The 144,179-nt window shown below is 40.1% G+C and overlaps 1 protein-coding gene across 4 annotated transcripts; it reads left to right on the top strand.

Moving 5' to 3' along the window:
- The first annotated feature begins 27,697 nt into the window (after positions 1-27,697).
- EPC1 (enhancer of polycomb homolog 1) lies at positions 27,698-119,718 on the top strand. 4 transcript variants are annotated; one of them, XM_061178098.1, is made up of 15 exons: positions 27,698-27,980; positions 91,500-91,659; positions 101,621-101,766; positions 102,173-102,379; positions 102,756-102,904; positions 103,811-103,970; positions 104,978-105,151; positions 105,239-105,328; positions 105,416-105,564; positions 106,944-107,296; positions 114,933-115,051; positions 115,132-115,218; positions 116,056-116,197; positions 116,305-116,668; positions 118,340-119,718. In XM_061178098.1, exons 1-15 carry the CDS (start codon positions 27,978-27,980, stop codon positions 118,410-118,412), a joined length of 2,376 nt encoding a protein of 791 aa, XP_061034081.1. In that variant the 5' UTR covers positions 27,698-27,977; the 3' UTR covers positions 118,413-119,718. The 4 variants fall into 4 exon arrangements, with proteins under 4 accessions (XP_061034081.1, XP_061034068.1, XP_061034078.1 ...); XM_061178085.1 differs by lacking the exon at positions 27,698-27,980 and adding an exon at positions 54,038-54,454; XM_061178095.1 differs by lacking the exons at positions 27,698-27,980; positions 115,132-115,218 and adding an exon at positions 54,038-54,454.
- The last annotated feature ends 24,461 nt before the right edge of the window (positions 119,719-144,179 follow it).

The following is a 144,179-nucleotide window of genomic DNA, read 5'->3' as shown; positions in this document are numbered from 1 at the left end:
CAGTGTGCCAGTTGCTTTTGAGGAACACAAAATAGTAGCAGAGTCCTTGCACTTAATCACATATCACAACCAAAATATTTACAAGGCAGTTTATCTCAAGAGTATTAAACACAAGTACTACTAATTAATTTTCATTATAATTAACTTTAAGATATATACGTATAAACATCTATATTTAAGTTATATATACATATGTATACATTCCTACAACACAACAGAGAAATTAAAAGGGTGATTAATCCCATTATAGAGCTCTTTTAAGCACAGAGCTTGACTGTGCATTAAAATACTGCATCTATAAAGAAAGTAATTTGCAAGCATTTCAGGAATCGTTCTCTTATATAAATTATAATGCGCTTCCTTGTAAACAGATTACTACAGAGAGCAGTGCCTTTTAATCAGGGAAAGATCCCTGAGGTAGGTGAGTTTTAGATGAACTTAAAGGACGGGAAACCTATGGAATGGTAGAGAGGCACTTGGGTAAGTTATTCTGGATGAGGAAAACACCTTTTGCGGCAAGTCTAAAAGAAAACGAAAAGTGGGGCTGTGGTAGAGGGCCAGGGATGAAGGTCATTAATTTTAAAAAAGTTTTTAAAAATAAGTTAACTTTTAAAACTGGGAAACTTAGGAAAGTTTAAGAGACATAAAGTATAAGAAACATAACGTTGGTCCCACTTGGAAAATTCTCCACAGCTAGATCATCCTTCCCCCCCAAATTCAAAATGGATTAAAGACTTCAGTGTAAGACCTGAAACCACAAACTCCTAGAAGAAAACATGGGAGTAAACTTCCTGACCTGTGTTTTGGCGGTGATTTTTGGATATGACAGCAAAAGCAAAGGCAACAAAATAAAGAAGTGGGACCACAGCAAACGAAAAACCTTCTGCACAGCAAAGGAAACCATCAACAAAATGAAAAGGGAGAAAATATTTGCAAATCATATCTCTAATAAGGGGTTAATATCCAAGTATATATATAAGGAACTCATAAAACCCCATAACACACAAAAACAACAATCTGATTAAAAACTGAATAGACTTTTTTCCAACGAAGACATACAAATGGCCAACAGGTACATGAAAAAATGCTGAACATCACTAGTAATCAGGAAAACAAAAATCAAAACCATAATGAGATATGGCCTCACAGCTGTTAGAATGGCTGTCATCAAAAAGATAAGAGATACCAAGTGTCGGTGCGGGTGTGGAGAAAAAGGAAGCTTGTGCACTGTGGGTGGGAATAGAAATTGGTGCAGCCACTATGAAAAACAGCATGTAGGTTCCTGAAAAAGTTAAAAATAGAACTGCCATATGACCCAGCAATCCCACTTCTGGGTGTATGTCTAAAGGAAACAAAATCACTATCTCGAAGAGATACAAGCACCCCACGTTCACTGCAGCATAACTCACAATAGCCAAGACATGGAAACAACCTAAGTGTCCATCAACATATGAATGAATAAACAAAATGTGAGATTCTATATATGTGTGTGTGTGTGTGTGTGTGTATACATATATATATATGATATAGATTTTTTTCTCTGCCATAAAAAAAGAAGGAAATCCTGCCATTTGTGACAACATGAATGAACCTTAAGGGCATTCGGCTAAGTGAAATCAGTCAGACAGAGAAAGGCAAATACTGTACAATCTCACTGATATGTAGAATCTTAAAAAATCCAACTCGTGGAAACAAACAGATGACAGATTGGTGCTTAGAGGCATGAGGTGGGCGTGGAGGGGGTCAAAAGGTACAAAGTTCCAGTTATAAGACAAATAAGTTCTGGGGATGTGATGTACAGCATGGTGACTGTAGTTAACAATACTCTTGTATATTTGAAAGTTTCTAAGGGAATAAATCTTAAAAGATCTCATCCCGAGGGGAAAAAGTTGTGATTATGTGAGGCGGCGGATGTTAGCTGAATTTACTGTGGTAATCATTTCACAATATACAGATATTTCAAATCATCGTGTTCAAACCCTAAGGTAATACAATGATATATGTCAACTATGTCTCAATAAAACTGGGGAAGGGGCAACGTTGACCCTATTTGGGGCCTTCTCCACAGCTGGATCACCCTCCTTCTGCACACTGCACCTCCACTTCCTCATGAAGCAGAGAGAGAACAGAAATTGTTCCCACAGCTACAAAGAGTGAATAACAGTTGCTCTAGGTTGACTCCGAGAGAGTATTTTCTACTCACCACCAAGACTGCCTTGTGCCTGTTTCCCAGGGGCGGGCTCTGGAGAAGTTAGCGGCGCATCTGCATTCAGCGAAGGTCTTGGAAGAGACCCAAATCTTTACATTCGGAAGAGTTCCAGGAACTCTGGGAAGCTGAACTTTCCAAACAGGTAGAAAGAACACGGAAATCCAGGCTTGAAGTGGAGCCTGGAAAGGAATCTAGTCACTGGAGGCATGAGTGCGGAAAATGAGCGTTTTAAATTAAAATTGCTCAGGAATTCCAGAATCAATGGAGGGTCTACATAGCTAATGTTTGAAATATGCTTTTTTACAGCAATCCTTTTTGTTCATTAAACTTCTTAAAACAATTCTAAGCAAGAGTGCTGACAGAGAAGACGCTGTGGAAGAGAATGCTGGCTGATTCAGGATAATACGTATCCCCGTGTGGACACTTACCAAACAAAATGGGATATTCATAAGGAGTATATTAGTAACTAAAGGATGCTTTCTAAGGACATATTACACTTTCTGCAGTTTCACCATAATGCAGCATTGGGGGCACTTTCAACACATGGAGAAATGTAATATTAAATGATACATAGGAATTTTGGTAAGTATATCTTAGAAAATTCATTTTTAAAAGGAAGTCCAGGGCTTCCTTGGTGGCGCAGTGGTTGAGAGTCTGCCTGCCAATGCAGGGTACATGGGTTCGAGCCCTGGTCTGGGAGGATCCCGCATGCCGCGGAGCGACTGGGCCCGTGAGCCACAACTACTGAGCTTGCGCATCTGGAGCCTGTGCTCAGCAACAAGAGAGGCCGCGATAGTGAGAGGCCCGCGCACCGCGATGAAGAGTGGCCCCCACTTGCCGCAGCTGGAGAGAGCCCTCGCACAGAAGCGAGGACCCAGCACAGCCATAAATAAATAAATAAATAAACCCAAAGTTAAAAAAAAAAAAAAGGAAGTCCACCAATCTCTGGCAGTCAAGTGGTTAAGAGTCAGCACTTCCAATGCAGGGGGTGCAGGTTCAATCCCTGGTGGGGGAACTAAAATCCCACATGCCACGCAACGCGGCCAAAAAATTTTAAAAAAAAGGAAGTCCACCAAAGGAAATTCTGACATATGCTACAACATGGATGAACCTTGAGGACATTACGATAAGTGAAATACGCTGGTCACAAAAAGACTAACACTCTGTGATTTCATTTACCTAAGGTATCTAGAATAGTCAAATTTATAGAACCAGAAAGTAGAATGCAAATACTATATGATATCACTTCTATGTGTATTCTAAAAAAATAAAGATACAAATGAACTTCTTTACAAAAGAGAAATAGACCCACAGACATAGAAAACAAACTTATAGTTACCAAAGGGTAAAGGAGGGGGTACGGATAAATTAGGAGTTTGAGATTAACAGATACACACGACTATATATAAAATAGATAACCAACAAAGACCTACTGTAGAGCAAAGGGGACTATACTCAATATTTTGTAATAACCTATAAGGGAAAATAATCTGAAAAACTATATGTGTGTGTGTGTGTGTGTGTATGTGTATATATATACATATATTCAGTTATATATATGTATAACTGAAACACTGTGCTGTACACCTGAAACTAACACAGCATTGTAAATCAACTACCGTTCAGTTTATTTTAAAAAGACTCTAGTTTTGGGGGGAAAAAAAAGTGGAGTCATGGTTGCCAGGAGCTGGGGAAGAGGGATATGGGCAATTTTTATTTAATTGGTATAGAGTTTCAAAACTGCAAGATGAAAAAGTTCTGGAGATTGGTTGCACAACAATGTGAATATACTTTACAATACTGAACCCATATACTTTAAAATGTTTATGAGGGTAAATGTTATGTTATGTATATATTTCCACAATTAAAAAAAAATATTAAGTAAGGGGGGAAAAAAGGAAGTCCTGCAAGTACCCAGACTTTCTGAAAAGCAGTTGCAGAAGGACTGAATGAACTTTAAAAGCACATGAAATGCATTATTTTAAAGTATGCAGTTGGAAGAAAGAATAAATGGGCATTTGTTGGGTCCCCATACAGGTTCATCACTTCTACATATGTTGTATTAAATTCTCACAATAAACCTGAAAGTAGATATTCTAGTACTGATTTTGACATGCTAGTCCTGAAGAAACTGGGGTATAGAAAGGACAAATATGTTGCCTAAGGTCTCACAGCTGATCTGCAGCCTAGGAAAATAGTATTGCCTATTACTGGGAAAAAAAGAGGGTCATTACAACGAAAGTTTAGAGAATTAAGAGAAGAACTATTCTTCTACCTGCCCCACTCTAGCTTCACTTGTCTTTCTCATTTATGAATCCTGAGAAGAAATTTGAAAGCTAAGTTAGTCTAGCAATTATGGAGGAAATTACAGGGAAAAGCTATGAGAGTTTCTTGAGTGAATTAGCATAAACTTTTGGAGCTGGAAGTAATATCAAGGTGCCTGACAGAAAAGGGGGCCCTGAAAAAGGTCTCACGTGCCTGATCAAGTACAAAATGAGTCTCCAGGGGAAAATAAAATAAGGCTGGGAGCCGTGCGCATTTTCCACATAGGTGGGCTTCAGTTTTCTTTTTGATATAAAGTGTGTCAGTCAGAACACCAGATTAAATTGAACTTCTGCCACTTCAATACTTTTTATAAAATTTAACCAAGCAAGTTGTATTGTCAAGATCACAGCAGGAAACAGATGTCACACTCCAACTGAGCACTTGGAAGGAAGTTTAAGAAGGGGTTCTTTGTGCAGGTGAGGGCAGGGTATAAGGAAACCACAAGGGACAGTGCAGTACCCTGGGGCTAGTGACCAGGATTTAACCACCCCAAGGCCCCCGTGGACAAAGGGAGTGAGCTGTGACTGAAATGGAGACAGAGAGGGCTGCCTGCCTGAGACTATGTGCTTTGGCCACTGGAAGCAGCCAGTTTGCAGCGACCCAGCAGGGGGAACGTTCAGGAATTAAATACACCCACTCCCACTCTCTGTCAATGCTCCCCATTGGCCAAACGTGACGTTAAGCCTCTTAAAGTGCAGAGCCTGGTGGGAGAGAAGGGAGAGTGCATTTGGAGGGGCAAACAGATGGTATCCAGCATGGAGAAGACTGACTACTATTTTATAGGTCATGTGTGAAAATAAGTTTAAGGAAGAACTAACAACTGGAACAAGTCCTCTGTTTCTTTCTTTCTTTGTTTTTTTCTTTTAATAAAAATAGAAAAGATACTACTAAATTTGGGGAAATGTATTCATCAGGTTTTGCTGTGATAATGCTGCAGCACAAACAACCCCCAAGCTGCAGTGGCTTTTACAATAATGAACACTCATTTCTCACTCTCAGGTCCACAGGTCAGTTCGGGTTCAGATACACTTGGCTAAGTTATCTGGACGTGGCACCAGGCTGAAGGTTGGGATCAAGCGTGCCTCCCGTATCTTCTCATTCTGGAGCTCAGGTTAAATGTTCGATGATTACCTAGAGCGCGGCAGGTGGTAGGAGCCCAAGCGGAAAAACAGTAAGCATAACATCTCTTAACTTGTACTTAGAACTGGCGGGCTATCACTTTCGCCCTATTGAATCAACCAGTGGAAGACTTTTGACCAAGTCCAATGTCAATGGAGTGAGAAAGTCAATGGACGGAGAGTGGAGATGGGTAGAGGGAATATTTTCTGAATAATAATTAATATATTATACTTAGTAAAACTGCCTCTGAAAATACGCTTTACATGGAAGCATCCAGGCATTATGACTGCAAATAGATTTTACTCCATTAACTGTTTCTATGTATATACTTTTTTTCTTACTTAAAGTATCCTCTGGTAGTGTTTATACTTTCCCTGTCAATCACATTTGCCTTCTACATTACTAAAAGTGACTGTAAAGGTAAACACTATTAACAGAAATACCAGCCTGAAAGCACATTGTATGTCCCTTCTTGTATAGGTATAGGCCTCTGCCTAAAGCATCTAGAAAAGATGAAAGCAGTGAAAGTTCATACATCATAGCCTAGTAACTTAGTATTTCAAAGCTATCACATAGCCTTTTCTAAATCATCAGCAGAATAGATCTATTTTTAAAACATATTAATGATGATTTTGAAAGATTTTTAATGATCAATGTTTCCCTGCTGCACAACTGTAGTTACAATGTTTTTCCCCAGCTTTACTGAGATAATTGACATATAACATTGTGTAACTTTAAGGTGCACAATCTATTGAATTGATACGCTTACACACCCCACTATAATTACCACCATAGCCTCAGCTAACACCTCCATCATGTCACATAATTACCATTTCCTTTTTGTAGTGAAAACGTTTAAGATTACTCTCTTAGAAGCCTTCAAGTATATAATACAGTCTTATTAGCTATGAACACAGTACTGTGCATTAGATCCCCAGAACTTACTCACCTTTCAACTGGCACTTCGTACTCTTTGCCCAACATCTATTCATTTCCCCCATCCCCCAACCCCTGGTAACCACCATTCTACTCTTTGTTACTACAAGTTTGTTGTTGTTTTTTTTTAAGGTTACACATATAAGTGAAATCATACAGTATTTATCTTTCTCTGAGAAATATTAATTTTTTTGTCTCTATCACACAATGTTTTTTTCAGAGCATTAAGCTTTGCAGTTTTGAAAGGCAGACTAGTACAGAGGTTACAAACACAGACTCTAGACTGCCCCAACTTGAATCCCAACTAGCATCTGACTTGGACAAGTTACTCAAATGGCTTGGTTTTCTCCATCTTTAAAATGGGCATAATAAGAATCCCTAACTCATGTGGTTATTGCAAGGATTAAATAGTTAATGCATGTAAATCACTTAGGACAGTACCTAGCACTGGATAATAGTAGCTATTAATATTAGTTAACTATTTTAATTACATAAGTAATTATTTTCTCTCTCTCTCCCTCAATATTCAGTTTAAAACCCTCTTGATCAGATTGAATCTCTTGGCAAACATCCTTTTCAGCCTTAATAAGAATCACAGGGTAGGAACTTCCCTGGTGGTGCAGTGGTTAAGAATCCGCCTGCCAATGCAGGGGACACGGGTTCGATCCCTGGTCCGGGAAAATCCCACATGCCGCGGAGCAACTGAGCCCGCAAGCCACAGCTACGGAGCCCACGCACCACAACTACTGAGCCCACTACACCTAGAGCCCGTGCTTCTCAACAGGAGAAGCCACTGCAATGAGAAGCCCGCGCACCGCAACGATAGACCCAACGCAGCCAAAAAATCAATCAATAAATTTAAAAAAGAATCAGAGGGTTACTTTGCAGAAGTCTGTTGTTTTGAAACTACAGTAGTGGTTCACGTAATCAGAATCTAATCTCTGATGCCATCTTTGTAGCTTTCCGACTACAGAACACAGCCAGGTAAGTCACAGTTTCTCCAGGTAGCACAACACACTGGACAAGGTTGGCATCTGGAGCCCAACCACCAATGATGTGGGACAGACAGTGGAAGAACACACCCCTTCTCAGGTACTAGAAAATTCGGTCCACATTGAATTTACTGAACATCTGTCATAATACCGTAGCGCAGGTATTGTGCTAAGCCTAAAACCAGAGTAGGAAACAAGGCAGTCGTCGCTTTCCCAGAGCTCAAGGCAAAGACCGACATTAAGTAATCGAAGGCATGGGAAGTGCCCTAAGAGGTGCAGGGTTCCACGGGAGCTCGTGGTCACAGTCAACAGAACCCAGGTGAATTCAGCACAGGCTGTCGAGATGGGTGGTGGCCCTCAGCAATACGGAAGACAGAGCACGTATTACTCAGAAATACACCGAGGCACGCGGGGACTCTTTCTTCTGGAAGTCCTGGCAACCAGGCAGGTTCAGGGAGAGAATTTTAGGTACTGGGAAGGGTAACAGAGCCTGCAGCCTTCTGAAGGAGGTGACAAGGATATACCATATTCTAGAACTGCAAGTCGTTCAGGACGGCTGGAGCCTAGCGTGGTGAGAGTGAGGCTGAGGCAGTAAACAGGGACGAGAGCTTGCACACATTTGCACACGAGGCGGTGGACCTCTGCCTGACAACGTGCAGCCTCCTGGCGCTGGGGCACTACCCGCTGGAAGCTCATGCTTCTCTCCCCCCTTCCACCGACTCATAGCACCAAACTGAGCCCCCGCCGGTGGGGAGAGAGGAGGCTTCTTCCAGCTACCGCGTTAACCCCAGTGGTCCACAGCCACATCAGGACTTGTAACTAATACGGCCTGTATATTTGCACCTCAGGGCACAAACGAGAAATAAGCTTCCCTCTCCTCGCTCTCTCTCTTCCTCTCATTTTCTCTCTCTCCTGCTATTTTAGCTCAAAGTCCAGCAACTTCTCCTTTTTTTTAAGTAAGTAAATAGCTCAATGTTTATTTGCCTTCTCCCTCATGTGTCTAAAGGAAATGATAATATAGCCCTTCATTTTTCTCACCATGAGTGATGTTTGCTGAAAGCGGGGTACTAGTGTTAGTTGGGGGGCTGCATGGAAGGAATCTCTGCTGGGACCTCTCAGTGCAAAAGGAAGAAAGACCCCCATTCCTCCTGAAAAAGTAAAATATGCCCCTTTATCTCATCTAGGAGTTGTTTTTCTGTGACTGTGTTTCTTGGAATCCTGCCAATTTTCACTTTGTTGTCTTTTTAAGACTACAATTTTGGAACTCTATTCGTGTTCGAAACACTATTTGATTACAGTGCATAGATTACCTTTTTTGAAATAATTTCAGATTTATAGAAAATTTGACATTCTACTGTAAGGAAAAGCTTTCCTTCTCCCTACGTATTTATGTATTTACCTCTGTGTGGATATGTGGATTCCTATTTTATTTAATGTGTTGTAATCTGTTACTACCACTACTTAACTCTGATGCTTAAAATGATCCGAATTTGGCCAGTGGGGATCCCTTCAAGCTGGCTTCTGTTCTTTGACACGTGTCCATGATTCCTTGAACATTTCCTTACTTTCTTGAGTAGCAGGAGATCCACAATCATCTTGTACTTCCTCTGCTTCAACCCTGAGGCCAACCATTCCCAACAAGTCCTGGTTCCTTTTAGTGGATATTGTTATTTGGAAACCAAGATCTGGGCACTCAGAACGTTTATTTCTACTGGGCTGTCGTTTGTAAGCCTCTCAGAGACTCGAGCTAGGAAATATATGCATGTGTGCACACAGACCCACAAACACACAGACTCCACAGACAGCTATGTTTCCCTACTTCTCAGTGTATCTATTTTTTAAACTCATTAGTTTACACACCAATGCTTTCAGCTCCAATCCAGCACCTCAGGGTTCTCTTCAGCCTCTCTCCTTCCATATTTGTAAGTCTCTTCTCCAACAGGGAGACACGATGTGTATCTATTTGCTCAATGTCCCTGCGTGTAATTGATCTGTCTACCATGCCAGCTGCCTCCTCAGCCTCCAGGGGCTCCATGAGGGAGGAGAATGGGTAGAAAGAGTGACAGAATTGGAAGGAAGGAAAGAAGGAAGGAACGAATGGACGAATGAAAGAACGAATGAACAAACAAACAAAAGAAGGAGGGAAGGAAGGAAGGGAGGGAGGGAGAGAGGGAGGGAGAAAGGCACTAATTCCATCCAAAGCCTTCTCACCTAGAGATCGTTCAAAAAAAACCAAGGCTTACTCAAAGGGAAGGGTTCAATACTGTTTCCCAACGCCAAATAGGAAGAGAAATGGGAGAGTCAACTGTCTGTGCTTGCTGCAGCAACACAAAGCTCCGGTTCACTACAGCCTCAAGGAGAACCATGGAGGCTCTTCTACAGACAATGCGATTGTGGTTGAGGATGCTGTTGCCGGTGCCACCGCAGTGTCCCCTTTTGGGCTCCACAGTTACACGTCTCCTAATTCATACTCACGTGCTCGTCCGTGATCAACCACCCTGCCACCGTAGCTGTGTTAAAAGAAGCCTACACAAAATGCCAAGAACAATTCTTCCCCACTGAAGCTTTTCTAATGAAAGGTCAGGCTCTTGGGGACCAAATACAAAGACAAGAATACCTTTATAAAGGGTTATCAGGCCTTCATCCTCCCTAGGAAAGGTCTTGGTATTCTTTTTAGACATAAATAGTGATAGTTTCTGACTTTTTCAGGGTAGTGATGATGTATAACAGGCTCTGCAATTTACAAAGTTCTAAAGGTCGCATAACTGCATTTGAGGAAAGGTAGGAAATTACCTTACAGACATGTGTGGAGTATGAATATTTGATTATGCTTGGAAGACCTCAGCAGAATTCCAATATACGAATAATATTCTTTACTTCCTCTTAGACATAGAGGACTTAGCAAATCCTGATGATAACCTGGACCCTCCTTGGCTCACAGCTAATCTTTCATCTAAGCCTTCCTCAAACAATATCTTATCTAAGCCAACTTTTAGAAGTGTTTCTTTAAAGTCCAGAAGTCAAATTTCTGGGCCAAGTCTATCTAGTAAGTGATCAAAATGGTGCCCATCTGTCCACCAACAGCAGAATTGATAAATAAATTGTGATCGATTCCAGAGTGGAATATTATTCAGCAATGAATAATGCAACAACACGAATGAATCTCACAAACATAACCAAACATGAAAGTATACATTGCATGATTCGGTTTACATAAGGTTCAAACATAGACAAAACCAGTCTTTGGTGTTAGAAGTAAGGATAGTGGTTACTTGTCGAGGAGTAACTGAAAGAGGGTGTAATGAGGATTTCCAGAATTCTAATAGTATCTTATTTCTTCATCTGTGTCTTGTTCATTTTTTAAAATTTCATCAAGATATACTCTTAAATTTATATATATATATTTTAGTATGTATGTTAAATTCAGTAAAGTAAGTATGACTCAAAAGACTCCTTGAGGGAAACACTATCGATGCTTAAGGGTATCCACAAGTTTTGGGGGACAAAAGACCATTCATAGGTCACTTGCTAACATATCCAGGAAAAGTCAGAATTCTTTATGTCCCCGGCTATGGCAGTGGTCTTTTCATCTGTCCCAATGTCAGCTTACTCCAGTAAGCCTTAGCTTTATATATTTGAATCAGGTACCTCTGATACCAAGTGGGTACCATTCTGTGGCTAGAGAACTTTTGGAGGTGAGGAGCCTCCATGCTTATACCCATATTTTTGAGAAAACTGACCCAAGTCAAATTTGCTGATATGTGATTAAAAGCCTCCTCAATATCAAGACTGCTCACCCTGAGGAGGTGGTGACACCCAATGATGACAGCTGGACACCGCCAGAAGGCAGGAGAAGTCAACTGTCTTCTTTAAAATGTTGAACTTTAGATTAAATTCAATCGTACTGAGATCCTGAGCTCGTATCCCAACTTTTAGTCTTACGTAGCAGATATTTTTGAAAGCCCCCCATTCCCCAAGAGATTCTTTGCCCCTTCAAAATGATGTGAGCCTGCAAGCACACTTATAGCTATGGGACCTAAACTGGTGGGGGACATTTGGATTTCTGTCACTTTGGAGAAGGGGAAAAAGAAAAATGAGATTTCTTTCTTTATCTCGTCCTTTGCCGCAGGATGCAAAAAATGTTAATCACAGAAAAGTTTTTGAACTCTCACTTAGCTTTCTAGGAAGCAATTTAATCTTAAGGTAACATGTACTTAACTGTTCCCTAGATCCACACTTAATGGAGGTATGCGGCTGCTGATACATTCACAGCAGCACTGCTCTGTAATAAAGTGCTCAAGGTTGATGGCTTATTCTTATCATTATTATCGTCACATTTATTTACACCCAGTTTTTTTTTTTTTTTTTTCTTGGCTGGGCGGCATGCAGGATCTTAGTTCCCTGACCAGGGATCAAACCCGTGCCCCCTGCAGTGGAAGCGCGGAATCTTAACCACTGGACCGCCAGGGAAGTCCCCACACCCAGATCTTGCTCAACTGATTTAAAGAGACTTTCTAACATTTTTTCATTGCTACTATGTCATCTTTGCAGCTCTTTTTCCGTTCATAATTATTTGTAACCATGCCTTATTCTCAGCCCAATTCATAGAATTGCTATAATATCTAACTAGCAATTTTCATTTGTTCTCCATATATTTCTTCCAAAATAAATCACAAGTTGCCACTTCCATGGCAAGTTATCCAAGGTTTAACCAAGTTATATTCCTTCATTCTTGGCAGCGGAATCCTTGAATGAATATGTCTGCAACTCATTCCCAATTGCATTTTTATCAGGGCTCTCATAAAACAATCCCTATATTTGGTCAATAGATGATTTATTTGAACTTTCTTGAATAAAAAATTATATTTAGAATGGTACCATTTTCTGCGTACGTTTCCTAAGAGACTTCTTGGCCTTTCTTTGCTCATCCAGTGATCAATAATATCCACAAATGTAGCTACCACCTAAGCAACCCAGGTAGTATTTTATAAGCCTATAAAAAAAAAGGAAAGAGGGACTTCCCTGGTGGTCCAGTGGTTAGGGCTCCACACTTCCACTGCAGGGGGCACGGGTTCGATCCCTGGTGGGGGAAATAAGATCCGACATGCTGCATGACGAGGCTAGGAAAAAAAAAAAAAGTAAAGAAACCCTTCAGGATGTGTGTATATTTCCAAAATCAATAGATGAATGTGAAATGAAGCAGAATTTTGCTTAGGAATCAGGACTTGTCATTTTTCCACCAAGAACATTTATTATCCTTTTTTCTTCCACTTTTAATTTCTCCACTGCTGTGATTCCTCTCCTCATCTGAACAGCTTCTAAGCCCTTTGTTCTAAACTGATACTGTTTTTGCGTTTCTTTACTGGTCTTACTACTCAGAATCTGCAAGTAGGGGTCACCAAACTTGGTATCCTCTGGACTCAGCTCTGTGTCGGCTGGTGATCCTCCCTTGTGGTTTCAAACCTCTACTGGCCCCTTCCCTCCATAGCCTAATGCCCTACAGTCTCCGGTTACTTCTTGCAACTGGCAAAGGGAACTCTCTCTGCTTTTGCTCACAGATAATGGCCTGTGATGAAAAAGGTAAATGGTTTTGAAGCTTTTTCAAATGGGGAAAGCGATGGCACAGAACATTATAGTGCTTGCATACTGTTCAATAGTTTACGTAGTAGTTTATGTGACGGTTAGAAATAAACAACAGGCCTCCTAATTCCTAATCCCTGTGTCTGCAAAGAATTTAATAGTATTGTTTTATCGTCATTATATTTAGTTTTAAGATAATCTTCTATCATAGTAAGTGAAACTGTTCTCTCATTAATGGTGGCAACATAAAGTCTCCCTTTACAATAACATATTTAAGTAAAACTATCGTTTAAGAACATTGAAATATATTATAGTAAAGATGATATGAGGATATGGCAAAAACTGTGACAATCAAATGACTGAAGTCTGTGAAACGTCACTCTCTGGGAAACGCTATAGAGATTGGGCTGGGCTATTGAGATTCCACTGTCATTTACTCTGTTCTCCGGATGATACCTAATGGTACTTCCTGTGCCTCCTTGTGATTTAGATCTAGGTCACAATGGCAAGAGCCAATCCTACACTTTCTGTTCTGCCTTAATCCAGCCAAGGGCTGACTTCACCACCCTCGTCGCTGGCTGGCGATTAGAGAAGAAATCCTATCACAGGTTTGCAACGGCCAGGGAATACATTGACAGGGGCCGATCTGGGTGACAGACTTCAAGTCCTGTAAAGGCCAGAAAATTAACCCTAATAAAGAAACAGGCAAGTTGGCCAGGATCAGGGAGCATAGATTTACATGCCACCTCACCCTTGGAACCCCAGACTCTGAGTTTCCCTCTTTTCTGGCTCTTTCTAGAAGGTGTCCTGGGCAAGTGTACAACCGTGACAAAAAGAGCAGTGCTCTGGGAAACCCTGAAAGCCCACTAAGGATACTGTAAGTTGGGGACCATCTTTGCTGGATATTTGTGTTACTGCTGTCATAGCAAGTATTAATCTAAGTAAAAAATGATAAATAGCTTATTTAAGCGGCAGATAGTTGGAATGGTAATTTTGTTCTTGGCAAAGCCATAAGAGGAAAAGCCGTGCAGTGGAGGGGCAGGGGGAAGGGAGGGGCGCGGGGGGCGCGGAGGATGGGGAGATGGATATAAAGATCTGGCTGTAGGAGAGGAACTGCGTGTTTTCGTTTAAATTGTTAACAGTTTACAGAACCAGAAGTTAGAACAACATTTATTAACCTTGGGAACGTCTTCAAACTTTTATAAGCTTCAGTATCTTCATCTGAAAATAAAGACAGCAGTGACTGAGCGACCTCACACCAGCTAATGGGTGGATTGCATAAGATTATGCATATAAAGCACCGGGACATACTAGATGCTAAATAAATGTGACTTCCCCACGAAGCCGAAAGAGCTCAGGTCAAGATCTGAATCTTACTAGTTATGTAACCATGGGTCAGTTTATTTGTTTATGCTCAAAGTTTTCCAATATGGACATGAGGCAGATTATAAGAATTCCAAATAATAAAACAATGCATAAATTTTCAGAATCAGAGAAGATATAAATTAGAACAGAAAATCAAGACCAGGAGAGAAAATCTAACATAGCTGTTCGGACCAATAAGTACTCTACAAGTACTAATGTGGACCAACTACGAAATTAGCTCTGGGCCTCCTAGCAACCCAAAAGAAAACGGGGAAAATGTTCAGTTACAAAATATTCCTTCATTCTCCATGAGGGAAAAAAATATCAAATGCTCATGGCAAACATGTTTTTCAGGGCATATCACTTCAACTGTCCAAGCTTTAGTCTCCTCATCTTTATAACAACAACAAAAATATCATCTAGCTTCCAGGGTAGACGTTGAAGGCTAAGTAGAATAATATATTTGAAAAAGTTTTCTTATAAACGTGATGTGATTTGTAAGTGTTACTTATTATTTTATATACCTCAATTTATCTAACAGAGAAGGCTTCTCACACTGTTGGATCGTCACTTATTTCTGAGCTAAATTTTTTAAAAATTTATTTTATTGAAGTATAGTGGATATACAATGTTGTCTTAATTTCTGCGGTACAGCAAAGTGACTCAGTTATACATATATATACACTCTTTTTCATATTCTTTTCCATTACGGTTCATCACAGGATATTGACCTCAGTTCCCTGTGCTATACTGTAAGACTTTGTTGTTTATGCATTCTATATATATATATAATAGTTTGCATCTGCTAATCCCAAACTCCCAGTCCATCCCTCCTCCACCCCTCTTCCCCCTTGGCAACCACAAGTCTGTTCTCTATGTCTGTGAGTCTGTTTCTGTCTCATAGGTATGTTGATTTGTGACATAGTGTAGATTCCACATATAAGTGATATCATATGGTATTTGTCTTTCTCTTTCTGACTTACTTCACTTAGCATGCTAATAAGCTAAATTATTTTTACCATAGGAATACCTAGCAGGCCCAGGCACTATACTAATAATTTACATGCATTCAATTACTCCTCAGAATAATAGTAGGTGCTATCATTATCCCCATTCAGATGAAGAAACTGGGGCACAAAGAGGTCGAGCGTTCCCAAGGTTACTCAGAGCTGAGACTGATATCCAGAAATTTGGCCCCGAGTTCATGCCCTTTAACCATCCTGGTCCTCACATGCAACTAGATGTAAACTCCTACTTATAGAGCTTATGTGACTATAAAAAGTACCAGTCTATAAAGTGAATATACACCAAGCAATAAAACCAGAAAGTTTTAAAAGTTTAATTTAATGTGACAGATGATATTGTTTTCCTCATCACCAGTTGTAGCATGAATTTCCTCATCACCAGGTGACGACCAGGTACTATGAGATGACAATTCTCCATCACTTTTTTTTCATTCAGATCACTGTAAACCATTTATTCCTACAGCCTGTTGTGATATTATGTGGCGTTCGCTTGGCATAAATGCATCATTTGCATGTTAAATCCGCTTTGGTTCTTTCTCATTAGCTCCCTGATTAAAATAGAACTGCTCAGTGCTAACTGAATTAGAAACACAAACCCAAGACTAAACTTGCAGGGTAGCGCTTGGTTATAGGGAAATCATTTAGATCCAGAACCTGCTTATATAGATGATCCAGAACCTGCTTATATTATCTTTTAAGTTATTATTTAAATGAAAATGAAAAATTTTAAATTTTCACGGAGAGCTCACAGACACCAGAATCTCTAGTTTGAGAAATCCCACTACAGAATATTCTTTAAAAAGCAGGTAAGCAGATGACTTCTAAATAATCTGATGTTCAATCCTATCTCAGTCTGTTGCCTGACAGGAAGCCCTGGAGCATCTCCAGCTAGTAAGAGTGGAAAGTCTCCCAAGTTCCATCCATACTCCTTCAAGGTTCCAGCCCTTTCTCTCATGTACCCTCGGCTCTTTGGGGCACCTGGAGGTGGGGAATCCAGCTAGAGTGAGTCCTATTTTGATACAGACCACCAGGGAAAGAGAGGAACAGCAGGAAGAGATACGTCTACAATACATCTCTCCTGATGGTACCAGTTGCCACATGCTGGCCCAAGGGGCTCGGGGTTACCGAAGGCTCTTTGGGGTTCTTTTGGCAACAGCCAATTCCCAGCATCATAGCCGCTCAGAGGCCCAATCCTAATGGGTTGCAGCTCTCAATGAGAAATCCCACCACAGGGTATTCCTAAAAAAGCAGGTGACCTGAGGACCTCTCTGTAATTATTGCAACCCTATCCCTGTTAGTTCAGCCCCTATTCCTCAACTTCCCAGGGTGAAAGCTGGTCCAGAAGCACTGCTTCGGGATTGGCTCAAAGCAGAAAAGAATTTAGTCCTGTTTCCAACTGCATGTGTCCCTCAAATTATGGTTTGCAAACCCAGGTTTGATGTACTGGTTTCCAAACATGCACAATGGACCCAGCAAACTGGTTTGAAAATACAAACAGCTTAAGACATCTGTTAGTGGATATTACATTTTAAGACTTGTATGATGACACTGAATATATTGCAACAGTCACTACAGAGAGGCCAAGACAGAGTCCATCATGCCAGCTTCTGGCTTAAAATTACCATAAATAAAGAGCCAATAGCACAGATCTTTACTAGCAGTTCTAAGAGTGAAGTCTGGACCCTAAAATAGAATGACTCTAACTCACTCTCATGACGATCAAACCCTGATTTTGGCCTCATCAACCTTTTACACTAACTTCTAGATAAACAATCTCTTTAAAGAACCCTCAGTGAGGATCCATAGAACCCACCTGGCATTTCCTTCTGTTTGTGAAAATAGATAAGAGGTGAATGATGGGGGGTCAAAAATTAAGGATGGTGGGACTTCCCTGGTGGCACAGTGGTTAAGAATCTGCCTGCCAGTGCAGGGGACACGGGTTGGAGCCCTGGTCCGGGAAGATCCCACAGGCCGCGGAGCAACTAAGCCCGTGCGCCATAACTACTGAGCCTGTGCTCTAGAGCCTGTGAGCCATAACTACTGAGCCCACATGCCACAACTACTGAAGCCTGCGCACCTAGAGCCCGTACTCCGCAAGGAGAGAAGCCACCTCAATGAGAAGCCCGCGCACCGCAACGAAGAATAGCCCCCACTCGCCGCAAGTAGAGAAAGCACAGCAATGAAGACCCAACACAGCCAAAAATAAATAAATAAATTTATAAAAAAGATTAAGGATGGTAATATCAAATTTGTCCTATGTATGGTAAGAGCAGTCAACGGTTGACTGCCACCAGAGCTGTAGGTTTGTTTTTTTAAAGTTTACATAAAATGACCACATTTCCTGATTTACCCTGTACAATCCAGCCTGTTGCCCCAGTGCAATTATTGATGGTGCCATTTTCACTCTAGAAAATGTTCTGGGTTTTACTCTATCTGGTCACCCTATCTGGCACCATCCCATATTATTTTATGCCCCAGCTCCCTCTCCTGACACCTCTTCTCCCTCATCCCCAAGGAATCCCCTATCTTCATTTTTGCCCATTGGCTATCTTTCCCTGTTTTCCAAGTGTTTATTGCCCCACAGTTATCCCTCTCTTCAACATTCACTCCCATGTAACCCCATTCATTCAGCTCAGATGATCTTGGTAAATGATAAGGAAGCAAAAGAGCAATCTGATTATTTCTTTTAAAGTAGTTTGTACTGGGACTTCCCTGGTGGTCCAGCGGGTGAGACTCCATGCTCCCAGTGCAGCAGGCCCGGGTTCGATCCCTGGTGGGGAATCAGATCCCACATGCATGCTGCAACTAAGAGTCCGCATGCCGCAACTAAAGATCCTACATGCCGCAACTAAGACCCAGAGCAGCCAAAATAGACAAATAAATAAATAAATAAATAAATATTAAAAAGAAATAAAGTAGTTTGTACTTGTGATTTTACAAATGATTTAGAGCTATAGAAGGGACAGTTCTTGCAAAATCTCTGCCCTTTATCAAGGCAGGGTGCAACTGTGTTAATTATGTAATCATTTCTGTCTGAGTTATTTTTGTGACTGCTATTATACATACACTTGTTCAATTATATAATAGGGATCTCTGACTTGGCACCCTTTATTCTGAAAGTTTGCCAACACAAAAAGAAGTATAAGGAAAGACACTGGAAAGAGATCCAAAGAAGCAGGACTACAAGTGGTTAGTATGGTCTTCATTACACATTTCCACCTTTTCCAAATGGCTGGTAATGAGTTTATATTACTTTCACCATCTGGGAAAGAAAATAAATACAATGGAAGAGAATAATATGCAAGAAAAGAGTAAAGGTCACTTAGACTATTGCTTATTTTTATCAATAAGAAAATCTGAAAGCTAGATTTGAGATTGGATAATAGTCTGTTGAGTATAAATATATATATATATATTTTTTTGTTTATTTACTTATTTATCTCACATATGTGTCAAATAATGATTCTTTCAATGGTCAAAAGATTGAAATGAATTATCACACTAGCAATCCAGCTTTGCAAAAACTGTTTCTCTTTTACTAGTTACACTTAATTAGCAAAATCAAGGCCCCTGCTTTCCAGTGTAAGGCCCCGTAAGGTGTTAACCCAGCCAGGCAGGAATAAGCCTTGTAAAAGCACATTGTCTGTAAGAGGTTCTGCTTCTCTTCACCAGCACTCTGAGCACCAGAATTCTGATTGCAGTTGTCAGTCGAGAGTTCTTCAGTCCCCAAATCTAACTTATAACGGCGCCTATCGTGTTCTTTTAATGTTATACAATATAGACAGTAGGATCCATTAAGAATAACCGACTAAATATTAAGATACAATAAACCCCCTGTGTAGATTCTGTCATTAACATCCACCCCTACTCCCTCCACACGAAGGACTTATAAGAATTCTTAGCTAGATAGAGCTAGGGAAATAATTTACAATTTGATCCTACTAAATTCCTCTTCCTTTGTCATCCTAGGCCTGAATTATTTGCTGATGCTTTTTTTATTCCAATAATGATTCATGTTCCATGACAGTGAATGGTCTTTCTTGTATGGAAGCTGTAGTGATCTCTTACAGAAAATTCTCGTCTCTCTCTCTATGATTGTTCAGGTTCATACTTTAATCCAGAGGCTTTACCAACTGTGTTTCTATTGCTACAGCTATTCCAGTCCCTTTTGACCTCATAAATCCACGCAATGCTGAAATATTTTTAGTAAGTAAGACTCATTTTTTTGAAGTGTAGTTGATTTACAATATTATATTCGTTTCAGGTGTACAACATAGTGATTTGACATTTTTATAGATTGTACTCAATTTAAAGTTATTACAAAATAATGGCTATATTTCCCTGTGCTGTACAATATATCCTTGTTGCTTATTTATTTTATACACAGTAGTTTGTGTCTCTTAATCCCTTCCCTTGTCTTGCCCCTCCCCCCTTCCCTCTCTCCACGGTAACCACTAGTTTGTTCTCTATATCTGTGAGTACGTTTCTGTTTTGTTATATTCATTCATTAAAAAAAATTTGTTTAGATTCCACATATGAGTGATATCATACAGTATTTGTCTTACTCTGATTTATTTCACTAAGCATAATACCCTCTAGGTCCATCCACGTTGCTGCAAATGACAGAATTTCTTTTTTTTTTATGGCTGAATAATATTCCGTTGTGTGTATATCGCATCTTCTTTATCCATTCATCTATTGTTGGACACTTAGGTTGCTTCCATATGTTGGCTATTGTAAATAGTGCTGCTATGAACATTGGGGTGCATGAGTCTTTTCAAAATTGTGTTTTAATTTTCTTTGGCTATATACCCAGGAATGGAATTGCTGGATCATATGGTAGCTCCATTTTTTAATTTTTGAAAAACCTCCATACTGTTCTCCACAGTGGCTGCACTAATTTACATTCCCACCAACAGTGCACAAAGGTTCCCTTTTCTCCACACCCTGGCCAACATTTGTTATTTGTAGACTTTTTGATGGTAACCATTCTGACAGGTGTGAGGTGATATCTCACTGTGGTTTTGATTTGCATTTCTCTGATGATAAGCAATGCTGAAGTTTTAAGCAGTATGGTCTCTGTCAGTGTATGATTTTTTTTTTCATCACTACCCTGCAGTCCAGGGTGGGGTGGGGCGGTCAGGGAGGGAGTTCTAGACAGTCCAGTTTTTTAACATCAAAAAGAATAACTTTCATATTGAATACTAGATGAAAAATTCCTTTGTTGTGTTTTTACTATGATACTTCCAATACCATACTACAAAAAAACTCCAACCTGGGGTTTTGCTGTTTAACCATTTCACTGGGTCCACAATAGGTCAGTTACCACAGAGCCTAGAATTCTGATAAGCCATACAGGAATAAGAAATCTGAGTGGCCCAAGACTTAGGGTTCATAAAATGAAGATGGCTGCTGCTGATAGAGACATGCACGTTGCTCTCAAAGAAGAATATAAGAAAAAGAATATTCAGAGAGGGAGTAGTGATGGAATATGTGGCTCTAGAACACTGTGTCAGCAACGTGATTACAGGGAAACAAGTAGAAATGTAAGCTAACCATTTTTTTACATTTATTTATTTATTTATTTTGGCTGCGTTGGGGTCTTAGTTGTGGCACGTGGGATCTTCGTTGCGGCGTGTGGGATCTTTTTGTTGTGGCGCGGGGGCCACAATCACTCTAGTTGTGGCACACGGGATCCAGAGCGCGTGGGCTCTGTAGTTTGTGGCACGCAGGCTCTCTAGTTGAGGCACACGGGCTCAGCAGTTGTGGTACGTGGGCTTAGTTTCTCCACAGCATGTGGGATCTTAGTTCCCCGACCAGGGATCGAACCCGCATCCCCTGCAATGGAAGGCGGATTCCTAACCACTGGACCACCAGGGAAGTCCCAAGAGAACCATCTTTAAATGAGAGAAATGGGTAGTTGTCTTAGGCACTTGGATCAAAGAGATTATTGAATATTTTTTAAAAGAATTGTATCTGTCCAGCTCTTTTACAGGGTCTATATTCAAATTATCAGATCCCACTGAGACAGGAGGGAAGGGGGTAGGGCACAACCCTTAAAGAATGACACAGCCATTGAGAAAAACTGGATACAACAAAAAGTGGTCAGAACAAATTAGGCCCAAGATGGCGGAAGTTTCGACTTCCAGCGGACCTTAAGCCTCATTATACGCTCATTGCAACACATCAGCACCTAAATGACACACCACAGGCACCATGATGGTTCCAAGGCTGATGATAAAAGGCCAGAAAGTGGGCAGTGGCCCAATTCCTGGAAATCCCCGCCCCTTCTCCAAAATAGTTGGAATAATCCTCCCACTCCTTAGCCTATGGAATTACAAAGCCCAAAAAAACTAACCACCCCATATTTCAGGGCCGGTCTCACCTTCTGAGACAGACTGCAGTCTGTCTATGGAGCGTGTTTCTCTCTCGGTAAACCTGCTTTCACTTTGCTATGGCTCGTCCTTGAACTCTTTCCTGCAGGAAGCAAAGGGCCCTCACTCGGCGGCCCACCCCAGGGGCTCACCTGAGACCCGGGACATAATCATCCTCGCATGCCCCATTATCCTGCAAACTCTTTGCAAATGATACTAATAAATCCACTTCTTACCTATCAATCACTTTGCCTCTTGCTGAGTTCCTTCTTCGCCAAGACATAAAGGACCTGAGCTTCAGTAAGTGCTGACCCCAGGCGAGTGATTTTAATTCAAAGACGGTGGGTTCGAGTCCCAGCCCAAGGGTTCAAGTCCGAAACTGAGTTTTGGCTGGTTTCGAATCCCATCTGAGGCGTTCAGTTTCAGTTTCACCATCACTCTGTAACACATTAAAATAGCTTTCTTTAATTAAGGGATAACATACAATAAAACACATTTCAGTGCACTCATCAACGTACAGCTCAATCATTTTTACGTATATGATATACGTGTACATATATGACACATACATGGACATAGATAAATTCATATCTCATATCTATGTAATCACAACCCAGATTAAGACAGATTTCTTGCATTCCCTGAAGTCCCCTCATTCTCCTTCTCAGCCTGGTACTACAAAGCATTTAAAAAGTAGATGAATTTAGGGACTTCCCTGGTGGTCCAGTGGTTAAGACTCCACATTTCCACTGCAGGGGTCGCAGGTTCGATCCCTGGTTGGGGAACTAAGATCCCACGTGCTGCGCGGCACGGCCAAAAAATGGAAAAAAAAAAAAAAAAAGTAGATGAATTTAACAGAGAAAATACTTTGAAAATTACTCACATTAATTGTACTAGGAATTGCATTTAGCTATGAGGAAGAGACCCCACAAAGCAGTGCTTTAAACAAATTGGTGGTTTTCTTTTTTTCTCTCTCTCACGTAAAAAAAGATCCAGATGGTAGGAAGGCTGCAGGGAGCCTAGCTTCTTTCTGTTCAGCTACCCTTGGCCTTGAGCTCTCCTCCCGGTTGTCAAAATTAGAACTCCTGACTCCACCCAGGTGTGGTGACCACACTCCCAGCAGCAAGAGGGCAAAGGTGAGGAGCAAAAGGCACCTCCCGCTGAGTCAGCCCCCTTCACAGGCTTTCTCAGAAGCTCAACCAATGGACCTCTAATTAAACCTCACTGTTTAAACCTGTGTGGGAAACACAGGTCTGGGTGGCAAATCCAATACAAAATCCAATTTTATTAGGAAGAAAGAAAGGGAGGATGGATATTGGTTAGTCAGCGAGCAGTCTCGGCCACACTGATGGTCTACAAACTGCTCCCGGGAATGACCCTTCTAGAAAATGCCACTTGGCTTGCGGTGGCTGAATGCGATCTAAAGTCATCCCACAATGGGTAAAGAGATCTGAAGTAAACACTCTTAGCCTCTCTGCCAAAGACATAATATTCAAACATTTGGGAAAGAAAAGGTCTGGTGAGGTGCTGCTTTAAAATATTTTGCCAAAAAGGCATAACTTTCACTATTCCTTTTTTTTTTTAATTTATTTATTTATGGCTGTGTTGGGTCTTCGTTTCTGTGCGAGGGCTTTCTCCAGTTGCGGCAAGCGGGGGCCACTCTTCATCGCGGTGCGCGGGCCTCTCACTGTCGCGGCCTCTCTTGTTGCGGAGCACAGGCTCCAGACGCGCAGGCTCAGTAATTGTGGCTCACGGGCCCAGTTGCTTCGCGGCATGTGGGATCTTCCCAGACCAGGGCTCGAACCCGTGTCCCCTGCATTGGCAGGCAGATTCTCAACCACTGCACCACCAAGGAAGCCCCAATTCCTTTTTTTTTAAATTGAAGTATAGTTGATTTACAATGTTGTGTTAGCTCCTGCTGTACAGCAAAGTGAATCTCACTATTCTTAAGAAGGAAAATATGGGGAAAACCACAGAGGGTAAAATTTAGAGGATTTGTCCAAGACCGAACAAATAACTAAAGTAATTTGTTAGTACAGAGTACATTCATTTATTAGGGCCCACAAATGGAAATCTGACCATTTCCAAACTGTAATTTTGTTTATTTCTTTTTATTGGATATGTTTCCCTGTGTTATACAGTACGACCTTGTTGTTTTGTAACTCTGTTTATAATCATTAGGATTATGAGCTTTGATTTAAGCTAAGAATATTTTTTTAAGAAACAACTGGAATGGGATTAAAGTCCACGGTTGCACAATCCCTTATCCACGTCAAGAATTCTCCAAATCTTTGAAAACTGAAAGCTTCCTCAAAAGTTGTAGTATCTGTTTGGTGACAAAAGCTGACCTGATCTAATATAGGGCTTCTTATGGTCTGTCTTTACCTCATTTAGTGTGACTGATCACATATTTCATTACAATATATTATTGTATTTGATTATGGGGTGATTATGATAATGCATCATATTACTATTTTTTAATTATTTTAAAAATCTGAGTTCCAAAACAAATCTTGCTTCCCCACACAGTTCTGAGAGGTAGAGATCTTAAAAACTGCATTACCTAATTGGTTCACAATTTGATTTGTTTAGAGATTCCTATTACTATCAAAGCTCATTCAAGGGATTACATATCATTGATTTGACCTGCTTTTAAAGTCTAAGAACCTGCTGTTCTAAGTCTTAGAATCTGAGAAATTGAACACATTGTTTCTGCCCGTGTGTGCATAGGATTCTGTTTGCTAACAACCAGTTAGTAAATTCAAAAACAATAACTGTTTTTATTCCAACTATATGAGTTAAATTCTAGCTTTAATAATGCTTTGCCTCATTTGTTTAAAAAAAAGTGTTAATTGAGCTTCGTTCAACTGATATGAAATGTGAGGTTTTTTGAATAAAAAATACCAGAATCGACACTATTACAGAGCAGCACAAAACTGAGGCACACAGTTGCCTTAATTCTTCCTTTTGGTTTTACTAGTAATGTGTATGATCTTAGATATTTGTTTCTTGCTCATGTTTCTTTATGAACATAGTCATAATCAATGTCTGCAACAATGCAAATGAAGTGTGGATTTTTAAAAATATAATACCAAAACACTGTGATACAGCTATGTGAATTCAAAATTAGCGTGGAGTTTTTTTTGTCACTTCACCACAGCTTCCCTGGATCTTACCCACACTGAAGCCTTCAAACTCTCAAATTCCAAAATTTTACTGTCTAAATAAGATTCACTTTCTTCAATGTGGAACTCCTCTCTGTAACTTAAAAACTTCGGCAGGATGTCACTGCATTTCTGACCTCCTCCGATGTCATTTTCCCTTTCTCTCAATATGCTGCAGGGCCATTGAGCTCATTTTACTTCCTGGAATACTCCAAGCTCCACTCTGCCTCAGAGCCTTTGCACACGCTGTAACCACTTCCGGGTCTGCTATTTCTCATGCAATTTTCAAGTTTGACTCCTTCTCATCCTTCAAGTATATCATCAATGCCATGTTCTTAGAAATAACTTTCCTTACCCTCTTATCTATGTCTTTCCCTCCCTGTTATTCTGGAAGACTGCACTCTGTTTATTTCTTAGTAGCAATTATAATTTGCAATTATGTATTTGTTTACTTGCTTGTTTCTCTGTCTTCCCACGAGACTGTGAGCTTCATGAAGGAGAGGAACTTCCTGCTTGTCCATTAATGTGTATGTAGCACCAAGCATCACGCCTGGCACACCCTAAGCTCTCAAGAACTATTTGAATAAACAACATGAGAATTATTTATCCTATGTCTTTCAGTGATAATTTTTCCAAAACATCTCACTCTACATTTGACTTTTACCAAAACAAAATATGCTCAGATCACGTCTATCATGAATATTGTCTCAAAAACTCTTGAAGAAAATTCTGCCTTTGGGAAGTACATAACTTGAAATTTGTGTATTGTGGAAAATGCATAGAATATTCTAATCTACAGGTAATAAAAGTATATATGGACATGCACATCCATATACTTATATATGGATGTACATATATACTTATATTTACATGTATAACTGTATGTATATATACATATATGAATCTGTGTGCATATGTAAGAGTGGGGGAAGGGATGGGAGAGAAAAGGACAGGGCTGGGGAGGTGGATAGACAAAATAGTATATAGTGAAAATGGCCCCTAGCAATTTTTTTTGTGTTGGAAGGAAAACTGCTTAAAAATTTCTCAAGAATTATAGTCTGCTCTCTTCACTGGATGACTTCTTAAGGATGTTTTCCTGACTGTGATCACATAAATGTCGTTGAAATCAACTCTCATCAGGTAACTACTGATGAGATTACAGAATAAAATGTTCAAAAAATGTCCTGGTTTAGACAATAAATTGTATAGTTACCCTAGCTATTGCTCTCTAAGAATGTTACCTATTAAATGCCAGGCGGGAATAGGGATACCAGACCGAGCGTGTGTGTGTGTGTGTGTGTGTGTGTGTGTGTGTGTGTGTGTGTATGGGGTTGGGGGAGGGATATGTAGAATGCAGGCACTTGCCCACTCCTTTCTTCAGCCGATTTCTTTAAACCCGGTTCTACCCTTGGCTCACTAGAAATTTAGCTGGCAAAGAATTTTATACCGAATGTGTTCAATTAACACATGTATGCAGTATTTGACATATTTCCATATTTGCTGACTTTTGTGGCTTTACATTTGCAATCAATCATACTCTAGCGTTCATTTAACGTTAATCCTTTTTTAAAGTTTTCAACTTCGTTTTTATTTAAAAGCCCAGTTGCAACCACCAAATACCTGACTCAGCTCACAGCTAGACACAGAGCGTCAAATTTCCCAGCCCACTTAATTTGAAAGCCTGCCAAGATAGGTGAAAGGCCTTATAAATATGTAAAACAGGAAGTTCAAATTACAGTCAAGTAAATCTCTAGTGATTGATGTTCTTTTCAAAACAGTTTTTTAAAAGAACTAATGAAAAGCTGCACATTTCTAAGACACCCCCCCCCCAGCCCCCCAAGGCTTCACCGGAGTTCAGCCTGCACAATGTACTTTTAGTACTGTATTTATTTCGGATTTTTACCACTTCCTGGAGGCCTGGAGAAGCCACAGTGGGAGGATCCAAAAAAACTCAGTACCACAGCCATTTTGTTTGTAAGGCAGACTGGTAGAATTCTATCAGCCGGCAAAGGTTTCTGAAACAATTTTTAAGAAGGAAAAAAAAAAAAAAAAAAAGTATGCCTATTGTTTGTAATGTAGCCGCTAAAAATCATTATTTTATTTTTATTTTCTGCACAAATGGAAGTTGTGGCTAACCAATTCTTTTTTTTTTTTTTTCCCAAGGAGTTAAAGCTGCAAACGACATGAATTTTGTGCAAGGCTTCTTTAGGTACCTTCAGGACGTCCAATGGAAAAAGAAAAAAAAATGTTTTGATGGGAATCATTTTTCACTGGCCACATTGGTATCCAAATTAGACATCGATGTCGGTGAATGACCATCTGCTTAAGAAAAGCATGCTATTCCCTAAAAACCCACATGCAAGAAATAAGAGCGTTGCCGGATCGTCAAAGGGACATTTTCCTGAGCTCACGGGCGGTCGTGGGCGCTATTGTTTTGCAGTGTCACTTCGTAGCGAGCTCAGACTTTGTCATCTGGGGGGCTGTGTGTTTAAAAGCCCAGTGTAAAATGGCACTCACACTGCATTTTTTTCCGAGCTGCAGGAGGCGGGAGGAGCGGGGGACACTGGCCTCCCAGCCAATCAGAGCCCGCCTGCTTGCCATCGCAAAGTTGTTAACCCCAGAGTCTTCTAAGGCTGCCTCGGCCTCCTCTGCTTTTAATCTTCCGCGGATATTTCTCCGATTTCTCCCAAACGCCCACAGATCCTGGAGAAGCCACCGCGAGCAGCCACCGATCGGGGAAGAAAGTATGACTTTTTATTTACCCAATATTGTGAAGATGTTGGAAGATCCGTGTGCCGCCTGGAGGCCGTTGTTTCTAGGGACACAAGTGTCCAGCCTATATTGTTACAATTCTTTTTCCAGAACTGGCTTCTTCTTCGCCTCCGCTGATGGTAAGTTTGTAATTTTAAACACTTATGTCATTACATCTTTGAACGAGCCGCCAGCTAAGAAGGATTTTCATTGTGTTTCTTCTAACAAAACCAATCTTTGTATTTTTCTTTAGCTTTGATCTCTGCACATTTCCAGCTAATCTTGTCTGGCTAATTTTTACCAAAAGAAAAAAAAAAATTAGTGTTTTTTGTTTTTTTTTTTATAACCCCATGACTAAAGCTAAATATTTATGATATAAATTATACTTTAATTACTGTGAGCTAAGGGAAACTCAGCTATTTCAAGATGGACTTGTTTTGTGCCAGCAATGTTGGTAATGCCAAATATGTGCATATCCTCTTTATAAAAATGATGTATTACCTAATTTGTCCAGGACTAAATGATTAGCAGGCAAACTATGGATGTAGTTTGGTTTGAAATAGGCCTATTGTGGTTTTCTTGATGGATTACTTGGAGACAAACTACAGAAAAGCTGCCCTTGGTATAATGAAGGTGGAGATTGACATAACCGGGTTTATATTAAGTTATGGCTGTTACTAAATAGTGGATCTTTTATTTGCTGGTCAGATCTAAACTTGTGTTCCATGATAGTAATTCTCTGAGGCTCCTCATTAGATAATCTTTGCAGATCTATCTTGTTTTTTCTCCAAAAAGGTATATTTGGGAGACATTTTGTAATTTTTGGCATTTTTCTAATTTTTTTTTTTCTCTTTTTGCACACGGTGGGCGATCTTTTTTGTTTTGCATGGATCTGTGCTGGTGGCGCTGTATAGCTCTCCTCAACAATTTACGTCAGTTTCACTAAAAGAAAAAAGGAGGAAAAAAAAAAGAGGTGGGGCAAGATTTGATCTATTATCCTCTTCCTTTATTTCCTTAAAGAAAGTTCGATTTGGTCAGAGGAAATTATTCAGTTGTATTAGTTTAATGTTTTCTGTGAACTGTGAAGGGTGAGAAGAGACACGTCGTCACAGCCCGTCCGGGGAGCAGTAGGGCCGAGCATGCAGTTTGCAGTTGTGTTTTTCTGATCTGATTATCTCTAGATCAGAAAATTTTCAATAGTAAGCTGTCAGCTTACCCTCTCGTTCCTCAGTAACATTTTGCATTTTCCTTCTGTTACAATATCATCCATTGCTAATGTCGTCAATTGAACAAAACGTTTTGCGTTTTAGCTCACTGAATGTTGTAAAAGTTGAATTTCATTTTGAACCTAGGAATTTCTTAAATAACTATTCTAAGTTTCTCCTGGGAATTTTCTAGGAGTTTGACATACAAGAATGCCTACATTGTTGTTTGTTTTATTTTGAAGTGATACTTCAGTTGAATTTATGTACATCCTTGTTTTAAAAAGAGCAAATATTTTGGAATAGGATAATTTTTTTAAGAATATGGATACAACTGCTTTTAACTTTAAAAATATTGGTATTTGTATATCTAAATGCAGGGTAAATCTTTTCCATCTTTGTTCTCATTGGGAGTTATCTGATTAGAGAATATGGGATTTAGGCCCAAAGCCTCCCAAGAACAAAAATGTATATTATGATATGACATAGTTTTTACTGGTCTCTGTGAACATTTTAGTTGTTTATGAAGATAGTAAGTATGTCCTTAATTGAAAAAGAAAGTGGGAGAAATCAGTCATTGTACCTAAAAACACATTATTTTGCCAAATAAAACAAACAAAAAAACTGAAATAGTATCCTAAACCACCTTTTCATATGATTGTAGAGATGATTTCTTGAGTAAAAATTTCTGGAGTTATTATTAAGTGTTTTTATTCACTTTGAAATATGTAAATGCTCATTTCACTAATCATTAAAATTTTGAAGTAAAAGAATGTGTGAAAATGACTAGGAATAGTATTTCCGAGTTTTGTGTCCCTATAATTTATTTATCTGTGTAGGACCCTTTCCTTGAACTTCAAAAATAATTATATATTATGCCTATATTTTGTTTATACTCTGCTATAAAAATTTGAAAATGTTCACTGTAACATTTTATCTCTTCATAAAATTTAAATGCCCCCATCAAGACTGGTTTTGACATTATAGATTATTTATAGAATGAAATACTGCAGGTGTAAATATATTATCTAACCCCCTGATTGTGCTGGAGTTTAGTTCCCCGAAGTTAATCTACTGAATAAAATATACTGCTCAATATGTTTATTGCTAAAATATTCTGTTATTCAGCTGGTGACTTTTTTCATTTTAATTTGTGAAAACTAAAAATGTTTATATAATGTAGCCCCCCTTTTAAAAACAGACTGATGCTGTGAAGTCCATATGTAGCTATGCAATGTTCTTTGTTCTCCTATATCATTGACTATTACATCACTGATTATGAGTAACCATTATAGTTACATCTTCACTTTTTAAAATCACCCATAGATATTTATGATATATTAAAGATATTCTTCTATCTGTGACTCTTACATCACTAAATAAGGAGGTTTAAATCTATGAGGCAAAAACAATTCATTGTTTTATCTTATTCTCCATTTTTAAATCCACCTTGGGCTTCATTTTAGCTCTTGATTCTTTGGACGTTAATTTTTTTTTTTTTTTTTATTGACAGCATTTTGTAGGCATTTAGTTTGAGTTTGGTGAGATTATGATTAGAATGATTATAATAAACTATGTTTTATCAGAAAAAAATCTTTATTTATTAAATGTAGTGTATAGGGAACTAACTCAGTTTTTCATAGTAACAGTTGCTAGATCATGAACAATAAAGAATTATTTTTTTAACCTTGAAATGTCATTTCAGTCAACAATTACACACTTATTTTTTTTCTTGCACACCTTTTTATCAGAGATAGTAGCAAGTAGCAAAATTGACTATGTTAAAATATCGTTATCATTTTTTTCACCCTGCCCATCCCTCTCATGGAGGGGGAGGGGTCAATGAGTAGTGAAATGGCCAAAAAACAGTTTGCAGAAAGAAGAAATAAATAATGCCAAAGACACGGAAAATCTGTAAATCAAATTCCAAACAATAAACCTCAGAAATATGAACTTGAAATTATGAGCTTGGTCAATAATGGAAATAAACTGAAAATTTTATTAAGACTTCATTTAGTGAACCAACATAATTTCCTAATTTATTAATTTGTATGCATTACTATTGCTAAAGATTGGGGAAATTTTCAGGTTAGCAAACCTACTAGGAAAGATGAAATAACAAAGGGAAGAAACATTTACAGTAATATTAAGATGACATCATAAAATGCTGAAAAGATCAATATTAGCCAGAACCAATCTAATATACCTTGGAATAAATTTTTTTAAAAGAAGGAAAAATAGCTAAAAATTTTGCCTTCTGAAAACCAAGTTCAATACAGACCTGAAACTGTATATATTTCTAATTCCACCCTCTTTTTGTGCGTACTTACCTGTGCTATTTCTTGGACATATTACATGTTTTGCAAAGGAAGAGACGGGGAAAGAAAATAAGAGACCAAATGGGTGTTTGTGTTATGACATTGTTTTTTATCTTTCCCAAAAGATTCTCAAATGGAGACTCTAAAGGGAAAGTAAAGCAAAGATAATGATTTCTTGAAGAAAAAGATGAAAGGAGTATCCTTTATACTTGATTTATTCAACATTTTTTTCTTTTGGGGGGTTTGTTTGTTCTAGTTTTTCCTCCTCTTATGTGCTATGATGCTAAAAGGCTGAGATACAATATTAAGACAAAGAGGCAAGGATCCCTGCTCTCAGGGAGTTTACAGTCCAATGTGATTCAACATTTTAAAGATACTTAAATCTAAGGTCTTGGATGTGGGAGGTTCCCATCTGAGAATAAAGGCAAAATAAGATTTCTGGGGTAAAAACTTTAAAAAAAATTTTTTAATCTATTTATATAGGATTTAACAAGTGTCCTTCTGTCCTTCTACTGAAGGACCATTATTTGGGACACAGTGAGGGGAAGATAGCCCTCAGATTTCAGATATAGCCCAAACAGATGCTATATAAATAGCTGGTTAGCTAATGCAAATTCCTATTGCAAAGTGAGAAATAAAATATTAACTTATTCGCTTGAGAAGAAAGGAGACGGGGATCACTCTGGTCATAGGAATTTTGGATGTGTCCTTGTGAGGTCCATTTAATGAAAACTTTTTTTTTAACGTGGTGAAGCCTCATTTTGTACATTTTGCTCCCCTTGTCATGAAATAAATGTCAATGTCAATAAAAATTGTGAGATGAAGCAGGGAAATACAATTATAGTGTTGAAGGATTACATCAGAATTAAGATATTTATTTTTACTTTGATACCTTCTGAAAATTTTAATGATATTTATGTAACAGAAATTTTTATAATAACCATTTGTATTTTAATTTATGAAGGTAATATAATTAGACATTTAGCTAACAGGTAATTAGTTAAGTACATCAGATATGGAGCAGGAAAGTAAGACTGCTGTTATATACAGATGAATTGGAAGGGAAGGAACTCTTCATTAAATCTCTACGTGTCGTTTACGATCACCTCCAGAATAAAGTCACCAAATTATTTTGTCATACAGCCAATTAAGATACTAAATGTATTATATCATATAGTTTGCTTTTGTACTAACATAGGATCCTACTGATAATGGTGTGAAAAAATGAGATTTATTATTTTAACTAAATTAATAATCAGGAGGCAAGCCAGTTCTAGGTTTGGTTCAATAGCTCAACAATGTTATCAAGTTCCTTGGTAGGTTCCATTCTTTTATATTGCCGTAATGTCAGCAGTGTCTTTCCTCATAGTCACAAGATGGCTGCTGCAGCTCCAAGCATCATATCCTGATATTACAATTTCCAGAGGGAGGAGAGTTTCTCTTATGTATCTTTTTAGAAGGGAAGAAATTCTTTCCCAGAGGCCCACAGCACACTGCTTCTTACAGTTCTTTGGCCAGTTTTGTAGGAAATGCTCATACCTAAACCCTTTCACTGACCGGGAGATTGAAGTTACCTTAATCGGTTTAGCTAGGGAGGAGCTTTTGGAAAGGTGAACACCTGCTGAGTAGCCAGTGCTCAATGTGGCTAGCTCCCATTTGCTTCGTATAAACTTTAGTGGCTCTGTAAAAACATTCTTCAACGATAAAACATGAATATCTGTTTTCATAGAGACCAGACTGCTCATGGATGCAGCTAATTTAGAAAAAATAAACATTTAATTAGAGCTTACTATGTCCCAGCCTCTAGGTTAAATGCTACCTTTATTAAATATCTCCTTAAATCCTCACACAAACTTTGGGGATAGGATAATTATTATACCCATTTTACAAATGAGGAAACTGAGGCTTAGAGAGGTTTGGCCCAGGTTACACAGTAAATGAAAAAGCTGGAGTTTGAACCTGGAAAGTCTGAAATCAGAGCCTGTATAACGACCTATTCTTCTATACTGTCACACTGGATATTTGTGAATTTATGTTCTGTAAATTGGCATATTTTAAATGCACTGTACGATACCCCTGTTTAAATGAATCCTCTAGTGACTAATTTTATAAATCTAGTGATCTTTTAAGATGAGTAGTGCTTACCTAATTTATCAGTTGTACATATCTGAATTTTTGTATGTTGAATCTGCTGCAGGCACGTGTACTGCATCTCATCTCTTCAGGAACATCTCATGAAATTCTTTTAGAAGTTGCATTTCTATAGGGAAAAAAAGATCAGAGAGTAGAGAGTCAGTGAGGCTTTGTTGAAGTGGGTAAATTCATGATTCATAACACTAGGTCGAAAGAGAATACTGGCTCCTATTTCACAACTTACAAGGTCAATTTTATGTACAAAATGTTTCCATCTTTTCCATCTTTGGGATGTATGGAAGTTTTCCCCTCTGGGATATTTTTGGGGGATTCAGTGTACTCTGGATCAGTGGATCTCCAACTTGAGTGTGCACCAGAATCACCTAAAACCCAGGTGTCTGGGCCCACACCTGGGGTTCCGGGATCAGTGGGTGTGGGGTGGGGCCTGAGAGGTTGCCAGCCCCCACATGCTGCGATGCTCTCAGCCCAGGGACCAGCCTTTGAGACATTGCTCTAGAGGCTCAGATGGTACCTGCCAAGGTAAATATGCTGGCTTGAAATATGCCAAACTGTAAAGGATGTCATTTCATAAGTGGCGAATATATGAATAAATACATATGCAGGATTGAATAGGTGGTCAGGATAGCCTGCTTGAGAGCTGAGCGATGACTTGAAGGAGGATTCCTCTTATGCCTCAGCATGAACAACACATTTGAGACTTATTTTTCCAGCAATTCGTAAATGTGTGTATTTCTAAGTTAAAAAAAAAGTAATCCATAATTTACCAATTATTTTTAAAAGCAAGTAAAAATAGAACTTAGTTGTACTCGGTAGCAAGTTACATCTGAAAAGGACTTGTGTATCTGTGGCATTTTGATGGTTTTTCTCAAGATTTTATCCCACCAGCCACTAAAGCCCCACTTTCATTAAAAGGACACAAGTTTCGATGAGACTGAGAAAGAGAGGCCGTCATGCCAATGACCTATATTTAGCTCTGAAACTCAGGCCGCTGCCCCAATGCACTGGAAACCCTCCATTCTCCCAAGACAGAGGTCACAACCTCCAGCTGAAAAACACTCTCACGTGCCAAGGAGCCAAGAGGGCCTTTCCAAGAGTTTAATTGCTTCACTGCTTTGAGACTTAAGAAACAAGTTAGGGACTTCCCTGGTGGCGTAGTGGTTAAGAATCCGCCTGCTAATGCAGGGGACACGGGTTCGATCCCTGGTCCGGGAAGATCCCACATGCCGCGGAGCAACTAAGCCCGTGCGCCACAACTACTGAGCCTGCGCTCTAGAGCCCATGAGCCACAACTACCGAGCCCGCGTGCTCTAACTACTGAAGCCCACACGCCTAGAACCCGTGCTCCGCAAGGAGAGAAGCCACCGCAATGAGAAGCCTGCGCACCGCAACGCAGCCAAAAATAATAAATAAATAAATTTATTTAAAAAAAAGAAATAATTTAGTTCTGAAGGCTTTTGCTCATTTTTCATTAAAGTATAAAGTCCAAGAAACAAACCTCCCACATAAATGAGTAAAAAACAGTCAGCCAATTCAATGTCCTTAACATTTCCAGAAGCCTGTATAAGCGTTGAGTTATCCTTGTATCCACTGGAGGCCTTGTCAAGAAGCTGGGATGAAGTACCCTGAAGAGGCAGGTTTGTACTGGTTTTGTCCAGTATCAAAAAGCGTCACTTAGCACCTATGTAATGACAGACACACATCATTTAAAATGGCCAGAACTGCCAGAACTGTGCTGTCCAGAACAGTGGTCACTAGCCACATGTGGCTATGTGAATTTAAATTTGAAGTAATTAAAATTAAACATTCAGTAGCTACACCTGGCTGGTGGTTATTGGACAACAGATTTATGGAATGTTTCTGTCTTAGTCGTTCAAGTTGCCGTGACAGAATATCATAAACTGGGTGGCTTATAAACAACCGAAATTTATTTCTCACAGTTCTGGAAGCTAGGACGTCCAAGACCAAGGTGCCAGCAGATTCTGTGTCTGGTGAGGGTCCACTTCCTGGTTCATAGATGTGTCCTCACACGGCAGAAGGGGAGAAGGAGCTCTCTGGGGTCTCTTTTACAAGGGCACCAATCCTATTCATGAAGGCTCCACCCTGATGACCTAATCACCTCCCAAAGGCCCCACCTCCAAATGCCATCACATCGGGGGCTAGGATTTCAATATATGAATTGGAGGAGGGGGGGAGGACAAAAACATTCAGTCTGCAGCAATGTCCATAGCTGTGGAAAGTTCTCTTGGAACTTCAGACCACGGTAGGCTCACACTGTAGACCAGTGGTTCTCAACTCTGTCTGCACTTAGAATCAACCAGAAACTTAAAAATAAAATGCCTGCACCCCATCCTCAGAGGTTCTAGCTGATCTGGGTGGAATCTGGGCATAAGTATTTTCCAAAAGCTGTCCACGTGATTCTATCAATAGTACGTAGCCGGGGTTGAGAATTGCTGAGTGACACTATGGAAGAGAGCCACTAAACCAAAAATTGGGGTGGTCAGTAGATAGTGTTGCTACTTCTTCTCATCTCAATCTTTCAAAAGCTACAATCCATCTTCTAGGAAGTGAGGAGGGTTCAAACTGAAAATAACTGGACAGTCCAACCAGTTCTGTCAACATATGCTGATTGCCTAATGAACAACTTTAGTTGGAAGAAAAATGGATCAACTGCCACTCTTCAGTTACAAGTTACTTGATGCCCTCAAGAGTGAGTCTTGTATATTGAAAGACTATAGATAGTCTTGTATATTGAAGGACTTTTGGTCTCACTTATACAAACACCTCCCAACTTTTTATATACATTTATACATTTACTACATCTGATTGCCTACTTTGGTACTTTAGCAGACATTTTTAAGAAGTTAAGAAAGCCTTACCTATCTCATAAATTGAACTTCTAAATATGGTGATTCTTAAGTTCTCTTTAATGTTTATACTTCATATAACTTAGTAGGAGTTCTACTTAAATGTGTAATAAGCTAACCTCTTACTCCACTAGGTCAAATGTTCTGAAACAGAACAATTACATAGACTAAAAAACATTTCTGTACTTATTCTAAATCTTTCTGAAGTTAAAAGATTCTTACCTACTAAGAGTTATCCTACCAAACAATTTGTGGTGTTGCCTTCTCAAGTTTATTTTTTGTCTGCCTTCTCAGCTAATTGAAGTTTATTGATGAGCAGAGATTTTGATTAGAACACAATTAGATCCTTGTCTGAGACACTGATGTGACACAATGAGCCTTATTTATGTTCACTGTATCAAAGAAAAACACAAAACAAAAACTATTCTCAAAGCCTACTTCCCTGAGATATTGAGTCATATCTTTACCTTTTTTTCAAGTCAGGTCAGAATCGTTGGTCCCCGTACAAGTGGCTACATCAACTGACAAATATTTGGATTTCGTATTTCTTAATCTTTTAGAATATATAACTGTCCCTTAGAGACCTTTGAACTTGGCAGGCGTCTACATTCTTTTTTTTTTTTTTTTTTTTTTAGTTCTCTTAATTTTATTTTGTGTAGATACAAATAAACATGTTTCAGATTTAAGGATTTCAGTTTCCCCCACCACATAAGAACACTCCCCATGGGGACAATCTTGTTTTACTTCCCATCTGCCAAAAATGGCATTTGATAATAGATGTAGCTCGGTAGAAAAGGCAGGTGTTACTTATAAGTAACTATTCAATTACAATTATGAGAAAACTTAAGAGCTGGCTACTTATACCCATTCCTGTGAAAAATAACAATCATCACAATAATAGAAATAATAGCTACCATTTATTGAGCTTTACTGTGTTTCAGGCACTGTGCTAAGGGCTTAAAGTGAATTATGCCATGTAACCCTCAAAGCCCTGTAAATACTACCGTGCCCCCAATTTCCAGAGAAGAAAATGGAGGCTTAGAGAAGTACTGTCTCAAGAGCCACAGAATTAGGGAACAGGGGAGCCAAGATTGCAATGCAGGCAGCCTGCCTTGGAACCCCTGCTCTTAACCACTGCTACAAGCTACAAGCACTCAAAGAACTCAGAAGTCCCTCCCGTTCCAGGTTATCTTCATAAAGTAGTATTAAAATGTGGAAGATGTAAATGAAAAAGAAAAAGGCCAAAAAAACCTCCGGTTATCCTATTATGGGGGGAAAACACCAAAACCCAAAAAACCCTATACTATTTGATGTTGCTTTTCTTAATCAAGAAAACAAAATGCCATAGCATACAGCTCAGAGCAAGTCATATAATAAAAATACCAAGAAACAAAATAAATAAAAATGTACATATTGCATCATTAGGCTCGCTTTAGTCTAAACAAATATAGAATATTCCAGTCAAGAAATCAATAATTCTTGCAGGCTCCTACATTCTTTCACATTCTGTCTTGTAGGACAATCAACTCTTGCAGATATTAACAGATTTAACTGACACTGAATCTCTCTCATGGCTTTGGTCTGACTATGTGGTCACAATTTCCAAGGCGATTCTATTGACAAGGTTTTTTTTTAACTTCCAGATAGCTGAATGGAAGTCTCTCCACACACATTTCTGTTGAAGACATTATGAGAACACTTTAAATACACAGCTTTCACCAATCTGAGTTCCTCGGTCTGCCCTTTACAACGTGTATAACCTGTGGCCAGTTACCTAACTGTCCAGAACCCCAGTTTTCTCTTCTATGAATCAAAGTGATATTACTTACTCACTTGCCTGCTGTGAGATTACAGTGGGGTTCATGCATCTGAAGCACCTAGAATAGTGCCTGACATGACATAAGCACTCAGTATGCGCTTTAAGTTCATTTTTTCAGTCACTCCTGATTTTAGGGATCAAAATCAGCCTTACTTGGTGTGATGGGAATTAAAAAGATCACTCCATTCAGTGTAAGGTTGTTGCAGTATTAGAGAGGCTCCCTTTGTCCTCCCCCAGGTCCTCTACAAAGGGTCAGGGAGTCAGCTAGCCTCTCCAAGAATTAAGGTTCCTTGGCTAACTGCTCTTCACTCATTAAATAAATCCTTACTGAGCTTCTACTACATTAAAACAACAACTATATTGTGCAGAGCCTTAAAGGATTAAAGGGAGAACAGAAGAGAAAGATTTGGGAATTGGGGTAAACTTTGTGGAACAGGTACTTTTGACCAGAACCTTGGAAGGTGGATAGGCTTTCAACATGTAAAAATTGAGAGAAGACATTCGGGTAAAGAAGGCAGTGTGAGCGTAGGCAAGGAGAGAAAACACTATGGCACTTGGGAATACCAGCTAGAAGTCCAGTGTGGGTAGACAGTAAGCTGTAATGCTTGGGGGCTAGAGACTGGGGGGAGATAGACCCATGATGGTAGCTGGCAAACAGCACAGGGAGGACTTGGAATCCCAAGCTTGGGAACCTGGATGTCAGTCATTGCCCATCAAACATCAGTTCAAGTGCTTGTAACTGGCCAGAAAATGGTGATGGGATAAATAGGGAGGAGCTACTTCTTTGTTACATAAACCTGTTTACCCATTAGGCTGGTAGAGGAAAACTCCAGTGGTCTGGATCTCCGGCCAGATAAGTTTTGATGGGAAGAGTAAAGAGAAGTAAAATAGGTTGAAAGTTCGGGACAATTTTCAGTTAAGTGTGGACACTGGGCAGCAGGGGGCAGCATGAGGGCACTGAAGAATTGAAAGAATGCATAAGGGATTTATTTGCTTTTGTTTACTATTTCTTGACAATTATGAGTTTGTATCTATAAGGCTACTTGTATTGATAATACCTTAGTATTCTTTTTTTCCCAAATGAATAGAAATGTAAAGAGAAAAGAAGAAAAATAACAGGCTGGCTAATGGCAGAATGACATTGCTCTTCATTTGAGACCATAAAAATAGACAGTTGTCTATGTATTATTTCCTTTCAAATGTATGGGAACTTAAATTTCGTATAAAATTTAAAAGTATACATTTCAATTGGAAACACTCTTTAAGATTTTGCATTTTTTTGGAAGCACACTTGTTCAGCCACACTATGTTAAAGGAACTAGTGAAACAGTGGGGGAAATCTTGAAAATAAAATTTGAGTTAAACAATGAATAGAAACTTTAAATACACATTCTATTTGACATACCAAATATATGGAATTTCAAATTTTGGTTTTTTATGATTATGAACTTTTATTTTAAAACTGTTTATTCTTTAGATCTAAAATTCAAGATTAGCTACACTAAATTTCATAAGATTTTTCTGGCGTAATTCACCTCTTACTAAACTTTTTAAAAGTTTGGATGGTTAGTGATGTTAAGAGTGGAAAATTGGAAATTTCCAGGTAGTTTCTTTTTAGCTCTGGAACTTACCGTTGCAAATGCTACATGACACCCAACAGAGAAACTCTCTCTCTCTCTCAGGTGTGTGAGGAAGGTGGTATCACACTGCTTCACACACTTAGGGAGGAACTTTCTTCTCTCTGTTCCTTTGTGATTCTCTCATTGTCCATCATAGATGTTTAGGGGGTCGTGATCCCTGTGTGGGTTCCTCATGTACTACTCTTTGCCCCCTCGTTTCACCTTTGCTGTAGGTGCTTCTTTCCATGTACTGCCATAACACCATTATCACTTTAATAGATACATAAATTACTTACTTTTTTTTATTGAAGTATAGTTGCTTTACAAGGTTGTGTTAATTTCTGCTGTACAGCAGTGATTCAGATAGATAGATATATATAAATTCTTTTTAAAATACTCTTTCCATTATGGTTTATCATAGGATATTGGGTATAGTTCTCTGTGCTATACAGTATGTGTTGTTGTTCATCCATTCTGTATATAATAACTTACATCTGCTCACCCCAACCTCCCACTCCATCCCTCTCCCGACCCCCTCTCCTTTGGCAATCACAAGTCCGTTCTCTATGTCTGTGAGTCTCTTTCTGTTTCAAAGATAGGTTCATTTGTGTCATATTTCAGATTCCACATATAAGTGATATCATATGGTATTTGTCTTCTCTTTCTGATTTACTTCACTTAGTATGATAATCTCTAGTTGCATCCATGTTGCTGCAAATGGCATTATTTTGTTCTTTTTTATGGCTGAGTAGTATTCCATTGTATATATGTACCACATCTTCTTTATCCATTCATCTGTCCATGGACATCTAGGTTGTTTCCATGTCTTGGCTATTGTAAATAGTGCTGCTATGAACATAGGGGTGTATGTATCTTTTTGAATTAGAGTTTTGTCTGGATATATGCCCAGGAGTGGGATTGCTGGGTCATATGGTAGTTCTATTTTTAGTTTTTTAAGGAACCTCCATACTGTTCTCCATAGTGGCTGTATCAATTTACATTCCCACCAACAGCATAAGAGGGTTCCCTTTTCTCCACACCCTCTCCAGCATTTGTTATTTGTAGAGTTTTTAATGATGAATAGTCACATAAATTGATGGCTGACTATTCCAAGATGGTTGAATATTGATTTCCAACTTCATTATGGAAAATCTGAAATGATGAATAAACTTTCTGTTTAAGATAGTTAACCTGAAAATTAGTTCTTAAATATCATGAAAAGAGATGAAAATAAACCACTTTGTGAAGTAAATTTATGAAACATTTCCAGTATACCTTATTATAATCATTTGTAAATCTGAAAGTATAAAGATATAAAATTATTTTAAATGTTCCTTTCAAACCAGGGTATTCCAGAATATGCACACAGGACATACCCTGTTTGTTTTTACACAAATTAAGTTCATTAAGGACAATACCATCTTTTTCTTTGTATCTCCTATGGTTCATAATACAATGCTTGCACAGAGATGGAGCCCCATAAATGAAACAATGTTAGGAAAACTTATTAAAGTATATAAAATGTAACCTAGTGTTTTGATGTAAGATTTAAACCTACTCTTCATACCTTCATCATACTTTTCAAATTGTTATTGGTTAAATTGTTACTATTATTGTTGTTATTGTTGCTGTTTGGTATTTTTTTCTCAGTGCTTGGACAATAATATTGTGTTAATTACTTTCTTAATTTATTACATAGAAATTCCCTGCACTTTTCCAGTGATAATATCAGACTAACTGCAGATGTTTTATTACCAGACTTAATTATTTTGACCATTTCTGCTTCAGCTTTTGTTTTGAAGTTTGTATCTTTCTTTCCATATTAATTCTGAATCTTTTCCAGTTTTAATGATATATTTGTAAGTTACATGGATTTTTCAGATCACATTTGACCACACTTATGGCAAGACTGCTTCTACTAAGCATCCTTTAAGAACTTTTTGTTTAATCATCAAGTGTTACTAATTATCAACTAACACAGTATAACATCTTGACTCACTCATTGAAATTACTCTCCCTAAGGCATATCTTCTAGGACTTCATTTGCTCTCATACTCTTCATAAGGGCCTTCTATACTATGTAAACATATAGTCAGGAAATGCTGAAGGCATAGTTTCCATGGAAATCACATATCTCAAATTTAATTTTCTTTTCTTAGCTTTTTACATTTAGAAAATTTCATGTATCCCCATTTTTTTTCGACCAACTACGGCAATGGGGAGATAATCATAAAATTTGAGAGTTGGAAGCATAAGCCTTAGGCCTTTTTTTCAAAGTCGAAGATACTGAGGTCCAGGGAAATTAAGATCAAGATCACACAGCTAGTTGGTGGCAAAGCCAGGATTGGAGCCTACATCTTTTAAAGTAAAATGCTAACAAATAAATATTTAATACAGATGAGATAGCCTAGTGTGAATTATTTTTTAATTCATTGATGACTCAATTATAAAAATGTAACATGGCTTAAAAAGCTCTTTGCTTTTAAAAACTAGTCTTAAAAACTCACATAATGGAGGCAATATTATTATAAAATTAGACTATTTCCTGTATACTTAAAATTGTTTTGTTTTTTATTCCCATGGGGAATTAAGAAAGACCATTATATAGAATATTGTTAAAAATTAATGCTGAAGAATCATTGTTTTTCAAGGAGAGCATGAAAGTTTAGTTATTCAAAAAAAGCACAGGTTATGGAACAACCCAAGAAAATAAAGGCAAAGAGAATTGTTAAGATGGAAGGAGGATAACAGATGCTGGAGAAACACGCAATAGTGTCCCCTACAAGCCTGATGTGAAAAAGTGTGTATGTGTGTGCATGCATGCGCCCACGGGCACTGGTATTTTTGTGAAGGGAATGAGAAAGGATGGGGTTTGGAAAATTATTCAAGACGGAACACTTTTTTATTTAGATAGCATTTCTTTTTTTTAAGGTTTGGGTTTTGAATGTTTTTGTTCAAGAGAAAGGAGGACTAAACAGCTAGTGTAAACCCAGTGTAGCGTTTATGTTAAGATGAAGGTAATTAGGACCTGGGTCACCCTACCTGAGCAACCAGTTTTCCACCCTCCACTGGAAACTATTTCTTAGTCTGTAAGAAAAATACTCAGGTTTTTTGGTGAAATAATATCTAACACTTATTGAAATCTTACTATCATGACAGGAACTGAAGCCATCTTGTAAGATTTTGTAAGGATTAAATGAGATCATGCAAGTAAAGCACACAGGCCAAAGTAAGAACTCAGTAAATTTGTTTATGTGGCTTATTTATCTATTCCAAACAATACTTGGAAGTATGCATTATCTCAGTGTAGTGTGGAAGTTAAGAATTTTATCCAGGTTCACAGAGCTAGGAAAGAGCAGAGTTGAGATTCAAACCCAAATCGTGTCTGACTCTGGAGCCAGCACTTTTAACCACTATATTACACTCTTTTAACAATTGTTCTTAAATCTCCTCCATATCATCATCTGCCAGAAACCTTGAATGCTGCTTTAAAGGTAAATTAGTGAACAAAGTCAAGAAAACATTTTTATTTTCTGTTCTAAATGGGGGTTTAGATAAGGAAAAATTTGAGAAAACTATAAAAATTTATAACCATAAAAAATATAATACAGGTACATTTTTTATCTCAAAATAATTCAAACTTATCATAGATTTCCTAAATTTTTATCTTGTGCTAGACACTCTCTCTAGAATAACAAAAAATATGGCAAGATAAATTAAAAGTGGTGAAAGAAAGACTATTGAAAAATAAATAAAGTGGGTGAATTTTGGTGCTGTCTTGAAGATTTCCAATTTAAGAAAATGTCTAAAGGGCCCTAGACTAGCAATAAAATCTTCTGTGATCAACTGCACGATTTGAACAGCTGATAGATGTTCTGTTTCAATGTGTTATTTGGGGGCAAATATACCTATGCCCTTCCTAACCAACTATGGTGAAATTGAAATTAAATAACATATTCTTCCTTATATTTATATGGCACTTTGCAATTGTCAAAGATTTTTCACAATACTCTTTTTTTTTTAACATCTTTATTGGAATATAATTGCTTTACAATGTTGTGTTAGTTTCTGCTGTATAACGAAGTGAATCAGCTATATGTATACATATATCCCCATATCCCCTCCCTCTTGCGTCTCCCTCCCACCCTCCCTATCCCACCCCTCTAGGTGGTCACAAAGCACCGAGCTGATCTCCCTGTGCTATGCGGCTGATTCCCACTAGCTATCGGTTTTACATTTGGTAGTGTATATGTGTCCATGCCACTCTCTCACTTCATCCCAGCTTACCCTTCCCCCTCCCTGTGTCCTCAAGTCCATTCTCTAGTAGGTCTGTGTCTTTATTCCTGTCCTGCCCCTAGGTTCTTCATGACCACTTTTTTTTTTTTTTAGATTCCATATATATGTGTTAGCATACGGTATTTGTTTTTCTCTTTCTGACTTACTTCACTCTGTATGACAGACTCTAGGTCCATCCACCTCACTACAAATAACTCAATTTCGTTTCTTTTTATGGCTGAGTAGTATTCCATTGTATATATGTGCCACATCTTTATCCATTCATCTGTCGATGGACACTTAGGTTGCTTCCATGTCCTGGCTATTGTAAATAGAGCTGCAATGAACACACAATACTATCTTATTTGTTCTTCATAATGGTCTGAGAGGGAGAAGAGAAAGTATTCTCTTAGATAAAGCATACGAGAAGCTCAAGGCCCAGTAATGAAATCATTTCTATAGGCTCGTGCTGCTGGTAAATGGTAGGCCTTAGATGAGCATCTGCATCTTCCAACATGGAAGCCAGTGTTCCTTCCGGTATGTAATGCTGTGTCTCACTACACTATGTTGCTACTTTGAATGCAAAATGTTACACAGCATTGGACTCTTTTTTCACATAGCACTCACCCTGAGAGAAACCGTAACAACCTGTGCAGAGAGGCCCTGACCCCCTGGGGAGGTGGCTTGACCAGATTTGGAGATTAAGCAGTCACTGGGCAAGCGGCCGGTGAATCAGTTGGCAATGGGGGGAGGGGGTACAGCAGCGGTCCTTGTAGATTTCAACATAGGAAACAAAACTCCGAAATGGAAACAAAACAAAAAGATGAGTGTAAGAGTTTACATAGATTAGTTTATATATGTATGGGTGTCTGGTTTCATTTGAGGATTTCTTAGTTTTGTTTCCTTAGCTAAGAGTTTTGAAGCCTCTACAATGAGTGTTATGTTTTAGACTGTATGTACAAAAGTAAAGCTCAGAAAAGTAGAATGACCTATTCAAAGGAATAGATTTAAAAATATCCTTAAAAAAATAGCTCATGTGGGTTGATCCTGACTTTTGTGTCAGGTCCCTGCTAAACTCTTTGCATTAATGATTTCATTGAATCAATGTAACAACATAGGTGATAGATTGTATCATGATTCCTATCTTATGGATGGAGAAACTGCAGCTCCAAGAGCATAAGTAAGAGTAAAAAAAAATAAAATAAAATAAAAAAACTCTCTGAATCAAAGTTCAACATGCCCTTTTTAGTGGAGACACTTTTGGAAAGAAATGTAGCTAAACATTTTAGTTAATTTAGTATTAAACACCAAATATATTGCCAAAGTATAACAACCTGCTCAATTCTAGTGCCTGTCTTATTTGCACTGTTTTTACCAGGATAAAAATCTTAAGAAGTGTGAATAAAGATACATTTTTACATTTATAAGAACTTTATGTTTTTTCAAAGTTCACATGTGAGACTTCTTAAGTAATTAGATAACTTGATCAGATAAAGCTTCTATTTCCTTGAATTGCCTAGGTTAGAATTTCCCAAGGTGTGCTTTTATGAAACTAAAGGTAATAATTGATAGTACACGCATGGTAAGGGGTTGCAAGGTGAGATAACTTTGGAAAATACTGTTCTAAGTAAATAAATTTCTGCAGGACTTCTTTGAGCCTATACATTGTGAGCCTATGTGTATTTTAAAGAGAAAGATATAATAGGCAGTATTTCCCTGACTTATTGGTTTTATATGTAACTCTTTATGGAACTCTCATCTCAGAACATAACTTCTGGGATTAGTGTTTTATGAAACATACTTCTGAAAAACGCTAACATTTGGGAAGAATATTTAATGAGGTGGGACTCTCTCAAATTATACTGAGAAGTGAGGACCACAAAATAATATACAGTATTATTCCAATGTTATAAAATAAGAAAGTGAAAAACAAAAACAAAGCCAGAAAGACTAGAAGGAATAAAAACATCAAAAAGTTAACTGGCTTATGAATAAATCCATTAACACCAAAATATATATCCAGATATATGTGTTACCACAGTGTCCTTGTGTTGCTTGTAGCTAATGAGCCTAGTGTTTGGGAAACCTAATTCAGAAGAAATTTTAAGATCTGGGTGTGGCGTATGCTCTTGTCAGTAACTCACTTAAACAAGTCAGGTTGGTCGTTTGTTTACTATTTCTGCAGTTTTAAAGATGGAAGATGTGGTTCACTTCCTCCTGTCACCAGGATTTTGTGAGGACTCGAGAAATAACACAATATATTCTCTTCTAACGTGTAATGTTGTGGGGCGGTGCTGATGACGTGTCCCTGGCTGTGTCCTGAGGCTAAGCTGATTTCTTTGCCTTCAAGGTGCTCTCGCTCCTGTGAGCGAGTACCTAGAAAAGTCTCATAAGAAGGCACTTCGTTACTTGACCTCGCTTGACTAGCCTGGGAAATGATTGATTAACACGTTTCGGGCACCGCTCAGCCCGTGACTCCTTCAGCTCGTGCCTCAACTCACCAGAGTGAGTTTTCCGCCCACGTTGTCCTGTGGCAGTCGGGATTGCTGCGTCTCCAGGGGCCTCCTCATTGATCACCTCCTTGAATAGTCATCTGGCTTCTCCCAGCCTCCTCTGTTCTTCTCCCGGCCCTTCCGCCTCTGCTGTCTTCTAGATGTTGGTGTTCCCCGCGGTTCCATCCCCAGCCCCTTCTCCTCATTCCATGAATCATTCTTCACACCCATAACCACACGCCTCAGGTTTGAGACCATTCACTTGCCCTTCGCATCTCTGGAAGAGAGGAGGAACCGGACCCAGAGTGCTTATCTCAGCAATGGCACAACTGTTACTCAAAGTATCACAAAGAAGAATACATGTAGTGAAAGTAAAACTTTTCTTTCGTTAATATTACGTTTCAGATGAATATAGAAGTAATTTCCTTCCTTGGGTCATAGGAGCAAAGGCAGTTCACACAGTCTCCCTCTTGAATGCCTTCTTCCCTGTCAAGGTTTCTTTGTTCACCACCCACTGGTAACTTTGACGTCAACCTTTCAACATAAATTTCTACTTCATTTAACAGCTTTTTTTCTTGTTCCTCTGAGTTTCATCCCTTCACCCCTCATGTACCATTTATGCCATACTGATCTGTGTAACACTGAAGTAGTATGTTTCATATGCTCAAGATCGTAGGGCACCTAAAGGTTCCTACATTTCCCTCTCTCCTCCCTCTCGTTTCTGTCCTTCTGCCCCTTACCACATTGGACCCACACGTAGGCTACAGACAGTGTCTGTCAGTAAGTGCCAGTCACTGGATTAAATAAGGCAACAGTAATTTAAGGGGCTTCCCTGGCAGCGCAGTGGTTAAGAATCCGCCTGCTAATGCAGGGGACGCGGGTTCGAGCCCTGGTCCGGGAGGATCCCACATGCCACGGAGCCACCAAGCCCGTGCACCACAACTACTGAGCCTGCGCTCTAGAGCCCCCGAGCCACAACTACTGAGCCCATGAGCCACAACTACTGAAGCCCGTGCACCTAGAGCCGGTGCTCAGTGATGGGAAGCCACCGCAATGAGAAGCCCGCGCACCGCAACAAAGAGTAGCCCCTGCTCGCCGCAACTAGAGAAAGCCTGCGTGCAGCAACAAAGACCCAATGCAGCCAAAAATAAATAAATAAATAAATAAATTTATTAAAAAAACAGTAATTTAACATAATCCAGTTTAGATAAATACTACCAAATACATATTTTTAATATACGTGGTTTACTTTTTTTCAATTTTTCTTATTTTCTAAGATGTACTTTTATTCTTCTGGAAAATTAATTGTTGGAATATATGACATTCCTCTCAAGTACTAAATTGTTACTGTTCAAGTTCCAAATGATTTCCTATTTATGAGTCCCACCACTTCCCGAACTGCATCTAGTCGTGTCCTCATTAAAATGCTGCCACAGAGGTCTCATCAGCTGCCCACCAGGACGGTGAGGAAAAGATCGGATGATTTAGGGGACCTGGGAATTACGAAAGGCCAGGCCTAAAAATGGTCAGACTTAACCGATCACCACCTGCCCCCCACCCCGAGCAGGATGGTGGTCTAAATTTTGGCAAAATCCTTGCTGTGCTAGGAGTAGGTTTTCTATAAATTTAGGATTTTACATTACACGATAAGATGTATCATATTTCATTATCTTTTCTTTTTTTCTTCTAACCCCAATACTGCTGGAACCATTCTGTGGATTTTTTAAAAGTCTAACTCATTCTCAGACAGACCTGCTGTTTGGTTTCAGTCATGTATATTGGAGACACAGTTAAATTGAAATAATTTTGAGTCTGTCCTGCTGTAGTTTGCTAGGATTAATAATTTGCCTTTTATTCTTTTTTTTAAAAATTTATTTATTTTATTTATTTATGTTTGGCTGTGCTGGGTCTTCGTTGCTGCACATGGGTTTTCTCTAGTTGCTGCGAGCGGGGGCTACTCTTAGTTGCGGTGCGTGGGAGCACGGGCTTTAGGTGCGTGGGCTTCAGTAGTTGTGGCACGTGGGCTCAGTAGTTGTGGCTCGCGGGCTCTAGAGCGCAGGCTCAGTAGTTGTGGTGCACGGGCTTAGTTGCTCCGCGGCATGTGGGATCTTCCTGGACCAGGGCTCGAACCCGTGTCCCCTGCATTGGCAGGCGGATTCTTAACCACTGCGCCACCAGGGAAGCCCTCGCCTTTTATTCTTTTAAGGTAGAGGCAGACTGTTTCTGGATATATTCTGAACTTTTTTATTTTATACAAAACATAGTTCTTAAATATTATGTACAGAATCCAATGCATAAATCAACTCTGTAGAGAAATCAGCAGTTCAGATATTGCTTCTGTGACACCCTATTAAATATGCTGCAACGCAGTTGCAACATGTACTTTCTAACATACAACACATCCTAAAGGGCTTCCAGTTTTTATTTTCCTAAATGTTATTTTGGAAGAATTACTTGATGCCATTTCTTTATAGCTTATTATGAAAATAAAAAGAAAGTGAAGGCAAATGATGACTGCAGGTGAAGATGTATTTAGTACTTTTGCACAATGCTCTCAACTAGAGCACTGTATCAGTTTTTTTTAATGTTGAGATCATTGTGCATCACACGTCTTAAAGAGATTAACTGCACATTTCCCAGGTAAATACAAACGCAGTATCTTACTTTATTCTTAGCTCTGTGAGGCTACAGGGATCATGTCTTTTTATTATTGTTCTTCTGCACAAACGGCTTTGCCTAGCTGTCTGTAAACATCCAGGAAATATTTGTTGAATGCTTGAAAGAGGGAAGAATCTGGACTCCTGCTACCCAAACTGGTATCAGGATTTATTATTATTATTATTTTTAATCTTTTGTCCCATCAATGAGAGTTTATCTTCTTTGGAATTCTTCTCTGAGAATTTAACCTCAGAGGAAGTCGGTCCTAAAGTTAATCCATTTACATGATTCTTTGCTGTCAGCAAAGAAACATGCCCGCATCTCTCCCACCTTCAAAAACAACGAAACCGGTGGCCGGATATGTCCCCCTTTCTTTCTCTCTGCCTCCTGCCCTGATTGCCAAGCCTCTCTCTCGGCTCTCCCAGTTCACTCCTCACTTCACTTTATCATCTGGTTTCTGGGGCTCCACTCTGGAGTCAGACCCCAGGGATTCTGGTCTCAGCGTTGCCTCTCACCAGCTTTGAGAGGCAGGACTTGCAACCTCTCTTAACAGGATGCACCTCATAGATACTGAAAATTAAGTGAGATGATGCGTTTAAAATGTACTTCTGCGCTGCCTGGCACATAATAAAAGTTCGATAAGTGGTAGTTATCGTTCTTACTGATTGAACACTATAATAGGAGTTCAGAGATGAGAAAGATTGACGAAGGCTTAAAAATTATTTTGAATTCACCTAACTACTTACTCATTCTTCAGATTAGGAAATTAGAACCCAGAGAAGAGACGCCGTCAAAATTTCATGAAGGAAGATCACTGAGTTGCATTTTGAAGGATAACAACAGTAGCTTAACATCTATTGAATGTTTACTGTGGACCGGAGACCGTATAAATGCTTGACATGGATTGTTTCATTTGATCTTCAAAACATTCCTGTGAAGTAGCATTTCAGTAGCTAAAGTAGATGGTCTGAAGCTGGACAGGGAGAATAGAGAGAAAGGAATAAAGAAAAAACCTGGAGACAGGAAAGACTTGGCCGATTTCTAAAGCTGGTGATGAGATGTAAAATCCAGAGCGAAGAGGTTTTTTGTCTTAAGCAATAAGGAGAAATGATGTTGGAGAGAGTGAGGCAAAATTATGAGGCCTCGACAACCATGCCAAAAAAAAAAAAAAAGAAATTGGCTCTATCTAATGAGCAAGATGAATCAGTGACTTGGGGAAGGGAGGATACAGATGGAAGTGGGGCTTCAGGCTCACTGATTTGGGGGCCTGCACTGCACTGTGAATGCCTGAAGGGCAGTCTGTTCTGTATCTTCATATCCCCAGGGACCCACTGCCTATACAAGCCACCGTTGGTTCCCAGCAGCCACCGTTAGGAGAGCGTTAGCCCCGTTGCCTATAAAGTAGGAGTTTCATCGAGGCTTATTGAAGGAAGGAGCGAAATCAAGGAGACTTGGACTTGGAGGTTGTTTCTAGGTGGGACGTGATGAAAGCTGAGGTGATGGTGAAGACAGTGGGAAAGGAAATAAGGAGGCAAATCCTAGAAACAATTTCAAAGAGCATCTAATGGGACTTGGGCACATACTGGGCATAAACTAATACCTAGAGCTGTATTTCAGGTTTATCATATATAGCAAAGTGCAGCGTCAGAGCTCTAGCATTTGACATATTCTCGTTGTTTAAGCAGACGTTTTGTATGTGAAAACAATCACAATGAATCACGTTTCAAGGTGATGATCTTATGAGCGATTATTATTACCGTTAAAACGCATGTCTTTCCTTTCTACTCCTTCTCCCTCCACCCAAGTTCTTGCCAGTTTTATCTTATACCTGTGTTGTTATCATCTCCTACTGAACCCTGGCCAAGTCAACCTTCTCATCTCCACACACACCTGGCAGTTGCCTCCGCCCCGCTTTCTGTCCATAGAGTTGCCCTCTCCCACGAAGACCTTTTCTTCTACCATTTCACTCCCGTTACCAGTTGGAATATTAGTCATCCTTCAGAACCACATCACACGCTATCTTCCCCATAATGTCTGATCAACCCACCTTGGAACTGACTGCCTTCTTTCTGAACTCCCAGAGCACTGCATGCCACCATCCTGCCTGGTCCTGGTCATTTTGTTAACGGGGTGACCCCTTAGCAGGATCTTATTTGTATCCCCCGCCATGATGGTACTGTGTGTTGCCTACTTATTCACTAAAGATTTGTGGCGTGAATCAAAACTATTTTAAATACTGCAAGTTCCTTCCCAACCAAAAGCTTCCCTTTGGGGAAAGGCTAGTATATACAGCTTTACATTAGTATGTATCTTTTGCAACATTGCGAATTTCATCTCACTCTTGTTGGGGGTACTTAGAAAAAAAGGGAAGTTTGAGTTGGGAATAGAAAAAGTGAAAGACAGTGCAGGATTAGCCATTTTTGCAAGGGACCTTTTGGTTGGATAAAGGATGCTGAGGAAAATTAAACCGGAGCCTTTATTGCTGCACTCCTGCCCCATAGGAGGGAGGGAAGTGAACTGAATGTAACAGGCTTGGGACTCCAGCCTGTGGGTCTTTGGGAACCAAGTAAGACCTGCAAGTCAGAAATCCAGGGCATTGAGCTGGATGGGTACCGGTGGCAGAAAGAAAATGTCTCTCGGCAGGCAGATCACCTGCAAAAGGCAAGCTTAATTGGTAAGCATGTCTCTGAACCTGCCATGGAGGGTGAGTCTAGAATTTCTAGAGAACAAGGAACTTAGTTGTATAGTGCCCATTATTACTAGTGTAGGATACGGAGAATGTTATCAATAGGCTGTTATTTTAATGAAGGTATTATATATATATATATATATATATATATATATATAATATTCACTTTCTTGGTGGTTCACTCATGACTTAAGACTCTATTTTAGTTCTTAGGTTCCTCAATCAACCAAATTCTACTACTAGGATTTTCAGAAATCTAATATAGCAGGCTGGTGAGGACTACTGTACTAATATCCAGCCAGTATTTTCAGAACTGTTCAACCTGGCTAATTAAGTGTCATGGTCCGCAGTGCGGTGAGGATCCCAGAATGTGACACACCCTCGCAGGGCTCTGGGTCTTCCCACGTGCTGCTCCCCTGGCCCAAGATACCTTTCTTCTCTTCGTTTTTGCAACCTTGACCCATACTTACCCTACACAGTTTTTACCCCGATATCATCTCCTCCAAAAAGCCTTTCCTGAATGCTTTCATTAGAGCCACTCACTCCCCACGGATTGGGTGCCACTCCTGCCTGTTTCCAAATAGCCTGAGCTCTCGCCCTCACACTTACCCCAGGTGTGGCAGGTGCCATCCACCGGTCCTGCTCCCACCGTGTAATCTCCTCCGGGAGTCCTGTGGGTGCTGAGTAATTAGCAGCATACTTAGAGGGCCGTGAAGTCTCAAAAAATGTTTGCTCATTGAATGAATAAATGCATCGTCTTAGAATAGGACATGTAAATGAATGTCCATCTGCCGCATGGGAGGTGAGCTGTCAGTATTAGAGTTTGAGGATAATTTTGGCGACCTGCAATCCGTTTTCTCCCCACCCCAGAGGGTGGTAGCGAAGCCAGCCTGAAACATAGCACTTTGCTTCTGTGCCTTAAGCCAATAACAGTTCCCATCCAATCCAGTATTTAAGAGTAGTGATTATTTTTACTAGGTATCCCCCGGGGAGGAAAGTGGAGATACAGGACATTTTTGTGTCTCGGCAAATATTTGAAAATTTGCTGTCAAACCTATTAAACCCACCGCAACAGTCTTTCGGATTTTTAAAATATTCTATTGCAAAGAGCTCTCTGGATACTCATTTTCGTGTATAATATAAGCCACATGGTAGCCATCACATCCATCTAAATCTCTTCTAACAATACATCTTTTCCTTTTTTTTTTTTTAAGTTTTCTTTTTTTGGTTTGACAGGAGCACTATAGGTCTTCATATAATTCAATTGTATAAAGTTTTTCAGAGGACAAATGATAAGTGTCAACCCACGGCTATGCTGAAGCAGCCTTTTCTTCCAGTGTAGAAAAATCATCTGGCTCTCAAATTGTGAACAGTGTCTTGCTTTAAAAAAATTTTTCCCTGAAGGTTACGGTGTCCAATAATTATTCCCTTTGCTTCGATGACAGTAAAAGAGTGCGGGTCGATAAAATGCAGGATGAAAAAAAAAAAAAACCCACCAAAACCCTACTTTGGAGCAACGTAGGACGCCTCCTGTTTACACGGAGCGCAATGATGGGAACTGACCCAGGATCCACGCGGAGCCCATCAAATACAATCCAGAGTTTCGTTAGACGTAAAGATAATGGCTGGTAAAAAGTTCCCGCAAAGTAGCATCCTGCCCCTAATGCCGTCTGCATTTTCGTTATAAGACCTGAAGCGCCGCGACGGCCCGGGCTGGAGGCGCCCGCTCTCCCTCTCCCGGGCCGGGCCGCCGGCGGTGACAGGTGCCCGGGCCGCCGCGCCGAAAGCCGGCGCGCGAGGGGCGGTCGCTTCCCTGCACCCTCGCCTGTCAGCCAACGGCGCCGGGCGGGAGCGAGCGCGGGCGGCGGGCAGCGGGCGCGCGGGGCGGGGAGGGCGGCCGTGGCCCCCGGCGTCCGAGCGCCCCGCGCGTCCCGGCCCGGCCCGGCCTGTCGGTGGCCGCGGGGGCGGGGGCCGGGCGGCCCGGCGCGGGGAGCGGGGCCGGGCGCCGGGGGTTGGCGGGACGCGCGCTCCGTGCCGGCGCCCGGCCTCGAGCCCGCGCCCCCCCGCCCGCGTGCCCGCGCCGCTGCGCGATGCAGTGTGGGGAATGGCTGGGGTTGGCTGAAGAGCGCACAGTGGAGTTTTAATGTCCGCCATGTTGGCCATGGCGTATTGAGGAGAGCGAGCGAGAGAGGAGCGGAGCGGCTCGGCCTCCCACCTCCCGGCGGCTCTGAGTGCCCGGACGGCGGGCTCCGCGCTCCGCCCCTCCAGTCCCCGGCAGCGGCGGGCGAGTGGGGACCGAACCCCCGGTTCTCCATGATCCCGCTGGCCGGGGCCGTTTCCCCAGAGCGGAGAGGTATCTGCTGCGCCTGAGATGAGTAAACTGTCGTTTCGGGCGCGGGCGCTAGACGCCTCGAAGCCGCTGCCGGTGTTCCGCTGTGAGGATCTGCCCGACCTGCACGAATACGCCTCGATAAACCGGGCCGTGCCGCAGATGCCCACCGGAATGGAGAAGGAAGAGGAGTCGGTACGTGTTAACTCCCCTGCCCGACCCGCCGCCGGGCCCCGCTCCCTCCGCTGCCTGCGGCGGCGGCGGCGGAGCGCAGACCCACACACAAAATGGCCGCCATCTTCTCTCCGCCGCCGACTCCCGTCGCCGGCGGGGCCTTTACCCTGCCGCCCCCGGCCTCTCCCCCCGGGCGCCGCGGCCCGGCGGGGCCTCCTCTCGGGCCACCCGCCGACCCCGGCCCCTCGGACCCGGGCCCCGCGGAGTTCGGGCGCCCGCAAGGCACAAAGGGGTCACGTGACGAGGCTGCCGGCAGCCATTTTGTGGTCGGAGCGCTTGGGCTGGGCCTTGTGCATCCGGAGAGGGAGCGGGCGGGCGAGGGGTGCGGCGGCCGGGCCGCGGAGGCCCCGCCTGCAGGCCTCTCCGCGGGCCGCTGGGTGGCGCTCTGGGGCCGGCTCGGCCTTCGCGCGCCGCCGGCGCCGGCAGCGCAGGTTCCGGGCGCTTGGGGGCCGTGCTCTCCCGGCGGCCGGGGAGGCTGGCGGGGCCGGCGGGAGCCCTGCCGCGGAAGGTCGCGGCCCCCGAGCCGCCCGGAGCCGACTTAGGTGCTGCGTCCTCTGTGTGGGACTTGTGCCTCCATCCCTTCCCAGTCCTACCTGGTCGGACGACTCTTCCTTCTCCTGACTTTTCCTTTGATCCTTGAGAATATGTTGCAGGTTTTTGGGGGGGGGGGTTACTACGTGGCTCTTCTGGAGCCTGTAACGTTATTAGTTGCTTCCCTAATAAAACCTGAGTCCGCCCGATGGCTGGGTTTCTCGAGCTAGGGGAGAAAGGACTCCATGTAAGCAGGTGTTAACAGATCTACCTGTTGGAAGAGGGCTTTCTTACCCGCCAGCGAACTCAGGTTAAGTGAACCCCTTCCTAGAAATCTTAACCTGGAGGTGTTTCGATTGGGGGGGTTTCGGCATGTAAGTGTCGACGGCTCCCGGACGCCGTACCGCAGCTGCGTCTCTCCCCGGTCGTGGAAGTTGGGCTCAGACCCACGGATAATAGGCTCTTCCCCTCGTTCCCCCAGGTCCTTGGCAGGGTCGCTTGATGGCTTCTCACCCTAAGGAATTGCATACCTTGGTTTTCAGGTACAGCCACTTAAACAGGGGGCAGTGTGTTGACAGTTCCAGGAAGTCGAGGAGTCGCTGGATTGGTGCTACAGTTTTGTGGCGGAAAATCGTTCTGTCATACCTGTGTTTGGTGCTGTAAGAATTTTTTAAATGCAGAAAAACTGCTCTGTACTGTCGATTTCGAAAAATAAAGCTGTTTAAACTCTTTGGGTTGTTTGACCTTTCAAAGTCAAATAGTGGTGCCCGTCGCATGTTCCTCCCGAGAGTAGTGTCTTAGCGTGTGCAGTAGTTGAGATTGTCCAGCGCGGTCCCGACCTTTAGCACGTTGCCTGTGAGACACCGCCTCTCAACTTGTTTTACTTGTATCAGCGGCAGAGTAGAATGGTGCCGCTTGTTTATTTTTAAATAAGTGATTTGTTTTTAAAAATTAAAGTACTTGTGACTGCAGAATCTCGTCTTTTGGTTTTATTTTTGTTTCCAAGTTTTCCAGATAATACTTTCAAGTTGGGGTGTCGACGTTAACACTGCCCTGGAAATTAATTGGCAGTTCCTGTTTTGCAGCCAGGGAAGGGGAGAGCTTTGATAAGAACGGATACCACTGCAGCACACTTGAGAAATTCAGTGAACACTTGTTCCTGGGAACACTTTGGACTGTCCCAAGGGCCCCAACCTGAAATCAGAGCTGAACTCAACTGAAGTATCAAGGTTTATGAAGTTTTTACGGATCATTTCTGTTCACTGAAATGATTTTGACGTTTTGTAGTTCATTGTTTTCTAACATGCGGAGTCCCTATTTTTGAGGGATTTTTTTTTTCCCCCTTCAGACTACCTTTTCCCATCGTCCGTGTAGAATTTGTTTCACTTCACATCCAACCAAAACTATGACCAGTGAAACATAGACTTCAGGAATAGACACTGAACTGAACAGAAGAATGTAAACAGTCCCAGGCGAACAGCTGCTCTCCAGTCCTGCGGGGCGCGTGCTGGGGGGGGGGGGAGGGGAGGCGCTGTAGATCACAGGATTGAAAGTAGCGTGTTAGCCCTGAAATGTATACCAAGCACCAGCAAAGGTAATTGAATTCCGGGTTGTAGCCTGAGAAGAACAGACTTTTTGATAATTTGCTCAAGAATGATGTGCTGCTTATGAAGACGAACTTACGCCTCCGATCGGCACGCCAGGGTCAGGAGCGATCTAGAACCTGAATTGAGTGTCTGGTTTAGAAAACGTGTAATCCTATGTTGATCATGAAAGATAGGGCATAATTAGATGAGGACAGTATTGCATATATGTCACCTCATTAGGAAGGCATTTTATGATCAGATATATCTGGAAAATTGTCATGTGAACTGTACCTGCTAACTGTTACCATATTTTGTTTCTGTGGTAAATGTGGCAGAAATGCTAGGTCTAAACACAGGGAAAATAACACTTATTAAAGTATTCCCACTTAACTAATTTTAATATAAGCTGAACGCACCGCCTTAATTAGGCATGCCTCTTAATTTTAAGAAACAACTTTAAGTAGAAGTCCCCTCCTCCCCTCCAAACATGAATTTTACTCAACTTTAGAACTTAGTTGTTAGTCCTTTTGTGATGAGGATTGAGAAATAACTCCATATTGTAATAAACTGAAGGACTTGACTGAGACATAGATGTTAGAGATTCAGTGTCTCAATGGGTATAATGTGATACATTGTAACTTGCTACATCAAAAAGTAACAGTTGATAAAGGCTTTGATTTAATGAATAACAAGTAATTTTCAGATCATGGGAAATCAATAGACTGTCAGCTCTAAATATGAAATAAATAAGTACCTTAATTTAAACACATGGGAGGGGGCAGAGGTTGCACCATTATAATTTTTTAACATTTTAATTTTAAGATTATAATCTTAACTTTAAGGTTAGAAATGTTGAAATACTACTTAGTGCCATGGCTTCACCTTTCAATGAAAGGGTAGTTTTTCCAAGATATCAGTACAATCGAATGTTTTCATTACAGTTGGAGCTTTACATTTTCCTTTATGGATACTTCTCACTTTAGGAAAGACATTCTGAAAAAGTTGGTTTTAAAATGATACCCAACAAAGTGAAGCTGCTTGGTTCCTCTAGTAGTTGAACTTTTTTCATTGGGATGCCAGAGTGTGTGACTCCATTTACTGTAAGGGGTGGAGGCTTAACCTCGCTTCTCCAGCCAACGGGGAGGATGAGAAGGACATGTGACAGTAATTAAAACATCAGTGATGATACCGCCTTGTTACTGCCCTACGCAGCCACCTTTGGGACTGTTGGGTGTCGGGCCCAGCCATCGCAGTCCAACACCTGGTTTTAATAGGGTTGTCATCAGACGTATAGTCTCATACCCCTGTCTTTCCTCTCTTCAAACTGTATCCTTCATTAGTGGCCAGTATACAACGTTATGAAAACCAAGTTTATAAAGTAGACAGGTAGGTGTTTTTTGTTTTTAATTAGGGGTTAAAGTGGAAATACGTACATATCTCTGTTAAGAGGAAAAGTAGTTAAGCACTACTCTTTCAAAATGATAAAAATCTAGTTTGTTTTATAAAAACAAGCTTAAATCACTTTAAGTGATAAGTTTAAAAGTTCGAGTTCTCATTTTTCTGAAAGAAACTAAGAATCCTTTTTTCCTTTAAAATTTTGTAAACCAAGATTTCTTAGTCCTTAATCTAGATTCCTCCATTCTGTCCACTGCATTGGAAGTGAAAAGAAATATGTGAAGTCGCAACTGTACTAGAAACAAAGCTTAATTTTTACAGCTAGTTTGAATTAGAAAGGAATTGAGGATATTTGGGGTTTTCCATTAAGTAGCAAATAATTAGTTAAAGTCAAAGATAATTGAGAAGCAATAATAAAGTCTAGTTCCAACTTTCTATCCTGCCCAAGATATTTTTGAGTGTATCAGCTGGGTTCTGAGGGTTATGCAGAAATGATGCCAGAAGTAGTGAATTCCCATGATACGCATATACAGTTTTGTGACAGTATATTTTTCTGGGGAGAAAGTTCGTATTTGTCATCAGTTTCTCAAGGTATTGATAAAGGCAGAAAGCCCAAGGTTAAGATTTGCCGTTCTAGAAATTTCAACAGTCATTTTGGTTTCATCAGTATGGAAGTTATTACATAGACTTAATCAGAGAAGAAAAATTGAAAAATTTATTGGCAACTCGGGAAGACTGAGCACTCTTACCTACAAAAGGAGCCTCTTGAAAACTGTAGGGCCTGGTGCCTGAAGTGTTAATATTAGCTCTTGTTTCGGTGTGCTGTTTGATATTGAAGATTTTGGATTAGTACCATTTGTACTTAGACTTCATTTTCTTATAAAACAATAATGAAAACTAATGGGCTTACGTGTCGAATGGTGTTTTGTGGGTGCTTGTGATCTGTAATGGAATTTGTGCAGAACTACCCTTTCTTTCTGTTAATCAACAGGACTTAATTAAAAGTGCCATCTAAATACAGGAGAGCTTAAATCTTGTAAATAAAGAGTAATAACCTGTGCTTACAGGTTCATGAATTTGTGGCTAGGATTAAATATTAAACTAGCTATTCCTAATAGTATCTAAGACTAGGTTTTAGTTTAGTCTATATATTGTGTTCTACTATATCGTGGTCTGTAGTAGTAGTAGTGGGAGAGAAACAGATGGAAGATGTATGTGTATCTACATACGTACATAATGGCAAGAGATGAAGGTGTGGATTCTGACTGTGGGATTCCATTTTTCTGAAAAGTTAAGGGTACTTGTTATCAGCGATTGGTTAAAACGTAATTTTAAAGTAGAGGGTAGCATTTTATATAATGGAATGATGGTATGGTTTGTGATTCTATTTCTTAGGAGAAGACAACCCACAAGGAAGTGAGAATTTTATATTGTAATTTGGGAATAAAATGACTTCTGAGTCTCCAAGTGCAAAAGCAGTATGAAAGTGTGAAATACATAGGCAGAACTAGATAGTGTCTTTTACTTTTAAAGTAAGCTTTTGAACCCTTGAAGTGTGACTTATGTTAATACGTTACAATAACTCCTCTGTAAGAATAAATCAATTTACAGGGAAATCACCAGGAAGAGAAGTGATTCAGATGTTTTAAACAACTTGCTAGAACTACTTTTCAGTGAATTACTTGAAGCTAACTGTTGACTTCTGCCCATTATCTTGGTCAAATTTACTGAAGCCTCTGATAATAGTTAATGATTTTGAGCAATTTCGGTATTTTAAGGAGAGTGGATACTTAACTTTGCACCTTTAAATATATGAATTGAATTTCATCCACCAGCCCCACTGTAGGTGGATGAAAACCAAAAACAAACGTGCTGTTAATAAATCTACTGCGACCCATGATCTGAGTTGTCTCTTTGATGAGTAGGGATATAATCAGTTCTTTAAAAGATACAGCCCTTCTTCGATTATTTGTTGTCATGGAGGTTATCCTTAAGAAGTTGGTTCAGCTTCAGATACGCATGGTGACAGTTCGCTGAGTTTTGCAACACCTTATTAAAGCAAATCATTTTGGTTGAATTTCCTTCAGTATGGCAAGTGCTGGCTGAAGAAGTACGACGCAGCCTTAGGGTAAATCCAGGGGCAAAGGTAAACTGAGGTTTGAAATATCCTGTGGGTGATTTACTAGAGGTTCAAATCTTCTTTATATATTGAGATGAATTATTTTGATTATCTTAGAATCGCAAGTACCAGTTGTATATCCTCTGAGAGGAATGTACTTCGGCATTTGTGGCATTTGACAAGTCATTTAAGCTTACTGGATGAACTTTAGTTTCTTCATGTGCCAACGCTCTCCTGACCTACCTTATGTGGGAGGTGTAGCTCTGGGGAGTGAGTCAGACGGTATCCGTGAAAATGCTGTACACATGCATTTCATTATTACCAAATACTAAGTGAATGTTCACGATGGCCTTGCTTTTTGTTGCTGTTCAAAACTACTTACATTTGTACAATCCCTTGTATTTAGGATTGTCTGGTATAAATGTGTTGGATGTGTTGTCTATCCTCAGAGAATCATATGATGTAGTTGTGAAAAGTTGTGTCTTTAAATTTAGGTAATTATTAATTGGGAAAAGCATCAAGCTGGGAGTTACTAGACCTAAGACCTCATCCAGCTTCTGACTGTGTGTGCACACGCGTGCTTGTGTGCTCTCACACACCCGGGTTTTCTTAACTGCAAGATGAATTAGGGCCGTGATAGTTTCCTGTAGTAATGAGCATATTATGTTACCAATGCATTTAGGTCTGTTAACTTACGTATTTTATGTGTTTATAGAATAATCATTAAATCTTTAATTAGTTGATGGCTTCATTTGCACTCTACATAGCCACAGTTTACACAGAAGTAAAGGTAACCTGGGTGCATGGATAATTGGTTCCAGTTTAGTCTAGAAGGCTTGTGTTTTAAAGCACTTGAAGAATATAAGTCGGTTGCAGTAGTCACAGAATGCTTTTATTGTTATGAGAGTTTGAAATTAGAATCAGAATACTGTATTGATGGTTGCAAATTTGTGCTTTATCTATAAGATAATAAGAGTCTGAAGGGGAAACAAAATATAAATATGGCTGTTTTGAAGTCTAAAGCAAGAATTTGATCATTGTTCCAATGGCTAAGTAAAGATTTTTGAGGTATATTGTACAAAGACTAAGAAAATATAGATAAATCCAATTTCATTCACTTTTGTAGCAAATATTTATTGTGCACTTACAGTGGGCTAAGGACTCTTCTAGGCCCTGTGGATCCGACAGTCAGCAAATAGTTCCCTTTCTCATGGATCTCACATTCTAGCACCTAGGCTCTATGAGGGCAGGACTTTTTGTTTGCTTTGTTCACTGATGTTTTTACAGCGCCTGAAATAGTGCCTGGCACGTAGTAAGTGTTCAGTATTTGTTTAGTTGAATGACTGAATTCTAATGGGAGAACAGAGACAAAAAGCGAATGAATGAACGTGGCGGTGGATCGAGGCAGTATAGAATTTCAGGTGGCAGGAGGAGGACAGGGATTTCTTTGTGTAGAGGGTCAAGGAACGCTGGCCCTGAAACTTGCAGTGGGAGGAGCCAGCCCTGCGAAGGGCTGCACGGAGAACATGCCAGGCAGAGAGACTGCAGATGCAGGGAGCCCAGGCCAGGAGCCGAAGGCCAGTGTGCTAGAGGGAGGCGAAGAGGGTTGAGCAGTGCGAGGGCCCAGAGGACGCCGCCGGGGGTCCGTACCTGGTGAGGCGGTGCAGGCTGCTACACGGAGCTTGGGGTGTTTTGAGGTGAGGTGATAAGCCTTTAGGGAGGTCCAGGCAAGGCAGTGCCATGACCCGATGTATGTCTTTTCAAGGCTCTTCTCACTGCCATGTACAGAGTGAGCCGTGCGGGCGAGGGCGGCTCTGACTAGGGCGGTGGCAGGGAAGAAGAGAGGTGGGTAAGCTGGAGGTGCATTTTGAGGGCAGGACCAGCAGAACTTGGCTGACAGACTAGAGTGTACTAGATGGAGAGAAAGAATCAAGGATTAATCCCTGATCTTTACCTTGAGCCGCTGGGTGAATGGGTGATTAGGCCCCTGCTTCCTGACGTAGGGAAAATTGGAGGAGGGAGGGTATATAAAGGATGGACTTATTATTCAGTTTGAAGTGCCTCTTACTCATTTGTGTTTAGCTGGATACGCAAGAATGTAAGCATTAGAGCAGTCCGCACTAGAGGTGCACAATTCAGAAGTCATGGGCTGTACGATAAATTTGAAGGTCTTTGGGTTACAGGTGTTTTTAAAGCTGTGCATTGAGGCTCAAGAAGAGGAGGAGCTATTAGAGAATTAGGAAGAAAGTGAGGATAAAGGTGTCTCAAGAAGAAAGGACATTGGTTAAGTCCATCCACTGAGAAGATGAGTGAGGGGAAAGTGACCGTTTGATTTGATTAGATATGTGCCGTTGGCCTATTTTGATGGCATAGTGGGAAGGAAAGCTGAGTGGAATTGAAGAAATACTGAAAGATAAATAAAAGGGTCAGAGCAAGTGTAGACGACTCCTTGGAATAGTTGTGCTGGGAAGAGGCACTGGAAAAATAGCTGGGGGGGATTGGGGGCATCAACAAATCATTTCTTTTAAAAATTAGTTACAAAGTTCAGGCAGACGCAAAGAGGGAAGCAAAGCTGAGTCCTCCATTGCCCCGGCCACTACCTAGAGAGTTTCCAGGCTACAGGCACAGGTAGGGGAGGCCCCGGATAGAGCCTGCCAACCTCCTGGAGTTGAAGAGGCAGAGAATTCAGTTTGGGGAGGCTACAGTGGCTTCAGGCCTAGGTACCCGAGATGCACCGAGGTCTGCAGAGAGGTCCCCCGGAGTCTCTAGCCGAAAACTGGTCTGAGCCTGTCTGGTGGGGGAAGGGGGGGGGGAAAGCACCTGGAAAGAAGTAGGAGGGACATTTCTGGGAGCTCACACAGGGCTGGGAATATGTTATGTCCTCAGTGACCAGAGTGGAAAGACCTCCTAATGCAGAGGGCATCAGACAAGAGTTCTCAGAGGGTCATTTCCTTAGTGGTAGGGCCAAATTAGCTCTAGACTAAACTGTTCTGGACTTAACGCTAATAAAGACTAAACACTAGCCTCGAAAGGAGCCAACTAATTTCGGATAACTGTGTCCCAGAGTAAAGCCCCACAATGTTTAGAGAAATACTAAAAGATCCTACAACATAAAACTCAGTGTTTGGCATCCAATTAAAAAAAAATCACCAGGTATGCAAAGATGCTGGAAAATCTAACCAATAACTAAGGAAAAAGTTAATCAACAGAAGGAGATGTAGAAATAACCCAGGTAATAGAGTTAGTAGACAAAAATGTTAAAATGGCTATTATAAATAAATAAGTTATTAGAACTAGTGTAATCGTTGGAATGATATCATTAAAAAGGATGAAATAATCTTATTTCCTCTCCTACTCGAGTACTTTGTTCCTAAAAACTGTTTCCTATCTTTTCCTGGATTGATTTCATGGAGGGCTTGGTCACTGATGTAAGCAGAAGTACTTTTTCCTTTTTAGAAGTAAGGAAGGATATGATATGACCAGTGGTAGAGTTGACAGTGGGAGGGTGGGGTATTTATCCTATGATTCTATTGCCTCTATGCAGTATGAGGTGATGTCATCACCTCAGAGCAAGGGGGGGCCTTGAGACGAAGGTATGTGTGGGAAGCTCACCTACTAGAGAAGTGTAACAGGACTGATGGGCTAGCTGGGGGCTGAGGGTTTGTGATCATTTTAAGTGAGACCAGTCTGCTCACTTGGGCAGTTGAATGCAAGCATTCAACTTGAGTTCAAGAATAAAGTAGGTATATAATAAGGTTTTTCTAGGGTTGAGGTTTGCCCAGCAGTACAAAGGGGGGAAAGAAGGATGAGGGCATTAAAAGTATGTGTAAGGTAGATGATCATGATAGACCTGGGATCCAAACTGGTTGAGCAGGGAAAGGAAGGCCTCAGGGAGCTGGTGCGGACCGGGGAAGTGGTCGGACACACCGGGATGGCTCTGCGGGGGGAGGGGTGCCGTGCTGGAACAGGGGAGCCTGAGCCAGGAGGGTGCCAGTTAAGGAGTGAGATGCTTGAGTTTCGATTTCAGCGGTGTATCGTCCACGTAGACGTCGTTACTCGGTGATGCCGAAGGTGTGGGAATAGTTGAGAAGAAGACCGTGAGCTCTGACTGAGCAACAGAGTGGATACGGCAGCTCCGGGGAGAGGGAGTGAGCGTGTGAACATCTGAGGGGTTAGGGTTTCTGAAAGGACAGCGGGGAGGAAATGGTGTGGCCCGGCAGTGGGGGGCAAGGAGGACACTTAGCGCGTCTGTAAGTGTGTGGGACGAGGGAAGATACACAGCTTCTGCTTGGAAGGGCTCCAGGAAGTGCTGTTTCTGGAAGACCCTGCCAGGCTTAAAATAGAGCAAGGGGGTGAGGGAACGCTGAAAGAGGCTGAGACTGTGAAGAGGAGTTTACTGATACATCTTTATTCTAGAGAACAGAGTGGAAGTGTTCGGGAGGGTGGGGAAGAGCAGAAGATTGGGTCAGATTAGGGGACATTAGATCAGAATGGTAGTAAGAGCTAGAGTGATGCTGTCAAGTCGTGAACTCTGTTGGTAATGGATGTGAAGAATGATGGGATTTATCCAGCCAACCTCAGATGCACAGCTGGTTCAGAATACCTTCCTGCCGCTAGGGATGGGGTGAGAGCCCAAAGGAGGGGCGGCCCCACTAGACAGACACTGGTGGCCCTATGAACTGCGAGGCCGGTCACCCCTGCCGCTCAGGTGTGTAATAATCTGTACAGAGAAGAGCTTTTGTACAGCACACTTGTTTCAAGACCCAGGAAATGGGCCTTTACGGTTGTTACTGAGTGCCTGAGAATGCTCCCTCCTCTGCAGTGCTTCTCGACACTGCACCAGTCGCTCACCCTCAGAACATTCTGGAAAATTGGGGGGGGTGTGTTTTTGATTGTCACAGGTTTGGGGGAGGTGCTGTGGGGGCCAGGAACAATGCAAGTGCCACCACGCAGAGGACAGCCCGGCAAAACAAAAAATTGCCTGTTTGACTTTTTGACTGTCCCGCAGAACATTCCAGTTGGTGAGATTCCATTCACAGATTATCTCAGTCAAGAACCTAATTCCATTTTACTTGTAAAGTGTTTTTTGTATAGTTTTGGTATACACTAAAATTTCCAGGGCTGCAACTGTATATAAAGTAAGGGAATGTTGTACTTTATTTTGTTGAGAACTTTTGCAGTCACTGTTACCGTTTTGGAAATAGTAATAACTTTATCAACACTGTTAGTGGTATTTGAGTCAACAGTAGTACAGGCCTGCAAAAAGTCTGGTTTTTTAGCTCTCTGTAGACATGTAAGCTTCTGTAGTTACTTCGTTTTGTCTTCCTGGGTACATATCCCAATTATTTACATGTTGAAACACATAGTATTTTATTATAACTTAACTTTCCTTTAATTTCTACTTGGTTTTGCAGTTAGATCCTTGGATTGATTATATGAAAACGTGCATAAGTAGAAGAGTGGAGTAATTTGAAAAAAGGGAGCATTGGGTCTGACAGGGTTGAAAACAGCTGTTCTGCTGGGTTCAAAACACGAGCTAAGTTCTGGCTGTGCTACTTACATTTACCCCAGGTCTCTCTAAGTGTGGTATGAGAATGAAATGAGCCTGTGTAAAGTGTATAGCATGGTGCTTTACTTATAGTAAGTGCTCGGATCTTTTTTACTTATTATTTTAGTTTAATTTTTGTCCTTGAAGGATGGAAATGTGTTTTTTAGATAGGATTTTAAAATTTCAACAGATTTCCATCATAGCAAATGATTTTTGATATGGAGTGTTTTGATAGTGGGTATGGTTTTTATACGTATCTAGTTGTATTTATGACAGAATGTGAGATAATAAGCAAGGTATCAAAAAACAAGGTCTTAAGTCGTGTCAAGGAAGTCAACTCAAATGGATTATTTTCTCAACTTAAATACGTGCTTGGTTTCCCAGCCTCAAATGTATGAAATGTGTTTCGAAGAATTTGCTGGAAAAAATCGTTTTCTGTACTTTTTAACAGGTTCTGTACATTTTAGTGATTTTTGGTTCTGTTTTTAAAAAATGTTTAGACGTTTTTAATCAATTTTTTTATTGAAGTATGGTCGATTTACAATGTTAATTTCTGCTGTACAGCAAAGCGATTCAGTTATATATATGTGTGTACGTATATATATATATAAAAATATATGTGTATATATATATATATATACACACACGCACGCACACATTATTTTTTAAAATATATTCTTTCCCATTATGGTTTATCATAGGATATTGCATATAGTTCTCTGTGCTGTACAGATTTTTAGTTCTTGAGGCTGCTCTTTCACGTACATCCATGCATCTGGGTCTAAGAATTTCTGTTAAAAGATTAGGATGTACTCTAATTCTGAAAGGTTTGTAATTGCTTTTTAACTGGTCTCCCTGCTCTAGTTTTCAAATTTACACCCCCCTCAAAGTCGTCAGGATGATATTTTTAAGTGTGAGTCTGGTTGTTATTTTGCTATCTAAAATTCTTAAATTGCTCCTTTTTCTGATAGAATAAAATGCAAAAACCTTTCAGTGGGGTTCCCTGGGCCCTGCTGGATGTGACCGCTGCCTCCATCCCCAGTCTTTCCCCTTTCCCCTCCTTCAGCCCTGTATTCGTTGTTTGTTGCTGCATAACAGATTACTCCCAAACTTAGTAGCTTGAAACAACCAACACTTAACTCTCTCACACAGTTTCTGAGGGCTAGGAACCTTAGGAGCAGCTTATGTGGGTGATACTGGCCCCGGGTCTTTCACAGAGTCCCAGTAAAGCTGTTGGGACAGCAGCCCAGTAGGGCTGCAGCAGGCTTCCCCCAGAGGAATGGGTCCAAAAGAGAGAGAGAACACACAGTCTTCTGTGACCTAGTTTTGGAAGTTACACATCGTCACTTCTATCTCTTGCTGTTGGTCACACAAACCAACCCTGGTAAGTGTAGGGGGCGCCTCACAAGGCTGTGCATGCCAGGAGACAGGGATCATTGGAGGCTGGCTACCACAGTTGACCACATGCAGAATATTCTCCCTCCCTCCCAAAGCCCCCAAAAGTCTCGTCCTGTTACAGCATAAGGATCTCATCCAGATTGGTTTCACGTACAGTTGGGGCGTCTCAAATGCAGTTCATTACGTATAGCTTCTCAGGTACAAATTCCTCTCAACCTGTGAAGCTGAAGAGACATCTGCTCCCACCCTGTGCCACCACCAGTATACAGTGTTGGCTCAGGCTTGGGATAACCGCTATAAAACGTTCCTATTCAAGGGGAGTCCCTGGTCCGTAGCATTTCTGAAATCCAGTCAGGCAAATGATGGTAATTCCTTGGTTGAGTGTCCACTCCTGGGTATAATTCACGCAAGGTGTCACTTTTGCCCTTTGGGCATTTGGTTCACCCTTCCCTTTTCAGGAAGGTAGAACCTGTTTGCTACTGGGTTTTCTTAACTTGCTTCCTGCCAGCAAAGCCCTTAACTTGCTTTTAGGACTTTGAAGGCCTCTTTTCATTTTGTATTGTCTCTTGTCTCCATTAGGTCAAGCTGGTGATGTTTCTGTCTATATAATTCTTTTAAAAGCTTTGTGGGTCTTGCATGCATTGTATTGGTCTTCTATCGAATTTTATTCCATTAGCCGAAAGCCACACCCATGAACCTCTTTGAGGTAAGCCTTTTACTACCTCGAGCTCCTGCTGAGACAACGCCCTTAAGCTTCCTCACGGCCTTATTGTTTGATTGAGGGAAGCTTTGAAGCCCGTAGTTCTGTTTAGCAGGCCTTTTGTCTGACCGAGGAGTGCTCTGAGACACCATCTTGGATCTTTCTGAGGTCTTAACAGAGGATTTTCTCGTCACTCCCTCAGCGTAGTTTTTAGGCCGTGTTTTTCTGTCAGAGCCCTGGCTTTGATCTCGGGTCAGAATCCATTTCTGAATTTGAGCCCCGTCTTCAGTCTGGGGAGACGGCAAATCTCCCCAGAGAGAGTCCTGGCTCCTCTGTAACGGTTCTTCACTTCATCTTCTCATTTCCCACCACGTGTAGCAGAAGAACAAGGCAGCGCTTCCGGCGCTCAGAGGGTGGAAAACCTCCGTAGCTAAATCACCCAGTTCGTGAGGTAGATTTTCCGCTTTTCACAGAACTGACGGGGTCGGGGTCGGTAAAGTTTGCGCGCCTTCCTGACAGGGAGACCCCTTCCTCTGGCTTCCAGGGACGTTCGCCTCACCCTGTGAAACACCACAGGGCTTCATTAGCAGCTTCTTCCCTGACACTGTCCTCGGAGACCGGGGCCCCGGGCCCGACCCTCCCAGCAGTTCAGGGTTGTGTTATTCAGCGAGACTCTCCGTGCCCACATGTGTGCGCGCCGTCCGCTGCCGCGTGACTGCTTAGCCAGAGTTGAGCCGCTCGGCAGCAGACGCTGATCCCGGCTTCTGAGGGTCCGGACTCTGGGAGCGACTTCACCGGGTGGCTCTTGTCGGCAGAAGCTGTTGGCGTGGCAGCCATCGCCGGGCCTCTCTGTGACTCCCTCCCGCGTGTCCGCACAGCCTGACACCTGCCCCCCCCCGCCCCCCCACAGCAGGCCAGCCAGGAGCAGGTGTGCCGAGGCGGGTAGCAGCGCGCCCGCCCGACTCGGGAGTGCCCTGGGCGTGGCCGCCATCACCTGGGCCACAGCCCCGGGTCACACAGGCCCGCCTGGTACGGTGCGGGAGCGCCGCCCCAGGGTGTGAGGAGCGGGACGGTGCCGGGGCCGCCTGGAGGCCGGCTGCTCGGTAAGGCGGGCCCCACGCCCTCGCAGCTCCTCTCGTCCGCGCCTGCTCGCTGCACCCCCTGACCCCGCGTGCCTTTCCGGGCCCCACGTTGAGTCAGCTTTTCTGAGGCCCTTCTTGACTTACCTCCCCGAGTGACCTCGCCGGGAGCTTTAGAGAACAAATTCAGTTACATGACTGTTGCTTTCATTGCATTTGAAGCCCTCTGAAAGCAGAAACAGTGTTGTATCTCAGAAACTTAACACTGTTCTGGCACAGATGTTTCTTTAATCAGTGTTTATATAGTTCTGGAAAAATCTAGGTGTACTTTATGATTATCTGCACTCTAAAATGGTGGTCAGTTACCTGCTTTACCTGCCTTTGAGCTTTTGGAGTAGGCTAGTAAAAGGATTTAAGCTATGGCTTTGCATGTTTTTCTCTGCGATCGCGAGGGACATGAGACATTCTAATAATCCAAAATTTTAAGCCAGAGAAAATGTCTTGGCCTTTCCAGAAGTAAGTTTTGTGAAATGCTCTGCTAAAAGCACTGATTTTATGTGGTGTTGATGTATCAAACATTTGTAAACTTACACTTACAAAGTATAATGCTAAATATTATGGGGTCCACAGACATGTCTTTTCCTTTAAGGAGCTTGGAGTTCATGTGGTAAATAAACCATAATCTGAGGCAGTCGTTTTAAGTCCTTGTTGTAAAGACCAGAAATGTCTATTTTTACTTTGGGTAAATTTGTACGTTATCACTCAGAGTCTAACAAAACTGTGTAAGTCAAATTCTAACATTGAGTTCCTGAAAAGTCATCTCTTTTTTCGTCCCCCCATTTGAAGTAAATATAGGTAGAATCATGCAACAATCAAAATCAATTATTTTACCGAAAGTTTTTACATTAACATTTTTACATTAAAGTTTTTTACATTAAAAGTAAGTTTTTACATTAAAATTCTTTCTCTCTGATGTGGAAGTGGCTTGAAAACCAAAATTTTGGTTGCAGTTATGTTTTTATCACCGTCTTTGAATTTTCCTTTTCATCTATCGTAGTGGTATCTTGACACTATTTGTGAAAATTCTTTATGAACTTTTTTTGCCTTGGTGAATTTTTCCTTTGTATTGCAATTCCAATGAAATAAAAGCCATCTTTTTTTTTTTTTCTGTATACCAGGAAATATCATAGAATCAATTCCATAAAAATATGTTCCTTGATTCCTTTGTCTTGAGTTTTTCTATACACCATTTAAAAACATCTGTTGAGTTCTACTTTATGTATCGTCTGAACTTTTATGCTGTGATTTTGTGGAATATACCTCAGAAATTCTTCCTATCTTTTTGTAGTGATGAAACATTTTTGTTCTGTTTTTTTGAAGATGGACAGAAGAAAGAAATGCTTGTGATAGGATTAACTTTTTTTTCCCTCATCTTTCTATTTTTTTTATATAAATTTATTTTTATTTATTTATTTATTTTTGGCTGTGTTGGGTCTTCGTTTCTGTGCGCGGGCTTTCTCTAGTTGCGGCGAGCGGGGGCCACTCTTCATCGCGGTGCGCGGGCCTCTCACTGTCGTGGCCTCTCTTGTTGCGGAGCACAGGCTCCAGACGCGCAGGCTCAGTAGTTGTGGCTCATGGGCCTAGTTGCTCCGCGGCATGTGGGATCTTCCCAGACCAGGACTCGAACCCGTGTCCCCTGCATTGGCAGGCAGATTCTCAACCACTGCGCCACCAGGGAAGCCCCCATTGTTCTATTTTTAGGCCTGGTTTTTTTCCATGTAAAATTTCTCAGTTGAACCTTAACTCTTATTCATATCTAAAACTGTTTCTCAGGGGTGCCTTATACATTGTATCACTAGCCAGAGGCCAATTTTAAAACTATAATGTCCCTTAATTTCTGGGCCCAGCCATTTTAAGTCCTTCCTGGAATAAATCTTACGTTTGAACTTTAAAAATCTGTGATTTCTAAGATTCTGGTCTAGAAAGTTTTCACTAAGTAGCCTGCCTTACCATGTGGGAAACAATGGAATATAATATGTGTATCTTTTTAAAGTGTTTTTGGGGCCTGTTGGAGAGGTATCTTGTGATTTAAATGTGTTATGCCAGCTGTATCATGTTGGTGTCATGCTGTCTTTTCACTCAGTTTAATGTATTTGGATTTACTGTGAATCAGAGTGGAGAAATTAGAGAACTAGGATGAAAGTTCAGAGAGGCTAGCAAGAGTTTAAAATATCTTGAATAAAAATTCCAGTGTAGTGGTATTTAATTTCCTAAATAGTTTACATGTTATCATCTTCAGTGGCACTTCTCTAATTCAGGGTACTAACATCTCTTGCCTAGATTTCAGTACCTTCCTAACAGGTCTTCTCAAGAGTACAGTTGCTGCTTCCCTGATATTCTTAGCACAACCAGGGGTCCTTTGAAAACTGAAATCTCATTGTGTCACTTCCTGCCAAAGACCTGTAAAGGGTTTCCTTTGCTCTTGAAGTGGCTTATCTGTGAGGCCTTATGTAATCTGGCCCCTGCCTCCGTTTTGTTCCTCCAAAGCCTTGAGGTTCCCTCCAACAACAGGATCATTCCTCATTTATCCCATGTACTGAAACATTATTCCCCTGCGGGTTGGCTTAGTACTCTCCCAGTGATCCCTCAGATCTCCTCTCAAGGTCACTTGCTTAGATGTCTACCCATTAAGAGAGGTCGGTTACATGCTCCCATAGTATCATTCTTAGCAATTTACTTTTGTGAACTTCCGGTCCATTTATGGAGATGTTTGATTAGTCTTTACCACATGACTTGGAGCTCCCAGTACCTTTCAACATTGGAGCTTAATGCCACCATTACTTGTTGAGTGAATGACTGGATTGGCCTATTGCTAATTTATTCATATGTTTCTAGTTCAGTCTATCCCAGAGCTGTGTTTAGAGATTAGAACATAACTCCCTCTGTAATTTAGAATTCCATGAGGATAACGATGGTTCCATCAAATTCTTCTACCATGTGATTACTCTGTGATCAGACAAATCACTTAACGGTAGACCTCGTGTTTATCAGTTGTAGAAGGAACCTGAGCTAGTTGATCTGTAAGTTTGCCTCTGACTCACGTGTTCAGCGGCGTTAAGGGTTTCCCTCCATTTATCAGACAGGGTAGGCAGGGTTGTACTGTGAACACACAGCCGTGAAACCTTAGTGGCATTATAACAAAGATTGGCTTCTAACTGCACTGTCACCTGGGTTGATTTGGGGGTTCTGTTTTATGTGCCCCCATTCCAGGACCCAGCTGACAGGACAGCCTCCATTCTGAACTTTGCTGGGCACTCTACTAGAGGGAAGAGCTCTGGGAGGTCTCCTTTCTTGTATCAGTTATTCACATGCTCTGGCCAGAAGCCAGACATGAGGGTTTCATCACCTCAGCTCACAACTCGTTGGCCAGAGCAAGTTACATGGCTCCACCTAACCGTATCGTTGACCAGGAGATACAATCCTGCCATGATGACCAGATGGCAAAGAACAGAAATAGTTGGCAAACAGCAGTTAATGACAGATCAGCCCTCTGGTCAACCAAAGATTTGGATCAATGTCCTTCCCACAGACAAAGTATACTCATCTCCTCCCCCATGAACCCAGCCTGCAAGAAACCAGCTAGACAGCATCAAGCTTGGAATATTAGGATTTCCAGGTGATACACATATTTCCCTGGATCAGGTTTGGATGTGCTTCCCCTTGACCTGGAGATCTGTGAGTGAAAATATTATCTGACCCCCACCCCCCATCCAGTTTACTTTGGAAAAACAGAGGCATGATTACCACAGTGACGCTCCCCTTTGGATAATGGAAACAGCAGTTCCTGACGCATAGCAACTCCAGACTCCCACCAGGCTGGCTTTATGAGGGTCCCCTTTCCCTGGATGTGAGGAATGTTCCTACGTCGGTACCAAGTGCAGGCTCCTGGAGGGGCTCCCAGTCCACTGGTTTGTGTGGCTCTTGGCATTGATACCCAGGAGATGCTTCCTTTCTTTCCATCATCTTCTTAGCCTCATCTGAAGTAGGTATTGGGGGCCAAAGCCCTTCACCGCCTGCTCCCTTCCTGTAGAAGCTAGGAGACCTGAGGTACTTTTAAATCAATCTGGGCTCTTGAGTTTTGCTTGCTTTTTGGCAGCACGACATTGTAGGCTCGTAACGTGGTTCCATTTAGCTCAGTGTGCAAGATGGCCTGTCCTCTCAGTTCTTTACAGGTGTCTGTCTGTCTCCTAAATGCTGATCCCAGAAGCCTGTTAGCTTTTGCTGGAAGAGCTGCATCCTTAGTGTCTGTCTCTGTCTCTCTTTTTCCTCTGAGCATTTTGTTCAACTGAAAGCACTTAACTGTGTGTTCAGTTTTATCTGGGGTCTGCTCTGAGACTCTAATCCATTCATGTGTTTTAACCGTGGGTATCCCGGCCATACCTTGGTTTGAACCTTACCGTCTTTGTTAGTCAAAGGCCTTCTTCTTGGTTTGTTAATTTACGGGTTGAGTTGAGAAGCACTCTTCAAGCACTGCAAATCCTCAAATATTTGGCCTCTTCTCTTTTATTCCTGCTTACAAACTAGTCAGTTTTTAAAATTTGTTTCTTTCTTGTAATACCAAACAAAGCAACCAACACACCATTTTAATGTCCAGGTTTTTTAACGTCTTCTAGAGCTACAAGTTTATTAATTACATGATCTGCTTTCCAAGTCATGGTAACTGACTTTTACCAAATATTTTGTACTGCCTATTATGGAATGCCACCCTTTCAGCCTCTGAGAAGTTTCCTTGCTGCCTGACCCCCAAGCTAATGGCATGTATTTTAGTCTTTGTGTTATAATAGTACCCCATTTCTGGGACCAGTTTATGTCAGTCAGGATAGCCAGGTTATGATGTGTGATTACAGACAGTCTCAAAAGTTTCGTTCTTGTTTGTGTCCCATTTTCTCATGGATCAGCTGGGCAGCCAAGCTAATGCAGCAGAGGTCTCCAACGTGGGGACAGGCGGGAGGAGCGCTTTGAAAAATTCGCATCTTCCACCAGCAGTTAAATACTCTGGTCCAGGAGCAACGTAAGTCGCTTTGACTCACAACTCAATGGCCAGCATTAGTCACCTAGCCCCAGCATCTACAGGAGGCCAGAAATGATTTGGTGACCAAAACTAAAGGCTGTCTATTACACGTTCAGTGTTCATCTTTGAAGATGAAGAAAAGAGGGTATTTATTGTAAATTACATCCTATAACTCCCTGCATTGTTGGCGGTGTGCTGGCTTCTCATGTTTAGAAGACATTTGTGAAGACAGAGGTGTAACTTCAGCAGTTAATTTGCCTTTATAGGGTTTAAAACACACACACACACACAGTAAATTTGGAATTCGGCTTATTATTAATTTACTGATTCATGTATTTAGCTACAGTAAAATAATTTCTATTACTAATTTAAGTTGCTATTATAATTTGCCTGTTAACAATAATAATGACCCAGGGCTTTATGGATATAACTTCATTTAATCCTCAGTGCAGCCTGATCAGGTAGGTAGCTTTTTCTGCACTTTACTAGTAGGAAAAAAGGTTAAATTGGTTTCATTATTTATAGTACAAAGAGCTAATAAGTGGGTGCTGGGTTCTGTGCTAAGAGGTTTCCCTGCATGTCTTATCTCATTTTATCCTTATAATGGCAGTTACCTCATTTCACTAATAAGGAAATTAGAATTTAGAAATGTTAAGTCACAATTAGTAAAGGGCAGGATTGGGATTCTAATCCAGGTTTCTGACATAGAAGAATGTGTGCTCTTAAATAGTATGACTTTTTATGTTTTTTTTTTTTTTTGATAGAGTATTCTTTCCTTTTTTTTTTCTTTTTTGGGCCATGCCGTGTGGCTTGCAGGATCCCAGTTCCCTGACCAGGGACTGAACCAGGGCGCCCCCCAGCAGTGAAAGCACTGAGTCCGAACCACTGGACCGCCAGGGAATCCCGATAGCGTATTCTAATAAAGTCAGAAATTTTTCTTCTGTACTGTATGTTTTATATAAGAAAATAATTTATGGTACCAAATAACATTAAATTAATCAAAATCACTTGAAATTATGAAATATTTATTTTCGTCTATCAATGTGTTTGTTCCTTTAAATAAAGGAGTGAGTTTAAGTGAGGGAAACAAACATTATTAAACAAAAAAGTTTTGAGATTATCAGAGCCCCTTCTATTTTTTAGCCACTCCAGAAGACACAACTTCAGAAATTACACGGGAGTTTTATGGTTTTGGTAAAACCAGGGGACTTGATTTTAGTTAAGAAAAGGAGGGAAATTTTGTAAGATTATTTTTAGCTTTGGTCCTAAGTGAATAATAAGTACAATGTATGAACTATCACTTCTTCCCGTACTAACCATGTTATAGTATTTTCCACAATTACCTTAAACTTGGACAAATCTTAGCATTCCTACAAGCCCTAAAGTAGTTTTGTGTATGTTTTTTTTTAACCATTTTTTAAGTTGAAGTATAGTTAATTTACAGTGTTGTCTTAGTTTCAGGTATACAGCAAAGTGATTCCGTTTTTTATATATATATATATATATAAAATGCATATATATTCTTTTTCAGATTCATTTTTATTACAGGTTATTACAAGATACTGAATATAATTCCCTGTGCTATACAGTAGGACCCTGTTGTTTATGTATAGTAGTGTGTATATGTTAATCCCAAACTCCTAATTTATCTCTCTCCCCTCTCTGCTATCCCCTTTGGTAACCATGAGTTTGTTTTCTATGTCTGTGAGTCTATTTAAAGTTTTACATTTTTGATGGGTAAAACAGAGTATTAATAAAAGCAGTGTATCAACAGCCCAGTCTTGATTGCTACATTGACTGGTAGGAAACTACAATAGGTAAATCTGTTATTTTTGATAGAAGAACAGGGGATGGTCCGCTGTGGTCTAAATTTGTGACTTTGTTTCAGCCTTGTTAGTTCATCAGGGAGTCCTTAGCTCTGTGGGGTGGTAAATCATTCGGTATCCTCTGACTACTTTTATAGTAGATTATATAACAGTACCTAAACAAAGTACTTCTAAAGCCAAGTGAGTCCTTCATAATTTCCTTTTAACTGAAAGCTGATTCCCTTCTTTGAGGGAAACTCAGATTACTAATTATTTCTATAAAAAGAAGATTATTTTGGCTCCACATTTGGTATATGTGGTGTCGAAGATAACAGTAAGCAAAAGTGTTGGAAGTCCAGGGGAAGAAGTAACAAATTTTAATGCTTTTTCTATTGCCCATACAGCAAGATAAAACAATACTTATTAGAGAAGACTATACTTTAACCTTTACTATGAACCTCTGTATATGTGGGCGATTAAGAGTAGTTAGTTACACAGGGGAGCGTAGGTACCCGGTCTAGGCTCTCCTGTGGCTTAATCTTCCTCGGCTCCATCCTGCATATCCAGGTGCCTGGGTGGTGTCAGCAGTTAAGCTTCATGAGCTGCCATCTAGGAAAGTACTCAGAAGAGAATCCTGCAAGAGAAGCGAGGAAATCTGCCCTTGCTTCCTTAACTTACCTGGTTGTAGCTTCCCCACGATCCTTGTACCCACGATGCTGTCACTCATTTCTGCAGCTGTTTAAAGTCCTTTCTGCTTCTCTCTTAGTATTCTGAGTCCTCCCCTGAGTACCAGCCAGAGTTCAGCCATTCATGGGAAAGGCAAAAGAAGACAAGAAGGAGGAATTAAACTACAGTAGAAAGACCATGGGGTTCTAGGGTCAGACCTCAGTCCAAATCCTACTTCCAGCACTTCGGGCAAGTGACTTACCTTACTGAGCTTCACTTTCCCTGCGAAATAGGTATTATAATAATACACCTTCAGAATGAAGATTAAGCGTCTAATATAGGGTCTAACATAGTGATAAGTTTTTTTACTTAATGAGCTTCCCTCTTTTGTCATGTTCATTGTGTAAATAGTAGAGCGTGCTCTGTGTGTGCCAGCGATCCACCAGACTGCTGAATCTCAAGCATTAAACAGAGCGTAAATAACTGTATCTGCATGAAGAGTCTGCAGACTTTCTGTGGAGAGTCAGATAGTAAATATTTTAGGCTTTGCAGGCCTTGCAGTCTCTGTCACAGCTCTTCTGCTGTTATGGAGCAGAGCAGCCGCGGGCAATATGTAAATGAGCACGTGCGGCTGTGTTCTAATAAAGTATTTACAGAAACAGGTGGTGGGCCAGATTTGCCCCGCCGGCGACAGCTTGCCAAACCCTCGTCCGTATTATTGTCCCTACAAGGGAGACCTATTGCCAGAGATTTCATAGTCTTACATCTTAATACAGCCCTCCTTTTTAAAAATAAATTTAGTAAACTTACCTCACTATGAGTTGAACCAGTGGAGTCAGGAGGTTATATGTCCCCAAACGGATAAAGTCTGTTATTGTAGAAGAGAGTGTTTCCTGTACCACTGTTTAACTGCAACTTTATTTTAATATTTACCTTACTCTTTCTGTTTTTTGGAATTTTATTAATTTTTCTACAGCAGGTTCTTATTAGTTAGCTGTTTCATACACATCAGTGTATACATGTCAGTCCCAATCTCCCAGTTCATCCCACCACCACCACCCCCCCCCCCAACCTTACTTTTTAATACTGAAAATTAAAGGCTTGGTCCCACCAAACATTTATATAAATCACACTAACAGTGGTCAGTACATAATTAGGAAATGTTGACTTCTGTATTACTCATTTGGAAAAATCATGGTGCATTTTGGCAAATGCGAAACCACTGAGGGTGCTTCTGTAAAGAAACTGTTTAACGTTGTCTGTTACTGTCTATGCATTTTCCAAAATTATTTAATCACAGAACTCCTCATAGAACACCTAATTATGTCCCTAGAACTATATTCAGAAGACGATATTCTGAGGCTCTCTGGTCTCACTGACTTAGGAGATCGTGCAGTTACTTAGCAGCAATTCTGGAAGAAGAATTTACGTCTCTTGCTCTTGCGTACAGTCTACTATTTCCCCCCCCAATTTCCTTCTGCTCTTAGCGTAAAGGAAACAGCTATTACGGTTGACCCTTGAACAACATAGGTTTGAACTGTGCAGATCCACTTATACATGGATTTTTTTCTATAAAAACTACACCACTACAGGCCTTCCCTGGCGGTCCAGTTGTTAAGACTCTTGCGCTCCTATTGCAGGGGGCACGGGTTCGATCCCTGGTCAGAGAACTATGATGCCACGTGCCATGCTGAGTGGCCAAAAAAAAAAAAAAAACACTACACCACTACAGATCCGTGGTTGGTTGAAACCATGGATGCAGAACTGCAGATGCAGGGAGCCCACTGTAAAGTTATACTTAGATATTCGACTGATGGCGGGGGCAGGGTCGATGCTCCTAGCCCCCGAGTTGTTGAAGGGTTGTCAACTGTATTTGGAAATAATTTCAAACTTACAGAAAAGTTGCAAGAAAAAGAGGAGTACACCCATGTATACTGATTGTTACCATTGTGTCTCATTTGCTTTGTTTATGTTTTGCCATACACCCATTCTGTCATACACACACATGCACACGCATGTATTTTTTTTTCCAAACCATTTGAGATTAGTTGCCTATATCATGGCCCTTTACCCCTAAATATTTCAGCAAGTGTTTCATCTTTTATGATGTGGACATTTTTGAAGATTAGAGTCCCTTTGATTTTTTTTGAATAGGGTGATCCCATTTTGGGTTTGTCTCATGTTTTCTCAGTTAGATTCAGGTGTTGCATTCCCAGCTAGCACATTATATAAATGATGTTATATTCTCATGGCATCACATCTGGAGGCACATATATCTCTCTGCCCCTCATTGGTAATGTTAATTTTGATCACCCAGTCAAGGTGTGGCCCAGTGTCTCCACTGTATAGTTGCTAGTTTTCCCTTGAATTAATAAGTAATCTGTGGGGAATCTACATCCTTTTGAGAGTCGATGTAGTAAAGTTGTTAAGAGCTTATATATACTCAAGTCACAGCTGGGTTCGAATCCAGCTAACTGTATGAACATAGGCAAGTTTATTATCTGTGAAATAGGGGAGGTAGTTGCCATCTCTTTATCTATCTGTCTATCTGTTTATGAGCTTTAAACGAAACAATGAAATAAGAATGTGAAGCTCAGGCCTGGCATGTAATAAATGCTTAGCAAATGTCAGCTATTATTTTAGTTCTGGAAATACGAATTAATAGGCATAGTAATAAAGCGTAAGAAGGCTTTATAACCCAAAGCTAAAAAAGACTTCCCGAAGTCATTTCTTCCACGAAGATTAACATTTTATCCAAGATGAATGTGTTTTTAAAGTATCTTCTTACTGAGTTTGTTCTTTGTCTTGGTGTTCTTTCCTACCTGCTGTACCCTGTCCCTTCTGGTATGTGTGAGACAGGTAGTTAAGGGGTGAAACCACTATCAGGAAACATTCTTTCTGGATTCAGAGTTGTTTGGTTTCCAATTTCATAAAGATCTTAATTGAACAGACATTTTAAAAATCAGCTGTACCTGTTTTCTGTGTTACCACTGTGATAGTCTCCTGTAACTGTCGTCAAAGACTTTCTAAGAGGGGTAGACATGCTAGTAGAATTATAAAGAAATGAGAGAGGTTGAGATGGACTTAAAACACAGGGAGCAGCATCACATACAGATGTTACTAGAAAGTTCCCTATGGCTGGAGCATGAAGTTCAGGGTAGAAAGTGGTATGGTGTTGGACTGGCAGAATTAGCTAGAGCTCGGCCATCAGGGACCCCATTTTGCCAGGCCAAGATCGTAAAGGCAACAGAGAGCCAAGGATTCAGTGTGACAGTGTCGTGATCATACTTCTTCTTTTTTTTGGCCGTACCACGTGGCTTGCAGGATCTTAGTTCCCTGACCAGGGGTCAAACGCGTGCCGCCTGCAGTGGAGTCTCAGAGTCTTAACCACTGGACCGCCAGGGAGTTCCCCATACTTTTTGAGAAAGACCACTGACAGTAGCTACAGAAGGGAAGTGGAGAATAGTGTGATGCTAGAGGTGAGAAGGCTAGCTGCAGCCTGGATGTGACAGTGGGATGAGAAAGCACTGAATAATTTCTAGACATGAAGGAGGAATTTATAAGATCTGGTGCCTGATTTGGAAATGGGGACGTAGGAAGCAAAAGCGAGCTGGAAAAATCAAAGCTTCTGACTGGGTGACTGAGTGTATGATGGTGCGATTCACTGAACTTGGCAAGACACAAGGAGGAGAGTTTGGAGAGTCGGCAGACGGGGATGTTGATGTTAACACGAGATATATCAGTGGAACGTATAGTAAGAGCTCTTTCTACATGTGCCTCATGTTCAACCGAAATCTGTGCTGGAGAGTAAGATTTTGAATCGTGTCATCAGCGTGCAGATGGTAGTTAAAGCCATGGTAGTGGATGAAATTGCAAGAGTGAGTATGTACAGGGCTAAGGACTAAGCCTTGGTAGAGCATTTGTTTGGATTAGCTTATGTAAACATGTTTAGTTTTAGATAAGTTTAAATTAGATGTTCAGTTTATTCAGTGCTGTTGCTTTAGGGTCTAACCCGCCAAAATGAGAAACATCTTTATATTTTATTTGACTGCATGGATTAAAAGGTATTAAATAACGGCAGATGACTAGCTCTCCGGGGTACATTGGAGGTGCAGAAATCCTCAGCATAAAGATTATAAACAAAAACAAGAGCTTTTTGAGCTGTTTTAACTTTAATTTTTAGGGAAACATTCTGATTAGATTGTAATTTTATGAGAGTAGAAAGAAACTAATTTCAGTTCCTTCCCTTTCACATTGCCAAACATCACACTGGGCAGGCAGGCTCTTAATAAGCACAGCACTAACGGCCCACCTCGAAAGGGATATCAGGGGTACAAATAAGGGACATGAGAAGGTGAGATCAAAATTAAACTGAATTTTGCCTAGGGCTGCCTTTCCTGTGCTACTTAGCAACTTTAAGTCCTGAATATGTTATAAGGAAAGTACTAAATTGACAAATACTTCACACTGACGAGAAACAACAAGACTGGACAGTTTTACCCATACCTTAGCAAAGGTCTTCCTTTACTGTTTCATAGTCTAGAAGTAAAAGCAATTTCAGAGTACTGAGCTTTAAGTGAGAGGAGTAGAGAGTAATAGAATCTTTTACCATTTATTTCTTGTAGAAAATATAAGTATCGAACTGCTCTTTTTCTTCCCAAATAGTCTAATCTGTCTTCAACTATTTTAAGTGTTTACCCTGAGTGTTTTAAGCACAAAAGCAAAATGTATTTGTCTTTTTTTATTTTTTGCTTTTATGAAATTTAATCTTATTTTTTTTTTAAGGAAGTCCATTCCAAACCAGAACAGTTTGTGGACCTTAAATAACTGTTGTAGTCTCACTGGCACATTTATTCAACAAACATTTATTGTATGCTTGTATGTGTTAGGCACAATACTGGATCTGGGGTAAACAAAGCAAAACAAAAATTCCTATCTTCGTGCATCTTACATTCTGGGGAGAAGAGACAGTGAATAAAACAATAAGTAAATTCAGTAGTCTGTGAGGAGGGAAGTGCTCCCCAAGAAAATAAAGCAGGGTAGGGGAATAGAATAGGGTTGAGGGGGAGAGATTCCATATTTTTTGCAACATTTTACTATGAAAAATTTCAAACGTACAGTGAGGTTGCAAGCATTTTATAGTGACCACCCATGTACCCCATGGCTAGACTCCACCATTAACATTTTATTCTGCTTTGCTTTATCACACATCTGTTCGTCTCTCCATCTATCAATCCTTCTTGTTTTGATGCATTTCTAAGTAAATTACAGACATCAGTGCATGTTTCCCTAAATACTTCAGCATACATATCATTAATTAGAGTTCAGCATTTATTTACTGTTTTTTTTTCTTCTGAGGTGAAATTTACATGCAAAGAAATTCACAAATACTTGGTGTATATTAGCTGGATTTTGACAAATTCGCCTACTTGTATAACCCAACCCCCAACAAGCTATGGAACATTACCGTCATCCCAGAAAATTCTTTCATTCCCATTCCAGTCAATCCTTGCCCCCAGGCCTCAGAAGCAGCTACTGTTTTGATTTTTTCTTTTTTCTTTTTTTTTTTTTTTTTTACCATAGGTTAATGTTGCTTGTTTTGAAACGTCACATAAATGGACTCAGAGTATGGACTGTCTTGTGCAGAGCTATTTTCCCTCACCCCAGTGTTGTGGGGACTTGCCCGTGTTGTGTGTAGGTGGTTTGTTCCTCTGTGTTGCTGGGCGGTCCTCCATTGTGTCACCAAACCACAGTTTGTGCACCAGTCCCCCTGATGATGGACGTTCGGGCTGTTTCCACTTTGGGGCTATTATGAATAAAACCGTATGAACATTCTTATTCAGGTCTCTTTGTGGGCTTGCGTCCTCATTTCTCCTAGGTAAATACCTAGGAGTGGGATTGCTGGGCCCTGTGGAACGTGTATGTTTGGTTTCATGAGATCTGCCGCCCCTTTTTCTCACTAACCGTGCCTGAGAGTTGAAGTTGTTCCTCAGCCTCACCATTGTACCGTGTGGTCAGCCTTTTCAGTTGTAGCCATTCTGGGGGCTGTAGAGTGGAAGAGCTGGTAAAGAATGCTCTGTCTGCAAAGGGGACTTTTGAACAAAGACTTGAAGAAAGTGAGGAAGCAAGCCATTCTGAGTTTGACAGAGAGCAAGGAATCTAGTATGACAAGAGCAGAATGGAAGTAAGGGTTGCCTGGGCACAACAAGGAAGGGGAATTTGCAAATCCTGTTGGACCTTGTAAGCAGTTTTAAGAACTTTGGCTTTTATTCTGAGTGAGGTGGGAAATAATTGGAATGTTCTAACGGAAGAATGGCATGGTTCTGACTTGTATATTAACAGATTACTCTGATTATTGCATGAAGACAGACAGAAATGGAAGCAGGGAAACCAGTCAGAAGGCTGTCGTAATGCGCCAGGCAAGAGTTGGGTGTTTGGATGCAGAACCTGGGAGCCCTTGCTGGAGCACTGTTCCTGAGTAGGCATGGATGTCTGGTTCTTAGGAATGTCATTAGGAAGCAGCAGAGGAAGTGATGCGGCTCAGCCCTTCTGTGGTGGTAGCAGTGGGGTCTAGCCCTCCGTGCATAAGTAAGCAGGGGTTCAGTAACTTCTTAAGTGGCTTTTTACAAATTAGTCATCACTTATTTACCCATAAGAAATCTTATACAATATTGTTGCTTTCAATAACCTGTTTTTAATTCAGTAACCCAAAAGGTCTAAATGTGGTCTTAATTGTTGTTATGGCTGACCGTTAAGGCCATTATTTTCTTAAACAAATACTTAATGAATAAGTTAATATAATTTAATCTTTGTTTAGGAATTTGCCCAGTATAACCTTGAATAACTCTTTCTGGTTTGGTAATATTTATTAGAACTTACTATAGAGCAGGTAGAAATGCCTTTTTCATTTTTTTCATTCAGTTTAGACTTATCCTTATTTTTCTATAATGATACTTTGTAAAATACTGGGTACCTGCAATAAAGGAAAATATAGTTCTAGCTGCTAAGTAGATTACAAAGATAATCTTGTTTAGTCCTCGTCCTTAAAAGAATTTAGAGTCCCCCATACTACAAGAGAATACATCTTTTAAAGGAAAAGATATAAAGGTTAGTTAGACATAGCATCTAATCTTAAGGAGCTTAACATTTTGGAGATCAGTATGTAGACAAATAAATGATTACAGCACGATTTCTTAAGTAGAGAATGTAGTGCTGTAAAAGCACAGATAGGGGAAGCGGAGGGAAGATCATTTTATTTTATTTTTTTTAATAGATCTTTATTGGAGTATAATTACTTCACAATACTATCTTAGTTTCTGTTGTACAGCAAAGTGAATCAGCCATATGTATACATGTATCCCCATATCCCCTCCCTCTTGAGCCTCCCTCCCACCCTCCCTATGCCACCCCTCTAGGTCGACACAAAGCACCAAGCTGATCTCCCTGTGCTATGCGGCTGCTTCCCACCAGCCAACTATTTTACGTTCGGTAGTGTATATATGTACATGCCACTCTCACTTCGCCCCAGCTTCGCCCTCCAACCCCATGTCCTCAAGTCCATTTTCTGTGTCTGTCTCTTTATTCCTGTCCTGCCCCTAGGTTCTTCAGAACCATTTTTTTTTAGATTCCATATATATGTGTTAGCATACGGTATTTGTTTTTCTCTTTCTGACTTACTTTGCTCTGTATGACAGTCTCTAGGTCCATCCACCTCACTACAAATAACTCAATTTCATTTCTTTTTATGGCTGAGTAATATTCCATTGTATATATGTGCCACATCTTCTTTATCCATTCATCTGTTGATGGGCATTTAGGTTGCTTCCATGTCCTGGCTATTGTAAATAGAGCTGCAATGAATATTTTGGTACATGACTCTTTCTGAATTATGGTTTTCTCAGGGTACATGCCCAGTAGTGGGATTGCTGGGTCGTATGGTAGTTCTATTTTTAGTTTTTTAAGGAGCCTCCATACTGTTCTCCATAGTGGCTGTATCAGTTTACATTCCCACCTGCAGTGCAAGAGGGTTCCCTTTTCTCCACACCCTCTCCAGCATTTATTGTTTGTAGATTTTCTGATGATGGGCATCATCATCATTTCTGATGATGGCCTCATTGTGGTTTTGATGTGCATTCCTCTAATGATTAATGATGGTGACGGCAGAGGAGGCAAGAACATACACTGGAGAAAAGACAGCCTCTTCCATAAGTGGGGCTGGGAAAACTGGACAGCTACATGTAAAAGAATGAAACTAGAACACTCCCTAACACCAGACACAAAAATAAACTCCACATGGAGTAAAGACCTAAATGTAAGGCCAGACACTATAAAACTCTTAGAGGAAAACATAGGAAAAACACTTTTTGACATAAACCACAGCAAGATCTTTTTTGACCCGCCTCCTAGAGGAATGGGAATAAAAACAAAAATAAACAAATGGGACCTAATGAAACTTAAAAGCTTTTGCACAGCAAAGGAAACTATAAACAAGACAAAAAGAAAGATCATTTTAAACCAGACTTTGAAGAACAAGTGGGAATTTTCTTGGGGGTGGGGCTGGCGTATGGTCCATCTGTGTGAGCAAAGGCACACAACAGATGTTTAAGACACAGTTACTGTCCCTTCAGATGGGTCTTATCTACCGATACTTAATGTCACTCTTAATCAATAAAAATGATATTTTCTGACCTCTCAAATATGTGATATGCCCTGTTTATAACCAGTTAACCATTTTGCATTCATTACCAATGCTTTTATCAAAGAGACCATTACCACCTGAAAAGGCAGAAATTTTCTAGGGGTAAGCAGAAATAACAAAGGGGAAAGTAAAAGAAAAAACATTAAGTGCTGGAAAGGAAAGAGGGAAAGATGGGTAAGAAAAAAAAAGATATATGTATATGAAACAAATAATAAAAATAAGTAGCAGAGTGGCTTGCTGGACTTCGGGTCTGAGGAGGAAGCTAAGATTCCTGCTTGGGTTTCTGTCTCTAAAGCCCACGCTCTTGCAGTGCACCAGGTGGGCTGAAGTAACAAAAGTGAATATTTGGAGCCTACAGTTGCAGGGTTCATGGGGACACGAAAGTGTGCCTCTGAACTTCCCGAAGATCATCGTTCAGTCTTTTCTGATCCTCTTTTTTATTGTTCACATTGCTATGTATAGAAAACATTTTCTATCATTACTTGCAGTGCAAGAGGCTTTTAAAGTCATTTGCTTAATTGTAAGTTACGATTCATCTGATTCCATTTTATGTAAGGTTGATTATCTTAAAATTCTTTAGATTATTTCATTGTATTTACTTTGTTCCCTGTAAGATCAGATTTATTTGAGAGGGTATGCCTCTGTTGTTTTATGAAAAATGGGAATTGATCGTGGTGTTTTGATGATTAACTCTTAAATTGCAACTGAGCCTAATTATTATAAATATTCTATGATATAAAGAAACTTTACCCTCCCAAGGTGTCAAGCTAGTAAGTGGTCTTCACACACAGCTATTTCCTTTTCTTAAAATAATCTTTTAACTCCTGTTCTAGCTTAAATGTCACTTGGCAGTAGTGAAAGTGATACTGTCCTTGAAATCCCTTTCCTATTTATATGTCCCATTAACACATTGTTCTTTTCCTTCACAGCACTTATCACACTTTACAGTTTATTTTTAGGGCTGTTTTATTAGTGCCTGCCCTCCCTACTACAATGTCAGGAACCGTGCGATTTTATTTACCATTGTGTTCCCAGGAGAGGCACACAGTGGGCAGTCAGTAAGTACAGACTAAGTTAATTAATGAGAAGCTTGAGCCCAGATGTTCTGCCCTGTATCTCCACTTGTTGTCCTATACCAGCATTTCCCAAACTGCATTACAGAAGTTCTCCATGAGCTATTAATGGATACTTTCTGAAAAAATGATTCTGTGGTCATAGATTTGGAATGACTGAACCCTCCGTCATGAGCAACCACAGTTTACATTGGCGTGTTAAAAGCTTTTTCATTCCAAAAGTTTAAAAATCCAACGTTCTCTCTTTTTTTTTTAACTGTCAAACTCGTTATTGGACTATCTATTGATAATTTGAAATTAAGTATTCCAGTGAACACAGTTTGGGAAGGCTGGCTTATTCAGTGCTGCAAGTAGATGTATTTAGAAGTTTCATTGACAGATATTATCTTCCAGGAACATCTGGCATTTTATATAATTGTAATTTAGGATCGGATCATCTTAGTTATTTAGTCAAGGCATTCAATAAGTAATTATTGAGTTGAATTCATAGCTCATCTTATTCTAATTTATTTCATGTATTACTTGGCTTCACCATTTCACAGCTTCCTACTCAAAGCAAAAATTTCATTTTCACTTATAATTTAATGTTACTTTAATATAATTTAATGTTTTTTTCTTGGAAATAGATGTATATAGTTTGGGGTTTTAAAAATACGTTCTTTACCTGGAAAGCTGCAAGTGTAATGTTTTACTCTGGAACTAAACTTGACTTAAATGGGAAGGGTTTTACTGAACTAAATAGTGTCTTTCAGAAATTACCTTTGTTCTAGAAAATCATGTAGTGAGATGTACTCAAATATTTTTTGTCAAAAAGAATTACAAAGAATTTTAGAAAATAAGGGAAATAAAATTATAGAAGACTATTTCAAAATTATATCACCAGGAGGTGATCTGTTAACTGTTTGGTGTACATACTTTGAAACTTGACACATATGTGTGCCTGCTTGCATCTGTGTGGTATGTGTGTGTGTGTACATACACAGATACCTACATACATATTCATTTATTCAACAAATATTTAAGCACCATGCTTTGTACTCGGCACTGTTTTCGGGTGGTTATTTAGCAGTGAACAAAATAGACAAAAATCCCTGCCCTCACGATGCTTAGATTGGGGTGGGGAGGAAAGGGTGACAACAGTAAACAAACCAAGGATATGACATGTCAGAGGACTGTTAAGAGCTTTGGAAAAATATAGCAGTGAAAAGAATAAAGGGGCATAGAGAGAAGGATTGTTACATACGTGTTCAGCTACTTTTAGACTTTTTCCTATATTTGTGTGTGTTCAATTAATGTCTTTTGCTTTTAAAAAAGATTAAATACAAATATCCTGAACATACAATTTTCAGATCTGTCTTTTTACTTAATAAATTGATGGGGTTTTCCATTTCATTAAATATTATTCTGAACCATTTAAAGGCTATGCATGTTCCATTTTCTGGAATATGGTCCGTTTTCTAGACAGCAGCCAGGGTGACCTTTAAAGTCCTTCAGCCACTGTCACTCTTAGTACAGGACAAATCCTTAGCATGCCCCATGTCCCTGCGTGATTTGATCCCGACGCCCTGTGCACCCTCACTCCCCGTGCTCCAGCCACACCGGCACCTGTGTGTGGTCTCCTTCCCATCCTCGAGTCTTTGCACATACACAGGGCTACAGTAAATAGGAAGGTTTAAGGTTATAGTTACACACCAGTTGTTGAGGAGTGATTTTTAAGGCTTAGAAGGACATATTTGTTGTATATTGTACACATCTTGGTTCCTTACGTTCCTTATGAGGAAATTTTGTCAAATATTTTATAAAACAACAAAACACATGTACGATTTTTTGAAAGCAGTATTTACTATAATATTGATAAAAAGTTTGGTTTCACGATTCTAGAAAAATGGATATAAAGATAAGGAAGTCTTTCTACAGAATGCTGTTAACACTAGGAAGAATATGAATGGTAACAAGCATATGGTAAATCTTCAGCTTCTCTAGTAATGAAAGGTACACATTTGCTACCATGTTTTAGGTAGGTAGTGTGTCTCAGGCATTTTATCTTAACCACAATCCCATATGGTAGGTACACAGTGTACATTTATAGGCAATAAAACTTGGTGGTATGAATATCTTGTCCCAAGTCCCAAAGTCATGGAGCTAGTAAACCGTGGAGCCAACATTCAAATCCAGAGCAAATTACACATCATGATTCTGATTACAAATCATGTTCTTAACCACCATACCACAGTGCCTATAAAAAATCTAAAGCCCTTAGTGGTCCCACGTCACACCTAGAAAGTAGTTTTCATTGTGGTTCATCTAGAGAAATGAATGAAGTAGCCAGGAAATTTCTGAAACAGAATTGTGAGGAGTGAATTTCGTATCTGGTCAGCACTAGATAATAAAATGTAGTCTGAGGCTGCACTTTTAAAAACACGTTAAATACTAGCATAGGAGGCAGTTGAGTAGAGGAGGGCAAAAGAACTTGGAAATACTCCCAAGTGCAAGTGAAATTTCTGAGAAAGGGACATTTTTAGTCATTAAGGGGAATAGGTGATTTTATGCATGACGTTCATATACCCTTTGAGGTGGCTTGCTATCTCTCCTTATACACAAAAATAGATAAACCGTCTCTCACATGTTCACCTACACAGAGAAATGCTAATGGATTAAGGACAAAATGCAAATGAAGAATATAGTGTGCCTCGCTCCCCCGCTCCCTCCTTGAGTTTGATGTAAGTAGGGGGCGTAGGTCACAGAAAATTTCTCTCGCTCTTTGAGGGTATCTGAGAGGAGAAGAGTACACCTGTGATTGATTTCCCAGCTGGGCCTCAGAAGCACCCTGTGTCAGAGGCCACAAGGGCCAGTACACATGCCCACAGGCTGTTCGGAGTCACCCTCCCGCCCCTTCACACTTAGTTTCTACCAGCTCCCAGGAGCCACAAGGCAGCCTGAATCAAAGATGAGTTATAAAAATGAAAGGTTTTGTTTACACACCCTAGTTTGTTACTGTACGATTTATACCTGTTACTAAGGATGACAAAATCATAAAGGAAAAGGTTAATAAATTTGACTAATAGAACTTCCCTGCGTGGAAAAAATACTCTAAACAAAGTCAGAAGTCAAACTTCAGGAAAATAGTTGTCAATTTTATTACATGGGGGCTAATTTCCTTAATATTGTGAAGGAAAATAATCCACATATTTAAACATCAATGAGAAAAAGAAAAGCAGCACTTTTGAAAATGAGCAAACAGCAACATGTAAGGGAAGAAAAACTCATTGTAAAGAAATTAACCTAAAATAACAAGATGGGTCATTTTAAAATTGAAAAGAGATGTTAAGGAGTTACTACAAGGAGTGGTAGGAATATGTGCTGTAACTTCATATACCCTTTGAGCGCTTCCGTCTCTTGTCCTACAGATGCTTTCACGGGCTCACAAAGGTGTCTCACATATATAGTAGTACAGGATTGGTTTTTGCAGCGTTCAGGGAGAAGGATAGGCATTTAAGTTGCTTCCAGGGTTCTTTCCCTATCAATTCGTGTCTGGTTAAATAAGTTACGGTACATCCACATAGTGGAATACAATGCAGCTGTTGCAAAAATGGTAGTGAAAGTATCAGTATGGAAAAATCTCCAAGGTATGTCAAGGGACCAAAGCCCTAGGGATAAAGCTCTGTATGTTCCGCAGCAGAATCCTAGCTGTGAATTGATATATACGTATATATAAAATTAACAGAGGCTACTTATGAAGACTGGAATTTTTTGTTTTCATACTGTTGGAATGTTTTTCATCCCTCAACTTGTATTTTATATACAGTATTTTAAAAACTAGCTTAAATTTAATGAAATGTTTACCAAAATTAAATGATGATGGGGTGGGTGAGAACAGATATTTCTGTGGCAGCTGGTAAAAATCTTTCTGTGTGGCACCTCAACCAAAGCTTATTTTGAGCACCTGTAACATGCCAGGCATTGTACTAAACATTTAATGCACATTTATCTTACTTAAATCTCCAACCATCCGTGGAAGATTCTATTTTTCTTTTCCTGGAGGAAACAGATTTAGAAGAATGCAGTGTCTTGCCAGGAGTCACAAACTCTGGAGCCTTTGCCTTCAATCCCTATACTTTACTACCGTTCAAAAAGGGCTCTGGAAATTCAGAAGAAAGGTTATTACTCGAGACAAAGACCGGGTTTGAATCTGTGTCAGCTTCGTGAATGAAAAATGGAGACAATAATCTGTACCCTTCTTTGGAATGATCATATTAGTTGATTTGTATGACATTTATGAAACACTGTATGAATAAGCAATTAGAATCGATAAAATATTTTTTATACATAGCCTGCTTTCGTCATACAATACGTTCGAATGTTTTAACCCTCTTTTTTTTTTTAAATTCATATACACTTGTAATGTAGGAATCTTCTGATTTTTTTTTTTAAATTTATTTATTTATGGATGTGTTGGGTCTTCGTTTCCACGCGAGGGCTTTCTCCAGTTGCGGCGAGCGGGGGCCACTCCTCATCGCGGTGCGCGGGCCTCTCACTATCGCGGCCTCTCTTGTTGCGGAGCACAGGCTCCAGACGCGCAGGCTCAGCAATTGTGGCTCACGGGCCCAGTCGCTCCGCGGCATGTGGGGTCTTCCCAGACCAGGGCTCGAACCCATGTCCCCTGCATTGGCAGGCAGATTCTCAACCACTGCGCCACCAGGGAAGCCCTTAACCCTCTTTTTTAAAAAGTCTCATCTGTAGAATGCAAACTATTTTTCTTTTTAATTAATTAATTAATTTATTTTTGGCTGCATTGGGTCTTCATTGCTGCGCGTGGGCTTTCTCTAGTTGCGGCGACCGGGGGCTGCTCTTTGTTGCGGTGCGCACGCTTCTCATTGCAGTGGCTTCTCTTGTCGCGGAGCACGGGCTCTCGACGCGCGGGCTCAGTAGTCGTGGTGCACGGGCTTAGTTGCTCCGTGGCATGTGGGATCTTCCCGGACCAGGGCTCGAACCCGTGTCCCCTGCATTGGCGGGTGGATTCTTAACCACTGCGCCACCAGGGAAGTCCCTGTAAAACGCAAACTTTAATAACAGTTTTAGTCAGTTTTCGGAATCTTTTGTATAATTTAACTCTCAATTTCGGTGTAGTACCTTTTCTTAAATTGAGGAAATATACAGTGTATCTAACCAAATCTTGTTTCTATTCAAAATGTTTTTACCACAACTGTATTGTTAGCATCCTTGCAAGGCTACTAAAATCCCTCTATTTCAAAAACAAATGAAAACCTCTTCATGAGGCTGTATGTTCTGTTTGCTAGTTTTTTAAAACGTAGCTTACGTCTTTTTCCCTCTTCTTAGGAACACCACCTTCAGCGGGCTATCTCGGCACAGCAGGTGTATGGCGAGAAGAGGGACAACATGGTCATTCCAGTCCCGGAGGCAGAGAGCAACATCGCTTACTATGAGTCCATTTACCCCGGGGAGTTCAGGATGCCAAAGCAGCTCATTCACATACAGCGTAAGTAATTCCTCTTGTGGTAGCTGTACTTTGCATTCTCTTCTTTTGTAACTCTCAACAGGTTTTTATCAGTTCGGAGCCATTTTCAGTACCCATTTCACTGACCAGAACCAGCTTGAGAGTTATTAGAGCCCATTTTCACCTTTTATAATTGTGCTTGAGCTCTCTGCCTGACAGAAAAGATAGCATTTTCATCCTAGATTTTTAGCTTCATCTCAACATGGGACCTTATGCTACTGTAGATGAGTAGGATAAAGAATATACCTTAGATGTAGAAATCATTTTCTTACTCTTCAGAAATAGTAATGTTAATTGCCTGAAAGAATTTCTTAATAGAAGTCAGAGGTCAGCAAACCTTTTCTGTAAGTATTTCAGGCTTTGTGGGTCATTCAGTCTCTGTGACAGCTATTTTACTCTGTGTTCCAATAAAACTGTATGGACTAAAACAGATGGCAACCCAGTACTGGCCTACGGGCTGTAGTTTGCCAACCCCGTCTGTGTTTCTACTAATTTTTTTCTTTTTTTCTTTTTTGGCCGAGCTGCGCGGCTTGTGGAATCTTAGTTCCCTAACCGGGGATCGAACCCGGACCCTTGGCAGTGAGTGCTGAGTCCTTACCACTGGACAGCCAGAGAATTCCCCTAATTTTTAAGAATTTAGCGTTTTTAATTGGTAACTTGTCTCACTTGGTACTGATAGGCTCTTCATTGGAAGTGATCCTTGGATAGCTAATCACATTTGATGATGAACAGCTGAGAGCTTGTAGACTTAGACGAATATATTTCATTCACTCAGTCCCCAAGTAGTGGACAACTTAAACACATAATTGAAAGGTTACTAAGGTAAAATTGCTACAGCTTTCATTGTGGTCTTGCTGACCTTTATGATCAAGAGGTTTTTCCAGGGGCCTGCCTCAGCTTTTTCTCAGGACAATATAAATGTTTTGTTTTTATTGTTCTTTCTACGGACATAGAGAAACTAGCTTTAACCAGTTTCCAACTTATTAACTACTTTTCTGACTCATTTAACCTCTCTCCATATGATCTAGTTCCTGTCCTGGATTCTAAGCATTTTTTTTTTTTTAACTATTTCTTGAATATGAAAACTAAAAGTAAACATAATGCCTGTATTGACTCTTATCAGTTCTGTATTGGCATTTGATATTTTTAACTTGTAATGTTTTTTCTTCTTTACCTCTGACTTGTAACTAATCTTACTGACTTCCTTTAGAAAAAAAAGAAATTTTTCCGATTTATTAAAGGCTACTTTGAAGTGAACCAAACAAGTGGCATGTGTTTTCTTGCCCACTCACATGTTTAATAACATGTAAGACACAGACATTGTAAACAATTTTGACCAATATTAGGACGTAAAAATTAGTTCTCTGGAAAATCATGTCAGTGTGAAAGTTCCAGAGCTGATCCTTCCTCTACGTGTTAACTAGAACCACATCGCGTTCCACAGCCACAGGCTCTATTATCTCACGAATACAGGCGTTTAGGTTAAAGCAGCATTGAGCAAGATAAAATTACATTAATCAATTTACATTATCATTACTATCAGAAAAAAAATTCGAATGCATGTTTTACAAATAGTTGCTTATTGATGACCAAAATTCACAAACCACATTTTATTCGTAGCTCATAGATTAAATTGTGGTCAGAAGAGTCAAAAGGGACTATACTTAAAAAGGAATTGACTTTGCTGACATTGTAATCAAATAATAGTAATAAAATGGGAGCAGAATTGTAAATTATTTGGGACAAAATTTTTTTGCATCAGTACAAATTTGGAAAGATGTATTATATTGGAATGTTAATAAAGACAGCTAAATTAGTGTTAGCTGCCTTTGGATTTCTTTTAACATTTTGTCTTGGATGATTATAGGTTCACAGAACATGTGAAGCCTTGTATAATCACCACCACAGTTAAGATACTCAGTTGTACCATCACCACAAGACTCCATCTTGTTGCTGCTTTAAATGCACCCCTAGCCCCTGGCAACCACTAATCCGTTCTCCATCTCCGTAATTATGTTTGTTGATGAAGGTAACATAGATGGAATCATGCAGTATATATCCTTTTGAGATTGACTTTTTCCGCTTAGCATAGCCTCCTCGACGTTCATCCAAGCTGGTGCATGTATCAGTAGTCCTTCTTTCCTCTTGCTGAGCAGTCTTCCGTGATCCATGTGCACTGCATGTTTCACTGCTCACCCGCTGAAAGACATTTGGGTAGTTTCCAGATTTTAACTACGGATATTTCAAATAAAGCTGCTATGAGTGTTCATGTACAGATTTTTGAGTGAACATAAATTTTTATTTCTCTGGCTTAAATACCATAAGAGTAGTTGCTGGGTCATCCGTTTTTAGTTTGACAAGAACGTCTACACTGTATCCCAGAGTAGCGGTACTGTTTTACATTATCATCAGCAGTGTATGTGTGATCCAGTTTCTCCTGTATCCTTGCCAACATTTGAGGTTATCACTTTTTAATTTTAGCCATTCTAATAGGTGTGCAGTGATATCTCATTGTACTTTAAATTTGTGTTTCTCTGAATGGCTAATATGTTAAATGTCTTCTCATGTGTTTGCCATCTATATATCCTACTTGGTGAAATCATTGCTCAGGTCTTTTGCCCATTTTCTAATTAGATTGTTTATTTTAATGTTGAGTTTTGAGGATTTTGTTTTGTTTATATATTCTAGACACACACCTTTGTCATATGTGATCTGGAAATATTTTCTCCCAGTATATAATTTGTCTTTTCATTCTCTTAACAGTTTTTCACAGAGCAGAAGTTTTTAATTTTGATGAGATCCATTTACCAATTTTCCTCTTACAGATCATGATTTTGGTATCAACTCTAAGAATACTCTTTGTTTTGCCTGGGGTTTGCCAAAGATTTTCTCCTATGACCTGTTCTAGAAGTTTCACAGTTCTACATTTTACATTTTTTAAAATTTATTTATTTTAATTTATTTATTTTTGGCTGCGTTGGGTCTTCGTTTAGTTGCAGCGAGCGGGGGCTACTCTTCTTTGTCTAGTTGCAGCGAGCGGGGGCTACTCTTCATTGCGGTGCGCAGGCTTCTCACTGCGGTGACTTCTCTTGTTGCGGAGCATGGGCTCTAGGCACGTGGGCTTCAGTAGTTGTGGCTCGTGGGCTCTAGAGCGCAGGCTCAGTAGTTGTGGCTCACGGGCTTAGTTGCTCCGCGGCATGTGGGATCTTCCCGGACCAGGGCTCGAACCTGTGTCCCCTGCATTGGCTGGTGGATTCTTAACCACTGCGCCACCAGGGAAGTCCCTACCTTTTACATTTAAGTGTGTGATCAATTTTGAGTGTGAGGTTTAGGTCACGGTGTTCCCCCTGCCCCCATTCTGAGTATCTAATTGTTCCAGCACCATTTATTGAAAAAGTGATCCCTCCTCCACTGATTGCTTTTGCTTCTTGGCCAGAAATTAATTATGCGTGTTGATGTGTCTCTATTTCTGGCTTCTGTATTCTATTCCACTGATTTCTGTGTTTTTCCCAAGACAGTACCACTGTCCTGATTACTGCAGCTATATGATAATCCTTAACATCAGGGAGAGTACTTCCTCCTTTATTTTTCTCCTTCAAGATTGTTTTGGGTATTCTAGGGCTTTTCCCTGTAAATATTACAACAAGTTTGTATCTGCAAAGAAGCCTGCTGAGGTTTTGATAGGAACTGCGTTTAACCCTATAGATCATTGTGGGGAGAACTGACATCTTTTCTGTGTGAGTCTTCCAGTCCGTGACCACCGTGTGACCCTCCAAGTATTTAGGTCTTCTTTGATTTCTTTTATAAAGTTGACACTTTATAATTTTCATCATAGAGAGCCATGGTTTTTTAGTACTTTTTTTTTTTTTTTAGATTTATACCTGTTTTCTTTGGAACAATTGAAAATGGTATTGCACTTTTGACTTTGGTTTCCACTTTTTCATTGTCTGTATACAGAAATGCAGCTTAATTGTATGTTGAGCTTATGTCCTGTGGCCTTAACTGAGATCACATATTAGTTCTAGGAGATGTTTGCAGATTCTTTGGGATTTTCTGAATGGAAAATCATGTTGTAGTCTGCAAATAGAAATGGTTTTGTTTTTCCTTTCCAACCTGCATGTCTTTAATTGCTCTTTCTTGCCTTGGTATAGTGGTTAGAACCTGAATATGATTTTAAAATAAGAATGGTGAGAGCAGACATCCTTGCCTTGTTCCTGATCTTAGAGGGAAAGAATTTAGTCTTTCACCATTAAGTATTATGTCACCTGTAGGGTTTTTTTTTTTTTTTGTAGTTGCTTCTATGAGATTGAGGAAGTTCCCCTGTATTCCTAGGGTACTGGGAGTTTGTATCATGACTGTTGAATTTGTCAAATGCTTTTTCTGCATCAATTGATAAGGCCATGTGATTTTTTTTTTTTCCTTCTTTAGCCTTTGATATGATAGGTTGCATTGGTTGGTTTTCAAATATTGAACCAGCCTTGCATACCTGGAATAAATCCCACTTGGCTGTGGGGTATTATTTTTTTCATACATTGTTGGGTGGGATTTTATTGAGGACTTTTGCATCTAAATTCATGAAAGATATCGGTTGGTAGTCTTTTGTTTGTGTGTGTGTGCTCTGGCTTGTCAGATTTTGGTATCAGGGTAATACTGGCCTCATAAAACAAGTTGGGAAGTGTTCCCTCTTATTTTCTGGAAGAGATTGTGTAAAATTGATGTTAATTCTTTAAAAATTGGTATTGGCTTTTAGTATACTACGATACACAAGAAAAGGCTAGTTATACTGTAGATTTCTGCAAAGTTAAAATTGAATCTTGAATGCCAGGTGGTCTAACAAGTTGCTTATGAAGGGTACATTGCCTCGAATTATGTATGTAATTTCAATTCTCAAAATTTCTATTTTGTAAAACTCTTAAACTAATTTACACAAACTGCTCCTTGGAGTTTTTAAGATGGTAATTAGTATTGCCTAAAAAAGTAATGATAAACACGTTTGAGAATTATTGCCTGTTATATTCTCCTTCCACCCCCCAGAGTTACAATGCATATTACTTATAGGCTCTGGGAATCTTGCCGTTAAAAAAGAAAGTTTCTTTTAACCCAGCATTTTCCAAATATATTCATTACATGTTATCTGTTAACATTTCATTGAACATTTATTTGGAAAATCTCAACGTTTTTCTTGTCTTTAACAGGCTTAGGAAAGAGAGCATAATTTTCTCCTGTCAGAGCTGTAAAGGAAGAAACCTGTATTAAAACCATCATCCCCTTCTTATAGTTCCAAACTGTGGTTACTTTCTAAACTATTTCAGAGTACTATTCAACATCTCCTGCTCCAAAGGGTCTTAATGTTGTTTCTCTTTTGATTGGTGATCTGGAAGGCTTCTAGATTGTACAGCTAGGACTTCTCCTTTCCTATTCATGCTGGCAGAAAGGACAAAAACAGTTCTGACCAGAATAGGCAGGAACAATTCTCTCTCCCCCTTCCCCTTGTGCTTGGGTCTCAAGGTTCTCCTGTTAATCCTCAAAGGAAATCTTTTTTTAACAGGCAGTCTTGGTGTATATTTGAATATGTGTATATGTGTGTGTATAGATACAGATCTGTGCATTTCCAGTTCTGTCCACTGGTGGAGCCAAGAAGTAAAAAATATTCAGTAGCAATAAGCACACCTAGCACCTATTCCCTGATCTGTTCCCCACTAAATAGGGCCAAGAATACACAGAGAAATGGCTCATCCCAGGGCTGGGGCAGGGTAAGTACAAGATAAACCTGGAACATCTTGTTATGCCAGAAATTAAGAGCTCACAAAAATGGCAGAGGCATATCACAGGGGGACATAGGAGTTTCCACTGGCTAATTTGGGGACATTTTAAGCAGTGGAATAATTGGGTACAAGAACGACTTATAAACATGGAAAAAGTAGGAATTCATGAGTCCATACTGGTAATAAGCCGTGCTAAATGGGGGAGAAGTGTAGTCTTGTGGTTTTACAGTACAGAATGCCAAGAGCTGAACGGTGCTGTGGCAAGAGTGCTGGAGAATCATCTTCGCACTAAGCGCGACCGAGATTGAGCCGCACAAGAATCGCCAGTGTGTGCTCGCTGTAAGGGGAAATTCTCATGAGGGGCAGGACATTTCCGTGGCCTTAAACTCTCCCCACAAACTGCTCATTAGTTACGGCGGCAGGCGGGGGGCAGCAGTTACACGGTGGGGTAATGGGGCAATATCTTGACTGGTGGCCACAGTTATCACCACTTAGGAGAAACAGATGAACATCATGTGCCTCTAGGTGTGAGACCCTGGGAAGGAGTAAGAATAAAGTCGAGTGGTGTGGCAGCTAAGAGAGTGTAACCTGATCACAGTGGGGAAAATCCCACAGACGCAGCGCGAACAACCTGCTGGTAGTGGGAGTGGTAATACTCCTGAGACGGACATCATCGTGTCCTAAAAGACAGCGAAAGGCTGTGGAAATGTTCCACAGTAAAGGAGGCTAAAGAGACGGCAGTAAAAATAATACCTGATCCCAGAGTGGTCGTGTACTGTAGTGGGAAATGTTATGAATTATTGGATCAGCTGGCAAAAGTGGAATATGAAGTTGATGACTGTACTGTGATGATGTGGAAACACTCTGAAGTATTTAGCAGGAAAGAGCCATTATGAAGGTAATTTACCCTCTGGTGGCTCAAAAAAATAGTGTGTGTGGGGTGTGTATATGTGTGCGGTGTGTGTGTGTGTATACACATGGAGGGGGAGAGGACACACACATGCAAGTGATAAAGCAAATGCAGTACAATTTTAACAGCAGGTGAATCTGGGTAAAGGATATGCAGGTGTCCCTTGCGCTGTTTTTATTTGGAGGCTTTTATAAGTTTGAATTTATTTATAAATAAAAAGATTTTTAAAGAATAGATCCTTGTAGAGCCTCCTTTTTTTTTGTTACCTCTCAGAACAGATGTATCCTTTCTTTATGCCCTGAATCTGAAAGATTACATTTTCTCTTTCCCTTTCCCCATTATTATTCTGGTTCTACTTTCTCACAGATAAAATCCATAGCATCTACCAACCATGCAGATATAGCAGAACTTTATCTACGGAGGACTTCATATGTAGGATTTCAAATCTTTCAGATCTGGGATTCTCTGTTTACTCTCCCCAAGTACATTCTACAAGTGACTCTGTAGTTTATAAGTATAAAGAAGTTGAAGAATTTCATGATCTAGCTAGCCAGTGATCGCTTTTGTCTTCTTATGTCCAAGCAAGGATGTCAAATACCTACCACCCCACAGTAAATAACCACTGTTACGATGGTCTTTTCTGCTGCCCAGAATTTATTCCAGGGTCTTTGCAAGTAGATGTTACCAGTCATGGGGAGCTAGTGCTTGAACGGAAACCTGTGTGCCATCCCTGCTGTGGGAAGTTTCTCCTCAGCCTTGAATAGTGTGCCTTCTTTTCTATCAGGAGTTATATTCTGTTCCCAGTCTACATTTTGGGCCATTTTGTGGACCCAAATACCCTTTCACTATTTGCTTCCTGTAATTTAAAAATGCTGCTTGGAGTTATGGACATACCTACCTGTGCACACTTAGTCTGAGCCGTAATACGGCATTTGTTACGTAGACATTTATATGCATTTCACCTCTACTACTGGACTCCAAGCACAGTGGTTTGTACCACTTTGTTTCTCCTTTAAAATAATCTAATCAATTTACGTGTACTGTTGTGATCTTTTTATTAGGTTTATTTTCTGTAGAATTTTCTCCTCCATCTTTATAGAATACTGTATTTTGTTTAGCCATATACATATCTGGGTTTATCTCTAGCAGAATGTTTTAAACGGAGTCAGCTTCTGCAGTATGGCTCCCGTTGTTTTAACAATTATTGGCTAACTCGGGCTCACTGTAATTGGTAGAACTCAATTAGAAGAGGCAACTCATTTGCCTGTTTTCTCTTTAGACCTTGTTTTCTGTGCTCAGTAACATGGCCCAGGAAATTTGAAGATACTCCTGTTTCTAGAACCATGATACATATGTTACATCTTTATCAGCTGCAGCTGAGCTGTCAGTTGGACATTGGGCTGAAGCCAAATTACACTTCAATCATTGGCTGTGGTTTTTTGGTCAGATGAAATCCTAAAGTGAGTTTTTACATGTTAGCGTTTCTCTAGGGTTTTAATATTTTATATCTGAACAAGATTTGGTTCTCCTCATATTTGAAGGTCTTAGATGTGTTTGCATTAACTAAAGAAAAGCTTCTGGCAGAGGCAAGAGCAGCCTCTCAGGTACTCGCTAACTTCGGTGGCGAAGACATGGAGCTCCCTAGGGTGGGAATCTTCCTTTCCCATCTCCATTCTGTTCCTTAATTTGTTGGATGTGACTTGTCATTGATGATATAAGGTATGCCAAAAGTATGTCAAGTGTATTTTGATAATGCATAAGTAAGGTGATACTAGGCAGGCTTGTTTCATATTTATGAATCATTAAGCTTGTAAATGTGATATGCTCTAAAGAAAAATAAATTTTATAGTGGAGGGTGCCAAAGCAATATATAAACGAGACCCTAAACACGTATAAAATACACCCTTAAGGAGGCAGAACATTGATAGTTGGTCCCTATCAGTTTGGCTTTCTGGATTATCTGGATCACCACTCTTTAACAGAACTTTCAATGATGATGGAAATGTTTTTATAATCTGTAGCATCTGGTAACAGCATTAACCACTAGCCACATGTAATACTTAGCACTTGAAATGTGGCTACTGAATTTTGCATTAAGTTAATTTAAATCTAATTGGTCACACATGGCTAGTGGTTACTCCACAGATGTGGATTGTTTTGGTTAGGGACAAAACAACAAGTGTGTTTAATCCAGCAGTTTTAAACCACTTGGGAATCTCCAAAATCTCTGTTTACATAGCAACAGCAAACAGAATTAGATGGTGGAAAATCATTGAAGGGCCGATGGTGCAGGAAACATGGGTGCAGAGAGGGTAACGTATAGAGATTTTTATGAAGGATCTGAATATTCATTTATTTTAATTAGGAATGTTACAGAAGTGTGATACAGGTCAAAATGAAAATGAAGCCTAGCGTTATAGTTCCACAAATATTCGTTGGGTTCCTATGGGCCAGATACTATGTCAGTCTTGAAGCAGGGATGGCACATGTGGGGCAAGCAGAGTCCCCCCCACCCGTTCCTGTCACAGGTGTCACCACGCTGACTGCAGATGTTTTCAGGGTTTTTTCCCTCTTGAATAGAGTCAAAATCCAAATGCTTTTCAGTAGAGTACTGCGTGCAGAGTTGGCGTACAAGATGAACATGTTTACTGCCTCTGCACTGACGTACAGAGATGGATAAGACACGTGCTTCCTCTCTGGGAGATCACGCACATTCGAATGCTTAACAAATAAGATTGTAAAGTAAGAAGGGGAGTGATCTAGAACAGGCTTTTTTTTTTAATAAATTTATTTGTTTATTTATTTATTTATTTATTTTTGGCTGCGTTGGGTCTTCGTTGCTGTGCGCGGGCTTTCTCTAGTTGCGGCGAGCGGGGCTACTCTCCGTTGCAGTGCACGGGCTTCTCATTGCGGTGGCTTCTCTTGTTGCGGAGCACGAGCTCTAAGTGTGCGGGCTTCAGTAGTTGTGGCTTGTGGGCTCAGTAGTTGTGGCGCACAGGCTTAGCTGCTCCGTGGCATGTGGGATCTTCCTGGACCAGGGCTCGAACCCGTGTCCCCTGCATTGGCAGGCGGATTCTTAACCACTGCGCCACCAGGGAAGTCCCTTCTTTCTTAAACTTTAAGTGTGGGAAGCTTAGATTGTTTGTGAGTCTGAAAACAAAATCTTTCAAAAATCTTTCCTATTTCTTTAGAGATTATCCAGACGTCTGTGAGAGGTTTTGTCCATGTATTCACACAGTAAACGATTGCTTATGGTTTCTTCTGTCAGCTTTTAGTTTGGATGCTGAACAGCCCGATTATGATTTGGATTCTGAAGATGAAGTATTTGTGAATAAACTGAAGAAGAAAATGGACATCTGCCCACTGCAATTTGAGGAGATGATTGACCGTCTAGAAAAAGGCAGTGGTCAGCAGGTACAGCTTCATTGTATATATATTAAGTGTGTGTATGTCTATATAAATATCTCTTCCGTATGGAAACAGTGTAATGCTGGGGAGAGGGTAAGCGAGCAGGCTCTGGACAAGCATGAATTCATATCTTATCTCTGCCCATTACTGGCCTGTGTAATATTCAGTATGTTTAAATTTCTCTGTGCCTCTCTTTCCCCATCTGTAAAATAGATGGATAAACATTGCAGGATTGTTGCGAAAATTAAATAATTTATATAAAGCATCTAGCTCATGGTCTGACATGTACAAGGTACTCAGCATGTCTGTTGTTGTTAATGCTGTTATTTTGATTATTGTCATTTAAATTTAGAAGTACTTTTGAGCCTTTTATTTGTATTATGTGAAAATGACATAGTGATTTTACATTTAGCCAGTCAGTCTGCAGGAAGCCAAACTACTGCTAAAAGAAGACGATGAATTAATTAGAGAAGTTTATGAATACTGGATTAAAAAGAGAAAAAACTGTCGAGGGCCATCTCTTATCCCATCAGTAAAACAAGAGAAGCGAGATGGTTCCAGCACAAATGATCCTTATGTGGCTTTTAGAAGACGTACTGAAAAAATGCAGACTCGAAAAGTAAGAGAACCTGGGGAAATTTTTTTGTAATTTTTTTTGATGTAAGAAAAGTTATTTATAATTATGAGTATCTCAGTATCTGAAGGCTGTGTTTTAATTTGTGTTTAGACAGACTTTCTATATATTGTAATGAAAAATATTAATTTAAAACGTCAGCCTTAAAATTCATTAGAGTTATTAATGATATACTTTAATGTTAATCCATTAAAAACCATATTCAAAATTGATTTCCTGGTAATCCATGTTCCCTTTCAGTGTCTTTAAATTCTAATCTCACCCTTCAAATATATATATTCTTATATATCACTAGCTATACTCAGAATGCCAGTAGTCAGAAATGCTTATTGACATAAACAAAGCAAATTCATATTTGCAGAATCGCAAAAATGATGAAGCCTCTTATGAAAAAATGCTTAAGCTGCGTCGAGATCTGAGTCGGGCTGTTACTATTCTAGAGATGATAAAAAGAAGAGAAAAGAGTAAAAGAGAGCTATTGCATTTAACACTGGAAATTATGGAAAAGAGGTAAAGTATATTTTAATAGCATTAGCAGCGTGGTACCATTAGAATTTTGTGTGGAGTTAATTTGTGTCCTAAGCAATTATCTGTAACTCCAGAAATATATTCTTTTAATAATAGAGACTACTGAAATGTGTGCTGTGGTATGCTTTGTATAATTTTACATACGTTCCTCTCTTTATTTTCATTTTTCAAGTGACTGGGTTCAGTAAAATTAAGTTATTAAGTTATGCCAGGTATTTACATTTTGAAATCGTATTCTTTTGCCCTTACTTGAGTTGTGTGCAGGGCTGTGAGGGAGAGAACATTTGTCACTTCTAAAGTTTTTATTTTATTTACTAGATGCTACTGAATTTTTTCTTAACACTTAACTGGGCTTTTTAACAGGGAAGTATAAGAAGGGGAGAGGGCGAGGCCCATAATCTTACCACTCAGGTAATCCTTTAGCGGAAGCACAATGAAAACTTCAAGCCTCACTCCCCTCCTTCGTAGCCCCTGTTCCCAAAGAAAACCACTAATCAGTTTATTGTGATTCATTTCAGAAAAGTTAGCTTTATAGCACAGGCAACTCAAATTAGCAGAAAGTTCCTCAGCACCATTTTAGGCATGAATTTCAACATCTCCACCAAATCTTTCACCAAAATTGCTGTGTTAAAAGTTAAACCTTTGTTTTCTTTCCCACAGTTATCTATTAATGGTGCCAAGATAAAGCTATAAGCCAAAAAGCAAAAGAAAGAAACAATAGGAATTATGTAATCTTTAGTTTTAATAAGCATTCAGCAGATAGTTTACCTGCAGTGTTACCGTAGGTCTAATCAGGGTTTATAGTTATAGCTCAGTTAGTTAGTAGTCGTCACGAGGATGAGTACTTCCTGAACTAACTTTTTCGACTTCCTTTCTTTGCCCTTTCAGGTATAGTCTGGGTGACTACAGTGGCGAGATCGTGTCTGAGGTCATGGCGCAGAGACAGCCCATGAAACCTGCTTACTCCATCCCCGTTGTCGCCCTCACCAACAGCGGCCAGTTCAAACACCAGGAAGCCATGGACGTGAAGGAGTTTAAAGCTAATAAGGTAATAAAAATTTCTGTGGGCAGTAGTAGCTGATCATGTTGAGTGGTATTTTATCACGAGATTCAGAGTGAAAAAGAAAAAATATGTATATAAACCCTACCGTGAAAGCCAGCTTTTGATTTAAGACTGGCCTGTGGATATAGCAGTAGAACTTGTAAAGAGAGATACCTTATAGTTTAATAATTAACTTTTCTTTAAAAACCGTAGTGCCATAAACTGCATAAAACTTGGTATAAATATTTATGTCAACCGTGATACCTGCCATGATCTTTTTCTTCCTAACAAATATCATTTCTGCCTCTGATCTTTCTTGCCTGTTGCCTGTACCTCAAATTCATACCTCTCCTAGCCTCTGCCCTCACCTGCCATACATATTTCTAACATGCACTGTGTTCATTGCTCTGTCACTCTTGCCTCTGTGTTTTATTCCCGTGTTGTTTCCCTATTTAATGATTTCATATCTTTATCCTCTAAAACTGCTCACAATTCACTTTCATTGTTCAGCTAGCAAGTCCTTACTACTCTTTATTTTTTTAATATCTCAGCGTTATGGATTTATTTTTCACTATGTTCACAGTTATCTGAAGTTTGCTTTGTGTATATGTTTTCATTATTACTTTCCCAATATTGATTTGTTAATTCTTTAGAATAAAGACTAGACATCCCTTTTTAAAAATTCTCTCCTAGAATTTTCATAGAAAATTAAGAAACAGATACAGGAGCCAGCAGTAAAGACTCATTGTTGTTAAAGGATTTCAGCAGCTGGAGAACTTCTGTTCTCTTCTTTTACTTGATTATGATTATGTGTAGGTTGTAGAAACATTCCTGTTTTCACAGAGACCAACCTCTAAGACTTTACAATAGAAGATGACAAAATGCTAAGGGTCTTGTATCTCTTATGAGTGGGAATGCCTTCATTTTAGCAGTAAACTTATTTTTAAAACTCCCCCCAGACTTTCAGTTTGTTGAACATGGTTGCTAGTGTGTAATTCGTGACTGTCTTGCAGCCAGATAAGGCCGACCTTACCCGACCTAAACGTAAATATGAGAAGAAGCCCAAAGTCTTACCTCCGTCCGCTGCTGCCCCTCAACAGGCCGGCCCCGCCGCGCTGCCCGTCTTCAACGCTAAAGACCTGAACCAGTATGACTTTCCCAGCTCGGACGAAGAACCTCTCTCCCAGGTGAGTGGAAGGATTTCTGATTTCTCGTGAACGCAGAGGAGGAATGGAGGAAGGCACATGTTCTGACTCACTTCCTTTTATTTCAAGGTTCTGTCTGGCTCTTCGGAAGCTGAGGAAGAGAATGATCCCGATGGTCCTTTTGCTTTCCGTAGGAAGGCAGGCTGTCAGTACTATGCTGTAAGTTTCCGGTTCTCTTTTTTTTAAGTAACAAACTGTTTACCTGGAGCTGACAAAAAAAAAACAATTGAGATTTTTCTTTTTAAGCCTCACTTAGACCAAACTGGCAACTGGCCTTGGACCAGTCCTAGCGACGGAGGGTTAGGGGACGCGCGATACCGCTACTGCTTGACCACCCTGAGCGTGCCCCAGCGGTGTATCGGATTTGCGCGGAGGCGGGTTGGGCGCGGTGGAAGGTAAGGCGTTTCTGTGTTCCTAGCAGAGGGATGTTTTAGATGGTGGGCGATGGCATCTAAAGCTTAAAGTGAGGTGATCCTTCTAAAGAGCTCGTTTTGTTCCTGTCTGCTATCCTTAACTGATTTTTTTGACTGAGATACTTCACCACTTTGTTACCTGTTTCTTATACAACCGTAGCTTTTAATGCATAACTAATGGTTCCCTAATGGATCTGCTTTTCTTCCTAAGATCGAAAGCCTCAGAGATAGATGAAGGCAAGTGTAAATCAGGATTACAAAAAATCGTTTTAGGAGTTCTGGGAGATATTGAGAAAAAGGATTAAGTAAGCTAAGAAGTGTCATATAACTGGTACACTGAGTTAACTCGTCAGTGGAAAGGCTCCAGGGTCCATGCAGGACCTTATCTTGACATCAGCTTGTCAGGACGCCTGCCTTTGTTGAGACCTGATAGAGCGAGCCCTTCATACTCTGGATGCCTTTATGTGAGAAGTTGTGTGTGGGAGGGGGGAGGAGTTGCAGAACACATGAAAGCGAAGGAAAAGAAAGACACTCGTATAATATTAGTGAAAAGAAATTAAAAGGCAAAACAGATAAATGATCAAGGTACTTTGACGAAGAAAGCTAAGGGTATAATTTACGGTCAGTTAATGACTTGTACACGTTTCTTTCATTTTTGAATCTTGAGGGCAGTTATGATCACTTCACCGTTAGTTTAGAATTATCCAGTCACTAAAATACATTTTATTGAGCGCTTTTTCAACCCAATCATTATGTTGACATCATAGTAGTGAAAATTCTCTACATTGGCTATATTTTATTCGATACTAGCATGAGTCAGTGTTAACATCTTAAGATGGAATCATTTATAAAGTTTATATAAATAAAATGAAAATATATCCTCTCGCGTGGTAGCTTCAAATATTTTGTCTATAAAAAATTTTAATAGTGTAAAATATCCAAAGATCACATACTTTTTACTGCTTTTCTCCTGCCTACCCCCTCCAAAAAAAAAAAAAAAATGAAGTTTTTGCTTAAATAAAGAACAGATATGTTAGCAATATTCCATGAATGTTTTGGTGCTTTATAATGGAAGTGAAAAATCAAATTCTCTTGTATGGTAAAGCCAACCGTAGAACTGTTAGAAGACTCTAGCTGTTGTAAGATGGACAGTGTACCTTATTCTTTAAGGCGGATTACTTTCTTCTTTAATCGAATCATTATAAAGTGAAAGAACCTTAAGAGAAATTGAGATTTTAGCGCATCGAGCCAAATAACGAAATCATCAAATTTATAGCTCTTAAATATTCAGTATGAGGTGGCTTTTGGGGACTTGGGGGTGTAGCTGTTTTACATGTCTGTCTGTGCCTTATTTTTAACAGGGTCTTACTGGACAGAGCTCACTCGGACTATGACAGCATGTTTCGCCATCTGGATTTGGAAATGCTTTCCTCACCACAACATTCTCCAGTCAATCAGATTGCCAATACCTCAGAAACAAATACCTCGGACAAATCTTTCTCTAAAGACCTCAGTCAGATACTAGTCAATATCAAATCATGTAGATGGCGGCACTTTAGGCCTCGGACACCATCCCTACGTGACAGTGACAGTGATGGAGTCTCCTGTAGAAAATGGTGTCGGAATGTAAGTCGAACAGGAGCAGCACAGCCCAGGACCCAGACATGCAGCGCCTCTGCGCAGAGTAAAAGCGGCAGTGGCTCAGCGCACTTTGGTATGTTCATTCGTTACGACGTGCGTTGCTGTAGAAGCACCGGGTTCATCAGTTTTTGGAATATGTGGTCTATTATACTTACAGCTAAAAGTCCTTTTCTCTTAAAATAGTATTTTTTAACAATCTAGGTTTAAGTATTTATTTGAGTCCTGATTGTACATGTGTCTTCATTTAAACATTTCCACATACCTAAGATGTTTATTGCTATTTAATATATGACATTTGTTTCCTGGATACACTTTGTGAACTACCAACCAAGATTCAACTATTATGTTTCAAATAATTAAAAAAAGAAAATGGACCATAAATTGATAGTGTTTTATATTTGGACACTTTTCTGGCCTTTTACTTAGACTGCTTTAAAGTAAGCCAGCAAGTCGATAGATATACAAGCTTTCTCTGCTTACACAGTCATTCAGAATAATTTATAAGAGGGAAACTAATTTTTCAAAGAACAACGCTTGTGTAAGGATTATTTTAATAATTTTGGAAACATTTTCAGGTAATACCTACTTTAGCATTATGCCTACATTGTGCAATGTGTCTAAAATAAATGCCATCTACTTAAAATATTCCTCAAATTTTAGTTTTCTATTTTAAAGCAAATATCTGTTGTTTGAGGCATGTAGATTATAGAAATTCACTGTTAAAATTGTCATACAGATTTTTATAAAGATGTTGATTCTGTCCCCCTAATTATCTGGTAAGGCTACAGTTAAACCTAATAAATATGAAAATGTGCTTCTTATTGTTAAAGACCTTCAGAAAAGGTTCCATAAACTAATTTACTTTGTGGTTAGAAATAAAGTACTTCTGCGAAGCGGAAGTCTTTCAGCTCATAAGAAAAATAATAACATTTCAGAAATCAAGTAGAAGATAATCTAACTTATTCTGAGGCCTACCTAACAGATTATTTATAATCCCATTAATTTCAGAGTCTATATCATGAAGAGTCAGTTTCTCTCTGCTTTTATAGTCTTAAAAATCAAAATGAAGAATTTTTCAGTACGAAGGAGGACTTATATATTGGTGTGAGTGTAGAGATTTTAATAGTATAAACTTGTAATATGTTTCCCTGATAAAGATTTTTAAGTTGTTTAAAATTCTTTTGAGACTAGACGTAGAAAATTGGCTTGTTCTGTCAATTCCTCATCTTCTCCACCTCTTAAAATAAAGTCATATAACTATCCTAAGGCTCTTACAGTGATTTTTTTTTATGTAAATTGTTTTGCCATACTACTTAAGTAAGCATTGATACTGTAAAACTTACTTGATTTGTGTTTGCCAAAGAATATTAAAAGGTGAACATGGAACAGTAGTATTACCAAAAGTATAGCTGAAGAAAATCTTTAATAACCGTATAATTTTCTTTTTAATAATTTCCTTCCCCTGTATATGTGATAAAATTAAATGGGTTTATCAGTTTTTTTCTGTTGCATCTAATTGTTTTCAATTTTCCCTTAAATTTTACTGGATCTTCCTGTATACTTAGAGAATAGATACCTGCAGGTTGCTTTAGGGTAATGCTTCATTCTTTCATGTTTGTGAACATTCCAGAAACCTAAAGCTTTTCTCTTCATGCTCTATAAAGTATGTAACAATGGACTCATATCATGTGTAGCTTTAACTTAAGGGAATTCGGCTATAGGCCCCTGGAGAAAAAATTAAAATTTTAGCAGTTCAGATATTATACAGGATTCTAAATACAGTTGAACTAAAAGAGTGAGCCACGCTGGGAACGGGAGAAGTGAGTCTATTACTGTTCCTCTTGCAGCGTCAGTGCCTGCATCGCTGCCTCGCTCTGTTAAGCATCTCATCTTGTCGATGTAATTGTAGTTTTAAAGATTTTTTTTTTTCACTTGGTATAGCCCCCAGATACAAACCAAACTGCTCAGTCTGGTATTCAGCCACAGAAACTCTGATCTAGTGTGATGCCAGAGGAAACGCGGCTGTGTCGGGCTTGTTGAAAGGAGGAGGTGGACCCGTCGTGGTACACGCTAAAGGAATTTTTAAGGCTTAATTTTTACCACACTGACTTTAGAACTTAACCAGTCATTACATGACCTACGAGTCAGCTGATATACTTGCCTGCCGCCTAAGCCAAATATGTGGGTTTTGATTTAGCCATTTTTGATTATTCTATCATTGTTTTAAATACTAATATTTATGTGTATGCTGTGACATAGTGATGCCCTCTGGACTGATTATCCCTTTTCTAAATAAGCCTCTATAAGGGCCTGTTCTCACTTTGAAATAGGAAATTCTAATGAGACTGTCAGGAGCCGTTGTTTTTGGTAAAGGGCCTGAGCTTTATCACACCAGCTCTCGTAGCCTCTGTGTCAGCTGCTGCTTGGAGTCTTTTTTGCTTGCTTCCCTGTCTTGACCATTTTGCAGAGTTGTGCAGTCAGACCAGTAGCCTGGTTAGTCAGTGCTAGAGTGCTTGGGCCTCTGGATACTGTACAGCAGAATGACACAGTGTTCAAAGTTTTAGGACTCGATTTAGTACTTAAGGATAAATTGTGTATTTTAAATAATCTTTAGTTAATATGTGATTTGGACAGTTTCCAAATACATTTTTCTAATTTTTTCTTATCTACAAAAATATCTTTGGGGTATTCCCAGGCAGTCCAGTGGTTAGGACTTCGCACTCTCTCCCTGCCGAGGGCCCGGGTTCAGTCCCTGCTCGGGGAACTAAAATCCCACAAGCTGGGCGGTGCAGCCAAAAGAGAAAAGAAAAAAAAAAAACTTTATTAAAAAAATCTTTGAAAGCTTAGTGTTTGTTCAGTGACTAAGTATTCATTTGCATGTGTTTGAGGGGATATCATATTCAGAATTAATACCTTTTTTCATAATTAGGAAGGACTCTGTAATTCAGAAAGACTGAAAACAGAAAAGTGATTCCCCCCCCCCCAGAAAAGTGATTTTAAAACCATTATATGTTCAGGATTTGAATTCCTAGTTCCCAGTGATATTTCATCAGCATTTTAAGTCATTTTTCCAAACTCCCATATCTACAGTATAGATTTGGTTTATTTTCATAAGTCAATAAGAAATTGTAGCAAGAATGATAGATTCTAATAAGTCTCAATATCTATAGCTTACTCAGCAGTGCAGTTTACTTCTATTTGTAACACAAATTTTTTTTTATTGGAGTATATAGTTGATTAACAATGTTGTATTAGTTTCTGCTGTACAGCAAAGTGACTGAGTTGTACATATACATATATCTACTCTTTTTTAGATTCTTTTCCCATATAGGTCATGAAAGAGTATTGAGAAGAGTTCCGTGTGCTACACAGTAGGTCCTTGTTAGTTAGCATAAAATTTTAATACTACAGTAAAAAAGGAACTCTAGATTTGAACACTGAATATTTTCATTGTTAGATTTTGTAGATTTGTGGGACCTTTTCCTTACCCAGATGTGTTTCAAAACTCAGAATTACTTTCTCAGCAGATTCTGGAGTAACACCCATAGTGAAATACATTAATAGTTCTACAGTTGTGTAGTGAAGTGCGAGAATAGTCACACTCAGTGGAAAGTTTGACCACAAATAACCTCATGTTCAAGACGTTTGCAGCCAAATGAATTCAGGTTTGGTCGTGTTTTGCTGTCATATGAATTACAACAAACTATTGTTTTCAGACTGGATGTTTTAGGTAACTGATAAGTGCTCATGAACCTCCAGACTATCAATTCAGGCTCACTGATTAGGCGGTCACACTGTAATACTGCCTGGAGTCAGTTGAGCTTATGTTTATTTCTTTATAGTTACCCTTCTCTCCTGTATTAAAGTAATTTTCTGCCTGTGTACTGCTCAGAGAAATTTCTTAATTGAGGAGTATCTTTTAAAACAGGTGTTTGGGTTTGTTGGTGTGTGTTTTTTTTTTAACAAAATATACATTTTGGTAATCTAGAATCCGTCTTCTCGAACTGAATTTTCAAATTGTTTACTTTTTCTTAAGTACCTGTCACCTCCCTCCCCCCACAGCCCTGCCGCCCCCAATCATTCCATGGATCTGCTCCAGCTACAGGAATGTGACTTAAAGGCCAGCAGGCTGAACACTAGGCCATTCCCGGCGCTGGTGTACCTACCACATGATAGGTCCTTGCATAAAACGTGGACTCGTAAAGTTTTAGATTATTTCATCTAAATTCCTACCCCAGAGGATTGTTAGAAGCTACCCACACAGCGGTGGTCTCTGGCCTCTGCCTCGGCACCTCTAGGGGCAGATTAAAATTCAGCAACTTTCTAGATCAGGTTATTCTGCAGTTGGGAGTCTTGCTTAGAAAGTTTGTCCATATATCGAGCAAAAGCTGCCTCCTTAAATTTAAATCCGCAGGTCCTGTTTGCCCTTTGGAAGCACACTGAGTAAGTTTTCTTGCTCTCCCACATCATAGTGTCCTCCAGATATTTGAAGTCCTGTCGTGCTCCTTCCCTGTTCTCAGCTTTTAATCTTGTCCCTCCCGTGACTCTGCTCCGCTCCCTAGACCCCTGTCTGTCAGATGCTCTATAGATGAGATTTCTTTTAAAGCATGATGCACACTGTTGGTACACAAAAAGTTTGATTACTTTTTGTAAATAATATTAAATCTAAAACAGACTTTTGTCTATTTCTTTTTATATTTAAAATCTCATTGGTTTGGGGGTAGTTTTGTTTCCCCTTCCACTACTGAATATCTTTGTGACCTGAGATGAAAGTTTCTTCATCTCTAGTATGAGATTATAGAAGGAAATCTCCAAGAATCCCTCCTGATCTAAAATTTTTTGGTCCTTTGAAATGATTCTGATTCTGGGTCTGGTGATCTGTCCACAAAACCACCGTGTCCATCTCTATGTGAACTGCAAACTTGACGGCCACACGATTTCTGGAGGTAGACATACAACCTAAAGACTTCACCTTGATAGAGATACAGGGAAATACGCTCATTTTTGTTTACTTCCACTTAGCATTTGGTTAGACTTTGAATTATAATGACATCCAAGGTCTTCTCAGTTTCCTGTGTAAGTAATAGTGCAAAACCCAGCTCAGATTTTATTTGCCCAAATTTACTGCCTTACCTTTGTCCAAGCTTTCCTACTCATTCATACAGCCTTTTGGATTGGAATTTTATTTCTCAGAAGAAATATAAAATCTTAGCATCTCATGGCTTGAAGAGGACTTTAATGATGACCTAATTTAACCTCGTGTATTTCAGATGAACATACTGAGCCCCAAAAGATTAAGTAACTTGCTCAGGTGAACTCAGCCAGTTATGACAGAGCTGAGAATGAAAGCAAAAATCAAGATCTCTTGGCCCCTAGACCCATGGTTTTTATTACCATCACTTCTAGCTTATATGTTACTCTGTGCATTTCTTCTAGAACATTTATCAGAAATGTCCAAGGGAAATTTTTATAACTAGACTCTGGAGTATAGAGATATGTAAGAAATAGGCTAACATAGGGATCTAAAATCTCAATGAGTGTTAGTGATCTAAAATGTCAGTTGCATTTTTATTTCTAAATCTGTATTTGGAGGAAGTTAACAGTTGTTAAAAAAAAGTGAAATTCACAAAACCCTCAGAGACTAAGGACTGAAATGTTGATTTAAATAGGGCAAAAATATTTGGAACCTTTATTCAAATCGATTTCCAATTTAATATTGCTAATGTTTAAATTAAAACAAACACCAGCAGAATTCTGCAAAAGAATATTTTCATTCATATAAATGGAGTTTTGTATATAGATCTTTACAGTGAATGCTAAATTATTGTTTTCTAGATGTGTAATGACGTGACCTTCCAGAAATGGTCCTTTTTTTTTGTTTGTTTGTTTTTTGTCTTTTTAAAATTTATTAAATATCTCCTACCAGGAAATTCAAGATTTAGGCAACGCACTCAAGCTTAGGAAATTAAAGTAGAAATCGCAAAAACATATTAGCAAACCCATCTAATAAATTAAGGATCTTTAGTTTTAAACAATTGCTTTTATGGATTTTTTTTCAACATAGAGATATTGTTTTAATTATAATCACTCTTTCAGGGCAGCATTTTTTTTTTTTTTTCCTTCAAGTTCTGGTTTAACACGTTTCTGTTATATGGAAATGGTCACGTTGACAGAAAGTTTGTCAGTATTTAGGGATTATCCTATTATCAATAAAAGCTTTTTCCGGTAGAATTCAGATCTGAGAATTATAAACATAGTAGGAAGAGAAACTCATCAAAGGACATATATCAACTAAACAGATTTGTAACACCCAAAATAAGAAAATGAAAAGTAGAATTTTTCCAACAAGAAATTATTTTTTGCCTTTGTAACCCAAGAAATTAGTTCAGCACAAGTATAAAAGCCTGTGTAAATACTAATAACTTCTGAGGTTTTCTTAAATATTATTTCACAGTTTTCTGATTCGTTCAAAATGTGGTAGAATTTCTACTTAACATCTATCTAAGCATTTTGTAGTTGTCCTAGGCAGAAGCTGTATCCTGGGGGATAAAGATTCTTATGAGTTATAAGTGCAAATTGTAAAACTTGATGAAGTAATAGTCTAAAGAAATTATCAAAATGTCTTTAACTAAAGACAACAACAAATTAGCTGGCAGTATTTTGAAAACATTAAACTTTAGATTGAGGAAATATGCATGATTTATAGATTCCCTAGTACCCAGGGATGCATGATAACCCTTTTTTTTCCGTTTTAAATAGTTCTTACCCAACCATCACAGGCTTCTTAAAAGAAGCCTTAAAGTCAGATGTTGTGATTGTATGTGCTTTTTTTTTTTCTTTTTTTTAAATTGGCAAAAAAAAAAAAAGAAAAAGAAAAAGGTTTCCTTTTTAAAAACTGCACACACTTTTTGGGGGAGTAATAAATGAACATTTTTTTGTTTGTTTTTTTTAGAACTGAGCTCTCCATAGACAAACATAAGTAGCATAACACAGTGTCTTTCCTCAGACATCATTCTGTACAGTAAACCAACATAAACATCTCCGTTCTTATTGACTGGATTTTTTCCAGGTGGGTTAATTGGGTGGGGAAAATTAATTAACCTTTGGAGCCTCTTTTCTTCCTGTTAAACTTAAAGGATGGGTTCTTTTTAAAAAAAAAAAAAAAGTGATAAACCAACAACCTTATATATCATATGAAGGAAATTTTTGTAATGACTAAAATTAGAAAATATGTAGAACAATTAGTATTTCTACACAGAACTGCTAGGGATCATCTGAATGCATTGGGACAGTAGTATGAATAAACTAGAAACTAAATGGTGATTATCAGATTTCTTCTCAAGCTCAGTGCAACGTTGAATTTCAAATATGCGGATGAAAAAAGCTGGTATTACCTTTTACACACTGTCTAGCACAAGTGTCACAGCTTACAAAAAATAATGGTTTTGAAACGTGGGAAGTGAGCACTTCTCTTTGCTCTGTGCAACTCGGAAAGTTTCACGTTGTTTTTCTTTAAACTCAAGCCACTCTCGTTAAGTGTGGTTATAAAAATGCTGAAATTTCCATTCGGAAGTGATCTTTAACGGGATGCTAAAACGCTTTAATTCCGCGCAAATTTTTTCTTAAATGCTAACATTTGTCTTAGTGTACTGTGAGATGCGTGTGATAGCCGTGCCTTTTTGTAAAGTGTCTTCTCATTTTATGTTCAGCATTTACAGCCGAACAATACCAGCAGCATCAGCATCAGCTGGCGCTCATGCAGAAACAACAGCTTGCACAAATTCAGCAACAGCAAGCAAGTAGTCACTCCTCCACCGCCACGTCACAGGTGAGGGATTTGTCTGTCTTATGATTATCCCTCATGGTTTCCCACCAGAGTTCATCTCTAATTACCAACTGTTGCCATAGAGCCTTGCATCTAACCAGCAGAAAAGTGGCTTTCACCTGAATCTACATCATAGCCATTCTATGCAGGGTTTAGAAAGAACGTTACAGGTGAGTATAGAAGCTGTTGCCCTCTGCTCCCTATTTTAAAAAGTAAAACTAAAAAGCATAGTCCGATGAGATGGAGACCCTGTCTTCAAGTCTGACCTGTAGTCTGTGAATGTGCCTCTTTAATATACAACCCCACCCAGCTCTCTATGTGGAGCGTTTGAATTATTATTAAACTTTATGCTAAAATAACCTCTTTTACTATTAAAAGAAATCACTTTTGAACTTAAAGCATGATAAATGTTTGCCATTTAAACATATTTAAGGCTTAACTAAAGGCTGAGATTCGTGTCTCTAAGCATCTTAGAGGAAAAATGCGTTTAAAAAAATTCAAGGGGCTTCCTAATTTCTAGGCTGAGTTAGAATGTGATGTTTTGTTCCTTCTCTTCTAAAGGGATAGTTATCTTACTGTCCCAAAGGTGCCTTTGGTCACGTGTGTATATGTATGTGTAAGTTAGAGGAAGGAAGTTTTACATGCTTACTTATTCAAATTATATGAATTGATTCATTCATTGATTCATTCATTGCAAATCCCTGAAATCGTTTTACTAGCATATTTCTTGTCCAACACTTTGTGTTGGATGTTTACTGTTTCCACATTATAAAAGGTTTATGTTGGTAATTCCATATTCTATATTGTCACATAAGAAGATCAGAATTCCTAATCCTTGAGTTATAAGATGATTTGAACATTAATCAAATTTATGCCTGTCGGAGAGATGGAGATATTTCAGTGGTTTGCGACTGTCATTTATGTTCAGACTGATTTTGGTAACCTGTGTAGCTTTAATAATAACGTGAGACTAAGTGATGCTGATTAGATCTGTATTTTCTGTTCAGGGTTTTGTTTCCAAGACTTTGGATTCTGCTAGCGCTCAGTTTGCAGCCTCTGCTTTGGTGACATCAGAACAGCTGATGGGATTCAAGATGAAGGAGGATGTGGTGCTTGGAATTGGGGTGAACGGCGTCCTTCCAGCCTCAGGTAGGGATAAAGACGTTTAAGGTGTTTGGATAACGTCTGTGACGTACGTCTGTAATAAACAAGGAGCAGAGTTGCGGTGGTTCAGCTGCTTCCTTCCTTTTCCCTAGGAGTATACAAGGGCTTACACCTCAGTAGTACTACGCCCCCGGCACTTGTCCACACGAGTCCGTCGACGGCAGGGCCAGCTTTGCTACAGCCTGCGAACGCGACCCAGACAGCGGGTTCCCACAGTGGGCCGAGTCACCCAGTGACCGCTGCTGGTTCTGCAACAACTCAGGTTCTGATTGGGAACAACATCCGATTAACTGTACCTTCGTCAGTCGCCACTGTAAACTCTCTTGCCCCCATAAACGCACGACACATACCTAGGACTTTAAGTGCTGTCCCATCGTCTGCCTTAAAGCTGGCTGCCGCAGCAAACTGTCAAGTTTCCAAGGTCCCGTCTTCATCCTCTGTAGATGCAGTTCCACGGTGAGTAGTTATTTAAGCCCAAAGTGTTTGAAAAATATGAAACCTGACTAAAATTCTCTGGCATTGCTCTCTACTTATTTCTTTGTGTTTTTTGCTCTTTTCCTTATATACATTAAAAATGTATAGATGAGAATTCCTTATTTATGTAAGAACTAAACAGATAAATGTTGTAATTCAATGTTGCTGAGAATTTGAACTTTAAAGGGAGTATAGTGAATATTGCATGTATGATTGGGACATGACTTAGTATAATAAGAGCTTATAATATTCTCACTCTTTATTTCACCTTTGGATCGAAGGAGTTGTCTTTAGGATGTTTCTTTTGCTTATAATTTCTTCCACAGCTTCTCACGTAGACAGAATTAATAAAACCCACCATGGCTAGTACACTAATTAAGCCTCTCTTAATAATGTAAATAATGTAAAGGGTTACAGTATTCATGCCAGGTCAACTTTTAATCAAACCATTATTTTCTGTGCTAACTTGTTTTCTTAGGTTTCAGTAGACGGTTTAGAATGTTTGCTCAGGCTCTATTCTGTTTTAAATATTCATGGGAATTAAAATCAAACCTAGTTTGTCTAGAGATTTGGGAAGATTAGTGGTAGAAGTTGGAGTGGTTGGCGGCCGGACTTTGAGGCGTCTTGGCTGCCGCTCTGACACGGAGACTTCCTCCGCTGGGAGTGGCCCAGGGCAGGGAGCAGGCTTCGTAGCAACAGACTGCAGCTATTAGTTTCTGGACCCGTGCATCCCTTCTGCTTCTGAACTTAAGTGGTAGTCACGTCTGCTCAGTGCTCACCCATTCTTAATATTCTGGGTCTAGTCATAGCTAGCCAAACAACTATAGCTCTTACTTAAATATATGATACGTGGTTTTCATCGCTACAGAATTATATAACCGCGGGAGACTCGAAGTGTAAGGGAAACGTTCGCATCACTTACTTTAGCCCCTCTGTTTAAAGATGAGGGAACTGAGTTTGCAGGGCAGAGACTGAGACACAGATGTAGAGGACAAACGTATGGACACCAAGGGGGGAAAGCCGCGGGGGGGTGGGGGGGTGGGGTGATGAATTGGGAGATTTGGGGTTGACATGTATACACTGATGTGTGTAAAATGGATGACTAATAAGAACCTGCTGTATAAAAAAATAAATAAAATTTAATAAATAAATAAATAAAGATGAGGGAACTGAGTTCCGTGAGCACGTCGGCAGTTGAGGGGCAGGGGCTGCGGGGACCCTGGTCTTCTGTTTGCTCAGCTCCACGTAGAGAAAGAACTCGGACTTAAAAGTCCTGACATGAATGGCCTTCACTCACATTGTTCCTTTTTAAAACTCTTAGGAAAGGTTTAATAGAGGAGGAGATTGAAACTATAAACTAAAGCTTGGTTATCCTTTATGTGTTGTAACATCTAGGTTGCTTGGGTGCTACTACAGGTTTGTTGGTAATGTAGTTGACCATGGAGTGTGCAGTGGACACAAGCCTGACTTCCGGTTGTGTGTTCCTAATGATAAACCATAAAAGTTCATATTCCTCTACTTGCTATCCTGTCCCAAAAGAGTCAGATCTCTTTCTATTATTAAACTTTCTATATTTAAACTTTTTATTGGGAAGATCATCTTGATTTGTTAAATTGATTGCAGATAAGTAATTTATTGAACTTTTTTCAACAGGGAAAATCATGAATCAGAAAAGCCAGCACTAAACAACATAGCAGACAATACAGTAGCGATGGAGGTGACGTAGCTTCCTCAGGAGTGGAGCCGCAGCCTGGGGACTTGATTAGGTGCTATGCATCAGTAGCATTTTGAATGCAAGGGATGATGGAATGCAGCACATGCGTTTCTGTGGCAGCTGTGGGGACTTGACAGCAATGCTCATCTCTCATGCTTCAATTTTTCTTTTCTTACTGTTAATAGGGAAAAAAATCAACATCTGTAAATTAAGAATACAGCAATTATCTGTACAGTACTGCATATTTGTAATACCCTTGTATATATGTTACTTGAATACAGAGATGTTCATTTGTGATGCTTTGCACTTGGGGGTGGGGGGGGGAGGGAAATAAATTGCAACAAAGAGTGTGAGATGATGTGAGAGTGTGTAGAGATGAGGTGTCATCCCATCATGTGCATGGTGCAGAGCCTGCTGTTTTATCTATTTATTGTGCCGTGTTTACAGTTTTGTACACTGTACCTTCATTGGTTCCTGTGCTGTAGTGAATGTGTTAGGTAGCTGTGGACTCCTTGGTATTTTGTAAATGGTATAACATAACTTGGTTCCCCTCTGGGTCCCTGAGTTTTCTGTGTATCATGTGAAAAAAAATGGTGACATACATACAGAATTTTACAAAAAAAAAAAAAGGCATCAGTTTTTTAAAAATGGGGAATGTACTGTTAAATGGGGATCTTCCTGGTCTACTATCATTAGGACAAGTAACGAGCTAAAAATGAAGTCTCTTGAATCTTCCCATCCCCACCTGCCCACGGAGCTGTGGGTAGTTTCTGGTACTTAAAGCACTAATGTTATGTTGCTGCTCTGCAAACAGCCCAGTAGTCCCATTTCCTTCCACACCAGAAAGTGTTAAATCAAGTATGCAAATGGAGTCCTTACAACTGGAGTTTATGTTGTCTTGCCCTTTTTTTAGCACAAGAAAAAAATTGTACTTTTTTATTGTCGAATTGTTTCAAAGACTTCATTCTTTACTTGTTCTTACAAAAAGGATATAAGGGAGAAGAATGCAGTAATTGCTGTACGTGTATCATCATTCCAGTTTCTAAAAACAGCCAGCCAGCTTTTTTCCTTTTAAGATTCTCCAGAAGGCTGCGAGGCCAGAACCACAAATATCGGGTGCCTTCCTTTGGAAATATTTGACCTCTCTTCTGTGAAGAGAATGGTACTTAACAGACTACTACTAGTGCTTTGTCAGTACCGAAGTCTGAATGCCCAGTCCAATGGCATACATTATCCTTAAGGTTTTTAATCCCACCTGGAAAAATTGTGATAGAATTCTCACAAAATAAACCCAGGGCATTACATGTTGACAAACTAATGTGTAGTGGTCTTTTGCTTTTATTTTCAACCCAAGAACTTTTGTGTGACTTTAATTAAAATCATTCAGTAAAGGGGGGGGGGGCAGGGCCAGTCATGGGAACGTGAGCAATTACTTTCCAGTTCATTTTTTTCAACAATTATTTATTGAATGATTACCTAGTATGCTTGGGACTGTTTTAGGTCCACTACAGTGAAAAAAATTCCTGCCCATTCTATGACCATGGAATTTATAATTTCATTGAGTGATAAAAACAAGATGAATATGTAAAATTTAAATTGTATTATGGTAAGTATTTGGGGGGAAAGTAAAGCAAGGAGAGGGGAGAAGCAGTGCCAGGATGGGGTGGAGGTTGCCGTTTCCGGTAGGGTGGGCAGAGAAGTGCCCACAGAGATGATGGCGCGGGGGGGGGGGGGTGGAGAGGATACATACAAGGGTCGGGGTGTGCCTGGTTTGCTGAAGGAACAGCAGTGTGGCTCTGGTGCACAGGCAAAGAAGAGCGGAGTAGGTAAGGTCAGAGGGCATCGGGGAGGCTGCTCGTGGCGGGCCTGATAGGTGACTTTAAGGACTTAGGATTTTGGAGCAGAGGAGTGATGTGGTTAGAACAGGCTCACTCTGGCTTAGGTGTTCAGAATACAGTAAAGGACCAAAATTTCTCCAAATGTGATGAAGACAGTCCACAGACCTCAGGAAATCAACGAACCACAAGCACACACACGAAGAAAATTTGTTAAAGCATATAATCAAATTGCTAAATATCGATGATTAAGAGAAAAATCTTAAAAATAACTAATTTTTAAAAAGACGTATTACAGAGAAAAATAAGAATGACGGCAGATGTTCACTGGAAGACATGCAAGCTGAAAGGCAGTGGAGCAATATATCCTTACTGAACAAAAAAACTCTCAACCTAGAATTCTAAACCTTGCAACATTGTTTTTCAAAAACGAAGGTGAAATATTTCTTCATACATACAAAATCTGACAGAATTCATCGCAAGCAGATGTCCGATACCAGAAATGTTAAAGGATGTCCTTGAAGCAGATGAAAATGGTATCAGAGATCTGGGTGCACGCAAACAAAGACCATCAGAAATGGTAAATATATGTGTACGCATTAAAACTATTTTCCTGATCTTTTAAGTCTTTAAAAGAATCGGCTTTTTGAAGCAAAAATAATAAGAGTGTATTATGGCATTGTAACACAAGGAGAAGGAACATCTATGAGAACAGTAGCACAAAGGTCAGGGAAGGAAGAAGGCCTAAGAGCCTGATCCTACGCTCAGAATGGTATAATATCCCTTGAAGGTAGACTGTGCTAAGTTAAGGATGTATACTTAAGTCCTAAAGCAACCACTAAAATCACAAAACAAGGAGGTATGGCTAATAAGCAGGAAAGAAAATAAAGTAAAATCGTAAAAAATATTCTATTGACCCAAAAGAAAACAGAAAAAGAAGAAAAAGGAAACAGGACAGATGAGTAAATAGAAAACAAATATGAACATGGTAGATTTAAACCAAACCACATCAATAATAATATTAAATGCTAATGGTCTAAACAACCCAAGTGAAAGGCAAAGATTGTCAGATGGTATAAAAAAAGAAAAACCCGTCTATATACTGCCTTCAAGAAACCCACTGCAAATCTAAAGACACAAATAGGACAAAAGTAAAAGGATGGAGAAGGATATACCATGTTAACGCTCATCAGAATCTAGAGTGGCTGTATTAATATCAGACAGTACATTTCAGAGCAAAGAATATTACCAGGAATTTTAAAAGGTCACTTCATAATGATAGAAGGATCACTTTATCAAGAAGACAACATTCTTAAACATTTATTCATCTAATTACAGAAATTCAAAAATACGTGAAACAAAAGTGATGGAATTAAAAGGAGAAATAGGCAAATATACAATTAAAATTAGAGGTTTCAGTATCCCCTTTCCAATACTTGATAGAGCAAGTAGACAGAAAATCAGTGAGGGCTTGAACCACGTTATCAACTAAGTTGCCCTAATTGACATTTTTAGAACACTCTATCCAACAAATGCAGAATACACATTTGCTTCAAATGCACATGAAATGTTTGGCAAGGTACACCATACTGTGGGCCATAAAGCGAATCTCAATAAATTTAAAAAGATTTAAATCATACAATGTATTTGCTCTGACTAGAATAGAATTAAGTTAGTATTATTAACAGAAAGATCTAGAAAGCCCTTAAATATTTGGAACCTAATAACAAACTTCTAAATATCATATGGGTCAAAGCAGAAATCAAAAGGGGCATTAGAACATATTTTGAACTATGGACACTGGAAAACTATGGAAAATGGAAGTATACATATCAACAGTTGTGAGATGTAGCTAAATCAGCACTTGAAGGAAATTTATACCAAAAATTAAGAAATAAATCAATAACCTAAACTTCTACCTCCTTACAAAACTAGAACAAGAAGTGCAAATTAAACCTAAAGCAGACAGAAGAAAGGAAATGATGAAGATCAGAATGGAAGGAAAATTTTAAAAGTGAAACAATAGAGAAAACCAATGAAACCAAAAGCTGGTTCTCCGAGTAGATCAATAAGATTGATAAACCTCTAGCCAGACAAATTAGAATAAAAAGAAGATACAATTTACCAATATCAGGAGTATAAGAGGAAACATTACTACAGATTCTACTGAAATTAAAATACAAGGAAATATTAAAAACTATATGCCAATAAATTTGACAACTTAGGTGAAATGGAAAAATCCCTTGAAAGACACAAATTACCAAAGCTCTCTCCAGAAGAAATAGATTTAAAAACAAAAACAAAAAACTACAACAAAAGAAAACTACAGGTTAATGTGCCTCATGAACATTGACACAAAAAATGCTTAACATTTTTTAGCAAGTCAATTGCAACAATATATACAAATGATATGACATTATGACCAGTAAGAATCAAAAATGACTGTGTGGCATATCTAGGTGACTAATGCCTGAGATACCTACATAGTTTCCCATGGTCCAGGAGTGGTATTGTAAAGCAGCTGAAATTTACCCCATGCTTCTAAGGAGGTGTGGATAGAGCTTACTTAGATGGAGCCAGAGCTGTAGAGAGTCAGCACCAGAGGACGAGGGACACAGTTATGTATCAGCAACCAAGGATCAGATGGGGCACCATATATCCTAGCATGTGCCAATGTGTGTTCAGATGACAACTGAAGCCCAGGCAGCTGTGGTTCAAATTCTGGCTGTATGCCTAAGTGTGTGACGTTGTGTAAGTTACTTGACCTCTCCCAGTGTATTCATCTCTAAAACGAGGAAAATAATAGCACCTACATTGTTGGGAGATTTAAATGAGACCATGCAAGTACAGTACTCACTCAGGCCAATGTTTAAAAAAAAAAAAAAAAAAGATTGTAGTGCCTTCCCCTAAAAAGAATTAAATTTCATTTTGTCAAGATGATGCAGTCAGGTGGGAACTGGGAAAATAACTCACAGCTTAATACTTGTTCTGGGGTTTTGTTTTTTGTTTTTATCTTTTGCCAAATAAGTTGACACACAGAGGTACCCTTCGTTTCTTGCCCTTCCTATTATTATGAGAAAGTAAGTAAGTCTCTCAATTTACTGTGGCCTAAATTGCAAAAGGAAAAGACACATGAAAAGTCTGGACAGTAATATGCTGGAGCCAGCTCACATTGACTCATGAGAATCAACTGTTAAATTTTCTGGAATTTTATGAACTGGTTGTTAAACAGCCATTATTAGAAAGTAAATTATATAAACTTACAAGTAAATAAATTATATAAAAACAAAGATAATGATACAAAAAAAGAAAACTACAGAACAATATCCCTGATGAATATTAATGCAAAATCTTCAACAAAATATGAGCAAACAGAATTCAATAGCACATTAAAAGAATTATACACTATGACCAAGTAACCTGAAATGCAATGAGGGTTTAACATACAAAAGTCAATCAATATAATGCACCACATTAACAGAATGATGGAAGAAACCCACACGATCATCTCAACTGATGCAGAAAAAGCATTTGACAAAATGTGACGCTTTTTCACGATACAAACACTCAACAAACTACGAATAGAAGAAAACTATCTCAACATAATAAAGGCCTATAGGACAACCTCAGAGCAAACATCGTACTCAGTGCTGAAAGACTGAAATCTTTTCCTCTAAGATCAGAAACAAAACAAGGATGCTTGCTTTCACCACTCCTATTCAACATAGTACTGGAAGTCCTGGCCAGAGCAATTAAGCAAGAAAAAGAAATAAAAGGCATGCAAATTGGAAAAGAAATAGTAAAACTATCTCTGTAACAGATGACATGACCTTATATAGAAAAACCCCTAAAGATTTCTCAAAAACACCTGTTGGAACTAATAAACAAAAGTAGCAAAGTTGCATGATACAAGATCAAAACACAAAAATAAGTAGTGTTTTTGTACACCGACAATGAACAATCTGAAAAGGAAATTGAAAAAAAAATTCCACTTACAATAGCATCAAAAAGAATACAATACTTAGGAATAAACTTAAACAAGGAAATGAAAGACATACACTGAAAACTACAAAACGTTGCTGAAATAAATTAAAGACATCAATAAATGGAAAGAGAGCCTGTGTTCATGGATTGGAAGGCTTAATATTGTTAAGATGTCAGTTCAACCCCAAACAACCTACAGATTCAAAGCAATCCCTATCAAAATCCCAATGGCAATTTTTGCAGAAATAGAAAAAATCCATCCTAAAATTCATATAGAATCTCAAGGAACCCTGAAGAGCCAAAACTATCTTGAACAAAGTTGGAGGTCTCACATTTCCTGATTTTAAAACTTACCACAAAGCTCTGTGATCCGGCAATCCCACTCCTGGGCATATATCTGGAGAAAACCATAATTCAAAAAGATACATGCACTCCAATGTCCATTGCAACACTATTTACAATAGCCAAGACATGGAAACAACCTATATGTCCATCAACAGATGAATGAATAAAGAAGATGTGGTATATATACAATGGAATACTACTCAGACATAAAAAAGAATGAAATAATGCCATTTTCAGCAACATAGGTGGACATGGAGATTATCATACTAAGTGAAATAAGCCAGACAGAGAAAGACAAATATCATACGAGATCAGTTATATGTGGAATCTAAAAAACTGATACAAACGAACTTATTTACAAAACAAACAGACTCACAGACATAGGAAACAAACTTGTGGTTACCAAAGGGGAAAGGTGTGGGGGGAGGGATAAGTTAGGAATTTGGGAGTAACATATATACACTACTATATATAAAATACATAAACAACAAGGACCTACTGTGTAGCACAGGGAACTCTACTCAATATTTTGTAATAACCTAAATGGGAAAAGAATCTGAAAAAGAATGGATATATGTATATATGTATAACTGAATCACCTTGCTGTACACCTGAAACTAACACACATTGTAAATCAACTATACTTCAATTAAAAAGTATTTTTTAAATAAAAGAATATATAAAGAACTCCTATAACTTAACAACAAAATAACCCAATAAAAAAATGGGTAAATGATTTGAATAGACATTTCTCCGAAGAAGATTACAAATAGCCACAAGCGTATGAAAAGATGCTCAACATGCCTAACCATTAGAGAAATGCAAAGCAAAACCAGAATGAGATACTACCATCTCATACCCATTAGGATAATGACTATTAAAAAAAAAAAGAAAGAAAAAAACAGAAAATAACAAGTGTTGGTGAGGACACAGAGGAATTTGAACCCTTGTGCACGGTTGGTGGGGATGTAAAGTGGTTCAAATGCTAAAGAACAGTGTGATAGTCCCTCCAAAGACTAAAAACAGAACTACCATATGACCCAGCAATTCTACTTCTGGGCACATATGTATAAGAAATTGAAAGCAGAGTCTAGAAGAGCTATTTGTACACCTACATTTACAGCAGCATTATTCACAATAACCAAGAGGTGGAAACTACCAAGTGTTCATCAACAGAAGAATGGATAAAGAAGACGTGCTATATACATACAGTGAAATACTATTCAGCCTTTAGAAGTAGGAAATCATGTCATATGCTACAACATTGATGAATCTTGAGGACATTATGCTAAGTGAAATAAACCTGCCACAAAAAGACAAATACAGTATGCTTCCACTTACATAAAGTATCCAAAGTAGTCAAACTCATAGAAACAAAATAGAATGGTGGTTGTCAGGGGCTAGGGGAAGGCAGACATGGGGAGATATTCTTCAATGGGTGCAGAGACTGGGTTTTACAAGATGAGAACAGTTCTGGGGCTTGCACAGCAATGTAAATATACTTAACGCTACTGAAATAAATGGTTAAGATGGTATATTTTATATCGTGTGTTTTATCACAAAAATTTTTTTAAATCAAAGATAATAAACAAATAGACCTCATCATTTCCTAGTTACTTTGCTCTACCCAGTTTACACTCTTGAGGTTACTTCTACTGTGTTTATGAGGTAGACATACTATGTACAGCTGGGCCTCTGCACATCACTTCCCAACTCGGCGTTCAAGGACATCTCGTTGATAGCTTGAAATCGGCCATGATGGGAGTATTTACCCCCGCAGAAACTGGGAAACACTAAAAATTGTTTGTTTGTTGTTTGGAGTGCTGGTTGCTGAACATGTACCAGCCACCACTAGGCTCAGCAGAGATGTTGGTCTCAGTCCTGTTGGCCACTGAACGATAAACTCTCCACCGGCACAGTGCTCGGGATAATGAGGGTGAGTGTTGAGACGTGTGAAGAGCTTTACTTCTGCCACTGGCCCCAGGGGAAAGGGATGTAAAAAGAAAAAGATCACAAGGACCTGATGGGGAGAGTGTGTCAAGCCTGCAGTTCTGTGTCTCAGCCTCTACACAACTGCTGCATTACTCACAGTGGCCTTGCTGCACAGGACAGCCCAGATCAAACCCCTGCAAACCGAACCGAGCCTGCACACCCAGCTCTATGCAAATAGATCTCTCTATTATCAGCGGAGAGACAGCCCAAAGCAAGTGGTTCTGGATTCATCCTAATGCCACCAAAGGCAAAAAGATCCAGATCGTTGAGGACATAGGTGGTAAAGTCCGGCTGATAAGGTGTCCTATGACTCTTTCTTCAAAGACTTGCTACTTGTTTGCTAATTTGGCAACTTTGATGAGCACTATCATTATATTAGCACTAGGAGGAAGTCACTGGTGCCCCCTTGTGGCAAACTTTGCAAAAGAGCAAACCCCCAACTGCCCAGAAGACGCGGAAAAGGAAAGGTGACAACACCAAGCGCAGAACAGGGCGACCTGCTGCTCTGGCACTTGTGTTATGAATGGGGGCACTGGCGGGACGCAGGTCTGCACTGTCTCCAGGAATGTGCTGAGTCAATGTAACGCTTCAGAAAATGTTTTTAAGAAAGAGAGGCAGCTTGTCCTTGTAGAAGGAGGATTGCACTGCAAGTGTTAACTGAAGCTGTGCCAGCCTCCCCTGGGCATGTTTCTCAAAGTCTGGTCCTCCGTCCAACTGCCTGCATCATAGTCCCCAGTACGCTGATAAAAATGCACATTCCGGGGGCTTCCCTGGTGGTCCAGCGGGTAAGATTCTCGCTCCCAATGCAGGGGTCTGGGTTCAATCGCTGGTCAGGGAACTAGATCCCACATGCATGCTGCAACTAAGAGTTCGCATGCTGCAACTAAAGACCCCATGCAGCCTAAATAAATAAATAAACATTTTTTAAAAAATGCACATTCCCAAACGTCACCCAAACCCTACAGATTCAGTCTCTCTGGGAGTGAACGTGCTAAACAAGCTCCCCAGGTGTTTCTTATGAACACTGATGTTTGAGAACCACGTGAATTCAAAGATGAGCAAGAAATTCAAGTGGGTTGTCATTGTTGTCATAGCCATCTGTCACTGAAAGGCTCTCATTGACTCTGCCCCTGATCAAAGGAAGCTGAAGGGGCAGGACACTTAAGTATGATATGTGCTCCTGGATGGATCCTGGTCCAGGAAAAGGATATTTGTGAGGCAACTGATGACATTTGAAAAATGTCTGAAGATTAGTTAATAGTATTGTTTCCATGTCGATGTCCTTGTTTTGGAATACGGTCCATAATATTGTAATAACTTTGTATGGGCACAGATGGTTACTAGACTGTACCATGGTGATCATTTCATAATGTATGCAAATGTCAAATCACTAGGTTGTACACCTGAAACTAACATAATATTGTACATCAGCTATATTTCAATGTAAAAGTCCTTGATAGGAATTCCCTGGCAGTCCAGTGGTTAGGACTCCGAGCTTTCACTGCCGAGGGCCTGGGTTCCATCCCTGGTCAGGGAACTAAGATCCCACAAGCCATGCTGCACGGCACACAAAAGAAAGAAAGAAAGAAAAAGTCCTTATTTTGATAATTGAACTATGATTACATGTGTAGTGTTAACATTTGGGAAAGCTGGGTAAGGAGCCTCTAGGAATTCTTTGCACTATGTTTTGCAAGTTTTTTGCAAATACAAAATTATTTCAATATTTTGTTACAAATTAAAAAAATTTAAGTCTCCCACTTGGTAAGCACGCATTTTATATCTTTGCTACTTTAAGTGTGGACCAGCTGCATCAGGTACCCCTGAGAGCGAAGAAACAGGGGACCGCTCCAAACCGGCTGGCGTCAGGTGCAACAAGCAGGGAACTTACATAGAGGCTGGTCTCGGGCGCGAAGCAGAAAGTCAAGTAGATCTCCACGGCCACCCACCAGACAGGCCTTAGGGGACTCAGTCAGGTATTCAGGCCAGATGGTCTCAACACCCGCGCACTCTCAAGGCTTCCTCCTCCAAACCGCTGCTCGCGGGGGAAGAGTAGGCGGAAGGCACAGTCCCAGGACAGCGGAGGCGTGAGGAGCCTCCGACTGGCCGGTCCACGTGCAGGTCACCTGGAGGTCACGTCCTCTCCGAGACCTCCTTCCCCACACTTGCACGGCACCCTGGGCTCACGGAGGCTGCCCGGGCCTCTGGGGCATCGGGACCCTCACCTGCAGCACCCCGGGCAGGACAGACACTGCCATCCTGTTCCAGCCCCAGCATCCCGTGCTGGTCACTCGCGTCACCCAGGCCCCGCGGCGGCTGGGGTGGTGGCGTGAAAGTCAGTCCAGGATGTGCTTTCATCCAAGCCCACCAAGCCTGGTCTTCAGAATCCACCAAGGAAGTGGCATCTCTCCTCGTGTCCTTACCCTCTTATCCGTAGGCCCTCCCGGTACCCCAGGCTCCCGGCCTTTCTCTCGAGCCAGTAGGATCACGCTCTCAGCTAGTGCCCAGCCCAGAGGACCCTAGAGACCAGCCCACTCTGCAGCCAGGGCCAAGGCCTCCTGCACAGTGGAGGCCCCAGGACGTTTGCACGTGCCAATCGCAGAGCAGGGACGAGGGGCGCTGGGGCGGGGTGGGTGGGGCGGGCCGGACACCACTGCCAAATGTGGGAGGACCTTCTGGGCCCCTTAGGTCTCACCACGCACTTGTCTTCACTCCAGGCCAACGCTCGGAGGAAGCAGCTGCCAGGCCGGTGACACCATCACTGCAGAAAGCGGGGAGGAGGCCGCGGTGACAGCCACGCCCTGTCCCGGGGACAACAGTCAGCGACTCGGAGATCCGCGGGGGGACGGTCTGAGCCTCACGGCAGTTTATCCCTCAAAGACTGGCATGCAGAGATCTCCCCCAACTCCCTTTCTTATCTCATCCCTGCTGGGAGTGTGTGAGCATGTGAGCGTGTGTGTGAGTGAGCGTGTGTGTGTGTGCGTGTGTGTGAGTGTGTGTGTGTGCGCGCACATGCATGAGGAAGAGACCTTGAGATTCAGAGAATGAAATGAGAGAGACAGAAACATCCTTAAAAATCCATCCAAATTGGGTGTGTAGAGTCAGCGCCACCTAGAATCCCGCCTGCACAGTTTCACTTCTCCCTCCCTCCTCCCCCCTCAGGAGACCTCACATTCTAGAACCCCGTTCCCAAAGGGGAGGGCTGGGCTGGGGGTAGGGGAAGCCGAATCCTCCAGCGAGTTTTTAAGCTGCTTTTGGGGGAGAACTACAGCAACAGTTCTCACACTGCTTTGCCTAAGAATCGTAAGAGGTAATTCTCCTAGTTCTTGGGCAGGATCCAAAAAGGGGCATTAAAAAAAAATTTTTTTTATTAGAGTATAGTTGATTTACAATGTCATGTTAATTTCTGCTGCACAGCAAAGTGACTCGGTTATACTTAAATATACACACTCTTTTTCATATTCTTTTCCATGATGGTTTATTACAGGATATTGGATATAGTTCCCTGTGCTCTACAGTAGGACCTTGTTGTTGAGCCATCCTATAGATACTAGTTTGCATCTGCTAATCCCAAACTTCCAGTCCTTCCCTCCCCCACCCCCCTCCCCCTTGGCAACCACAAGTCTGTTCTCTATGTCTATGAGTCTGTTTCTGTTTTGTAGATACGTTCATTTGTGTCGTATTTTAGATTCCACATATAAGTGATATCACATGATATTTGTCTTTGTCTGACTTACACTTCGCTTAGTGTGATAATCTCTAGGTCCATCCATGTGGCTGCAAATGGCATTATTTCATTCTTTTTTATGGCTGAGTCGTATTCCATTGTACATATTTACCACATCTTTATCCATTCCTCTGTCAATGGACATTTAGGTTGCTTCCATGTCTTGGCTATTGTGAACAGTGTTGCTGTGAACATTGGGGTGCATGGATCTTTTCGAATTAGAGTTTTGTCCAGGTAGATGGAAGATGCGTTTTACATAAATATCCCCAGGGAACTCGGCTGAGGGGGGTCTGAAGAGCACCTTCTGAGGAGCAGTGCTTCTCAGACTTTAACATGCATTCCTAGGGAATTGGGTTTGTTTTTTTTTTTAACTTTATTTATTTATTTACTTATTTATGGCTGTGTTGGGTCTTCGTTTCTGCGCGAGGGCTTTCTCCAGTTCCGGCGAGCGGGGGCCACTCTTCATCGCGGTGCGCGGGCCTCTCACTATCGTGGCCTCTCTTGTTGCGGAGCACAGGCTCCAGACGCGCAGGCTCAGTAGTTGTGGCTCACAGGCCTAGTTGCTCGCGGCATGTGGGATCCTCCCAGACCAGGGCTCGAACCTGTGTCCCCTGCATTAGCAGGCAGATTCTCAACCACTGTGCCACCAGGGAAGCCCTAGGGAATTGTTAAAATGCACATTCTGATTCAGTGGGTCTGGGTGGAAGGTCCTGCATTTCCAACAAGCTCTGAGAACATGCAAATATTGCCTGACACAGAACCTGCTCAGAAAGGCAGGTTTCCCTGGTAGGCGGTGTTGGTCCGTTGTACCCCTGACTGCTGTGTTCTCTGATACCATGTGCTTTGCTCTGTTCTAAGCTTCCTGAGTTCTCAAAACTACAACTCAATCTAGGAAAGCTATGACAGTAATTTTGTGTAGCCTTCTCCCTGCTAAAAAATAAATAAAATGTTGTGTGATGGCTTGAGCTTAGATAAAATTGTGTTAGACAACCAAACAGAATGAAATCTTGCCAGTCAGCTCAGAATGAGTGTATTTTTGAAAGCCATATAAAATTCAATAGCAAGTCTGCTGGGACCAGGTGCCTTCCAGTCTTTGGACACAAAACTGCTAATTCAGGCTCCAGCTGCGAACATATTTTTCTTTCCCTCTTGGGAAAAAGACTTTTCAGTTCAGTGACAGCGGAGCTCCAGAGCCCATTCAGAAAGGACTTAAACTGTTCTCCAGTTTGTTATCTGCTGAACTGTGTGCCTTCCAAAGGCCCTAGTAGGGGGGCACCTTCACTGTGTCCATGGCTGTGGGAGAGGTGGCACCTTGGCCTTGGATGATCATGCAGAATCAGGGTTTCAGAAAGGCCACAAGAGGCCCCTGAGATTCTTTAGTTGCTAAGGTTGTTGGAGATTTTCCTCCTATTTTAAAAAATTTTTACTTTTTTAATTGTGGTAAAATATACATAACAAAATTTACCATTTTAATTACTTTTTTAAGCGTATAGTTCAGTGGCATGAAGTACATTCACAGTGCTGTGCAACCATCACCACTATACAGCTCCAGAGCTTTTTCATCTTCCTAAACTGAAACTCTGTGCCAGTCAAATGAGAACTCCCACTTCCCGTCCCCCCAGCCCCTGGTAACCACTGTTCTGCTCTCTATCTCTATGAATTTGACTACCTAGATACCCCGTATGTCTTTGTCAGCTCAGCCCACCATAACAAATGACCACAGACTGGATGGCTTATACAATAGACATTGATTTTCTCATGGCTCTGGAGGCTGGAAGTCTGAGATCAGGGTGCCAAGATGGTTCTAGTGAGGGCTCTCTTCCTGACGTGCAGATGGCCACCTTCTCACTATGTCCACACCTGGTAAGGAGTTGGGGAGGGAAGGAGAGAGAGAAGGAGAGAGAGAGAGAACTAGCTGGTGTCTTATAAGAACACTAATCTTATTGGATTAGGGCCCCACCCTTATTACCTCATTTAACCTTTTTATTTTTTTAAGGCCACGCCATGCAGCACGCGGGATCTTAGTTCCCCGACCAGGGATTGAACCCATGCCCTCTGCATTGGGAGCGTGGAGTCTTAACCACTGGACCACCAGGGAAATCCCCTTTTTTCTTTTTTTTCCCCTCATTTAACCTTAATTACCTTCATCAAGGCCTCATCTCCAAATACAGTCAGATTGGGGGTTGGCGCTTCAACATGAGAACCGTGGGAGGACTCAGTTCAGTCCATAACATCATGAAAGAGGGATCAGACAGTATTTGTTCTTTTGTATCTGGCTTATTTTGCTTAGTATAATGTCCTCAAGGTTCACCCGTGTTATAGCATGATCAGAATTTCATACCTTTTTAAGCTCAAATAACATTCCATTGTATGTATATACCACATTTAGTTTATTTATTCATCTTTTTAAAAATATTTATTTATTTATTTATTTTTGGCTGCGTTGGGTCTTTGTTGCTGCGTGTGGGCTTTCTGTAGTTGCAGCGAGCGGGGGCTACTCTTTGTTGCGGTGCGCGGGCTTCTCATTGCAGTGGCTTCTCTTGTTGTGGAGCATGGGCTCTAGGCACACGGGCTTCAACAGTTGTGGCACGCAGGCTTCAGTAGTTGTGGCATGTGGGCTCAGTAGTTGTGGCGCACAGGCTTAGTTGCTCTGTGGCATGTGGATCTTCCCAGACCAGGGCTTGAACCCGTGTCCCCTGCATTGGCAGGTGGATTCTTAACCATTGGACCACCAGGGAAGTCCTATTTATTCATCTGTTGAGGGACATTTGGTTTTTCCCATCTTTTGGCTATTGTGAATAATGAACACTGTGTACAGGAATCTGTTTGAGTCTCTGCTTTCAGTTTATTCTGTGTATACCCAGAAGTGGAACTGCTGGATCAAATGGTAATTCTACGGTTATTCTACTGAGAAACTGCCATATGTCTTTAGACTCCTGAGGATGGGCACATGTTGACATGTGGTTCCAAGGCCCCATCATATCACCTCAACCCAGGGCTGACCCTGGCAGAATCATAATGGGAGAATTTTATCCTTCTCTCTCTGAAATGTGTTCAGCATCTCTAGTGCTTCGTGGTTGTCTGGGGTCTAACCTCTGGTCCCCGACCTTCCTTCAAGGCCCTCAAGAAGGCAGCTAGTTACTTGATGTTGTTCTTTTTTTTTTTTTTAAGTCTTTATTGAATTTCTTACAATACTGCTTCTGTTTTATGTCTTGGTTTTTTGGCCGTGAGCCATGTGGGATCTTAGCGCCCCGACCAGGGATTGAACCTGCACCTCCTGCATTGGAAGGCAGAGTCATAACCACTGGACCACCAGGGAAGCCCCTTTGTTCATTTTAAAATGGAAACACGCACTTCTTATTTAGAAGACAACGTGACAACGTCTCTCAAAATTGGAAACTCACGAGGAGTGCAACCCAGTGATGCCACTTCTTTCACTGACAGGAATATTGTGCAGGACGTTTCACTCTCAGGCCTGTCAGCCTTTCCTTTATGTCTTATGGGTTTCATCTTTCTGAAAAAGTGCTTTCTGTCACCAAGATTATACATTTTTTCTCCAACAATTTTTCTAATTTTTTTTTAAGTGTTGCAATTTTTAAAAATTAATTAATTTATTTATTTTTAGCTGTGTTGGGTCTTCGTTTCTATGCGAGGGCTTTCTCCAGTTGTGGTGAGCGGGGGCCACTCTTCATCGCAGTGCGCGGGCCTCTCACTGTCGCGGCCTCTCCTGTTGCGGAGCACAGGCTCCAGATGCGCAGGCTCAGTAGTTGTGGCTCACGGGCTTAGTTGCTCCGCGGCATATGGGATCTTCCCAGACCAGGGCTCGAACCCGTGTCCCCTGCATTGGCAGGCAGATTCTCAACCACTGCGCCACCAGGGAAGCCCCATATGGCTTCTTTTAACTAAAATTTTTTGAACAAAAATCGCTTTCATCACTTTTGTTAGGAACTGTCAAAAGAGTAATTACATGTAATCACCTCTCAAACTATGAATGCACGTGAATTAGAATTCTTGGTGCAAGTTTACATCAAAACTGAAACATTACTGTAGATCCTCATACTTTTTTCTTAAGCTATGAGAAACTGAGCTGAATATTTATTTCCTGACTGATCTTAAACACTTTTCTTCTTTTCATTGGAGAACATTTTGACAAATTGATTAAATACACTTCTGCTTATATTACATGGCTTATTTCTTTATGTTTGTTTATGGCAAGTGATGCTATTTTTTTCACATGTGGTAGTCATATACATTTTTCTTTTAAAATGCATTTATATTAGTAAACATGAGTCAAATTAAAAAAACGTACACATTGAAATTTGGGAAACACTGACAAAACAAAATAAAAAGTATTGGGGCTTCCCTGGTGGCGCAGTGGTTAAGAATCCGCCTGCCAATGCAGGGGACACGGGTTCGAGCCCTGGTCCAGGAAGATCCCACATGCCGTGGAGCAACTAAGCCTGTGTGCCACAACTACTGAGCCTACGCTCTAAGGCCCGTGAGCCACAAGTACTGAGCCTATGTGCCACAGCTACTGAAGCCCGCGCGCCTAGAGCCCGTACTCTGCAACAAGAGAAGCCACCGCAATGAGAAGCCCGTGCACCGCAACAAAGAGTAGCCCCTGCTCGCCGCAACTAGAGAAAGCCCATGTGCAGCAATGAAGAACCAATGCAGCCAAAAAAAATAATAATAATAAATAAATTTTTTAAAATATGAAAAAATAAATAAACAAATAAAAATTACTTACCCAAGTGCCTGCAAATAGTAAACACACACAATGAAAGGTAGCTACTATTATTTAAACATTTTAACTTATTTTTTTAGTTAAATTATGGTGAAATTATACATTTATACTATTTATTTACAATTTAAAGTTGACCCAACAAATAGATATTGCCTGCCCGTAGCATGCTAGGCCATGGGAATTCGAAGATGAAAATGAAGGAAATAGCCCCTGCTTTCAAGAGGCTTTCATTTTAGTGGAGAGAGAGAGATACTAAACAACTAGTGACGTCACAATGTTTTATTTCTTATTATGGACTATGTACTTTGAAAGGAAAGTACAAATGGAGTGAGTATTGGCAAGAGAGCTCTCTAAGACGGAGCCAGGAGACCATCAAGAAAATGTGACCTATGCGTGTCTCAGCCTGGATGGAATCTGACCTTTTGACCTGATGAAGTCATCCAGAACATCTGCCAGAAACTCCCGACAACCTATCAACCTATCAGACACTTACCCTAAAATAATAACTCATGACAGTCTTTCTGTTTACCAGACACCTACCCTAAAACCACCTGTGATTCCTTAGGGACAATATATTTTCTGACCTACGCCACAGTCCATCACAATTATTGTCAGGCAACTTTTAACAACTTCGCGGCTTTTTGTCTTTATAAGCTCCTGACTCTTTCTCTTCCCCAGAACACTCTTTTGGGGTTACCCGAATCTGTCTTCCGAATTGCAGTTCTTAAGACCCCCAGTAAACTCTTCTGATCTGCAGCCTCTTGCATTATTGTTTTGGTTGACATTACAAAGTGCTATAGGAGCACAGGGGAAGTGGGTCTGCTGGGGGGGTCCGGAACTCTTTCAGGAGGAAAGCAATTGAGCAGAAAGGTGAAGGGTGACGAGAGGGAATGAAGTTTCTGGACGGTGGACGGGGACAGAGGGGGTGAGGCTTCACAGGAAGGAACCCTGAGGGCCAAGCGTGCCAAGCGCCACATTTTCGGTTGCCTCATTGTGGCTAGCGGAGAGCCGCTGAATGATTTTGTTCTGGGAGGTGAAACAATCTGCATGTTAGAAAGTTCACTCAGGCAGGAGCCACGTGGAGAAACCACTGGAGGGAACAAGGCTACAAGCAGGAGTGGCAGGCAGCTGTGTAACAGCCCATGTGGGAACTGATGCGGCCACAGCCGGGCAGAACGAGGAGAGGGTGGGCAGATGGCATGCTGGGCCAGCGGAAAAGCTGGCTCCGTGGCGGCTGGGAGATGCAGGGCAAGGGAAGGCCCTCTCCAGCCCTTCCCACAAGCCTACCAGATTTCTAGAGAATCCTGCAGTCAGTGCCGCTTTCTCTTAGGCAAACCAGAACAGCATTCTTTGCAGCCACAGGATGACACTGTCATGCAAAATAACAGGAACTGTTTGGTTTCCAAATCAAGCAACTGTTGATTGCCTTGTCTTTGGAAATCAGTATTCCATTCACAATACTGCAAATGCCTGCTGATGAATGTGACTTGAACAGATGTTAAAATAATGTTTTGGGCAATGAGGGTGCTCTGTGAACAAGGTTAGAATCTTCCCATTACAATTTTCCAACACCACACACCTGGCATCTTTGCTAATTGAAACTGCTGGATATCATTCGCCATGAATCCTCCTCCTAGGGCTAATGTAGCATGAAATTATGCCAATCGAAGCAAAACAGAACGCATAATAAACACTGGCAAAACCAGTGACTGTGATAGCAGCTTTGCATATGGAGAATAAAATCAAGTTTTCTTCTTGGAACATGTGGCCAATTCTTTTTTGTTTTTTTTTAAGTAGAATGCACAAAGCAAAATAAGGAATGTTTACTAAATTGCATTGTAAGGTAAAAATTCACTGGTTATGGAAACAGCAATAAGGATCATAAAAAGGATTCTACTCAAGATTTTCTCTGGTTTCTGGAAGGTGTTTGTGACAACCTGGTGCAGATCTTGCACGTTAAATACTCAAGGCAAATCTGGCTGTTTAGGGCCCAATCACCAAAGACATACAACTCTCCCATCAGCTGCAGTCCTTCTCTGTTTCTTTGCCCTCACCAAAGGGTTAGATAAACCTTAATAATAATAATAGTAGTAGTAACTAATATTTATTGAGTGTGTGCTATGAGCCAGATATGGCCTCAGAGCTATGCATATATTATCTCAATCCTCTAGACAATTGTATGAGGCAAGTACTATTATTATTCATACTTTTTAGCTGAGGAAACCAAGGCACAGAGAAGCTTACTAATTTACTGATTTGCTGAAAGTCAGACAGGGCAGAGTCAGCACTCAGACCTGGGGACTCCTGACTGCCTTCTGCACTGCCTCTAATTGGGAGGAGAGCTTGGTGTCATATCTTGGGTTTATACCTTAAGCAGAGTTTCCTGCCTGTGAAACTAGAAAACCTATCACACAGTCTTCGTGTCAATGAGATACAGCTAAAAGATATAATTAAAAGGTAAGATTTCATTCACAGTGATGACCTTACTGCCACCAAAATAAGACTCAAAATACTTGGGCATTAATTTAACTTAGGAACCAAGAGAACTAATCAATGAAAACTGCAAAATCAAAGACTTCTTAACCTGAGTCCATCCTCATTAGAGTATATAAAAATATTTAATATTCTTTCTTGTTTTTTCTGGATAAACCTCATCACAAATTTATAAAGTTTTAGAAAATATTCTTTGAGAATTTTAATTAAAATGAATACTACAAAGAGAAAAATCATGTCTTCTCTCAGTATCTGGGGGGATTGGTTCCAGGACCCCTCGGAGATACCAAAATCCATGGATGCTCAAGTCCCTGATATAAAATGGTGTATATTTGCATACAATCTACATACATGCTCCCTTATACTTTAAATCGCCTCTAGATTCCTTGTAATAGCTTATACAATGTCGATGCTATGTAAATAGTTGTCAGTGCACAGAAAATTCAAGTACTGATTTTTGGCACTTTCTGGATTTTTTTTCTGAATACTTTCAGTCCGCAGTTGGTTGAATCTGTGGATGTAGAACCTGAAGATACGAAGGGCTGACTGTACTTTAAAATCACAATTAAAACTAAACAAGGCTCTCCAGAAATTAACTTCAACCATTACTTGGATGTAGGGAATTATAAACCCAGGAGTACCACAGCAGAGGGGAAAAGGAAACTAATAAATACTGTTGGAACAAGTCTACAGCTGGGTAGCAGATGGACAAATCTGTCTGAGTCCCCAAACTGCAAACTATTACAAGTGGATTTAAAGAAAATTAAAATATATAAAATCTATAAAGCACTAGCACAACCAGCTGGAAAAGATAAATAAACTTATGAATGAACAAGTCAAAGTTATTATCAGTTCTAAGATGTTTGGATATTTTAAAAATATACAATCGCATAACAGAACATATTTTGTACACGTCAAAAAGAAAACAACAGTCAAGAAATTACATATGTGAGAATACAAGTGACAAAAGCTGTCTGTTAAGTACATGCAAATAACAGAAACAAAAGTATTTATTAAATGCCCATATTTCATTTCAGGAGTGATTCAAAATAGATGAATTCAGAGTGTACAAGGAGGTAAATCAACTAAACTCCAATAAAAATTAAAAAAAAAAAGTGTACAGGGAGGGAAACAGAAAGATAAAATCAGTACTAAGTAAACTATAAGCATACATTTTACTTTTTCATAAGATTTAGGTTTTTAAAATTTTTATTTTATTTATTTATTTTTGGCTGCGTTGGGTCTTTGTTGCTGCGCGCAGGCTTTTCTCTAGTTGTAGCGAGCGGGGGCTACTCTTCGTTGCGGTGCGTGGGCTTCTCACTGCGGTTGCTTCTCTTGTTGCGGAGCATGGGCTCTAGGCGCGTGGGCTTCAGTAGTTGTGGCTCGCGGGCTCTAGAGCGCAGGCTCAGTAGCTTTGGTGCAGGGGCTTAGTTGCTCAGTGGCATGTGGGATCTTCCTGGACCAGGGATGAAACCCATGTCCCCTGCATTGGCAGGCGGATTCTCAACCACTGTGCCACCTGGGAAGTCCCATTTAGGTTTATTTTGTCATAGAGAGATTAGTTAACTTGAACTTCATAAATTTCTTATATTGGTTACTCATCAAATAAGCTAACATTACTCCTATATACTGTTGAAGATTATTAAAATGTGTATTTGTATTCAACTAAACTGAATCATAATTTCGACTAATGTTTTTATAACAGTAATTATGTTTTACAGTAGGTCAGCTTAAACATAATTTCCAAGATCCTTAGGTAACTTAAAAACTTGGATTAATAAATCCATTTGATTAATGAATAATTTTTTGATACCTGAATAATTTCGAAGTAAGACTGAATAGTGAACACCAATTAATAAGCATGATTTTAAGTTTTGGGGTTTTACTTTTGGTTTTTTTTTTAATGCACGAGTGGTTATATCTTTGGGTTGTGTTAAAAAATGTGTTCGTTTTGCTGCTTTAATAAGGTGTATGTATGTGGCTGTAGAGAGTTGTGTTATATGTATCAGTGAGCTTTGCTAGTCACTGAAATGCTTATTTGTAACAAACAGGTCTCTGTTACCTAGCTCCCAGTTTTCTATTTGAAATACAATTTAGTTACTTTCGTTAAAAGTTATAATTGATATTCATGGCTAAGACTACACTAGCAGCAATAGTGACAGAAAATTACAACCGTATGCAAAGTAATTAGATGAGTTTTTGTTTTCAAAGAAAAAAGAGAGTAGTTCTGTTTTAAAAGTAAAACTTTGTTTCAGAATACATGAGTTTAATGAAAGATACAGTTGGAGTGAGTAACCAGTTGTTGAGCATGTGAAGGGAGTTTACTTGCCTTAGTTTATACTCCCTGAGTCTGAAAAGACACCACGATACGATACATGTTAAATTTTGACAAACTTTGCCAGTTTTGACAGGCTTATTCACTAAGTAACTGTGTAGACGTGGGGGAGCATCACGAGACGTTTACTTTCATAAATTCTATTGATGCACAACTAGGACATGGTTTGCTACCTGTTGCATGAGAGAGTGTGGTCCTAGAGCTCATGCCAGGGGCTCTGGGGGGTTAAAAAGGTTACCCTTTACCTTCTCGGAAATCTGCTCAGATTCCATAGCTTACCAGAATAATGTCCTTGATTATTCAAAACAAAACACAAAATGTTCCTCACTTGTGAAAGAGCCAAGGTTCCTTACAATCCTGAGCTTTCTTCCGTGTTTATTTTTAAATATTTTCACATTAGTTAAATAAGTAACTGAGAAATGATTCTTAGGCTCCCTGTGATTCTATCTCAGTAAAGTATCCACATATCTTCTGATTATTCTTTTGATTTTGTCTTTCTAAAATCAAGCCTTAAAATTTTAAAAAGGGGGAGATATCTTTTACACTTAAACTATTTTTGATATCTCCTAGATGACCCTTGGACATCACAAAGATGTATTCTTTTCACCTTACAAAAGGAGAAATAATTGTTTGTTCGATATGCTCCGTATTTTTTTAATTAAAAAAATTTTAATTGAAGTATAGTTGATTTACAGTGTTGTGTTAATTTCTGCTGTACAGCAAAGTGATTCAGTTATAGATATATATATACATTCTTTCTTTAGTATTCTTTTCCATGATGGTTTATCACAGGACATTGTATATAGTTCTCTGTGCTCTACAGTAGGACCTTGTTGTTTATCCATCCTATATATAATAGTTTGTATCTGCTAATTCCGAACTCCCAGCCCATCCTTCCCCTCCGTATTTCTTTATTAGCTCAACACTATTGTAAAAACTGCATGGAATAAACTGTCCATGAATAAATCAGAAGAGATGTTCAGCCTTCCCTACGTTAAGTTTGTATCAGTAAAATGTTATTACTACCCATATTCTGAAATTTGGATATTTAATGGGAAGGTCTTGGAGATTTATAAATGCCCTCAGTATCTCTATTATATTCTTACTTTCAGGGGAAGCACGGATTAAATCTTGATGAAATAGTAAGGTACTGACCCCCATAGAGAACTTTACTTTCCTCCATCCTGATAACCGTGTTTACGGTAATCTATTAACCACAGCTATTTGGTCTCTTGATCATACAGGTGTCTGCTTCCCTCAGATGCTTGTCTGAAGGCTCAGAGATAAGACAGGATTTGTTCCTCGTGAAATGACAGTTGCAGAACCCTATGGAAAAGACTGTAGTTGGTACTTATAAACTATTGATACTTCAAAGATTAGATGGCTGTGTACAGGCTTGTGAGCTGGCGTTGCTTAGATAACATGCAGAAGATTCAGTGAACTCAGCGGGGGTTTCCAGGACTCTTTTTTTTTTTTTTAATTTATTTATTTTTGGCTGCGTTGGGTCTTTGTTGCTGCGTGAGGGCTTTCTCTGGCGAGCGGGGGCTACTTTTCGTTGCGGTGTGTGTGCTTCTCATCGTGGTGGCTTCTCTTGTTGCAGAGCACGGGCTCTAGGCACGCGGGCTTCAGTAGTTGTGGCACATGGGCTCAGTAGTTGTGGCGCACGGGCTTAGTTGCTCCGCGACATGTGGGATCTTCCTGGACAAGGGCTCGAACCCGTGTCCCCTGCGTTGGCAGGTGGATTCTTAACCACTGCGCCACCAGGGAAGTCCCTCCAGGACTCTTTTTAATCCATGCAGACATACCTATGAAAGCAGATTGCCGACCCCAGACCCAGCCACATAAGAATCAATTCCATAGGACTGAACTGAGGGAAATTTCACTCTGGTATTTTGTTTAGAATATTGCTGGTATTAGTTTTAATACTCTAATTTCCATGCAAAGAGTAGGAAGCCCTGTCTCTGTCTTCTTAAGTTATAGCTCTCAATTTAGTATCCCATGCTTTGGTAAACTGAAACATTTGTACATTTTTAATGTACAAACTTTTTCAAACCTTTGTACATTTTTAATGGTATCTGATTCTCACTCACTGCTCAGAATTCAGAAAACGCTTTTACTGAATCACCTCTCTCTTTATACTATCATTATTTGTATAGGTTTAATAATAATTTGTCCTCCTTTTTACCAGAAAATAATGGAAAACTCACTTGTGCAATCAGGATCATATCCAGATTGCTCTATTTGAGAACGATTCTGATTCAGTCAGGTCTAAATAGGTGTTGCTGGTGACATCTGGTAACCAGAGTGTCTTAGGAGTGGTAGTTGCCCAGTAGTGTATGGTTCTGGGTTGCAGAGTAAACTCAAGTTGGCCTGATAGGTAATTAATTTTCTCGCTACACACACGTGAATAATTAAGCCAAGCAAATCTAATGAGACCAGCTTTCTCGGATCGAAAACAATCTTTGGCGATTATTTCTGATTGCAAGTGAGGGAAACTGTCAGAATATTTATGCAAAACTTGGAAACAGACAAAAGAGATTTCTGGGTGTTCTTTCAGTGCAGTGCTAGGTTTGCCCTTTGATTTTCTTTCTATTGATTGGGCTGTTTTGCAACTCTTTAAAGGTTAACCTAAAGAGGTCTGGTAGTGATGCAAATAATCTGTCTGGTGGAAAAGATAACCACGAGTTCCAGTCTATTGCCCTGTAGCATGTTAAACAGTTTTTAATCTAACCCAGCAATTTTATCCTAAAAATCCTTTATTAAATTGCCTGTAAGTGCCCCGCTCTGCAAATGCTCCTGGAGCCATTATTAACATCTTCCTGGATTCCTCATTAATTAATGAATTGGAAAAAATCTTTGAAATGTGTTTTTATATATTTGTATTAAGGTTATGATTTTACCTATTTTAGCAGAGATTCAAAATGTTTGTTAAATAAACGCACAGCCCCACAGATGAAGAGTCAGGCTGTGCACTTTGAAGATGGGAGAAGGGGGCTGAAGTCTAGCCCAGGCTCCCACCACTAATCCTCTTCCCTGTCGTGGGGCTGCATCCCTCCACAGGAAGGGCATCTTTTTCTTACACAAAGATGTGCCTCTGGGGATGAACATATACACACTACTATATATAAAATAGATAAACAGCAAGGACCTACTGTACAGCACAGGGAATTATATTCAATACCTTATAGTAACCTATAATGGAAAAGAATCTGAAAAAGAATATATATATAATTGACTATATATATACATACATATATATAAAACTGAATCACTTTGCTGTACATCTGAAACTAACAAATAAACTGTAAATTAACCATACTTCAATTTTTTAAGAAAAGATATGCTTATAAGGCTGCTTTCTCCTAATTTGCACAAAGGCACCGATAGGCCAGTGGTAGCCCTAAATGTATCTATCAGGGTAACAAAAATATTTTAAAACCCAGTGAGGTAGGTACTGCATGAAAACTAGTATAAATATTTTGTGGGTAACCTGGAAATATTTTCATTCTCTAAAAGGAAATCGGTCAATATGTAATAAGCTATGAAACTCACTATAACTTAACTCAATGATTCTATTTTAGGGTATATAGACTAAAAAGATAGATTCTCCCCCGCCCTTCTCCTCCACAAATAGGTATGTGTAACAATGAGGTACCACCTCACACCTGTCAGAATGGCCATCATTAAAAAGTCTACAAATAATAAATGCTGGAGAGGGTGTGAAGAAAAGAAATTCCCTCCTACACTGTGGGTGGGAATGTAAATTGGTGCAGCCACTATGGAGAACAGTATGGAGGTTCCTTAAAAAACTAAAAATAGAGTTATCATATGATCCAGCAATCCCACTCCTGGGCATATACCTAGACAAAACTATACTTCAAAAAGACACACGCACCCCTATGTTCATAGCAGCACTATTCACAAGAGCCAAGACATGGAAGTAACCTAAATGTCCATCAACAGATGAATGGGTAAAGAAGATGCGGTACATATATACAATGGAATACTACTCAGCCATTAAAAAAAAAGAATGAAATAATGCCATTTGCAGCAACATGGATAGACCTAGAGATTATCATATTAAGTGAAGTAAGTCAGACAAAGACAAATATCATGTGATATCACTTACATGTGGAATCTTAAAAAAATGATACAAATGAACTTATTCACAAAACAGAAATAGACTCACAGACATAGAAAACAAACTTATGGTTATCAAAGGGGATAACGGGAAGAGGAGAGATATAAATTAGCAGTTTGGGATTAACATATACACACTACTATATATAAAATAGACAAACAACAAGGACCTACTGTATAGCACAGA

The sequence above is a fragment of the Eubalaena glacialis genome, chromosome 2, assembly GCF_028564815.1.
Source record: "Eubalaena glacialis isolate mEubGla1 chromosome 2, mEubGla1.1.hap2.+ XY, whole genome shotgun sequence".
Taxonomy (NCBI): Eukaryota; Metazoa; Chordata; class Mammalia; order Artiodactyla; family Balaenidae; genus Eubalaena; species Eubalaena glacialis.
Note: the sequence above shows the minus strand (reverse complement) of the source record. Positions and strands in the feature narration are given on the sequence as shown.

Bases quoted from the DNA above. Each gene is read 5' to 3' on its own strand.
- EPC1 (XM_061178085.1), top strand. From the start codon at position 54,302: ATGAGTAAACTGTCGTTTCGGGCGCGGGCGCTAGACGCCTCGAAGCCG. The intron at 107,297-114,932 runs GTATGTTCATTC...TTTTATGTTCAG, and splicing joins CAGTGGCTCAGCGCACTTTG to CATTTACAGCCGAACAATAC. The intron at 116,198-116,304 runs GTAGGGATAAAG...CCTTTTCCCTAG, and splicing joins CGGCGTCCTTCCAGCCTCAG to GAGTATACAAGGGCTTACAC.